The sequence below is a fragment of the Phyllobates terribilis genome, unplaced genomic scaffold (assembly GCF_046119375.1).
Source record: "Phyllobates terribilis strain yellow unplaced genomic scaffold, ASM4611937v1 Scaffold_130__1_contigs__length_5004896, whole genome shotgun sequence".
In the NCBI taxonomy this organism is placed as follows: domain Eukaryota; kingdom Metazoa; phylum Chordata; class Amphibia; order Anura; family Dendrobatidae; genus Phyllobates; species Phyllobates terribilis.
The window spans coordinates 781,586-925,764 of NW_027362890.1; the positions used below are offsets into that span (position 1 = coordinate 781,586).

The 144,179-nt window shown below is 50.6% G+C and overlaps 1 pseudogene; it reads right to left on the reverse strand.

The window, feature by feature from the left end:
• Positions 1-2,299: 2,299 nt before the first annotated feature.
• LOC141203888 (uncharacterized) lies at positions 2,300-61,805 on the reverse strand (annotated as a pseudogene).
• Positions 61,806-144,179: the final 82,374 nt, after the last annotated feature.

The following is a 144,179-nucleotide window of genomic DNA, read 5'->3' on the forward strand; positions in this document are numbered from 1 at the left end:
GGTGGTCTGAGTTTCTGCCACTTGCTGAATTTGCTCTGAACAATCATACATCTTCTTCTGCTGGTTGTTCGCCTTTTTTTTGTTGTTCTGGGAGACATCCGTCGTTTGGGTCGTTCTCCAAGTTGGGATCTGCCGTGCCTGAGGAGGAGAATTTTTCCGGTGATTTGGAGAGAGTTTGGACGGATGTGCGTGGTAATCTTCAGGAGGCCAACAGAAAATCTAAAGACTACTTTGATAGGAAACGACAGGAGGTTTTGTTCGCTGTTGGTGACATGGTTTGGTTGTCCTCTAGGAATCTGCGGTTGAGGATTCCTTCTAAGAAATTGGGTCCCAAGTTTGTAGGGCCCTTTAAGGTGCTTCAGGTTGTCAACCAATCTGCTGTTAGGTTGGAGGTTCCTACCTCCTGGAGAATTAATCCGGTATTTCATGTCTCTCTGTTAAAAAAAGCTGTTGTGTTGGATGGTGATGCCTCTGCCTCTGTTCCTCCGGTGGTGGAGGACGGGGAATATGAAATTTCTCGCATCCTTAACTCTAGACGGTATAGAGGTAGTTTGCAGTATCTTGTGGCCTGGAAAGGTTTCGGACCCGAGGATAACTCTTGGGTGAGGTCAGATGATGTTTCCGTGTCCAGACTTATCAGAGCGTTTCACAGGAGATTTCCTGATAAGCCTGGTCCTAGGGGATCCGGAGGATCCTCTTAGAAGGGGGGGTACTGTTAGAACCTTGCTCTTAGGTTTTTTCCTTTGCTGGTCACATGACCTTGTTGGCCTATTTAATCCTGCTCCGCCCTTCTGGCTTTGCTGGACTTCATTGTATAACTACTTTCTAGCTAGCCTGTGCTCTGTATCTAACTCTGTTAGTTTGCTTGGTCTACGGACCTCAGTGTTCTATATATTTTGTTTGTTTGTCTGTCTGCTACTATTTCTGTTAGGAGGTGTCCCATTTTCCTCCCAGTCCTTAGTACTTGTAGGGATTCCTTCCCCACATCTATAGGTCTCCGTACAGACTAGCTTAGGACTTTAGCAGATCTGATCGCAGCATCAGGTCCCCTGTTACATCGTAGGGATAAAGCTGAGTTCTATCGTAGGGACAGATCTCCTCTCTTTCCTTAGCTCTGGTAGCAGAACATAACACATGGCACCCCTCGTCCCTTTTCCTGGTAAGCATGGCTCCCCTCATCCCTCTTCCTGGCATGCATGGCACCCCTCGTCCCTCTTCCTGGTATGCATGGCAACCCTTATCTCCATCACGCTGCAAAAAGAAAACAAAAAACACTTCTACTCACCTTCCTCCCCTCTGCTCCATCGCTGAATCTTGTCTACCAGCAACTGATCTCACTACCATGCGCCCTCACAAGGTGAGATGAGCTGCGGGAATAGTCACTGCTCCCCACACCAGAACTGTGTGCATGGGGAGCTGTGACTTCATTCTCCTTAATAGCCGGCACACAGTGTAGCCGCAGCGCGGATACTGCTGCTGAGCGATCGCGTGTGCCCGCTACTAAAGACCATGAATATTCACCCCCATGGGCGTGGGGAGCAGTGAATAGTCATTTTCATTAGCACCGAGCACAGTGTAGGCTGCAGCAGGCGGCTCTTGCCTCCTGTGCCCCGCTCCTCAACCAGCCAGAGTATTATTTATAAGCCACATTCGGACTGTAAGATGCACCCCCTACTTTCCTCCAAAATTTTGAAGGAAAAAAGTGCATCTTATAGTCCGAAAAATACGGTATATACGATATAAAACATATTGTCTGAAGGGATACTTAAGTGCATTGATCAATTAAAGGGGGGATTTGGGTTGACACAATTCTATAGATATTTACAGTTTCGGCATTCATTTAATGCACAATCAAAATGGACTCCCTTTTGGGTAAAACATAATACTTTTGTTAAGTTGGTATTAGAGAAGGGAAATACTAAGATTACTATGTAACATAGGATACCGGACTGATGCTGAATGTCCAAGATGTAAAATGGATGATGCGGGCCTATTACATACGCTATGGGAATGCCGGGAGTCAGGTAAATGCTGGAAAGTTCTGTCTATTATAAAGAGGGTATATAAAATAGATATTCAACCAGACCCAAAAAATGCCTATTAGGTATATTAGAAGATTATATGGAATTTGACCCAATTTCAATAGGGATTTCACATATTTTATTTCAAACTAGGAAACATATTGCATCCAAATGGATTAACCCCTCACCCCCAGAAATTAGTGAACTCAAAAATAGGATAAATAATATCAGATTAGAAAAAGGGGTATATAAAAAACGAAACTCAATGAATAAATTTGAGAAAATACGAGACTTATGGTTGGATACACCGGGAATGCCATCAAGGGGGTTATTGATGGAGAGACAATTTGACTTATGGAGGAAGGGAGGCATTGACGAGGTCTAATGTTTCATTGTGTATTGGAATTCCTTAACATGTGGTCTGGGTAATATAGCACACCTATATGTGTAGAGGATTCTAATGTTTATTACAATATTATGCTTATATAAGAGATTTCAAGAATGTGGAATGTTAATTGTAAGATATAGTAACAGCAAGTTATCAGACGGTAATGGGCAAGCTGAAAGGATATATCGGAGAGATGCATGTATGTTAGTTTATTATTGTATGTACTGGTTTCTTGTTTTGTAAAAAAAAAAAACTAATGAGAAAACCTCAAAAATTTATTGGATTTTAAAAAAAAGAATAGGAAAAAGGCTTCTACCCTGTGTGGGTTCTCTAGTGCTTAATTAAAGCTGATTTCCGGTTAAAACATTTCCCACATTCTGAACATGAAAAATGCTTCTCCCCTGTGTGAATTCTCTGGTGTCTAACAAGATCTGATTTACGGTTAAAACATTTCCCACATTCTGAACATGAAAAAGGCTTCTCCCCTGTGTGAATTCTCTGGTGGTCAACCAAAGCTGTTTTATGGTTAAAACATTTCCCACATTCTAAACATGAAAATGGCTTCTCCCCTGTGTGAGTTCTCTGGTGTCTAACAAGATCTGATTTCTGGATAAAACATTTCTCACATTCAGAACAGGAAAAAGGCTTCTCCCCTGTGTGAGTTCTCTGGTGCTTAACCAAAGCTGATTTATGGTAAAAACATTTCCCACATTCTGAACATGAAAAAGGCTTCTTCTCCCCTGTGTGAGATCTCTGGTGCTTAACCAAAGTTGATTTATGGTTAAAAAATTTCCCACATTCTGAACATGAAAAAGGCTTCTCCCCTGTGTGAGTTCTCTGGTGATGAACCAAATCTGATTTCAGGATAAAACATTTCCCACATTCTGAACAGGAAAAAGGCTTCTCCCCTGTGTGAATTATCTGATGTCTAACAAGAACTGATTTCCGGTTAAAACATTTCCCACATTCTGAACATGAAAAAGGCTTCTCCCCGGTGTGGGTTCTCTGGTGAATAACAAAAACTGATTTACGGTTAAAACCTCTCCCACATTTGGAACAAGAAAATCTATTGTCCACTGTGTGTATTTTTTGACTTATAGACTTTTCGAGGGTAAAACTATTTCCATTTTCTGAAAGTGAAAATGTCTTCTTTGTTTTGGAAGCAGTTTGTTTTTCAATTCTTATTTTTTTATTTTGACTTTCCTTAGTAGTCGGTAATGAATCAGAAGACAGGACCTGTTTCATAGGATCAGATGACAGGTCTTTTCTATGAAGGGATGATGGTAGATCTGGAGTAATGGCATTCACTTCAATTGTATCCTGTGGAATCTCAATATCATCTGATTTAAAAATCTCCTGTCCCTCTGATCTCCTGGTACAGTCATCTGCCAAGAAAAAAAACAATTATTAATTTTGAATAAAACATCCTTGAAATTTATATTTTTGAACATTTCTACTTAAAATGTCTGTAGAAATGACAACTTATTGACAGAATGACAGTGAATGACAATTCACAGTCTAATAGAAAGATCCTAATTACTTACCGGTAACGGGATTTTACAGAGCCCATAACAGCACCACCTGAGAGAGGGTATCCGCCCACCAAGGACAGGAACCTACTGAATAAAAAGGCGGTACCTCTCTTCCACATCAGTTTTTGTTTCAGAGCATGAGAGGGCCTCCGAAAAATAGGTTAGTACATAACTGTCACCTAAACATTTCTAATAAAACACCCTAAGAAGTGCACACCATAAGTGATAAAGGGGAGGGAATTAATAGGGTGCTGTCATGGGCTCTGTAAAATCCCGTTACCGGTAAGTAACTAGGATCTTTTTGTTAGAACTCTCCTGTTAGGTTTTTTTGAGTTTGCTGGTCACATGACCATTTTTGCCTATTTAATCCGGCTCCGCCCTCCTTGCCTTGCTGGACTTCATTGTATTTACTACTCTTGAGCTAGCTTGGTGCTCTGTTGCCGTTCTCTGTTAGTTTTGCTAGGTCTTCTGACTTCTATGCTTTTTGTTGTGTGTTTGTCTTTGACTGCTACTATTTCTGCTAGGAGGTGTCCAACTTATCCCAGTCCCTAGTTCTTGTAGGGATTCCTCCCTCACATCTATAGGTCTTCGTACAGACTAGCCGAGGACTTTAGCGGGTCTGATCGCAGGATCAGGTTCCCCGTTACATCGTAGGGATCTAGTTTAGTTCTATTGTAGGGACAGATCTCCTGTCTTCCCTTAGTCTCTGTAGCAGATCATAACACTTTTCCCCTTCTCCCATGACAGCACCACCTGAGAGATTTAGAGAGATCAGACACCAGAGGGAGGGATCACCGCTTGCAAAATCTTCCTCCCAAAGGACAGATCAGTAGAAGAGGAAAGGTCAAGACGGTAATGCTTGTAAAATGTAGTGGGGGATGACCAAGTTGCCACCTTACATATGATCATATGATGTCGATGGGCACATCCGCCTTCTCAGCCCAGGAAGCAGCTACAGCTCTGGTGGAGTGGGCCTTCAGGTTCTCTGGAACTGGCAGATTGCTAGAAGAGTATGCTAAGCCATGGTGTCCCTGACCCACCTAGCTATGGTCCCCCTTGTAACCTTAAGCCCTTTCCTAGCCCCCTGAAAGGAGATGAATAAGGCGTCACTTTTCCTCCAGGCCTTCGTCACCTCCAAATACTGGACTAATACCCTCTTAACATCTAAGGTGTGAAGCTTATGTTCCTCAGAATCTCTAGGGTTAGGATAGAAGGAAGGGAGAGTAATTACTTGTGTTCTATGGAAATTGGAGGCTACCTTTGGAAGATAGGCCGGATCTGGTCTTAAGATTACTCTATCCATACACACTTGAGTGAACGGATTGTTAACTGACAGAACGTGCAGATCACTAATTCTATGAGCTGACGTTAGAGCTACCAGCATGGCTGTCTTTAAAGTTAGAATTTTTTCTGAAACTTCATCTAAGGGCTCAAAGGGAGGTTTTGTTAGCGCTTCTAGAACCAGATTAAGGTCCCAAGGAGGCATCCTTGGAGTAGGATTAGGTCTGGATCTACTGCAATCTTTAATGAATCTGATGATCCACCTATTCGCCGCCAAGTCGCAATTATATAGTGCCCCCAGAGCTGATACTTGTACCTTAAGGGTACTGGTGGCTAACCCCATGCTTAAACCCTTCTGAAGGAATTCCAGTATGGCCCCAATAGGAACCCTCCCTTTGGCGGACTGACCTGAGGTAGACAGAAATTTAGCCCAGGTTCTGCCATAGATCCTAGTCGTCACCTGCTTCCTACTCGCCAGTAGAGTAGTAACTAGATCTGGAGAAAACCCCTCTTGCGCTAGTAGCAACCTTTCAAAATCCAGGCCGTCAAATGCAGGCCCGATCTTTGGGGATGGAAGACTGGGCCCTGCCTGAGGAGATCTGGGGTGTCCGGAAGAACCCATGGATCCGCTTGGGACATTCTCTTCATCCAAGTGAACCATGGTCTCTTGGGCCAAAACGGCGTGATCAATATAACCCCTCGCCTGTTCTTCTCGGATCTTCCTTAGGATGGTAGGGATCAGCATTAGACGGGGAAAGGCATAGGCCAGGGAAAAATCCCAAGGAATTTGCAGTGCGTCCACCGCAAACGGCCTCTCTTTTGGATTCAGGGAGCAAAAGATTTTGGTTTTCCGATTGTGTTTGTTTGCAAACAGATTTATCTGAGGTTGTCCCCATCGGCCGACAATCTGCTGGAACACCGCTGGATTCATCTCCCATTCTCGTTTCAAGATGTGTTGACTTAGAAAATCGGCTTTTACGTTCTCCTCTCCTTTTATATGCAGCACCGAGAGCGTTAACAGATGACTCTCTGCAAAACGAAAGATCTGATCCGCTACTAACATCAGAGGAAGGGATCTGGTACCCCCCTGATGATTGATGTAGGCGACTGTCGTTCGGTTGTCCGACATGATCCGGATGTGATGACCCTGGAGAAAAGAACTGAACTCTACTAGTGCATTTCTGGCTGCCAACAGCTCCCTCATGTTGGAGGAGAGACCCGTCTCGCTGTCCGATCAGAGGCCTTGCACTGAATGATCTCTCAGGTGAGCACCCCAGCCTTCTGCACTTGCGTCTGTCGTAATTGTATCTGACACCTGGAAAGACCAAGGAACCCCCAGAGATAGATTTACCGGAATCCTCCACCAGTCCAGCGAGTTGATTACTACACTTGGAAGGTATATTCTCCCATCCAGGCAACCTCTTAGTCGCCTGTCTGCTGTCAGGATCTCCTGCTGAAGACGTCTGGAATGGAACTGGGCCCACTGAACTGCTGGGATACAAGCTGTCATTGTACCCAATAGAGACATTGAATTTCTCAAGGTCATGGTTGGATTGCTGATTACCCGTGATATTAGGGAACTGATCTTCAGTTTCTTGTCCTCTGGCAGAAGACAGGTCTGGTTTTCGGAGTCCAAAATGAGACCCAGGAATGATTTAACCTTTTTTGGTTCTAGTCTCGATTTTTCTAAATTTAACATCCAACCCAGGCCATTTAGACTGGCCATGACTTCCGCCAGAGTCAGTGCGCAGAGTTGCTTTGATCTGCCCACCACTAAAAAATCGTCCAGGTAAGGGATGACTAGGATATGTTTTTCCCTTAAATACGCTGTGACTTCCAGGATAATCTTTGTAAAAACCCTTGGAGCCATGGAGATGCCAAAGGGAAGAGCTGCAAACTGAAAATGCCTTATGTGCTTGCCGAACTGTACAGCTACCTTCAGAAACTGTTGGTGTGCAGGAAAGATTGGGACGTGGTAGTAAGCGTCCTTCAGATCGAGGACGTGCATATAACAGTCCGGAAACAACATTTTTATGGCCGATTTTATTGATTCTATCTTGAATGGCCTGTAGATCAAATGGTCGTTCAGCTTCTTCAAGTTGACAATGGTTCTGAAGGAACCATCCGGCTTCTTTATTAGGAAGAGAGTTGAGTAAAACCCTCTTCCTTGCTCGGGTACAGGTGTTTCTACTAGAACTCCCTTCACAACAAAAGTGAGTACTTCCTGCTGCAGGGCCATCTGCTCCCTTAGGCCTCTGGGGGCAGAAATCCTGACGGTGTTTCTGGGAATGTTTTTGAACTCCAACTTGAGCCCCCTCCTGATCATCCCTAAAATCCAAGTACTGGACGAGATTTTTTCCCAGGCAGGAAGGAAGTGGGACAACCTTCCTCCCACCTGGGGAGGTCTGTCACTTAGGGGCTTTCTTACTCTCGGAGGATGGACCCCCGAACATGAAGCCTCTGTTATTCGGCTTCCTGTCTCTCCAGCCACTTTGGTCTCTGGGAAACTTGCTCCGATTCTATTTCCTCTTCCGAAAGGAGCTCTTATATCGGGGAACAGACACAGAAACCCATGTTTCTTGTCTGCGGCTTTATCCAGGATATCATCTAAGGCCTTCCCAAAAAGAAAGTCCCCCTCGCAAGGGATTGAGCAGAGTTTAGATTTTGACTGCACATCCCCTGGCCAGCTCTTGAGCCATAATGCCCTATGGGCTGCATTAGAAAGATTTGCTGGCAGCCAGCCTAACTGAATCTGCCGATGCATCTGCAAGGAATGCAGCCGCCCCCTGCACGAGAGGAAGATCTGACAGAATTTTCTCTCTAGAGACATTCCCTTTGATCTGGTCTTCTAACTGTTGAAGCCAGATCATCATAGACCTGGCGGTGCAGGTGGCTGCCACTGCCAGTTTTAGAGCCCCTGCTGACTCCCAGGCCTGTTAAAGAAAAGATTCCGCCTTTTTATCAAGCGGATCTTTTAGGGTCCCCAAATCCTCAAAGGGCAGTGTGGATCTTTTTGAGGACTTCGCGATGGCCACATCAATTTTAGGGGTTTTGTCCAACTTAGCTGCATCCTCCTCTTCAAAAGGGTATCTCCTCTCTGTTTTTTTCCATTCTCTATCTATAAGAGACTTGATTCTCTCGTTTACTGGGAATGTGCATCTCTTCTTCTGATCTAAGCCCCCGAACATGACATCCTGAACTGTTCTGGGAGCTTTGGTATCAGCAATACCCATAGTCACTCTAATAGCCTTAACCAGTCTTTCAGTATTGTCCACCGAAAAACAAGGCCTACCCCTTCCATCATCATCCGAAGACTCTGATGACGATGATGAGGAGAGGTCAGAGGGGGAAGGATATTCTTTCGTGAAACGGGACTCTACTGATTCCTCTGAGTCCGAGGAAACCTGTTTCTGCTTCCTCTTCTTACGCGAGGTCAAGCCTTTTAAGGAATCCCTGACCTCTGTTTGGATCAAAGTTTTTAATTCCATAGAAAACCTAGGGGACTCCTCTGCTGTGGTTCTCTGGATACAATCCGAGCAAAGGTTTTTAGCGTAGGAGGTGAGAAAGTTAATTTTACATAATGCACACTCCTTATTTTTATTCTTGGAACTACACTTTTTTGGTCCCTAACAACCAGAAAGAACTGAAAGGAGAGAAAAGAGAAAAAAAAAACAGAGAAGAGCACATTACTAAGGTGAACTTTCACGAAGATCACTCACCACACTGCCGTTCAGACCAGGGTACCGGAGGCGGTGGTTGCCGTTCACATGAAGGCTCCCATCTGGCGGAGGTGGATTGACGAGATTTCTTCTGACCGGTTCTGCCGGCACTAGTACGACCCCCACTGCTGTGGCTCCGATGATGGGAAGACTCTCGATGCTCCGGTTGCTTGAGCTGTTTATGCTGCTTTGGCAGCTGTGGCTGCTGCTGTTCCTCCTGCGGCGGTGACAGCTGCTGCCCAGGTGACTGCGGCTCCTCACTCATCATGACGGGGATGCAGACACCGCCATCTCGACTGCTTCCCATCCTTAAAAAGCATAAGGGACTCCACTTCCTTTGGGCTCCTCCCCTTCCGGCAGCAGTGTGCTCTCTCTTTTCTGCTTAATGCAGGATTTTTTTATATATATATATATATATATATATATATATATATATATATATATATATATATATATTTTTATATATATTTTTATTTTACTAAATTAAATATACTCTTTTTTTTTTTTTTAATGCCAGCTGGCGCGCTACGCCGCAAGATCCCTCATGCGCATGCGCAGCCCAGCGGCTCCCGGCGCGCTTGCAAATGGGGACAACCCGGCGCGCTATGTCACAGGGCACGACGCAACCCTGCACATGCGCAGCCCGGAAGACCTGCCTGCCGGCGCGCTCAGCCAGGGCCACCATGTGAGCGCAGACCCAGCTGCAGGACCCAGCGCACATGGGAGAGGACCCCGGAAGGCACCCCCCCGCACGCAGACCCAGGTATCAGCAAGATGGGGCTGGGAACAGAGGACCATCTGCTGCATCTTCATGGCCTCCAGGCCGCATCGATCCCGGGATCCACGGTCCAGACCCCACGATCAGGTAGGCGAGGCACCACCTAGAGAGGCTCCCATCAAGGACAGGAACCAAAACTGATGCGGAAGAGAGGTACCGCCTTTTTATTCAGTAGGTTTCTGTCCTTGGTGGGTGGATACCCTCTCTCAGGTGGTGCTGTCATGGGAGAAGGGGAAAAACTTCATAGGATGAAGCATTGGATCGTGGTGTTCAACTGTTTGTTCATTCTGCCTCCAAAATATGAAATAAGAAGCCACCAAGCAATGTTATGTAGACAAAAATGATACCAATAATTAATTTTACTCATCCATAAACCAATCCAGCAATATCCGCTCTCCCAAAGTCAAATCTCCCCCTTGCTTCCGAGCCTTGCAGTGCGTCCAAACCACATTTATCATCCATGTATTTGGCATTACTATAGTGAGAAGAACCCTCTTCATTTACGGTGTGTGTCTCCTGGAGCACAATCTGGGCACTATGTGTTGGGTAATAAAATGGCCAATGGGCAATTTTTACTCTCCAACATCAACTGCGAGCTAATGTCCAGAAAGTGGCCGTGGAGTCAATATAGTCACTACTCCTATAAATTAATTCACTGAGGGTTATAATTTCCAAAATTCAGTCACTTTATGGGGATTTCTATTGCTCTGGTTTTCTGCCATTTTGTCATATTAATGTTTCTACAAATGTTGTGTCCCATCTCCTCTAGGATCTGCAAGATCTGCATTCAAACAGCTAAATGTCGCTCCTTCCCTTCTTACCCTGCCATGTGCCCAGACAGTAGTGTACAACCGTATATAGGGTATTGTCACATTCAAGAGTAGTTGGAAATAATTTGTAAGGTCCATTTGTTTCCTATTATCCTTTGTGAAGAATCTCACAGTTATCACCACATAAAGTGACACACGTCAGATTTGAAAAATGGTACCTGATTAGGAACACAAAACTGGCTGCAGGAAGGGGTTAAATCAGAGAATTTTGGGAACGAACTGCTGTAGTCAAAAACTGAATATAGATAATAACACATCTACTGTAATGATCAAACTGAACAGTCTTCATCAGAGAAAAATGAGTAACTAGTGGTGAAACCTCTCTGGGGTAATTAGAGTCTGGGGCTCGGGGGCTCTTCATCATCTAAACTATCGTAAGGGACAATATTTTCTGTCAGATAAATTTCAAGAAGAAATATTAGACATTGAAGTAGAACTTTTTATAATATTGCAGAGCTGAGATGTCTTAAATTTAGGCCTCGACAGTGGAAAAAGGTAATGGAGACCTTCTTTTAAAGACCACCATGGAGTCACAGAGACACATAAGTGAGTCAGGCCGATCCCACCACAATCAAACTATCATAGAGAATGAACCTGTAAAAAAGACAGAATAAAAGATATGTTACATCCCCAACAACAACGTATATATAAGGGAGAGCTCCAACACTAAACCGGAGATGCACTCATTTATGGTGGACCATTGGAGGTATGAGGAGTCCTGACCAGGAGAGTAGAGAAAGTATTAGTGCCCCCATTTCAGGAGAGATTGTGCAGGAATCTGAATTCTTTAGGATTGAAAACATAATGGAATTGATGACGTGGAGTGAATCCATGAAACCAGGGCTCGAGCCATGCCACCACATCTCCTGCAGGTGTGAATAGATGTATATTACAGCCATCAGCCACGCACAGCTTAGAGACATATCATGGCACAGGTGTAATGTTATTTATATAGATAATCGCAATCCTGTTTGAAGATAGTTTGAAAAGTCAGGATAAAAGGAAACTCCGTTGTTATTGTACAGAAATTCACACTTGGCCCTCACTGCACATTTAATGTTGTTGATCGTAAAAGCGAGGTTTGGTCATAAAGACTGGACCTGGTCTTGTAGGGACCATATGAGCACATTCAGCCGCACAGAAGGGAGAGAAGGTAGATTCATCCAATAAGATATCAGGGATCGAGGAAGCCAACAGCATCATTACTGTGGCACCGGCGTCCCTGCCCTCTGCTAGGCAGGGACGCTGTTCCCCTCACCCCTCTGCTCCGAGCCCGGCGTCCTCCTCCCGCTCTGCTGGCAGCGCGCGCTCCTTCCCGGCCACTGTGCTTAGGGCGCGCGCGCGCTCCCTCCCTCTTAAAGGGGCCGCGCGCGCCGTCCTAAGGAGTCCCCGGCCAATGGCCGGAGGACTTCACCATATATAAGGCACCTCCTCCAAAATGGAGGTGCCCGAGCAATGTTGTTGCACTGTTCACTACTCTGCTTCAGCCCTCAGGTCCCGTTGCCAGTTACCTGCCAGATTCCTGCCAGTTTGCTGTCTGATTCCTGCCTGATATTCTGCTTACCTGCCTGCTAGCCTGAAGTCCGACGGTCTGCCTACCGACTCCTGTCAGTCTGTCTAAGGACCTGCTTGCCCGCTCACCTGGGAGCACTCCTCTGCTACCTGCCTGCTAGCCTATCTGGAGGCTCCGCCGTCACGTGCTGTGACCACCTGCCATTCCAGAGACTCTTGCCCGCTCACCTGGGAGCGCACACCTGTTACCTGCCTGCTAGCCTACCTGGAGGCTCCGCTGTCACGTGCTGTGACCACCTGCCATTCCAGAGACTCCTGCCCGCTCACCTGGGAGCGCACACCTGTTACCTGCCTGCTAGCCTACCTGGAGGCTCCGCCGTCACGTGCTGTGACCACCTGCCATTCCAGAGACTCTCGCTTGCTCACCTGGGAGCACACATCAACCATCTGCCTGCTAGCCTACCTGGAGGCTCTGCCATCACAGGTCGTACCTACCCTTTACCCAGAGACTGCCCCGGTCACTTGCCGTGACCTCCTGCCCGTTCATCCAGAGACTGGCCCAGTCACTTGCCGTGACCTCCTGCCCGTTCATCCAGAGACTGCCCCGGTCACTTGCCGTGACCTCCAGCCCGCTCACTCAGAGACTGTCCCGGTCACCTGCTGTGACTGCCTGCCCGTCTTCCCTGGTCGCTACCCGCTCCCTTACAAGGACCGCCCCCTTGTATAGTAGCTCAGAGGTTCCGCCTCCCAGACCCGTTACAGTTTGCTCGGGCCATGGAACCCGGTGGCACCCAAGCTCCCTCACTCTCGGACCTGTGTCATGAACTGTCCCGTCAGAGGTCCCAACAGGAGTCCATCCTGGGTCACCTGCGGAATGTCAATACTCGCCTGGACACTCTGACAGCTCCACCAGCAACCACCGCCAGAGCCATGACTCGCAATCCGGCAGCTCCGCTGCCCACCAATACTATGGTATCCTACCCCGGACCCCGGATTTCCGCACCTCCTCGCTTCGGAGGCGACCCCGCTCAGGCTCGGAGCTTTATAAATCAGTGCACCCTGCACTTTGAACTCCTGTCCCACCAGTTTAACTCCGACCGGGCCAAAATTGCCTTCATCATGTCCCATCTCACCGGGGAGGCCCTGGCCTGGCTAAATCCTCTATGGGAGAGAGGAGACCCCCTGGTGTCCGACTTGCCTGCCTTTCTCACGGCTTTCCGGAAAGTCTTCGACGAACCTGGACGGAAGACCTCATCCGCGTCATCTCTGCTACGCCTCCGTCAGGGAAGTCTCACCGTGGGCCAATATGCCATACGGTTCCGTACCCTTGCCTCGGAGCTGGCCTGGGATAACGACGCTCTGGTATCTGTCTTCTGGGAAGGTCTGTCCGGCCGTATTAAAGATGAACTTGCCGGTCGAGACATTCCTACCACTCTCGATGACCTAATAACTCTTGCCACCCGGATTGACCTACGGTTCCAGGAGCGTGCCAAAGAAGTCACCCGTGAGAGGAGGTTTCCACGTCTAGCTCCTACTTTTCAGAAATCCGTCACTCCCTCCGTTTCTCCCCAGGTACACTCTCCTGAGCCTATGCAGGTCGACCAGACCAAGATGGTCAAAACCCGTCAGGACTTACGCCGTGCCGAGGGGAGCTGCTTCTACTGTGGCAGTAAGGAGCACCGGATCCGTACCTGCCCGGAGAGGTCGGGAAACGCCTGTGTCTAGGTTCGCTCAGAGAGGTCGACCTAGACAAGAATAAATCCTCTCCATCTCTGCTGCTGTCAGTCGCAATTATCTGCGGGGAGAATCGTTATTTCGAACTGGCTCAACTTGACTCTGGAGCGGCCGGGAATCTTATTTCACAGGCCCTGGTAGAAAAATACCGCATTCCCACCAAACCTCTGGCTATACCATTATCTGTCGCTGCTGTGGATGGGGGCCTCTTACCACGTCCCATCCAACTCATCACCGAATCCGTAACTCTGCAGGTGGGAATGCTGCATTCTGAGAGCATCTCTTTTCATGTTCTGCCTGGACTCTCTCACGCCCTCTTACTAGGTCTACCTTGGCTCCAGAGACATGCACCCGTGCTTGACTGGCAGACCGGAGAAGTCCTTCGCTGGGGACAGGACTGTCATAAGACTTGTTTGGTTCCTGTTCATCCCGCCCGTCCTTCTCCTACCCCAACTAATCTACCTGGACTTCCGATTCCCTATTGGTCATTTGCTGATGTCTTTAATAAAAAGGAGGCAGAGACATTACCCCCTCATAGACCATACGACTGTCCTATCGACCTGTTGCCCGGTACTACGCCTCCCCGTTGGCGTATTTACCCATTGTCCGCTGCTGAGACCCGGTCGATGTCCGAATATATTGAGGAGAATTTGGCCAGGGGATTCATCCGGAAATCCACCTCCCCGGCGGGAGCAGGCTTCTTTTTCGTAAAAAAGAAGGACGGCTCTCTCCGTCCCTGTATAGACTATAGAGGCCTTAACCAGATCACGGTGAAGAATAAGTACCCCCTTCCGCTCATTCCAGAATTATTTGATCGTCTGAGGGGGGCTAGAATCTTCACCAAACTGGACCTCCGTGGGGCGTACAACCTGGTCCGTATCCGTCAAGGGGATGAATGGAAGACTGCATTCAACACCCGGGACGGCCACTATGAATATCTGGTAATGCCCTTTGGTCTCTGTAACGCTCCTGCCGTCTTTCAAGAGTTGGTCAATGACATCTTCCGGGACCTTCTCTACTCCTGCTTAGTGGTGTACCTGGACAACATCTTGGTCTTCTCTCCGGATCTCCAGACTCACCGGAGAGACGTTCGTCAGGTCCTGCTCAGGCTCAGGCAGAATCACCTCTTCGCTAAATATGAGAAGTGCCTCTTTGAGCAGACCTCGCTTCCGTTTTTGGGCTACATTATTTCTCAGACCGGCCTTCGAATGGATCCAGAGAAACTGTCTGCCATCGAGAAATGGCCCCGACTGGAGGGGTTGAAGGCCATTCAGCGGTTCCTGGGCTTCGCCAACTACTACCGCCTCTTCATTCCGCACTTCTCTTCCCGGACTGCCCCAATTTCCGCGCTCACCCGTAAGGGCACTAATCCCAGAGAGTGGCCGCCCGAAGCAGAGGAGGCCTTTCTTTCCTTAAAACAGGCCTTCTCTTCCGCCCCGGTGCTGCATCGCCCAGATGGCAACAAGCAGTTCTTCCTGGAGGTTGACGCCTCCTCCTCTGGAGCCGGAGCGGTACTTACCCAAAAATCATCTTCCGGGAGAATGGTAACTTGTGGCTTCTTCTCCAAACTCTTCTCCTCTTCTGAGCGCAACTATTCCATAGGAGATCGAGAGTTATTGGCCATCAAGCTGGCATTGGAGGAGTGGCGTTACCTGCTCGAAGGGGCTCTTCACCCGGTAATAATTTACACTGACCACAAGAACTTGGCTTACCTCCAGCATGCCCAGAGACTTAACCCGCGCCAAGCTCGGTGGTCCTTGTTTTTTGCTCGCTTTGATTTTATTCTTCATTTTCGCCCGGCTGACAAAAACATCAAGGCGGACGCCTTGTCCCGATCCTTTCTGGTGTCTGATCTCGAGGAGGAACCGAAACACATCATCGATCCCGCCAGAGTAATGCAGGTGGCTCCCGTGAGTCTAAATCGTTTCCCTCCCGGTAAGACGTTCGTATCAGTACCTGATCGGGAGAAGATCCTACACTGGGGTCACTCGTCTAAACTAGCTGGCCACGCCGGTCAGAAAAAGACCCTCCAGCTTATTACCCGGCACTACTGGTGGCCTACCCTGCACAAGGACGTAATAGACTTTGTTTCTGCCTGTGTGTCCTGCGCCCGCAACAAGGTTCCGAGACATCTGCCAGCCGGTCGCCTCCTTCCGCTCCCAGTACCTGCTGCCCCCTGGCAGCATATAGCAATGGACTTTATAACTGATCTCCCCGTCTCTGCCGGTTGTACGGTCATTTGGGTGGTCGCTGACCGCTTTTCCAAGATGGCTCATTTCGTTCCCCTGCCAGGCCTCCCGTCTGCACCCGAGCTGGCTAAAGACTTTATCCGCCACATCTTCCGTCTTCATGGCCTGCCCCTCCACATCGTGTCGGATCGTGGGGTACAGTTCACGTCACGCTTCTGGAGAGCCACTTGTAAACTGCTAGACGTCACCCTGGACTTCTCCTCCGCTTACCACCCACAGTCTAATGGTCAAGTGGAGCGGATCAATCAGAACCTGACCAGTTACCTCCGGCACTTCGTTAATGCCCACCATTCAGACTGGGTGGATCTCCTGCCATGGGCCGAATTTTCTTACAACAATCACGAGAGCGAATCTTCCTCCAAATCCCCGTTTTTTGTTGTCTTCGGTCAGCATCCTCGGATCCCATTTCCCGTCTCCACCTCGGTGGACAATCCGGCTGCGGAATCTCTTGTTAACAAATTTTCCTCCATATGGGAGAGTACCCGATCCGCACTCCTTCTGTCATCCGAGCGTATGAAAAGACATGCTGACAAAAAACGTCTGGATCCTCCTCAATTCCGTCCAGGAGATAAGGTCTGGCTCTCGTCCAAGTATGTCCGGCTCAAGATTCCTTCCTATAAGTTAGGGCCTCGGTTCATCGGTCCTCTGGAGGTCATCAGTCAGATCAACCCGGTGGCCTATAAATTGAAACTCCCGGCCAACTTGCGGATCCCTAACTCCTTCCATGTATCTCTCCTCAAACCTGTGGTACTTAACTCTTTTTCCAAGTCTACAGGTACGCCTCCTGCTCCGGTTTCCGCTGAAAACGAATTTGAGGTAGAGAACACTCTGGCCACCAAAAGGGTAAGAGGGAAGACCTTTTTTCTAGTAGATTGGAAGAGGTTTGGTCCTGAAGAGAGAACGTGGGAGCCCCGGGAGAACATCCATGCCCCTCTCATCCTAGCTAAATTTCTCTCTGGCCTAAAAAAGGGGGGGCCTAAAGGGGGGGGGGTACTGTAGCGCCGGCGTCCCTGCCCTCTGCTAGGCAGGGACGCTGTTCCCCTCACCCCTCTGCTCCGAGCCCGGCGTCCTCCTCCCGCTCTGCTGGCAGCGCGCGCTCCTTCCCGGCCACTGTGCTTAGGGCGCGCGCGCGCTCCCTCCCTCTTAAAGGGGCCGCGCGCGCCGTCCTAAGGAGTCCCCGGCCAATGGCCGGAGGACTTCACCATATATAAGGCACCTCCTCCAAAATGGAGGTGCCGGAGCAATGTTGTTGCACTGTTCACTACTCTGCTTCAGCCCTCAGGTCCCGTTGCCAGTTACCTGCCAGATTCCTGCCAGTTTGCTGTCTGATTCCTGCCTGATATTCTGCTTACCTGCCTGCTAGCCTGAAGTCCGACGGTCTGCCTACCGACTCCTGTCAGTCTGTCTAAGGACCTGCTTGCCCGCTCACCTGGGAGCGCTCCTCTGCTACCTGCCTGCTAGCCTGAGGTCCGACGGTCTGCCCTCCAACTCCTGTCAGTCTGTCTATGGACCAGCTTGCCCGCTCACCTGGGAGCGCACATCTGATACCTGCCTGCTAGCCTATCTGGAGGCTCCGCCGTCACGTGCTGTGACCACCTGCCATTCCAGAGACTCTTGCCCGCTCACCTGGGAGCGCACACCTGTTACCTGCCTGCTAGCCTACCTGGAGGCTCCGCCGTCACGTGCTGTGACCACCTGCCATTCCAGAGACTCCTGCCCGCTCACCTGGGAGCGCACACCTGTTACCTGCCTGCTAGCCTACCTGGAGGCTCCGCCGTCACGTGCTGTGACCACCTGCCATTCCAGAGACTCTCGCTTGCTCACCTGGGAGCACACATCAACCATCTGCCTGCTAGCCTACCTGGAGGCTCTGCCATCACAGGTCGTACCTACCCTTTACCCAGAGACTGCCCCGGTCACTTGCCGTGACCTCCTGCCCGTTCATCCAGAGACTGCCCCGGTCACTTGCCGTGACCTCCAGCCCGTTCACTCAGAGACTGTCCCGGTCACCTGCTGTGACTGCCTGCCCGTCTTCCCTGGTCGCCACCCGCTCCCTTACAAGGACCGCCCCCTTGTATAGTAGCTCAGAGGTTCCGCCTCCCAGACCCGTTACAATTACCCTCCGCTTTCTCTTACAGTCCCATCAGAATATTTTTCTTCAAGTGATTTTCTCACTTGTCAGCACTTTCTACGTACGCTGTCATTTGGTTTGTAATTTACAGATCTGGGCAGGTAACGGTCAGCGTCTACTAATCCCAGGGAGCAGGTGGATCCTCCAGGTTGTAAGTTCTATAGAAAAAAGCTTTTACAATTACACAAAGTAATGTGAACATTTTTGGATGGAGGAAAATGTTGTGGTCTAGAGGGAAAATGGTGATCACACGATTGTGATACGGCCGGACTACACCACCGATAAAGCAGCCACAGCCGGTGACTGAGAAGAATCTGTGACTTCTCTGCATTTAGTGGTCACTACTCACCTGGGTAGTCATATGTAAGAATCTCCTCCTTATACCGCTCATCACCCCTCACATATGTCTCTGTAGAATTAATATGGGTCAGATCTTCACCCTGAAACAAATATTATAAAAGTCACAGACAGATGGAGAAGTCCCATCTATGATCAGCTCTAATCCTGCCATCTCCACTGGTCTCATTACACAAGTATAAAACATATAATACTGGTGGATAAAACAAGACTGAGCACAAGACCTTCACAGCCGCCTACACATCATAGGGGAGATCTCAGGACACCTTCTCTCCACCTACCTGATGATCCTGAGGAACATTGGGATCTTCTTGTTTACAGTCCTGTGGAAGAAGAGGACGGAGACATCTCTCTGGTGTTGTCCTCTTACTGGATAGATCTGGAAGAAACACATACAGGGACTGAATTCACTCTTTACATAGAGATAATTATAGGCCGTGTGTATTTAGTCCTGTCTATTACCTGGTGATGTGAGGGGCTGGGGAACCTCCATCATGATGTCCTTGTACAGATCTTTGTGTCCTTCTAAATACTCCCACTCCTCCATGGAGAAATAGACGGCGACATCCTGACACCTTATAGGAACCTGACACATACAATGATACCGTCATCCCCTCGATCCCTCCATAGCGTTACTGTATAATGTCCCAGCATTCCCAGCAGTGTCACCTCTCCAGTCAGCAGCTCAATCATCTTGTAGGTGAGTTCTAGGATCTTCTGGTCATTGATGTCCTCGTGTATCAGGGGGTGAGGTGGAGATCCTGTGATTGGGCTCAGGAGTCTTCCCCATCCCTCAGACACAGGGTCCTGACAGCGCTCACTAGAGGTCTTCCTCACTACTGTGTAATCCTGGTTATGGAGAGACACATTAATATATCTCAGTACAGACATTTCCAGAGTCCTCACCTCTCCAGTTCTGTCCATCTGTTATTCCCATAGATAAGAATGATGTAATGTGACGTCATCAGAATCTCTCACCTCTCCAGTAAGCCGGAAGAGGATCTCTAGGGTGAGGTGCATTATCCTCTCCGCCATCTTGTCTCTGTCCATGTCCATCCTTGATAGGTGATTCAGAAAAATTCTCTTAATATAGAAGATCTTCACTGAGAGGATCTGATATTGTAGAGACCTGAATGAGAAGAAGATGAGCCGGTGTAACATCATAAAGAATCCTGTGTAATAATACAATTACTGGAGATAATAAGGGAAATATATCAGGAGATAGAATGTGTAGATGTTGTGTTCTCTAGTTTTTATGGACTGGAACATAAGTTGAATTGCTGACTTAGACATCTCCTCCATACTTCCAATCACTGGCTAAGTTGGCCACTGCTTCAGTAAGAATCACCCAGAAACCCAAGCAGCAATGGTATTTTTATTATTTTACAACATTCTGCTTTTGTCCCTGACGTACTAATAAAACCTTTATATTTTAGGCCACAGACAACAAGCAGTTTCTTCCTCGGAGTCTGCAGCTGAATACGTTTCTTATAGACTCATCTTCCATAATGCTAATTCTCGTCATATACATTACACATGGCATGAGAAATAACAACTTCATGATGAGGACGACATCTTCATCTTCTAATACGGCTCTAGAAACAGATATGGCCAGAGTCCGTCACTGACTACATCATCACCGACCGTCTATGTGAATGTTTCCCGTCTTCCCCAGGTTGTAATCTTTTATCACGTTAGATCTCATTTATAACAGCGTGTTTGTGAGAACAAGACAGTTATTTGATGCTAATGTCTCCATGTACAGTGGTTTTATTCCTGGATATTAGGTTTCTTTTAGCATTTTCCTGTAGGCTTCCATATATTACATGAAAAACACCAAAAAAAGAAAACCAAGTGTTAAAACCTAAAATAAAATTGGGGATGGTGGCACTGTGGGAACACTATACTGTATGTGGGGGGGATGGTTGTAATGTGGGAATATTATACTGTATGTGGGGGGATGGTGGTACTGTGGGAACATTATACTGTATGTGGGGGGGATGGTTGTAATGTGGGAATATTATACTGTATGTGGGGGGATGGTGGTACTGTGGGAACATTATACTGTATGTGGGGGGGATGGTTGTAATGTGGGAATATTACACTGTATGTGGGGGGATGGTGGCACTGTGGGAACATTATACTGTATGTGGGGGGGATGGTGGTAATGTGGGAATATTATACTGTATGTGGGGGGATGGTGGTAATGTGGGAACATTATACTGTATGTGGGGAGATGGTGGGACTGTGACAACATTATACTGTATGTGGGGGGATGGTGGTAATGTGGGAACATTATACTGTATGTGGGAAGATTGTGGAACTGTGGGAACATTATACGGTGTGGGGGGATGGCGCAACTGTGGGAACATTATACTGTATATGGGAAGATGGTGGTACTGTGGGAACATTATACTGTATGTGGGGGGGATGGTGGTAATGTGGGAATATTATACTGTATGTGGGGGGATGGCGGCACTGTGGGAGCATTATACTGTATGTGGGGGGATGGTGGTAATGTGGGAACATTATACTGTATGTGGGGGGGATGGTGGTAATGTGGGAACATTATACTGTATGTGGGGGGATGGTGGTAATGTGGGAACATTATACTGTATGTGGGGAGATGGTGGGACTGTGACAACATTATACTGTATGTGGGGGGATGGTGGTAATGTGGGAACATAATACTGTATGTGGGGGGATGGCGCAACTGTGGGAACATTATACTGTATATGGGAAGATGGTGGTACTGTGAGAACATTATACGGTGTGGGGGGATTGCGGAACTGTGAGAACATTATACTGTATGTGGGGGGGATAGTGGAACTGTGAGAACATTATACTGTATGTGGGAAGATGGCGGTACTGTGAGAACATTATACTGTGTGTGGGAAGATGGCGGTACTGTGGGAATATTATACTGTATGTGGGAAGATTGCGGAACTGTGGGAACATTATACTGTATGTGGGGGGATGACGGTACTATGAGAACATTATACTGTATGTGGGGGGATGGCGGTACTATGAGAACATTATACTGTATGTGGGGGGATGGCGGTACTGTGAGAACATTATACTGTATGTGGGGGGATGGTGGTACTGTGGGAACATTATACTGTATGTGGGAAGATGGCGGTACTGTGAGAACATTATACTGTATGTGGGGGGATGGCGGTACTGTGAGAACATTATACTGTATGTGGGAAGATGGCGGTACTGTGAGAACATTATACTGTATGTGGGAAGATGGCGGTACTATGAGAACATTATACTGTATGTGGGGGGGATGGTGGCACTGTGAGAACATTATACTGTATGTGGGGGGGGTGGTGGTACTGTGAGAACATTATACTGTATGTGGGGGGATGGCGGTACTATGAGAACATTATACTGTATGTGGGGGGATGGCGGTACTGTGGGAACATTACACTGTATGTGGGGGGATGGCGGTACTGTGAGAACATTATACTGTATGTGGGGGGGATGGCGGTACTGTGAGAACATTATACTGTATGTGGGGGGATGGCGGTACTGTGGGAACATTACACTGTATGTGGGGGGATGGCGGTACTGTGGGAACATTATACTGTATGTGGGAAGATGGCGGTACTGTGAGAACATTATACTGTATGTGGGGGGATGGTGGTAATGTGGGAACTTTATACTGTATGTGGGAAGATGGCGGTAATGTGACAACATTATACTGTATGTGGGGGGATGGTGGTAATGTGGGAACATTATACTGTATGTGGGAAGATGGCGGTACTGTGACAACATTATACTGTATGTGGGGGGATGGGGGTACTGTGAGAACATTATACTGTATGTGGGAAGATGGCGGTACTGTGAGAACATTACACTGTATGTGGGGGGATGGCGGTACTGTGAGAACATTATACTGTATGTGGGGGGATGGCGGTACTGTGAGAACATTATACGGTGTGGGGAAATAGAGGTACTATGAGAGCATTATAGTGAGAGGCTTAATGACCGCAGTGGCTCCTGCGACCGACCCCTACTTCAGCTGGATGTGTGTTCTCGGACTGACATTCAGCTGAAGTGCCACAATACACCCTGCTGACCAATCAGAGGCCAGCAGCTGACATCGGCATGTACGCCATTAGGGGGCGCATGGAAGTAACATCATGCTCTCCTGTCACTTGTAGCTGAAGTCAGCGGCAGCTCCAGAAAAAAGACACCGAGCGGCGAAGGAGCAGAGGGAAGGTGAGTATAATGTTCTGTTTTCTTTAAATCAGCAAGTACACGGTGCCCTTGGCCATAATACTACATGTATGACTGTGGGCTGTGCATTATACTACATGTATGACTATGGGCTGTGCATTATACTACATGTATGACTATGGGCTGTGCATTATACTACATGTATGAGTATGGGCTGTGCATTATACTACATGTATGACTATGGGCTGTGCATTATACTACATGTATGACTATGGGCTGTGCATTATACTACATGTATGACTATGGGCTGTGCATTATACTACATGTATGAGTATGGGCTGTGCATTATACTACATGTATGGACTATGGGCTGTGCATTATACTACATGTAAGAGTGTGGGCTGTGCATTATACTACATGTATGACTATGGGCTGTGCATTATACTACATGTATGAGTATGGGCTGTGCATTATACTACATGTATGAGTATGGGCTGTGCATTATACTACATGTATGGACTATGGGCTGTGCATTATACTACATGTATGAGTATGGGCTGTGCATTATACTACATGTATGGACTATGGGCTGTGCATTATACTACATGTAAGAGTGTGGGCTGTGCATTATACTACATGTATGGACTATGGGCTGTGCATTATACTACATGTATGGACTATGGGCTGTGCATTATACTACATGTATGACTATGGGCTGTGCATTATACTACATGTATGACTATGGGCTGTGCATTATACTACATGTATGGACTATGGGCTGTGCATTATACTACATGGATGGACTATGGGCTGTGCATTATACTGCATGTATGACTATGGGCTGTGCATTATACTACATGGATGACTATGGGCTGTGCATTATACTACATGTATGACTGTGGGCTGTGCATTATACTACATGTATGGACTATGGGCTGTGCATTATACTACATGTATGACTGTGGGCTGTGCATTATACTACATGTAAGAGTATGGGCTGTGCATTATACTACATGTATGACTATGGGCTGTGCATTATACTGTATGGAGGATTATGGGCTGTGCATTATACTTCTGTTATGGGGCCCCATCACTTCTATGTTCGCCCCTGGTGAGTGTAATAGTTTATTTTTTTCTATACACTAAAGAACAGAGGCAGAACGGGGGACATATACTAGGTTGAGGCCCAGGATAAAGGACATACATATACAGGGGGTACGGGAAGTATTCAGACCCCTTTAAATTTTTCACTCTTTTTTTTTCAACATCATTTTTATTTTATTTTTCAAAACATAAATACATAACATACATCTAATCTGGTACATAGAGAGGTCAGAGTGCCCGTACGCAGACTGGGTCTATAACAACTCTATTCACATATTTAATTGGTATACCAGTATATTTTTCACTCTTTGTTTCATTGCAGCCATTTGGTAAATTCTAAAAAGTTCATTTTTTTCTCATTAAAGTACACTCTGCACCCCATCTTCACTGAAAAAAAACAGAAATGTAGAAATTTATGCACATTTTTTAAAAAGAAAAACTGAAATATCACATGGTCATAAGTATTCAGCCCCTTTGCTCAGTATTGAGGAGAAGACCCCTTTTGAGCTAGTACAGCCACAAGTCTTCTTGGGAATGATGCAACAAGTTCTTCACCCCTGGATTTGGGGTCCTCTGCCATTCTTCCTTGCAGATCCTCTCCAGTTCCGTCAGGTTGGACGGTGAACGTTGGTGGACAGCCATTTTCAGGTCTCTTCAGAGATGCTCAATTGGGTTTAGGTCAGGGCTCTGGCTGGGCCAGTCAAGAATGGTCACAGAGTTGTTCTGAAGCCATTGCTTTGTTATTTTAGCTGTGTGCTTAGGGTCATTGTCTTGTTGGAAGGTGAACCTTCGGCCAAGTCTGAGGTCCAGAGCACTCTGGAAGAGGTTTTCATCCAGGATATCTCTGTACTTGGCCGCACGTGTGTACGAGGTGTACGGAGCGGAGCCGCGTGTGTACGAGGTGTATGTAGCACCCTGAGGATTCGGCTGCTACAGGGGTATTGCACCTCAACCCAGAGGTGTGATATTCCACTCCCGGGTAAGGAAGGAGTGTGGAACTGAGCTCAGATAGACTGCATGCACTACATACATCCCATTCCAGAGGAGCAGGCCGACGGTACTCCCACTTAGAAATGTGCAGGTACAACCGAGCCTGTTCCTGGCTGGAGTGGGAGGGGGGTGGTACATCCCATGTAGTGTAGGGGCAGATAGGGGGAGCAGTCTGGGTAGTGATAGGAGCTCATTGGGTGCTGGTCACCTGAGCTCACACATAGAGGGATATATAAGGAGGGCACCAACTTAGATCAGGGTCAGACGCTGAGAACAAGTCAGTTGGAGAGGAGAGAGAAGGAAACAGCAGCCCTGGAGAGAGAGAGAGTGGAGCAGAGAAAGACCCAGAGGGGGAAGACTGAAGGGACCCAAGAACCCAAATTAGAGCACCGGGTGAGGAGTCAGCAAGAGGGTACCGGAACCCAAGCTGGTGGGGGCAAAGACATTCCCCAGCCAGAGACCGGAGATCGTGGGCAGCGTTTGCCACGGTCACCCACCACATTCACCCCGAAGGCAAACCACATGAAGGGTCAGGGAACCCAGGGCCAAGGGTGTCCCAAAAGAAGGCCCGAGGGAGCTGGACCTAGGTGAATCACTGGTGGGGACGGCTGAAGAAAGGACAGAGGGAGAGCTCAGGGCCACGCTCTGGACTTGTTTGGGGGTTGGCCGGATCCAGGACCTGGTGGACGCAGCACGGCTCGGGTGGTCACTAGCAGCTGGAGTGACCAGTACAACATCAGCAGTAAGTAAACACCCTTAACTGCACAACCCGAGTCTGTCTTCATTGCCGGCTGCATCGCACCACCACAACCCCCATCCTCTGCGCCTGTCCCCTCTGAGGCTATACCCCTCCCGTTGGGGGTTATCTCACCAAGCTGCGCACCCACCATCAGCCTCAGCGGACCCTGCAGCAGCGGCGGCCACAGTGACCGCATCACAACGGGTGGCGTAGTCGACACAAAAGAACTTTAGTAACATCTGTAAAGCTGCCACATAACACTGAGCTTGACGCCCTGGGCACGGGACCGGGTCACAGCCGCTCGGAGACTACAACCCCCCATCTGATCCGGTGCCGGGTATTCCCCTCAAAAAGGAATATGTCCCAGGGGGCGCGTCAACTTTGGCGTAGTCGGCAGGATTACGTGCCCGCAACACCCGGGTACTGCGTGCCTGAAGAAAAGTGCAAGTTTACCTCAGAAAGAAGACTCCTGCCGGTTCCGGAGGGTCCACGCCATCGGACTCCATCACCAGTCGTTTCCCGCCGATTGTCCGCCATTTCCAGCTTGTTCCCGCCATCTGCAGAGTTTCCCGCCACTGGGCGACGCTTCCCGCCAAAACCGCAGATTTCCCGCCTTGGAAGAGCAGCGGACGCCATTATGGGCGTGCCAAAGGAGGGCAAGAGGCCACCTCCCATCGTGGGCCAGGACAGAAAATGGCGCCAAAAGTGGAAACCGCCCCCACCAACAGAGACTGTGATGCTGGAGGTGTCTGTCAGCGTGAAAGAACTCCCCCTGGAGCTGACAGTCACCGAGTTGCCCCGGGACCGCCCTCGAGGTGGGAGGAGACGAAAGAGAAGAGAAAAGATGGGTGTCGCTTGGAGGAGTCTGGAGCGAGCGCACCCGGAGGCAAGAGGTCTAACAAGGAGTAGCGGAGGAGCTCACCCGGAGATGGAAAGAAAGCAGAACAGCACCGGCCCGCTGGCCAGGAGTCTGCTAGAGACCGAGGAAGGAGGGCAGAGCAGCACCGGCCCGCTGGCCAGGAGCCTGCCGGAAGCCGAGCAGAGCAGCACCGACCCGATGGTCAGGAGCCTGCTAGAGTCCACAACCCCGCTAGGTCTAGCGGAGATCCTAGCGCAGCTCCCCCGAGACCGGGAGTGTGCACAGACTGCCCTGGAGGGCCTCGCACGGAGGATGGCCCGGGTACAGCGCGAGATACTGGCGGAGTGGAGCCGGGAGATGGCCCAGCAAGCAGAGACCAGTCAACGGAGCACGCTACCCTGGAAGAGGAAGCAGACCGCCTCTGAGGATGGCGCGGGAGGACCCAAGGCCGGAGACGGCGCCGAGGAGGGAGCCGAACGCATGGAGGCAGGTAAAGGGGACGCCTATACCCCAAGCCGTGACACCGCTTACCTGCCCCAGCTCCCCGTCGCAGAGCCCGAAAGTCCCCCTGCTGTGCCCGTAGCCGCCAGGTCACCGCCATGGACTAGGCCCCGACCGGAAGCCGCCGCAGCGACCCCTGTGACGTCACGCGCCCCGACCCGGAGCGTGACAAAGCAGGAATTACCACCAGCCTGGTCGCAAGGCCTAGTACCCCCGGGCGCCGCATCACCGACAGCGCCCCCTACCTCCGCGGAGCCTCCGGCCTGGCCGCAAGGCCAGGTAGCCCAGGGCGCCGCCGTCCTAACGGTGCCCTTCACCTTCCAGGTGCCCCAGGCCTGGCCGCAAGGCCTGGGCAACCCGGGCGCCACCACCACCGCGCCCGCGCCCGCAATACCTAGGGTGCCACACCTGGGGGAGGACCTCTTCGGCCAGCTCACATGGCCGGACGGGCGGCCCTTCATCAGGCCCGAAGGGTACCCTGAGCTGGAGCGGCAGCAAAGACTAGGGCCCTTGTGTGAGCCCCTAATCCCGGCTCCGAAGCCCGTGGCTCGGGTCTCGCCTCCTCTAGCAGAAGCCCAATTCGTGTGGGACCCCACGGGAGAAGATTTGATGGGGTTCACCGGAGAAACTCGGGCAGCCGCAGCTGAACGAACAGAGTGTTGCCGTCAACAGCTGGCAGAGTTTAAGAGAGAACGGGAGGAGAGGCGGGTCAGAGAACAACAGGCCCAAATCCAGAGCGCGGAGCAGAAGAGCCGGACTAGGAGGAACCCCCGTGCAGCGCATTGTCCCCGCACCATCGGGACAGTGATAAAGTTCAACCCGCAGCATGGGTGGGGCTTTATTCGGGACCGTAACAACCGCGGTGACGTTTTTGTGACCCGCAGAGACGTCGAGTCCCACCTGCCGGAAGGTCACAAAGGCCGTGACCTCTACGTCGGAGACGAGGTCACTTTCACCCGGCACAAGTGTGCCAAAGGACCCTACGCCCTCCACGTACACCGCTTGACGGAGGAGGAGTTGCGGTACGGGGAGGAGGAGCCAGAGGACCCGGACGGGTCTGAAGAAACATCATATCAAGAAAGAGCAGGAGGAAGACGCCGTTGAGTGCGGCAGAGCAGGAGCTGTAAATAGTTACCCAATCGGGGTATATAGAAACTGAAACTGTTGCTGCTAAAATAGTCCCCGTTGGGACCAGGGAACTGTTTACCCGTTAACCCCTTCATCCTACAGGCTGAGGACTGTGAGCAGCCATTCCCTACCCTCTACCTGGCCGAGGACTGAGAGCGGCCAACTTTCAACTTTCCCTGTATATAGTTGCGCTTCCTAAAGCGCCCCCTACCGGTTTTATAGAAAACCAGTTTTTCTAAGAGACTGTCGCACTTTTCCCGGACACACGTTGCACAGTGTCCGGAGGAGGAACCAGAGACAAGAGAAGTCTACGAGAATGTTTATATAAAAAGTTTTATATATATATAATGTTTATATGTTTTATATGTTCATATAAAAATTTTGTATGTTTTGGTGTTTTATGTCTTACAGCCCGAGGACGTGCTGTGATTTACCAGGGGGGAATGTAGCACCCTGAGGATTCGGCTGCTACAGGGGTATTGCACCTCAACCCAGAGGTGTGATATTCCACTCCCGGGTAAGGAAGGAGTGTGGAACTGAGCTCAGATAGACTGCATGCACTACATACATCCCATTCCAGAGGAGCAGGCCGACGGTACTCCCACTTAGAAATGTGCAGGTACAACCGAGCCTGTTCCTGGCTGGAGTGGGAGGGGGGTGGTACATCCCATGTAGTGTAGGGGCAGATAGGGGGAGCAGTCTGGGTAGTGATAGGAGCTCATTGGGTGCTGGTCACCTGAGCTCACACATAGAGGGATATATAAGGAGGGCACCAACTTAGATCAGGGTCAGACGCTGAGAACAAGTCAGTTGGAGAGGAGAGAGAAGGAAACAGCAGCCCTGGAGAGAGAGAGAGTGGAGCAGAGAAAGACCCAGAGGGGGAAGACTGAAGGGACCCAAGAACCCAAATTAGAGCACCGGGTGAGGAGTCAGCAAGAGGGTACCGGAACCCAAGCTGGTGGGGGCAAAGACATTCCCCAGCCAGAGACCGGAGATCGTGGGCAGCGTTTGCCACGGTCACCCACCACATTCACCCCGAAGGCAAACCACATGAAGGGTCAGGGAACCCAGGGCCAAGGGTGTCCCAAAAGAAGGCCCGAGGGAGCTGGACCTAGGTGAATCACTGGTGGGGACGGCTGAAGAAAGGACAGAGGGAGAGCTCAGGGCCACGCTCTGGACTTGTTTGGGGGTTGGCCGGATCCAGGACCTGGTGGACGCAGCACGGCTCGGGTGGTCACTAGCAGCTGGAGTGACCAGTACAACATCAGCAGTAAGTAAACACCCTTAACTGCACAACCCGAGTCTGTCTTCATTGCCGGCTGCATCGCACCACCACAACCCCCATCCTCTGCGCCTGTCCCCTCTGAGGCTATACCCCTCCCGTTGGGGGTTATCTCACCAAGCTGCGCACCCACCATCAGCCTCAGCGGACCCTGCAGCAGCGGCGGCCACAGTGACCGCATCACAACGGGTGGCGTAGTCGACACAAAAGAACTTTAGTAACATCTGTAAAGCTGCCACATAACACTGAGCTTGACGCCCTGGGCACGGGACCGGGTCACAGCCGCTCGGAGACTACAACCCCCCATCTGATCCGGTGCCGGGTATTCCCCTCAAAAAGGAATATGTCCCAGGGGGCGCGTCATGTACGGACCGGAGCCCTGTGTGTACGAGGTGTACAAAGCGGAGCCGCGTGTGTACGACGTGAATCCTGTCTACCAGCAGCTGATCTCACTGCCATGCGCCCTCACAAGGTGAGATGAGCTGCGGGAAGAGTCACCACAGAGTTTGCCGGAACTGTGTGCATGGGGAGCAGTAACTTCATTCTCCTTAATAGCCGGCACACAGTGTAGCCGCGGCGCGGATACTGCTGCTGCTGAGCGATCGCGTGTGCCCGCTATTAAAGACCATGAATATTCACTCCCATGGGTGTGGGGAGCAGTGAATAGTCATTTTCTTTAGCAGCGAGCACAGTGTAGGCTGCAGCAGGCGGCTCCTGCCTCCTGTGCCCCGGTCCTCAACCAGCCAGAGTATTATTTATATATATATATTGGGTTTAGGTCAGGGCTCTGGCTGGGCCAGTCAAGAATGGTCACAGAGTTGTTCTGAAGCCATTGATTTGTTATTTTAGCTGTGTGCTTAGGGTCATTGTCTTGTTGGAAGGTGAACCTTCGGCCAAGTCTGAGGTCCAGAGCACTCTGGGAGAGGTTTTCATCCAGGATATCTCTGCACTTGGCCGCATTCATGTTTCCTTCAATTACAACCAGTCGTCCTGTCCCTGCAGCTGAAAAACACCCCCATAGCATGATGCTGCCACCACCATGTTTCACTGTTGGGATTGTATTGGGCAGGTGATGAGCAGTGCCTGGTTTTCTCCACACATACCGCTTAGAATTATCACCAAAAAGTTCTATCTTCATCTCATGAGACCAGAGAATCTTATTTCTCACAGTCTGGGAGTCCTTCATGTGTTTTTGAGCAAACTCTATGCAGTCTTTCATATGTCTTGCACTGAGGAGAGTCTTCCGTCGGGCCACTCTGCCATAAAAGCCCGACTGGTGGAGGGCTGCAGTGATAGTTGACTTTGTGGAACGTTCTCCCATCTCCCTACTGCATCTCTGGAGCTCAGCCACAGTGATCTTGAGGTTCTTCTTTACTTCTCTCACTAAGGCTCTTATCCCACGATTGCTCAGTTTGGCTGGACGGCCAGGTCTTGGAAGATTTCTTGTGGTCTCAAACTTCTTCCATTTAAGAATTATGGAGGCCACTGTGCTCTTAGGAACCTTAAGTAATGCAGAAATTCTTTTGTAACCTTGGTCAGATCTGTGCCTTGCCACAATTCTGTCTCTGAGCTCCTTGGGCAGTTCCTTTGAGCTCATGATTCTCATTTGGTCTGACATGCACTGTGAGCTGTGAGGTCTTATATAGACAGGTGTGCGCCTTTCCAAATCAAGTCCTATCAGTTTAATTAAACACAGCTGGACTCCAATGAAGGAGTAGAACCATCTCAAGGAGGATCACAAGGAAATGGACAGCATGTGACTTAAATATGAGTGTCTGAGCAAAGGGTCTGAATACTTATGACCATGCGATATTTCAGTTTTTCTTTTTAATAAATTTGCAAACATTTCTACATTTCTTTTTAGTCGAGATGGGGTGCAGAGTGTACTGTAATGAGAAAAAAAAGAACTTTTTAGAATTTACCAAATGGCTGCAATGAAACAAAGAGTGAAAAATGTAAAGGAGTCTGAATACTTTCCATACCCACTGTATATATCAGGATGGGGGGGTGGTCGAAATCTCGCAACGGGTCCCATCAGACCCTAGTTATGCCTCTGATTGTACTGTGTGGGGGGATGGCGGTACTATGGGAACATTACACTGTGTGGGGGCATCATACATACTGCATAACGGGGGCATTACACTGTGGGGGTCCTGTACTATGAGAACAATACGTTTCCTGTCTCCATAGTTGGGTCGTATGTATCTATTACAGGAAACAGAACAGAAACCTTATGATTCTTATAAAGGGGCAACACAAGACCCCAAAAGAGCCTCCGTGCTGAAGGGGTTATTGCCCCCTGCCCCAGTAATGGGGGTCTCCACATACCTCCACCTGCAGAGCCGCCACCACATATATGGCTGTTGTGTGCGCACAGGAGCTGTGATGAGGTCACAGGAGGGGAGGAGTCAGGGGTCACATGATCAGGGGCCTCAGTGGATGCAGGACTCTGCTGTGCTGGTTGTCATGGTGCTGGATGAGCTGAAGTTTATGTGTGGGGTCAGGAGGGGTTTACAGTATGGATGTAGCAGAGCCGCGTGTGTACAAGGTGTACGGAGCAGAGCCGCATGTGTACGAGGTGTACGGAGCGGAGACGCGTGTGTACGAGGTGTACGGAGCGGAGCCGCGCGTGTACGAGGTGTACGGAGCGGAGCCGCGCGTGTACGAGGCGTACGGAGCGGAGCCGCGCGTGTACGAGGCGTACGGAGCGGAGCCGCGCTTGTACGAGGCGTACGGAGCAGAACCGCGCGTGTACGAGGCGTACGGAGCAGAGCCGCGCGTGTACGAGGCGTACGGAGCAGAGCCGCGCGTGTACGAGGCGTACGGAGCAGAGCCGCGCGTGTACGAGGCGTACGGAGCAGAGCCGCGCGTGTACGAGGCGTACGGAGCGGAGCCGCGCGTGTACGAGGCGTACGGAGCGGAGCCGCGCGTGTACGAGGCGTACGGAGCGGAGCCGCGCGTGTACGAGGCGTACGGAACGGAGCCGCGCGTGTACGAGGCGTACGGAGCGGAGCCGCGCGTGTACGAGGCGTACGGAGCGGAGCCGCGCGTGTACGAGGCGTACGGAGCGGAGCCGCGCGTGTACGAGGCGTACGGAGCGGAGCCGCGCGTGTACGAGGTGTACGGAGCGGAGCCGCGCGTGTACGAGGTCTACGGAGCGGTGCCGCGCGTGTACGAGGTCTACGGAGCGGAGCCGCGAGTGTACGAGGTGTACGGAGCGGAGCCGCGCGTGTACGAGGTGTACGGAGCGGAGCCGCGAGTGTACGGAGCGGAGCCGCTCGTGTACGAGGTGTACGGAGCGGAGCCGTGTGTGTAAGAGGTGTACGGAGCGGAGCCGCGTGTGTACGAGGTGTACGGAGCGGAGCCGCGTGTGTACGAGGTGTACGGAGCGGAGCTGCGTGTGTACGAGGTGTACGGACCGGAGCCCTGTGTGTACGAGGTGTACAAAGCGGAGCCGCGTGTGTACGACGTGAATCCTGTCTACCAGCAGCTGATCTCACTGCCATGCGCCCTCACAAGGTGAGATGAGCTGCGGGAAGAGTCACCACAGAGTTTGCCGGAACTGTGTGCATGGGGAGCAGTAACTTCATTCTCCTTAATAGCCGGCACACAGTGTAGCCGCGGCGCGGATACTGCTGCTGCTGAGCGATCGCGTGTGCCCGCTATTAAAGACCATGAATATTCACTCCCATGGGTGTGGGGAGCAGTGAATAGTCATTTTCTTTAGCAGCGAGCACAGTGTAGGCTGCAGCAGGCGGCTCCTGCCTCCTGTGCCCCGGTCCTCAACCAGCCAGAGTATTATTTATATATATATATTGGGTTTAGGTCAGGGCTCTGGCTGGGCCAGTCAAGAATGGTCACAGAGTTGTTCTGAAGCCATTGATTTGTTATTTTAGCTGTGTGCTTAGGGTCATTGTCTTGTTGGAAGGTGAACCTTCGGCCAAGTCTGAGGTCCAGAGCACTCTGGGAGAGGTTTTCATCCAGGATATCTCTGCACTTGGCCGCATTCATGTTTCCTTCAATTACAACCAGTCGTCCTGTCCCTGCAGCTGAAAAACACCCCCATAGCATGATGCTGCCACCACCATGTTTCACTGTTGGGATTGTATTGGGCAGGTGATGAGCAGTGCCTGGTTTTCTCCACACATACCGCTTAGAATTATCACCAAAAAGTTCTATCTTCATCTCATGAGACCAGAGAATCTTATTTCTCACAGTCTGGGAGTCCTTCATGTGTTTTTGAGCAAACTCTATGCAGTCTTTCATATGTCTTGCACTGAGGAGAGTCTTCCGTCGGGCCACTCTGCCATAAAAGCCCGACTGGTGGAGGGCTGCAGTGATAGTTGACTTTGTGGAACGTTCTCCCATCTCCCTACTGCATCTCTGGAGCTCAGCCACAGTGATCTTGAGGTTCTTCTTTACTTCTCTCACTAAGGCTCTTATCCCACGATTGCTCAGTTTGGCTGGACGGCCAGGTCTTGGAAGATTTCTTGTGGTCTCAAACTTCTTCCATTTAAGAATTATGGAGGCCACTGTGCTCTTAGGAACCTTAAGTAATGCAGACATTCTTTTGTAACCTTGGTCAGATCTGTGCCTTGCCACAATTCTGTCTCTGAGCTCCTTGGGCAGTTCCTTTGAGCTCATGATTCTCATTTGGTCTGACATGCACTGTGAGCTGTGAGGTCTTATATAGACAGGTGTGCGCCTTTCCAAATCAAGTCCTATCAGTTTAATTAAACACAGCTGGACTCCAATGAAGGAGTAGAACCATCTCAAGGAGGATCACAAGGAAATGGACAGCATGTGACTTAAATATGAGTGTCTGAGCAAAGGGTCTGAATACTTATGACCATGCGATATTTCAGTTTTTCTTTTTAATAAATTTGCAAACATTTCTACATTTCTTTTTAGTCGAGATGGGGTGCACAGTGTACTGTAATGAGAAAAAAAAAGAACTTTTTAGAATTTACCAAATGGCTGCAATGAAACAAAGAGTGAAAAATGTAAAGGAGTCTGAATACTTTCCATACCCACTGTATATATCAGGATGGGGGGGGTGGTCGAAATCTCGCAACGGGTCCCATCAGACCCTAGTTATGCCTCTGATTGTACTGTGTGGGGGGATGGCGGTACTATGGGAACATTACACTGTGTGGGGGCATCATACATACTGCATAACGGGGGCATTACACTGTGGGGGTCCTGTACTATGAGAACAATACGTTTCCTGTCTCCATAGTTGGGTCGTATGTATCTATTACAGGAAACAGAACAGAAACCTTATGATTCTTATAAAGGGGCAACACAAGACCCCAAAAGAGCCTCCGTGCTGAAGGGGTTATTGCCCCCTGCCCCAGTAATGGGGGTCTCCACATACCTCCACCTGCAGAGCCGCCACCACATATATGGCTGTTGTGTGCGCACAGGAGCTGTGATGAGGTCACAGGAGGGGAGGAGTCAGGGGTCACATGATCAGGGGCCTCAGTGGATGCAGGACTCTGCTGTGCTGGTTGTCATGGTGCTGGATGAGCTGAAGTTTATGTGTGGGGTCAGGAGGGGTTTACAGTATGGATGTAGCAGAGCCGCGTGTGTACGAGGTGTACGGAGCAGAGCCGCGTGTGTACGAGGTGTACGGAGCGGAGACGCGTGTGTACGAGGTGTACGGAGCGGAGCCGCGCGTGTACGAGGTGTACGGAGCGGAGCCGCGCGTGTACGAGGCGTACGGAGCGGAGCCGCGCGTGTACGAGGCGTACGGAGCGGAGCCGCGCTTGTACGAGGCGTACGGAGCAGAGCCGCGCGTGTACGAGGCGTACGGAGCAGAGCCGCGCGTGTACGAGGCGTACGGAGCAGAGCCGCGCGTGTACGAGGCGTACGGAGCAGAGCCGCGCGTGTACGAGGCGTACGGAGCAGAGCCGCGCGTGTACGAGGCGTACGGAGCGGAGCCGCGCGTGTACGAGGCGTACGGAGCGGAGCCGCGCGTGTACGAGGCGTACGGAGCGGAGCCGCGCGTGTACGAGGCGTACGGAACGGAGCCGCGCGTGTACGAGGCGTACGGAGCGGAGCCGCGCGTGTACGAGGCGTACGGAGCGGAGCCGCGCGTGTACGAGGTGTACGGAGCGGAGCCGCGCGTGTACGAGGTGTACGGAGCGGAGCCGCGCGTGTACGAGGTGTACGGAGCGGAGCCGCGCGTGTACGAGGTCTACGGAGCGGTGCCGCGCGTGTACGAGGTCTACGGAGCGGAGCCGCGAGTGTACGAGGTGTACGGAGCGGAGCCGCGCGTGTACGAGGTGTACGGAGCGGAGCCGCGAGTGTACGGAGCGGAGCCGCTCGTGTACGAGGTGTACGGAGCGGAGCCGTGTGTGTAAGAGGTGTACGGAGCGGAGCCGCGTGTGTACGAGGTGTACGGAGCGGAGCCGCGTGTGTACGAGGTGTACGGAGCGGAGCCGCGTGTGTACGAGGTGTACGGAGCGGAGCTGCGTGTGTACGAGGTGTACGGACCGGAGCCCTGTGTGTACGAGGTGTACAAAGCGGAGCCGCGTGTGTACGACGTGAATCCTGTCTACCAGCAGCTGATCTCACTGCCATGCGCCCTCACAAGGTGAGATGAGCTGCGGGAAGAGTCACCACAGAGTTTGCCGGAACTGTGTGCATGGGGAGCAGTAACTTCATTCTCCTTAATAGCCGGCACACAGTGTAGCCGCGGCGCGGATACTGCTGCTGCTGAGCGATCGCGTGTGCCCGCTATTAAAGACCATGAATATTCACTCCCATGGGTGTGGGGAGCAGTGAATAGTCATTTTCTTTAGCAGCGAGCACAGTGTAGGCTGCAGCAGGCGGCTCCTGCCTCCTGTGCCCCGGTCCTCAACCAGCCAGAGTATTATTTATATATATATATTGGGTTTAGGTCAGGGCTCTGGCTGGGCCAGTCAAGAATGGTCACAGAGTTGTTCTGAAGCCATTGATTTGTTATTTTAGCTGTGTGCTTAGGGTCATTGTCTTGTTGGAAGGTGAACCTTCGGCCAAGTCTGAGGTCCAGAGCACTCTGGGAGAGGTTTTCATCCAGGATATCTCTGCACTTGGCCGCATTCATGTTTCCTTCAATTACAACCAGTCGTCCTGTCCCTGCAGCTGAAAAACACCCCCATAGCATGATGCTGCCACCACCATGTTTCACTGTTGGGATTGTATTGGGCAGGTGATGAGCAGTGCCTGGTTTTCTCCACACATACCGCTTAGAATTATCACCAAAAAGTTCTATCTTCATCTCATGAGACCAGAGAATCTTATTTCTCACAGTCTGGGAGTCCTTCATGTGTTTTTGAGCAAACTCTATGCAGTCTTTCATATGTCTTGCACTGAGGAGAGTCTTCCGTCGGGCCACTCTGCCATAAAAGCCCGACTGGTGGAGGGCTGCAGTGATAGTTGACTTTGTGGAACGTTCTCCCATCTCCCTACTGCATCTCTGGAGCTCAGCCACAGTGATCTTGAGGTTCTTCTTTACTTCTCTCACTAAGGCTCTTATCCCACGATTGCTCAGTTTGGCTGGACGGCCAGGTCTTGGAAGATTTCTTGTGGTCTCAAACTTCTTCCATTTAAGAATTATGGAGGCCACTGTGCTCTTAGGAACCTTAAGTAATGCAGACATTCTTTTGTAACCTTGGTCAGATCTGTGCCTTGCCACAATTCTGTCTCTGAGCTCCTTGGGCAGTTCCTTTGAGCTCATGATTCTCATTTGGTCTGACATGCACTGTGAGCTGTGAGGTCTTATATAGACAGGTGTGCGCCTTTCCAAATCAAGTCCTATCAGTTTAATTAAACACAGCTGGACTCCAATGAAGGAGTAGAACCATCTCAAGGAGGATCACAAGGAAATGGACAGCATGTGACTTAAATATGAGTGTCTGAGCAAAGGGTCTGAATACTTATGACCATGCGATATTTCAGTTTTTCTTTTTAATAAATTTGCAAACATTTCTACATTTCTTTTTAGTCGAGATGGGGTGCACAGTGTACTGTAATGAGAAAAAAAAAGAACTTTTTAGAATTTACCAAATGGCTGCAATGAAACAAAGAGTGAAAAATGTAAAGGAGTCTGAATACTTTCCATACCCACTGTATATATCAGGATGGGGGGGGTGGTCGAAATCTCGCAACGGGTCCCATCAGACCCTAGTTATGCCTCTGATTGTACTGTGTGGGGGGATGGCGGTACTATGGGAACATTACACTGTGTGGGGGCATCATACATACTGCATAACGGGGGCATTACACTGTGGGGGTCCTGTACTATGAGAACAATACGTTTCCTGTCTCCATAGTTGGGTCGTATGTATCTATTACAGGAAACAGAACAGAAACCTTATGATTCTTATAAAGGGGCAACACAAGACCCCAAAAGAGCCTCCGTGCTGAAGGGGTTATTGCCCCCTGCCCCAGTAATGGGGGTCTCCACATACCTCCACCTGCAGAGCCGCCACCACATATATGGCTGTTGTGTGCGCACAGGAGCTGTGATGAGGTCACAGGAGGGGAGGAGTCAGGGGTCACATGATCAGGGGCCTCAGTGGATGCAGGACTCTGCTGTGCTGGTTGTCATGGTGCTGGATGAGCTGAAGTTTATGTGTGGGGTCAGGAGGGGTTTACAGTATGGATGTAGCAGAGCCGCGTGTGTACAAGGTGTACGGAGCAGAGCCGCGTGTGTACGAGGTGTACGGAGCGGAGACGCGTGTGTACGAGGTGTACGGAGCGGAGCCGCGCGTGTACGAGGTGTACGGAGCGGAGCCGCGCGTGTACGAGGCGTACGGAGCGGAGCCGCGCTTGTACGAGGCGTACGGAGCAGAGCCGCGCGTGTACGAGGCGTACGGAGCAGAGCCGCGCGTGTACGAGGCGTACGGAGCAGAGCCGCGCGTGTACGAGGCGTACGGAGCAGAGCCGCGCGTGTACGAGGCGTACGGAGCAGAGCCGCGCGTGTACGAGGCGTACGGAGCGGAGCCGCGCGTGTACGAGGCGTACGGAGCGGAGCCGCGCGTGTACGAGGCGTACGGAGCGGAGCCGCGCGTGTACGAGGCGTACGGAACGGAGCCGCGCGTGTACGAGGCGTACGGAGCGGAGCCGCGCGTGTACGAGGTCTACGGAGCGGAGCCGCGCGTGTACGAGGTGTACGGAGCGGAGCCGCGCGTGTACGAGGTCTACGGAGCGGAGCCGCGCGTGTACGAGGTCTACGGAGCGGAGCCGCGCGTGTACGAGGTCTACGGAGCGGAGCCGCGAGTGTACGAGGTGTACGGAGCGGAGCCGCGCGTGTACGAGGTGTACGGAGCGGAGCCGCGCGTGTACGAGGCGTACGGAGCGGAGCCGCGCGTGTACGAGGCGTACGGAGCGGAGCCGCGCGTGTACGAGGCGTACGGAACGGAGCCGCGCGTGTACGAGGCGTACGGAGCGGAGCCGCGCGTGTACGAGGTCTACGGAGCGGAGCCGCGCGTGTACGAGGTGTACGGAGCGGAGCCGCGCGTGTACGAGGTCTACGGAGCGGAGCCGCGCGTGTACGAGGTCTACGGAGCGGAGCCGCGCGTGTACGAGGTCTACGGAGCGGAGCCGCGAGTGTACGAGGTGTACGGAGCGGAGCCGCGCGTGTACGAGGTGTACGGAGCGGAGCCGCGCGTGTACGAGGTCTACGGAGCGGAGCCGCGAGTGTACGAGGTGTACGGAGCGGAGCCGCGCGTGTACGAGGTGTACGGAGCGGAGCCACGCGTGTACGAGGTGTACGGAGCGGAGCCGCGAGTGTACGGAGCGGAGCCGCTCGTGTACGAGGTGTACGGAGCGGAGCCGTGTGTGTAAGAGGTGTACGGAGCGGAGCCGCGTGTGTACGAGGTGTACGGAGCGGAGCCGCGTGTGTACGAGGTGTACGGAGCGGAGCCGCGTGTGTACGAGGTGTACGGAGCAGAGCCGCGTGTGTACGAGGTGTACGGACCGGAGCCCTGTGTGTACGAGGTGTACAAAGCGGAGCCGCGTGTGTACGACGTGAATCCTGTCTACCAGCAGCTGATCTCACTGCCATGCGCCCTCACAAGGTGAGATGAGCTGCGGGAAGAGTCACCACAGAGTTTGCCGGAACTGTGTGCATGGGGAGCAGTAACTTCATTCTCCTTAATAGCCGGCACACAGTGTAGCCGCGGCGCGGATACTGCTGCTGCTGAGCGATCGCGTGTGCCCGCTATTAAAGACCATGAATATTCACTCCCATGGGTGTGGGGAGCAGTGAATAGTCATTTTCTTTAGCAGCGAGCACAGTGTAGGCTGCAGCAGGCGGCTCCTGCCTCCTGTGCCCCGGTCCTCAACCAGCCAGAGTATTATTTATATATATATATTGGGTTTAGGTCAGGGCTCTGGCTGGGCCAGTCAAGAATGGTCACAGAGTTGTTCTGAAGCCATTGATTTGTTATTTTAGCTGTGTGCTTAGGGTCATTGTCTTGTTGGAAGGTGAACCTTCGGCCAAGTCTGAGGTCCAGAGCACTCTGGGAGAGGTTTTCATCCAGGATATCTCTGCACTTGGCCGCATTCATGTTTCCTTCAATTACAACCAGTCGTCCTGTCCCTGCAGCTGAAAAACACCCCCATAGCATGATGCTGCCACCACCATGTTTCACTGTTGGGATTGTATTGGGCAGGTGATGAGCAGTGCCTGGTTTTCTCCACACATACCGCTTAGAATTATCACCAAAAAGTTCTATCTTCATCTCATGAGACCAGAGAATCTTATTTCTCACAGTCTGGGAGTCCTTCATGTGTTTTTGAGCAAACTCTATGCAGTCTTTCATATGTCTTGCACTGAGGAGAGTCTTCCGTCGGGCCACTCTGCCATAAAAGCCCGACTGGTGGAGGGCTGCAGTGATAGTTGACTTTGTGGAACGTTCTCCCATCTCCCTACTGCATCTCTGGAGCTCAGCCACAGTGATCTTGAGGTTCTTCTTTACTTCTCTCACTAAGGCTCTTATCCCACGATTGCTCAGTTTGGCTGGACGGCCAGGTCTTGGAAGATTTCTTGTGGTCTCAAACTTCTTCCATTTAAGAATTATGGAGGCCACTGTGCTCTTAGGAACCTTAAGTAATGCAGAAATTCTTTTGTAACCTTGGTCAGATCTGTGCCTTGCCACAATTCTGTCTCTGAGCTCCTTGGGCAGTTCCTTTGAGCTCATGATTCTCATTTGGTCTGACATGCACTGTGAGCTGTGAGGTCTTATATAGACAGGTGTGCGCCTTTCCAAATCAAGTCCTATCAGTTTAATTAAACACAGCTGGACTCCAATGAAGGAGTAGAACCATCTCAAGGAGGATCACAAGGAAATGGACAGCATGTGACTTAAATATGAGTGTCTGAGCAAAGGGTCTGAATACTTATGACCATGCGATATTTCAGTTTTTCTTTTTAATAAATTTGCAAACATTTCTACATTTCTTTTTAGTCGAGATGGGGTGCAGAGTGTACTGTAATGAGAAAAAAAAGAACTTTTTAGAATTTACCAAATGGCTGCAATGAAACAAAGAGTGAAAAATGTAAAGGAGTCTGAATACTTTCCATACCCACTGTATATATCAGGATGAGGGGTGGTCGAAATCTCGCAACGGGTCCCATCAGACCCTAGTTATGCCTCTGATTGTACTGTGTGGGGGGATGGCGGTACTATGGGAACATTACACTGTGTGGGGGCATCATACATACTGCATAACGGGGGCATTACACTGTGGGGATCCTGTACTATGAGAACAATACGTTTCCTGTCTCCATAGTTGGGTCGTATGTATCTATTACAGGAAACAGAACAGAAACCTTATGATTCTTATAAAGGGGCAACACAAGACCCCAAAAGAGCCTCCGTGCTAAAGGGGTTATTGCCCCCTGCCCCAGTAATGGGGGTCTCCACATACCTCCACCTGCAGAGTCGCCACCACATATATGGCTGTTGTGTGCGCACAGGAGCTGTGATGAGGTCACAGGAGGGGAGGAGTCAGGGGTCACATGATCAGGGGCCTCAGTGGATGCAGGACTCTGCTGTGCTGGTTGTCATGGTGCTGGATGAGCTGAAGTTTATGTGTGGGGTCAGGAGGGGTTTACAGTGTGGATGTAGCAGAGCCGCGTGTGTACAAGGTGTACGGAGCAGAGCCGCGCGTGTACGAGGCGTACGGAGCAGAGCCGCGCGTGTACGAGGCGTACGGAGCAGAGCCGCGCGTGTACGAGGCGTACGGAGCAGAGCCGCGCGTGTACGAGGCGTACGGAGCGGAGCCGCGCGTGTACGAGGCGTACGGAGCGGAGCCGCGCGTGTACGAGGCGTACGGAGCGGAGCCGCGCGTGTACGAGGCGTACGGAACGGAGCCGCGCGTGTACGAGGCGTACGGAGCGGAGCCGGGCGTGTACGAGGCGTACGGAGCGGAGCCGCGCGTGTACGAGGCGTACGGAGCGGAGCCGCGCGTGTACGAGGTCTACGGAGCGGAGCCGCGCGTGTACGAGGTCTACGGAGCGGAGCCGCGCGTGTACGAGGTGTACGGAGCGGAGCCGCGCGTGTACGAGGTGTACGGAGCGGAGCCGCGCGTGTACGAGGTGTACGGAGCGGAGCCACGCGTGTACGAGGTGTACGGAGCGGAGCCGCTCGTGTACGGAGCGGAGCCGCTCGTGTACGGAGCGGAGCCGTGTGTGTAAGAGGTGTACGGAGCGGAGCCGCATGTGTACGAGGTGTACAGAGCGGAGCTGCGTGTGTACGAGGTGTACGGAGCGGAGCTGCGTGTGTACGAGGTGTACAGACCGGAGCCCTGTGTGTACGAGGTGTACAAAGCGGAGCCACGTGTGTACGACGTGAATCCTGTCTACCAGCAGCTGATCTCACTGCCATGCGCCCTCACAAGGTGAGATGAGCTGCGGGAAGAGTCACCACAGAGTTTGCCGGAACTGTGTGCATGGGGAGCAGTAACTTCATTCTCCTTAATAGCCGGCACACAGTGTAGCCGCGGCGCGGATACTGCTGCTGGTGAGCGATCGCGTGTGCCCGCTATTAAAGACCATGAATATTCACTCCCATGGGTGTGGGGAGCAGTGAATAGTCATTTTCTTTAGCAGCGAGCACAGTGTAGGCTGCAGCAGGCGGCTCCTGCCTCCTGTGCCCCGGTCCTCAACCAGCCAGAGTATTATTATATATATATATATATATATATATATATATATATATATATATATATATATATATACATACATATACAGTACAGACCAAAAGTTTGGACACACCTTCTCATTTAAAGATTTTTATATATTTAGGAGGTGTGATGGTGTGGGGGCGCTTTGCTGGTGACATTGTTGGGGATTTATTCAAAATTGAAGGCATACTGAACCAGCATGGCTACCACAGCATCTTGCAGCGGCATGCTATTCCATCCGGTTTGCATTTAGTTGGACCATCATTTATTTTTCAACAGGACAATGACCCCAAACACACCTCCAGGCTGTGTAAGGTCTATTTGACCAAGGGGGAGAGTGATGGGGTGCTATGCCAGATGACCTGGCCTCCACAGTCACCAGACCTGAACCCAATCAAGATGGTTTGGGGTGAGCTGGACCGCAGAGTGAAGGCAAAAAGGCCAAAAAGTGCTAAGCATCTCTGGGAACTCCTTCAAGATTGTTGGAAGACCATTTCCGGTGACTACCTCTTGAAGCTCATCAAGAGTGTGCAAAGCAGTCATCAAAGCAAAAGGTGGCTACTTTGAAGAACCTAGAACATAAGACATATTTTGAGTTGTTTCACACTTTTTTGTTAAGTATATAATTCCACATGTGTTAATTCATAGTTTTGATGCCTTCAGTGTGAATGTACAATTTTCATAGTCATGAAAATACAGAAAAATCTTTAAATGAGAAGGTGTGTCCAAACTTTTGGTCTGTACTGATATATATATATATATATATGCCACATTCGGACTGTAAGATGCACCCCCTACTTTCCTCCAAAATTTTGGAGGAAAAAAGTGCATCTCATATTCAGAAAAATACGGTATAAAAGATTAGAAAAATGGGGTATATCAAAAATGAAACTCAATGGATACATTTGAGAAAATACGAGACTTATGGTTGGATACACCTGGAATGCCATCAAGGGGGTTATTGCTGGAGAGACAGTTTGACTTATGGAGGAAGGGAGGCATTGACGAGGTCTAATGTTTCATTGTGTATTGGAATTCCTTAACATGTGGTCTGGATAATATAGCACACCTATATGTGTATAGGATTATAATGTTTATTACAATATTATGCTAATAAGAGATTTCAAGAATGTGGAATGTTAATTGTAAGATATAGTAACTGCAAGTTATCAGACGGTAATGGGCAAGCTGAAAGGATATATCGGAGAGATGCATGTATGTTATTTTATTATTGTATGTACTGGTTTCTTGTTTTGGAAAAAAAAAACTAATGAAAAAAACTGAAAAATTTATTGGATTAAAAAAAAAAAAGAATAGGAAAAAGGCTTCTACCCTGTGTGGGTTCTCTGGTGCTTAATTAAAGCTGATTTCCGGATAAAACATTTCCCACATTCTGAACATGAAAAAGGCTTCTCCCCTGTGTGAGTTCTCTGGTGTCTAACAAGATCTGATTTCTGGATAAAACATTTCTCACATTTTGAACAGGAAAAAGGCTTCTCCCCTGTGTGAGTTCTCCCGTGAATAACAAAATATGATTTCTGTTTAAAACATTTCCCACATTCTGGACAGGAAAAAGGCTTCTCCCCTGTGTGAATTATCTGATGTCTAACAAGTTTGGATTTCCAGTTAAAACATTTCCCACATTCTGAACATGAAAAAGGCTTTTCCCCGGTGTGAATTATCTGATGTCTAACAAGTTCAGATTTCCGGTTAAAACATTTCCCACATTCTGAACATGAAAAAGGCTTCTCCCCTGTGTGGGTTCTCTGGTGAATAACCAAAACTGATTTACGGTTAAAACATCTCCCACATTTGGAACAAGAAAATCTATTGTCCACTGTGTGTATTTTTTGACTTATAGACTTTTCGAGGGTAAAACTATTTACATTTTCTGAAAGTGAAAATGGCTTCTTTGCTTTAGGAGCAGTTCGTTTTTCAATCCTTATTTTTTTATTTTGATTTTCCTTAGTAGTCGGTAATGAATCAGAAGACGGGACGTGTTTCATATGATCAGATGACAGATCTTTGATGTGAAGGGATGATGGGATATCTGGAGTAATGGCATTCACTTCAATTGTATCCTGTGGGATCTGAAGATCATCTGATATAAAAATCTCCTGTCCCTCTGATCTCCTGGTACAGTCATCTGCCAAGAAAAAAAACAATTATTAATTTTGAATAAAACAACCTGGAAATTTATATTTTTGAACATTTTTACTTAAAATGTCAGTAGAAATGACAACTTATTGACAGAATGACAATTCACAGTCTAATAGAAAACTTCATAGGATGAACCATTGGATTGTGGTGTTCAACTGTTTGTTCATTCTGCCTCCAAAATATGGAATAAGAAGCCACCAAGCAATGTTATGTAGATGAAAATGATACCAATAAAACTTCTACTCATCCATAAACCAATCCAGCAATATCCACTCTCCCACAGTCAGATCTCCCCCTCTCTTCTGAGCCTTGTAGTGCGCCCAAACCACATTTATCATCCATGTATTTGGCATTACTATAGTGAGAAGAACCCTCTTCATTTACGGTGTGTGTCTCCTGGAGCACAATCTGGACACTACGTGTTGGGGAATAAAATGGCCAATGTGCAATTTTTACTCTCCAACATCGACTGCGAGCTAATGTCCAGAAAGTGGCTGTGGAGTCAAAATAGTCACTACTCCTATAGATTAATTCACTGAGGGTTATAATTTCCAAAATGGAGTCACTTTATGGGGATTTCTATTGCTCTGGTTTTCTGCCATTTTGTCATATTAAGGTTTCTGCAAATGTTGTGTCCCATCTCCTCTGGGATCTGCAAGATCTGCATTCAAATAGCTAAATGGCGCTCCTTCCCTTCTTACCCTGCCATGTGCCCAGACAGTAGTCTACAACCGTATATAGGGGATTGTCACATTCAAGAGTAGTTGGAAATAATTTGTAAGGTCCATTTGTTTCCTATTATCCTTTGTGAAGAATTTCAAAGTTATCACCACATAAAGTGACACACGTCAGATTTGAAAAATGGAACCTGATTAGGAACAAAAAACTGTCTGCAGGAAGGGGTTAAATCAGAGTATTTTGGGAACGAACTGCTGTAGTCAAAAATAGTGAGTATAGACAGTAACACATCTACTGAAGTAATCAAACTGAACAGTCTTCTCAGTAAATAGTGAGTAACTAGTGGTGAAACCTCTCTGGGGTAATTAGAGTCTGAGGCTCGGTGGCTCCTCGTCATCTAAACTATCGTAAGGGACAATATTTTCTGTCAGATAAATTTCAAGAAGAAATATTAGACATTGAAGTAGAACTTTTTATAATAGTGCAGAGATGAGGGGTCTTAAATTTAGACCTCGGGTATTGGGAACAGGTAATGGAGACCTTCTTTTAAAGACCACCATGGAGTTACAGAGACACATAAGTGAGTCAGGCCGATCCCACCACAATCAAACTATCATAGAGAATGAACCTGTAAAAAAGACAGAATAAAAGATTTGTTACATCCCCAACAGGAACGTATATATAAGGGAGAGCTCCAACACTAAACCGGAGTCGCACTCATTTATGGTGGGCCATTGGAGGTATGATGAGTCCTGACCAGAAGAGTAGAGAAAGTATTAGTGCCCCCGTTTCAGGAGAGATTGTGCAGTAATCTGAATTCCTTAGGATTGAAAACATAATGGAATTTATGACGTGGATTGAATCCATGAAACCAGGGCTCGAGCCATGGCACCACATCTCCTGCAGGCGTGAATAGATGTATATTACAGCCATCAGCCACGCTCAGCTTAGAGACATATCATGGCACAGGAGTAATGTTATTTATGTAGTTTATCGCAATCCTGTTTGAAGATAGTTTGAAAAGTCGGGATAAAGGGAAACTCCGTTGTTATTGTACAGATATTCACACCTGGCCCTCACTGCACATTTAATGTTGTCGATCATAAAAGTGAAGTTTGGTCAGAAAGACTGGACCTGGTCTTGTAGGGACCATAGGAGAACATTCAGCCGCACAGAAGGGAGAGAAGGTAGATTCATCCAATAAGATATCAGGGATCTAGGAAGCCAACAGCATCATTACCCTCCGCTTTCTCTTACAGGCCCATAAGAATATTTTTCTTCAAGTGATTTTCTCACTTGTCAGCACTTTCTACGTACGCTGTCATTTGGCTTTGTAGTTTACAGATCTGGGCAGGTAACGGTCAGCGTCTTCTAATCCCAGGAGGTAGGTGGATCCTCCAGGTTGTAAGTTCTACAGAAAAGGGCTTTTACAATTACACAAAGTAATGTGAACATTTTGGGATGGAGGAAAATGTTGTGATCTAGAGGGAAAATGGTGATCACCCGATTGTGATACGGCCGGACTACACACGACTGATAAAGCTGCCACCGGCTGTGACTGAGAAGAATCTGTGACTTTTCTGCATTTAGTGGTTACTACTCACCTGGGTAGTCATATGTAGGAATCTCCTCCTTACACCGCTCATCACCCCTCACATATGTCTCTGTAGTATTAATATGGGTCAGATCTTCACCCTGAAACAAATATTGTAAAAGTCACAGACAGATGGAGAAGTCACATCTATGATCAGCTCTAAACTTGCCATCTCCACCGGTCTCATTACACAAGTAGAAAACATATAATACTGGTGGATAAAACAAGACTAAACACAAGACCTTCACAGCCATCTACACATCATAGGGGAGATCTCATGAAACCTTCTCTACATCTCCCTGATGATCCTGAGGAACATTGGGATCTTCTTGTTTACAGTCCTGTGGAAGAAGAGAACGGAGACATCTCTCTGGTGTTGTGCTCTTACTGGATAGATCTGGAGAAAACACATACAGGGACTGAATTCATTCTTTACATACAGATAATTATAGGCCGTGTGTATTTAGTCCTGTCTATTACCTGGTGATGTGAGGGGCTGGGGAACCTCTATCATGACGTCCTTGTACAGATCTTTGTGTCCTTCTAAATACTCCCACTCCTCCATGGAGAAATAGACGGCGACATCCTGACACCTTATAGGAACCTGACACATACAATGATACCGTCATCCCCTCGATCCCTCCATAGCGTTACTGTATAATGTCCCAGCATTCCCAGCAGAGTCACCTCTCCAGTCAGCAGCTCAATCATCTTGTAGGTGAGTTCTAGGATCTTCTGGTCATTGAGGTCTTCATGTATGAAGGGGTAAGATAGAGGCCCTGTGATTAGGCTCTTGGGTCTTCCCCATCCCTCAGACACAGGGTCCTGACAGCGCTCACTAGAGGTCTTCTTCACCACTGTGTAATCCTGGTTATGGAGAGACACATTAATAAATCTCACTACAGACATTTCCAGAGTCCTCACCTCTCCAGTTCTGTCCATCTGTTATTCCCATAGATAAAAATGATGTAATGTGACGTCATCAGAATCTCTCACCTCTCCAATAAGCCGGAAGAGGATCTCTAGGGTGAGGTGTAATATCCTCTCCGCCATCTTGTCTCTGTCCATGTCCATTCTTGATAGGTGATTCAGAAAAATTCTCTTAATATAGAAGATCTTCACTGAGAGGATCTGATATTGTAGAGACCTGAATGAGAAGAAGATGAGCCGATGTAACATCATAAAGAATCCTGGGTAATAATACAATTACTGGAGACAATAAGGGAAATATATCAGGAGATAGAATGTGTAGATGTTGTGTTCTCTAGTTTTTATGGACTGGAACATAAGTTGAATTGCTGACTTAGACATCTCCTCCATACTTCCAATCACTGGCTAAGTTGGCCACTGCTTCAGTAAGAATCACCCAGAAACCCAAGCAGCAATGGTATTTTTATTATTTTACAACATTCTGCTTTTGTCTGTGACGTACTAATAAAACCTATATACACTGCTCAAAAAATAAAGGGAGCACTCAAATACATCCTAGATCTGAATGAATGAAATATTCTCATTGAATACTTTGTTCTGTACAGTTGAATGTGCTGACAACAAAATCGCACAAAAATCATCAATGGAAATCAAATTTATTAACCAATGGAGGCCTGGATTTGGAGTCACCCCCAAAATTAAAGTGGAAAAACACACTACAGGCTGATCCAACTTTGATGTAATGTCCTTAAAACAAGTCAAAGTGAGGCTCAGTGTTGTGTGTGGCCTCCACGTGCATGTACGACCTCCCTACAACGCCTGGGCATGCTCCTGATGAGGTTGCAGATGGTCTCCTGTGGGATCTCCTCTCAGACCTGGACTAAAGCATCCACCAACTCCTGGACAGTCTGTGGTGCAACGTGACGTTGGTGGATGGAGCGAGACATAATGTCCCAGATGTGCTCAATCTGATTCAGGTCTGGGGAACGGGCGGGCCAGTCCATAGCTTCAATGCATTCATCTTGCAGGAACTGCTGACACACTCCAGCCACATGAGGTCTGGCATTGTCCTGCATTAGGAGGAACCCAGGGCCAACCGCACCAGCATATGGTCTCACAAGGGGTCTGAGGATCTCATCTCAGTACCTAATGGCAGTCAGGCTACCTCTGGAGAGCACATGGAGGGCTGTGCGGCCCTCCAAAGAAATGCCACCCCACACCATTACTGACCCACTGCCAAACCGGTCATGCTGAAGGATGTTGCAGGCAGCAGATCGCTCTCCACGGCGTCTCCAGACTCTGTCACGTCTGTCACATGTGCTCAGTGTGAACCTGCTTTCATCTGTGAAGAGCACAGGGCGCCAGTGGGGACTTTGCCAATCCTGGTGTTCTGTGGCAAATGCCAAGCGTCCTGCACAGTGTTGGGCTGTGAGCACAACCCCCATCTGTGGATGTCGGGCCCTCATACCACCCTCATGGAGTCGGTTTCTAACCATTTGTGCAGACACATGCACATTTGTGGCCTGCTGGAGGTCATTTTGCAGGGCTCTGGCAGTGCTCCTCCTGGCACAAAGGCGGAGGTAGCGGTCCTGCTGCTGGGTTGTTGCCCTCCTACGGCCCCCTCCACATCTCCTGGTGTACTGACCTGTCTCCTGGTAGCGCCTCCAGCCTCTGGACAGTACGCTGACAGACACAGCAAACCTTCTTCCCACAGCTTGCATTGATGTGCCATCCTGGATGAGCTGCACTACCTGAGCAACTTCTGTGGGTTGTAGAGTCCGTCTCATGCTACCACGAGTGTGAAAGCACAACCAACATTCAAAAGTGACCAAAACATCAGCCAGAAAGCATTGGTACTGAGATGTTGTCTGTGGTCCCCACCAACAGAACCACTCCTTTATTGACTGTGTCTTGATAATTGCCAATAATTTCCATCTATTGTCTATTCCATTTGCACAACAGCATGTGAAATTGATTGTCAATCAGTGTTGCTTCCTAAGTGGACAGCTTGATTTCACAGAAGTTTGATATACTTGGAGTTATATTCTATTGTATAAGTGTTCCCTTTATTTTTTTGAGCAGTGTATTTTAGGCCACAGACAACAAGCAGTTTCTTCCTCGGAGTCTGCAGCTGAATACGTTTCTTATAGACTCATCTTTCATAACGCTAATTCTCGTCATATACATTACACATGGCATGAGAAATAACAACTTCATGATGAGGACGACATCTTCATCTTCTAATACGGCTCTAGAAACAAATATGGCCAGAGTCCGTCACTGACTACATCATCACCGACCGTCTATGTGAATGTTTCCCGTCTTCCCCAGGTTGTAATCTTTTATCACGTTAGATCTCATTTATAAGAGCGGGTTTGTAAGAACACCAAGACAGTTGTTTGATGCTAATGTCTCCATGTACAGTGTTTTTTTCCTGGGTATTATGTTTCTTTTAGCATTTTCCTGTAGGCTTCCATATATTACATGAAAAACACCAAAAAAAGAAAACCAAGTGTTAAAACATAAAATAAAACTGGGGATGGTGGCACTGTGGGAACATTATACTGTATGTGGGGGGATGGCGGTAATGTGGGAACATTATACTGTATGTGGGAAGATGGCGGTACTGTGGGAACATTATACTGTATGTGGGGGGGGATTGTTGTAATGTGGGAACATTATACTGTATGCGGGGGGGATGGTAGCACTGTGGGAACATTATACTTTATGCGGGGGGGATGGTGGTAATGTGGGAATATTATATTGTATGTGGGGGGATGGCGGGACTGTGACAACATTATACTGTATGTGGGAAGATTGCAGAACTGTGGGAACATTATACTGTATATGGGGGGATGGTGGCACTGTGGGGACATTATACTGCATGTGGGGGGAATGGTTGTAATGTGGGAATATTATATTGTATGTGGGGGGATGGCGGTACTGTGGGAACATTATACTGTATGTGGAGGGATGGCGGTACTGTGGGAACATTATACTGTATGTGGGAAGATGGCGGTACTATGAGAACATTATACTGTATGTGGGGGATGGTGGTAATGTGGGAACATTATACTGTATGTGGGGGGGATGGCGGTACTGTGAGAACATTATACTGTATGTGGGGGGATGGCGGTACTGTGAGAACATTATACGGTGTGGGGAAATAGAGGTACTATGAGAGCATTATATTGAGAGGCTTAATGACCGCAGTGGCTCCTGCGACCGACCCCTACTTCAGCTGGATGTGTTCTCGGCCTGACATTCAGCTGAAGTGCCACAATACACCCTGCTGACCAATCAGAGGCCAGCAGCTGACATCGGCATGTACGCCATTAGGGGTCGCATGGAAGTAACATCATGCTCTCCTGTCACTTGCAGCTGAAGTCAGCGGCAGCTCCAGAAAAAAGACACCGCGCGGCGAGGGAGCAGAGAGAAGGCGAGTATAATGTTTTAGTTTTTTGAAAATAAAGCGAGTACACGGTGCCCTTGGCCATAATACTACATGTAAGAGTGTGGGCTGTGCATTATACTACATGTAAGAGTGTGGGCTGTGCATTATACTACATGTATGACTATGGGCTGTGCATTATACTACATGTAAGAGTGTGGGCTGTGCATTATACTACATGTATGGACTATGGGCTGTGCATTATACTACATGTAAGAGTGTGGGCTGTGCATTATACTACATGTAAGAGTATGGGCTGTGCATTATACTACATGGATGGACTATGGGATGTGCATTATACTACATGTAAGAGTGTGGGCTGTGCATTATACTACATGGATGGACTATAGGATGTGCATTATACTACATGTAAGAGTGTGGGCTGTGCAATATACTACATGTATGGACTGTGGGCTGTGCATTATACTACATGGATGACTATGGGCTGTGCATTATACTACATGTATGACTATGGGCTGTGCATTATACTACATGTATGACTATGGGCTGTGCATTATACTACATGTATGACTATGGGCTGTGCATTATACTACATGTATGGACTATGGGCTGTGCATTATACTACATGTAAGAGTGTGGGCTGTGCATTATACTACATGTATGAGTATGGGCTGTGCATTATACTACATGTAAGAGTATGGGCTGTGCATTATACTACATGTAAGAGTGTGGGCTGTGCATTATACTACATGTATGACTATGGGCTGTGCATTATACTACATGTATGAGTGTGGGCTGTGCATTATACTACATGTATGACTATGGGCTGTGCATTATACTACATGTATGAGTGTGGGCTGTGCATTATACTACATGGATGACTATGGGCTGTGCATTATACTACATGTATGAGTGTGGGCTGTGCATTATACTACATGGATGACTATGGGCTGTGCATTATACTACATGGATGACTATGGGCTGTGCCTTATACTACATGTATGAGTATGGGCTGTGCATTATACTACATGGATGACTGTGGGCTGTGCATTATACTACATGTATGAGTATGGGCTGTGCATTATACTACATGTATGACTGTGGGCTGTGCATTATACTACATGTATGAGTATGGGCTGTGCATTATACTACATGGATGAATGTGGGCTGTGCACTATACTACATGTATGAGTATGGGCTGTGCATTATACTACATGGATGACTATGGGCTGTGCATTATACTACATGTATGAGTATGGGCTGTGCATTATACTACATGTATGAGTATGGGCTGTGCATTATACTACATGTATGAGTATGGGCTGTGCATTATACTACATGGATGACTGTGGGCTGTGCATTATACTACATGGATGACTATGGGCTGTGCATTTATAGTACATGGATGAGTGTGGGCTGTGCATTATACTACATGTATGAGTATGGGCTGTGCATTATACTACATGGATGACTGTGGGCTGTGCATTATACTACATGGATGACTGTGGGCTGTGCATTATACTACATGTATGAGTATGGGCTGTGCATTATACTACATGTATGAGTATGGGCTGTGCATTATACTACATGTATGAGTATGGGCTGTGCATTATACTACATGTATGGACTATGGGCTGTGCATTATACTACATGTACGGACTGTGGGCTGTGCATTATACTACATGGATGACTATGAGCTGTGCATTATACTACATGTATGACTATGGGCTGTGCATTATACTACATGTATGAGTATGGGCTGTGCATTATACTACATGTATGGACTATGGGGTGTGCATTATACTACATGTATGAGTATGGGCTGTGCATTATACTACATGGATGACTGTGGGCTGTGCATTATACTACATGGATGACTGTGGGCTGTGCATTATACTACATGGATGACTGTGGGCTGTGCATTATACTACATGTATGGACTATGGGCTGTGCATTATACTACATGTATGAGTATGGGCTGTGCATTATACTACATGGATGACTGTGGGCTGTGCATTATACTACATGGATGACTGTGGGCTGTGCATTATAGTACATGGATGAGTATGGGCTGTGCATTATAGTACATGGATGACTGTGGGCTGTGCATTATACTACATGGATGACTGTGGGCTGTGCATTATACTACATGTATGAGTATGGGCTGTGCATTATACTACATGGATGACTGTGGGCTGTGCATTATACTACATGGATGACTATGGGCTGTGCATTATAGTACATGGATGAGTATGGGCTGTGCATTATACTACATGTATGAGTATGGGCTGTGCATTATACTACATGTATGGACTATGGGCTGTGCATTATACTACATGTATGAGTATGGGCTGTGCATTATACTACATGTATGAGTATGGGCTGTGCATTATACTACATGTATGGACTATGGGCTGTGCATTATACTACATGTACGGACTGTGGGCTGTGCATTATACTACATGGATGACTATGAGCTGTGCATTATACTACATGTATGACTATGGGCTGTGCATTATACTACATGTATGAGTATGGGCTGTGCATTATACTACATGTACGGACTATGGGCTGTGCATTATACTACATGTACGGACTGTGGGCTGTGCATTATACTACATGGATGACTATGGGCTGTGCATTATACTACATGTATGACTATGGGCTGTGCATTATACTACATGTATGACTATGGGCTGTGCATTATACTACATGGATGACTATGGGCTGTGCATTATACTACATGTATGACTGTGGGCTGTGCATTATACTACATGTATGAGTATGGGCTGTGCATTATACTACATGTATGACTGTGGGCTGTGCATTATACTACATGTATGAGTATGGGCTGTGCATTATACTACATGGATGACTATGGGCTGTGCATTATAGTACATGGATGAGTGTGGGCTGTGCATTATACTACATGGATGACTATGGGCTGTGCATTATAGTACATGGATGACTATGGGCTGTGCATTATACTACATGTATGAGTATGACTATGGGCTGTGCATTATACTACATGTACGAGTATGGGCTGTGCATTATACTACATGGATGACTATGGGCTGTGCATTATAGTACATGGATGAGTATGGGCTGTGCATTATAGTACATGGATGAGTATGGGCTGTGCATTATACTACATGTAAGAGTGTGGGCTGTGCATTATACTACATGGATGACTGTGGGCTGTGCATTATACTACATGGATGACTATGGGCTGTGCATTATACTACATGTATGACTATGGTCTGTGCATTATACTACATGTATGGACTATGGGCTGTGCATTATACTACATGTATGACTGTGGGCTGTGCATTATACTACATGGATGACTATGGGCTGTGCATTATACTACATGTATGAGTATGGGCTGTGCATTATACTACATGGATGACTATGGGCTGTGCATTATAGTACATGGATGAGTATGGGCTGTGCATTATACTACATGGATGACTATGGGCTGTGCATTATACTACATGGATGACTATGGGCTGTGCATTATACTACATGGATGACTGTGGGCTGTGCATTATACTACATGTATGAGTATGGGCTGTGCATTATACTACATGGATGACTATGGGCTGTGCATTATAGTACATGGATGAGTGTGGGCTGTGCATTATACTACATGTATGACTGTGGGCTGTGCATTATACTACATGTATGAGTATGGGCTGTGCATTATACTACATGGATGACTATGGGCTGTGCATTATAGTACATGGATGACTATGGGCTGTGCATTATACTACATGTATGAGTATGACTATGGGCTGTGCATTATACTACATGTACGAGTATGGGCTGTGCATTATACTACATGGATGACTATGGGCTGTGCATTATAGTACATGGATGAGTATGGGCTGTGCATTATAGTACATGGATGAGTATGGGCTGTGCATTATACTACATGTAAGAGTGTGGGCTGTGCATTATACTACATGGATGACTGTGGGCTGTGCATTATACTACATGTATGACTATGGGCTGTGCATTATACTACATGTATGACTATGGTCTGTGCATTATACTACATGTATGGACTATGGGCTGTGCATTATACTACATGTATGACTGTGGGCTGTGCATTATACTACATGGATGACTATGGGCTGTGCATTATACTACATGTATGAGTATGGGCTGTGCATTATACTACATATACAGACTATGGACTGTGCATTATACTACATGGATGACTATGGGCTGTGCATTATAGTACATGGATGAGTATGGGCTGTGCATTATACTACATGGATGACTATGGGCTGTGCATTATACTACATGGATGACTGTGGGCTGTGCATTATACTACATGTATGAGTATGGGCTGTGCATTATACTACATGAATGAGTATGGACTGTGCATTATACTACATGTATGACTATGGGCTGTGCATTATACTACATGTATGACTATGGGCTGTGCATTATACTACATGTAAGAGTGTGGGCTGTGCATTATACTACATGGATGACTGTGGGCTGTGCATTATACTACATGTATGAGTGTGGGCTGTGCATTATACTACATGTATGGACTATGGGCTGTGCATTATACTACATGTATGGACTATGGGCTGTGCATTATACTACATGTATGAGTATGGGCTGTGCATTATACTACATCATCACCAGTGGCGGGGGGGTCCTATTGACGTGGGGATCGTGCGGGCACCTAACTTGGGTGAGTTCTACATGTGATGCTACTCTGACCTGTGTGGGATGGGCTGGACCGCGAATGGGACTGTCTGCATATCTTACTATTACTCTTTACTTTCTGCATAAGCAGTCTAGCATTTTGCTGTGGTTTTTGTTACCATAATCCCTTTGGATGAATGTCCTCATGCCCACCCTGAATCTATATATGCAGCCACTTACACATATAGCCCGGATGCCACACTATCCGTGGGACCCCCCGGCATCCGGCACTCTGCACCTTACTTCCCTTGTGTTGTGATTTATATGAAATAATTTTGTATGTGCTATTTTGTAAATTTTACCTAATAAAATCATGTTCTTTATGCCGTAAAACTATTTTTTTCTCCTTTTTTTAGAACCATTTATTATATTAGTAGGCAACAACCGGACGATTTTTGCTCTCGTTTGACAGCTTGAGGAAGGTGAGCTACAATGCTCCCTTCTTGTGGCGTTGGTGCAGTGTGTCGGCCATTGTTGCTGTCGTTTTGTGCTTGTGGGGCGGCGTGGCCTGGGGTCATGGGGACTAGGTCTTGCAGCATGGGTGCTGTGAGGCACCAGGCTGCCCGCCCTGCTGGTGCATTGTCGCTGTGGTGGTGGTTGGCGCACGGCTCCGCTCCCGTTCAGGTAGGAAATGTAGGAACCCACTACGAGGTTTGCCGTGACGTGGCAGTGGGCTTCATACAGTCTGATCAGAATGTAAAACTAAGAACCTCATGTTCAGTTATATACATTTTTGCCGAGAGGCATTAGATCAAATGTATGATTTTTGGAGGTGCGGTCCATGCTCCTTTTTTTTGCATTGCATATTCTTTCCCCTTTCTTGGACCAGCACTCCTCCCATTTGGCACAGGTGATTTTAATTAGCAGGAGACTGCAAAGAGGGTCTAGCCTATTTTTGCTCTCATTTGAGAGCTTGAGGAAGGTGAGTCACAATGCTCCCTTCTTGTGGTGTTGGTGCAGTGTGTCGGCCATTGTTGCTGTGGTTTTGTGCTTGTGGGGCGGCGCGGCCTGGAGTCATGGGGACTCGGTCTTGCAGCATGGGTGCTGTGAGGCACTAGGCCGCCCGCCCTGCTGGTGCATTGGTCGCTGTGGCGGTGGTTGGCGCACGGCTCCACTCCCGTTCAGGTAGGAAATGTTAGGACCCGCTACGAGGTTTGCCGTGACGTGGCAGTGGGCTTCATACTGTTTGATCAGTATGTTAAACTAAGAACCTCATGTTCAGTTATATATATTTTTGCCGAGAGGCATTAGATCAAATGTATGATTTTTGGAGGTGCGGTCCATGCTCCTTTTTTGCACTACATGTACAGACTATGGGCTGTCCATTATAGTACATGTATGGACTATGGGCGGTGCAATATACTACATGGATGACTATGGGCTGTGCATTATACTACATGGATGACTATGGGCTGTGCATTATACTACATGGATGACTATGGGCTGTGTAATATACTACATGTATGGACTATGGGCTGTGCAATATACTACATGGATGACTATGGGCTGTGCATTATACTACATGGATGACTATGGACTGTGCAATAAACTACATGGATGACTATGGGCTGTGCATTATACTACATGTATGGACTATGGGCTGTGCATTATACTACATGTATGGACTATGGGCTGTGCAATATACTACATGTATGGACTATGGGCTATGCAATATACTACATGTATGGACTATGGGCTGTGCAATATACTACATGTATGGACTATGGGCTGTGCATTATACTACATGTATGGACTATGGGCTGTGCATTATACTACATGGACGACTATGGGCTGTGCATTATACTACATGGATGACTATGGGCTGTGCAATAAACTACATGTATGGACTATGGGCTGTGCAATATACATGTATGGACTATGGGCTGTGCAATATACTACATGTATGGACTATGGGCTGTGCAATATACTACATGTATGAACTATGGGCTGTGCATTATACTACATGTATGAGTATGGGCTGTGCATTATACTACATGTATGAGTATGGGCTGTGCAATATACTACATGTATGGACTATGGGCTGTGCATTATACTACATGGATGACTATGGGCTGTGCATTATACTACATGGATGACTATGGGCTGTGCAATAAACTACATGTATGGACTATGGGCTGTGCATTATACTACATGGATGAGTATGGTCTGTGCATTATACTACATGGATGACTATGGGCTGTGCAGTAAACTACATGGATGACTACGGGCTGTGCAATATACTAAATGGATGACTATGGGCTGTGTAATATACTACATGTATGGACTATGGGCTGTGCAATATACTACATGGATGACTATGGGCTGTGCATTATACTACATGTGTGGACTATGGGCTGTGCATTATACTACATGTATGAGTATGGGCTGTGCATTATACTACATGTATGGACTATGGGGTGTGCATTATACTACATGTATGAGTATGGGCTGTGCATTATACTAGATGTGTGGACTATGGGCTGTGCATTATACTAGATGTGTGGACTATGGGCGGTGCATTATATTACATGTGTGGACTATGGGCGGTGCATTATACTACATGTGTGGACTATGGGCGGTGCATTATACTACATGGATGATTATGGGCTGTGCATTATACTACATGTATGGACTGTGGGCTGTGCATTATACTACATGTACGGACTGTGGGCTGTGCATTATACTACATGTACGGACTGTGGGCTGTGCATTATACTACATGTACGGACTGTGGGCTGTGCATTATACTACATGTACAGACTGTGGGCTGTGCATTATACTACATGGATGACTATGGGCGGTGCATTATACTACATGTACGGACTATGGGCTGTGCATTATACTACATGTACGGACTATGGGCTGTGCATTATACCGTATGGAGGATTATGGGGAGTGCATTATACTTCTGTTATGGGGCCCCATCACTTCTATGTTCGCCCATGGTGAGTGTAATAGTTTATTTTTTTCTATACACTAAAGAACAGAGGCAGAACGGGGGACATATACTAGGTTGAGGCCCAGGATAAGGGACATACATATACAGTAGGTACAGAAAGTATTCAGACCCCTTTAAATTTTTCACACTTTGTTTCATTGCAGCCATTTGGTAAATTCTAAAAAGTTCATTTTTTTCTCATTAAAGTACACTCTGCACCCCATCTTGCATGAAAAAAACAGAAATGTAGAAATTTTTGCAATTTTATTAAAAAAGAAAAACTGAAATATCACATGGTCATAAGTATTCAGACCCTTTGCTCAGTATTGAGTAGAAGCCCCCTTTTGAGCTAGTACAGCCATGAGTCTTCTTGGGAATGATGCTACAAGTTTCTCACACCTGGATTTGGGGATCCTCTGCCATTATTCCTTGCAGATCCTCTCCAGTTCCGTCAGGTTGGATGGTGAACGTTGGTGGACAGCCATTGTCAGGATTCTCCAGAGATGCTCAATTGGGTTTAGGTCAGGGCTCTGGCTGGGCCAGCCAAGAATGGTCACAGAGTTGTTCTGAAGCCACTCCTTTGTTATTTTAGCTGTGTTCTTAGGGTCATTGTCTTGTTGGAAAGTGAACCTTCGGCCAAGTCTGAGGTCCAGAGCACTCTGGAAGAGGTTTTCATCCAGGGTCTCTCTGTACTTGGCCGCATTCATGTTTCTTTTGATTGCAACCAGTCATCCTGTCGCTGCAGCTGAAAAACACCCCCATAGCATGATGCTGCCACCACAGTGCTTCACTGTTGGGATTGTATTGGGCAGGTGATGAATTAGTGCCTGGTTTTCTCCACACATACCGCTTAGATTTATCACCAAAAAGTCTCATCAGACCAGAGAATCTTATTTCTCATAGTCTGGGAGTCATTCATGTGTTTTTGAGCAAACTCTATGCGGGCTTTCATATGTTTTGCACTGAGGAGAGGCTTTCGTTGGGCCACTCTGCCATAAAGGCCCGACTGGTGGAGGGCTGCAGTGATAGTTGACTTTGTGGAACGTTCTCCCATCTGCCTACTGCATCGCTGGAGCTCAGCCACAGTGATCTTGGGGTTCTTCTTTACCTCTCTCACCAAGGCTCTTCTCCCATGATTGCTCAGTTTGGCTGGACGGCCAGGTCTAGGAAGACTTCTGGTGGTCCCAAACTTCTTCCATTTAAGGATTATGGAGGCCACTGTGCCCTTAGGAACCTTGAGTAATGCAGAAATTCTTTTGTGACCTTGGCCAGATCTGTGCCTTGCCACAATTATGTCTCTGAGCTCCTTGGACAGTTCCTTTGAGCTCATGATTCTCATTTGGTCTGACATGCACTGTGAGCTGTGAGGTCTTATATAGACAGGTGTGTGTCTTTCCAAATCAAGTCCTATCAGTTTAATTAAACACAGCTGGACTCCAATGAAGGAGTAGAACCATCTCAAGGAGGATCACAAGGAAATGGACAGCATGTGACTTAAATGAGTGTTTGAGCAAAGGGTCTGAATACTTATGACCATGTGATATTTCAGGTTTTCTTTTTTAATAAATTTGCAAAAATTTGTACATCTGTTTTTTTCAGTCAAGATGGGGTGCAGAGTGTACTATAATGAGAAAAAAATGAACTTTTTAGAATTTACCAAATGGCTGCAATGAAACAAAGAGTGAAAAATTTAAAGGGGTCTGAATACTTTCCGTACCCACTGTATATAAGACAAAGCTACTCCCCTGATTTTTTGGTAATTGCAATTTTTCCGTTTTTATTCTAAGGGTCCCTCTCTTCTACACAAAGTCTCTAAAGCTGTTGTGCATTTGCCTAAACCAGTATTTAGGAATCCAGAGAGGTGACTTATGTACAACGTATAGAATGCATGGCATTGAGCACATGTTAATGAGGTTTACTCTGCCCAAGGCTGACACAGGTAGTGTTTCCCATATACACACTTTGTTCCTCAATTTAATAACCAGTGGACTTAAGTTCCCGTCACACATAACGAGATCGCTAGCGAGATCGTTATTACGTCACGGTTTTGGGATCGCTGGGGAGCTGTCAAACATGCATAACTTCCCAACGATTTCGGCCACCCCAGCGATCTAACTAACGATCTCGGCGGTCGTTGGGACGCTTTCACACAGCAGCTATTTCAACGATCCACACCTTGATAGGGACTGTACTGTGTCAGAAAGGCGTGCATAAAATTACTTTTTCGCGCCCCCTCATCTCCGATTGGTGGACGCTACTGCGTTCTGATTGGGCGGCCTTGGTTTAAAAGAAGGCCACGTTGTAGCAATTCCGTCCCTTTGTTCCTGTCAGCGTCCTGATTTTCGGATTGTAGTAGCGTTCTCTGGCTGTGACTCCAGATGTACAGCCAGTCACAGCCGGAGAACGCTACAACGAAACGCAAAATCAGGACTCAGTCGAATGAACGGATATCAACAGGCCGGAGAATCCTGCTAGGATCTGCAATCCAGCACGTATGAGGATGGGGGGAGGTCGAAATCTCGCAACGGGTCCCATCAGACCCTAGTTATGCCTCTGATTGTACTGTGTGGGGGGATGGCGGTACAATGGGGGCATTACACTATGTGGGACCAAGAAAGGGGCCCTGTACTATGAGAACAATACGTTTCCTCCCTTCCTGTCTCCATAGTTGGGTCGTATGTATCTACTACAGGAAACAGAACAGAAACCTTATGATTCTTATAAAGGGGCAACACAAGACCCCAATAGAGCCTCCGTGCTGAAGGGGTTAATGCCCCCTGCGCCCAGTAATGGGGGATCTACACATACCTCCATCTGCAGAGCCGCCACCACATATATGGCTGCTGTGTGCGCACAGGACCTGTGATGAGGTCACAGGAGGGGAGGAGTCAGGGGTCACATGATCAGGGGCCTCAGTGGATGCAGGACTCTGCTGTGCTGGTTGTCATGGTGCTGGATGAGCTGAAGTTTATGTGTGGGGTCAGGAGGGGTTTACAGTGTGGATGTAGCAGAGCCGTGTGTACGAGGTGTATGGAGCAGAGCCGCGTGTGTACGAGGTGTACGGAGCGGAGCCGCGCGTGTATGAGGCGTACGGAGCGGAGCCGCGAGTGAACGAGGCGTACGGAGCGGAGCCGCGAGTGAACGAGGCGTACGGAGCGGAGCCGCGCGTATACGAGGTGTACGAAGCAGAGCCGTGTGTGTACGAGGTGTACGGAGCGGAGCCGCGCGTGTACGAGGTGTACGGAGCGGAGCCGCGCGTGTACGAGGTGTACGGAGCGGAGCCGCGCTTGTACGAGGTGTACGGAGCGGAGCCGCGCGTATACGGGGTGTACGGAGCAGAGCCGCGCGTATACGGGGTGTACGGAGCAGAGCCGCGCGTGTACGAGGTGTACGGAGCGGAGCCGCGCGTGTACGAGGTGTACGGAGCGGAGCCGCGCGTGTACGAGGTGTACGGAGCGGAGCCGCGCGTGTACGAGGCGTACGGAGCGGAGCCGCGCGTGTACGAGGCGTACGGAGCGGAGCCGCGCGTGTACGAGGCGTACGGAGCGGAGCCGCGCGTGTACGAGGCGTACGGAGCGGAGCCGCGCGTGTACGAGGCGTACGGAGCGGAGCCGCGCGTGTACGAGGCGTACGGAGCGGAGCCGCGCGTGTACGGGGCGTACGGAGCGGAGCCGCGCGTGTACGGGGCGTACGGAGCGGAGCCGCGCGTGTACGGGGCGTACGGAGCGGAGCCGCGCGTGTACGGGGCGTACGGAGCGGAGCCGCGCGTGTACGGGGCGTACGGAGCAGAGCCGCGCGTGTACGAGGCGTACGGAGAGGAGCCGCGCGTGTACGAGGCGTACGGATCGGAGCCGCGCGTGTACGAGACGTACGGAGAGGAGCCGCGCGTGTACTTGGCGTACGGAATAGAACTGCGCGTGTACGAGGCGTACGGAGCGGAGCCGCGCGTGTACGAGGCGTACGGAGCGGAGCCGCACGTGTACGAGGCGTACGGAGAGGAGCCGCGCGTGTACGAGGCGTACGGAGAGGAGCCGCGCGTGTACGAGGCGTACGGAGAGGAGCCGCGCGTGTACGAGGCGTACGGAGAAGAGCCGCGCGTTTACGAGGCGTACGGAGCGGAGCCGCGCGTGTACGAGGCGTACGGAGCGGAGCCGCGTGTGCACGAGGCGTACGGAGAGGAGCCGCGCGTTTACGAGGCGTACGGAGCGGAGCCGCGCCTGTACGAGGCGTACGGAGCGGAGCCGAGTGTGTATGAGGTGTACGGAGCGGAGCCGAGTGTGTACGGAGCCGTATGTGTGCGAGGTGTACGGAGCAGAGCCGAGTGTGTACGAGGTGTACGGAGCGGAGCCGAGTGAGTACGAAGCGGAGCCGTGTGTATGAGGTGTATGGAGCGGAGCTGCGTCTGTACGGAGCCGTATGTGTGCGAGGTGTACGCAGCCGTATGTGTGTGAGGTGTACGGAGCAGAGCCGCGCATGTACGAGGCGTACGGAGCGGAGCCGCGCGTGTACGAGGCGTACGCAGTTGAGCCGCGCGTGTACGGGGCTTACGCAGTTGAGCCGCGCGTGTACGGGGCGTACGCAGTTGAGCCGCGCGTGTATGGGGCGTACGCAGCTGAGCCGCGCGTGTATGGGGCGTACGCAGCTGAGCCGCGCGTGTACGGGGCGTACGCAGTTGAGCCGCGCGTGTACGGGGCGTACGCAGCTGAGCCGCGCGTGTACGGGGCGTACGCAGCTGAGCCGCGCGTGTACGGGGCGTACGCAGCTGAGCCGCGCGTGTACGATGCGCACGGAGCGGAGCCGCGCGTGTACGATGCGCACGGAGCGGAGCCGCGCGTATTCGAGGCGCACGGAGCGGAGCCGCGCGTGTACGAGGAGCACGGAGCGGAGCCGCGCGTGTACGAGGCGTACGGTGCGGAGCCGCGCGTGTACGAGGCGTACGCAGTTGAGCCGCGCGTGTACGGGGCGTACGCAGTTGAGCCGCGCGTGTACGGGGCGTACGCAGTTGAGCCGCGCGTGTACGATGCGCACGGAGCGGAGCCGCGCGTGTACGATGCGCACGGAGCGGAGCCGCGCGTGTACGAGGCATACGGAGCGGAGCCGCGCGTGTACGAGGCGTACGCAGTTGAGCCGCGCGTGTACGGGGCGTACGCAGCTGAGCCGCGCGTGTACGGGGCGTACGCAGTTGAGCCGCGCGTGTACGGGGCGTACGCAGCTGAGCCGCGCGTGTACGATGCGCACGGAGCGGAGCCGCGCGTATTCGAGGCGTAAGGTGCGGAGCCGCGCGTGTACGATGCATACGGAGCGGAGCCGCGCGTGTGCGAGGCGTGCGGAGCCGAGTGTGTACGAGGCGTACGGAGCGGAGCCACGTGTGTACGGAGACGTATGTGTGCGAGGTGTACGGAGTCGAGCCGCGTGTGTACGAGGCATACGGAGCCGCGCATGTACAAGGCGTACGGAGCAAAGCCGTGTGTGTACGAGGCGTACGGAGCGGAGCCGTATGTGTGCGAGGTGTACGGAGTGGAGCCGCGTGTGTACGAGGTGTATGGAGCGGAGCCGATTGTGTACGAGGCGTACGGAGCAGAGCCGTGTGTGTACAAGGTGAGCGGAGCCGTGTGTGTACGAGGTGTACGGAGCCGAGCCGCGTGTGTACGAGGTGTACGGAGCCGAGCCGCGTGTGTACCCGGCCATCGAACGGACAAGGCAGGTAATAAATATTCGGATTGCAAAATTTAGAAGAGACAGAGGCGGTGTAGTGATACGACACCGACAACTGGAAGGAGATAAAGCAGGCCTCATACTGCCCGACGGTGTTCACTTAATGGATATTGGACTGGACACATTCCTGTCAGGACTCCAGAACAGAGTGGAACAAGCGTTAAGAGTGATGGATGGGGGTCAGAGTCCTGCATACGAGTATGCAGGATCCTCCGTGGCCTGGAAATAGAAAGGACATGTTGGAGAGTTACACTTGTCTGCCAACTTGCCGGTGTGGAGACACAGGGCATGCTGCAACAAGCTGAAATATTTTAGAAATAAAATGCCTTTCTAATGGAATGAGTATAAAGAGTTAATAAAGCTGTGACCGATCCTCACCCATCCAGTTGTAAGAGTTTCATTATTGTATTGTCAAGGAAAGGGGGGCGGTAGGGGGGGCTGAGCGTCTGGGTTTAGTTGGGGTCCCCACAGTCTGCCTAGGCTAGATGCAGTTAAAAATTCTTATTAGATACACAGGTGGTGTAGCTTGCTTCAGAGCTGGGCTACTACGCTGACTAGCAGACACTGAAGCTTTGGAGCAGACCTCTGAGTAAACAGCTCTTCAGACTCAACCATCTTTGTTACCCCAAGCCATACACTGTGTGCCGAATTATTATGCAAATGAGTATTTTGATCACATGATACTTTTTATACATGTTGTCCTACTCCAAGCTGCATAGGCTTGAGAGCCAACTACCAATTAAGTAAATCTGGTGATGTGCATCTCTGTAATGAGGAGGGGTGTTGACTAATGACATCAACGCCCTATATAAGGTGTGCCTAATTATTAAGCAACTTCCTTTCCTTTGGCAAAATGGGTCAGAAGAGAGATTTGATGGGCTCTGAAAAGTCCAAAATTGTGAGATGTCTTGCAGAGGGAAGCAGTAGTCTTGAAATTCTCAAACTTTTGAAGCGTGATCACCGAACAATCAAGCGTTTCATGGCAAATAGCCAACAGGGTCTCATGAATTGAGGAAAATCAAGCGTGAAGCTGCCAAGATGCCATTCGCCACCAGTTTTGCCATATTTCAGTGCTGCAACGTTACTGGAGTATCAAAAAGCACAAGGTGTGTGATACTCAGTGACATGGCCAAGGTAAGGAAGGCTGAAAAACGACCACCTTTGAACAAGAAACAAAGTATAAAACGTCAAGAATGGGCCAAGAAATATCTTAAGACTGATTTTTCAAAGGTTCTATGGACTGATGAAATGAGAGTGACTCTTGATGGGCCAGATGGATGGGCCAGAGGCTAGATCAGTAAAGGGCAGAGAGCTCCACTCCAACTCAGACGCCAGCAAGGTGGAGGTGGGGTACTGGTATGGGCTGGTATCATCAAAGATGAACTTGTGGGACCTTTTTGGGTTGAGGATGGAGTGAAGCTCAACTCCCAGACGTACTGACAGCTTCTGGAAGACAACTTCTTCAAGCAGTGGTCCAGGAAAAAGTCAGTATTGTTCAAGAAAAACATGATTTTCATGCAGGACAATGCTCCATCACATGCATCCAACTGCTCCACAGCGTGGCTGGCCAGTAAAGGTCTAAAAGAAGAAAAAATAATGACATTGCCCCCTTGTTCACCTGATCTGAACCCCATAGAGAACCTGTGGTCAATCATAAAATGTGAGATCTACAGGAAGGGAAAACAGTACACCTCTCGGAACAGTGTCTGGGAGGCTGTGGTGGCTGCTGCACGCAATGTTGATGGAAAACTGATCAAGCAACTGACAGAATCTATGGATGGAAGGCTGTTGAGTGTCATCATAAAGAAAGGTGGCTATATTGATCACTAATTATTTTGGTTTTTGTTTTTGCATGTCAGAAATGTTTAATTCTAAATTTGGTGCACTGATATTGGTTTACCTGGTGAAAATAAACAAGTAAGATGGGATTATATTTGGTTTTTATTAAGTTGCCTAATAATTTGGCACAGTAATAGTTACCTGCACAAACAGATATCCTCCTAAAATAGCCAAATCTAAAAAAAAAAACCACTCCAACTTCCAAAAATATTAAGCTTGGATATTTATGAGTCTTTTGGGTTGATTGAGAACATAGTTGTTGATCAATAATAAAAATAATCCTCTAAAATACAACTTGCCTAATAATTCGGCACACAGTGTAGTGTATGTAGTTTCTTACGGTTAAAAGGGGGGAGGAGTGACCCAACCCATCTGGAATTGACGATGCCAACGTCACGTAAAACACAGCAAGGGGACTCCAAACAGAGTCTCCATTTTTTCCAAAAATTGTGGCACAGACACCACTTAAGTGGCATTAATTGCCCCAGAGTTGCTTAAAACGGTTGGTGAGGTGATTTTACCAAATCCTCAGGCTTTTAGTCTCCCCAGGATGACACAGGGGTAGAAAAGTCCTTGCGGATCCATGATTTGTTCATCTTTATGAACGTGAGGCTGTCTACATTCTCAGTGGACAGCCATGTGCGCTTATCTGTCAGCACACCACCAGCAGCGCTGAATACACGTGCAGAGAGAACGCTGGCTGCAGGGCATGACAAGATCTCCAAGGTGTGAGTGGTGAGCTTCGGCTATTTTTCCTGATTGGAAGCCCAAAATGAGCAAGGGTCCAGTGACACAGTCATGGCTTCGATGTTCACTTGGAGATACTCCTGTACCATCCTCTCTAGGCGTTGACTATGTGTCAGACTTCTTGTCTCCTGTGGCCTTGCAAAGGATGGTCTAAAAAATTGGTGAAACAATTCCACAAAATTGCTGTTACCAGCAGATACAGTGTTACTGTTACGGTTTGAGTGATGAAGACTCGACAGTCCCACAGTTGGCAAGTTAGAACTGTGAGATTCACTACGTGCACCACTGGTGTTTTGTGGAAAAGCAGATGTAAGATTCTGCAACAGCCTCTGCCAATACTCCTGCATGCGTGCATCCCTTTCTATGGCAGGAATTATTTTGGCAAATTTACTTTTGTACCGGGGATCTAAGAGTGTGGCAACCCAGTAGTCGGGATTACTTTGAATTCTGACAATCCGAGGGTCATGTTGCAGGTAGTGCAGCAAGAAGGCACTCATGTGTCTTGCGCATCCAGGAGGACCAAGTCCTTGTTGTGTTGGTGGCGAGGTAAGAATCATGCTTCCTTCCTCTGCCCTCTCCCCCCAACTTCGCACAACAGAAATGTGATCAAGGTCTCCCTCATCTGATGAGTCTTCCATGCCCATCGCCAGTTCGTCCTACACTTCTTCCTCGGCTCCTGCACCTTCCTCAACAGTTTAGCTGCTACCATGCGCCCTGGTTAATACCTCTCCCCCACCCTCCCATGCCTGCCGCCTTGGTGCTGCCGACCGTCTGGACCTTGGAGATGTTATCCCTTCCGCATACGACTCCTCCTCTACTTCCTCCACCTCCTCTTGTCCCACCACCTGACTCCGAATTCTGTTTAACATGTGCTCCAGCATGTAAATCACGGGAATAGTCATGCTGATAATGGCATCGTCATCACTAAACATCTTCGTCGCCATTTCAAAACTGTGCAGAAGGGTGCATATGTCCCTGATCTGAGACCACTCCTGCAGCGTGATTTGCCCCACCTCTGGATCTCGTTGGCCCAGGCTATACGTCAGAACGTATTGCACCAGGGCTTGTCGGTGCTGCCACAGTCGCTGCAACATGTGCAGAGTTGAATTCCACCGTGTCGGCACATCGCATTTCAGCCGGTGAACTGGCAGGCCCAACGACTTCTGTAGAGATGTAAGTAGTTGAGCTGCAGGATGGGAACGGCGGAAGTGAGCACAAAGCGACCGTGCCCTCTGCAGAAGGCCATCTAGTCCGGGATAGTGGGCTGAAAATTGCTAGACAACCAGGTTCAACATGTGAGCCATACAAGGCACGTGTGTGACATTGCCCCGGCGAAGGGCCGCACCCAGGTTTGCAGCATTGTCGCACACGGCCTTCCCTGGTTGCAGGTCCAGTGGAGACAACCATTCATGAAACTGGGTCTCCAGAGCTGACCACAACTCCTCAGCTGTGTGACTCACATTTCCCAGACATTTCAAAGTAAACATCGCCTGATGCCCTTGAGCCCTGCTGCCAGCATAGTAAGGAGGTGTGCAGGATTCCTTCTGTGCAGTTAGAAAGCGGGTGGTATTACCAGACAGGCTTTGGGTGCAGGTGGAGGACCGAGAGGAGGTTGAGGAGGCAGAAGCAGTGGAGGAACTTCTAGATAAAGAGGATTGACGCACAACTCGTGGGGACGGCAAGACTTGGACAGCAGCCCCTTGTCCTGCTGTCACCATAGTTACCCAGTGCCCAGTCAGTGACATGTAACGCCCCTGTCCATGCCTACTCGTCCAAGTGTCTGTGCTGAAATGCACCTTGTCACACACAGAGTTTCTCAAAGAAGCGGTGATGTTGTGTGCGAGATGCTGGTGGAGCGCAGGCACACCTTTCTTTGAGAAGTAGTGCCGACTGGGCATCTGGTACTGGGACACTGCGACGGAGATAAGGTCTCGAAAATCTTCTGTGTCCACCAGGTGGAAAGGCAGCATTTCTGTAGCCAACAGCTTGCAGATGGTGAAATTCAACCTCTTAGCTTTGTCATGGCTAGGAGGAAATGGTCTTTTACTTGTCCACATCTGAGGGACCGAGGGCTGGCTGTTGTGCTTAGATGGGGTTGAGTAGGGTGTCCCCGGCAACCTGCCAGTCTGTGAGGAAGATGCAGGCGGACATGTTATGTTGCCTTGATCCAAAGGTGGTGCTCTCGATGTCGGAGAGCGCTCAACACCAGCAGGTGTTTCCACTTCCAAATGAACTGACGACCAGCCAATCACACTGACTGTTGCGGATAAAGAGGTGGCAGGTCTGCGTCCAAAAACATGTGTGACTGCTGTCCCCCCAGTCATAGAGGATGAAGAGGCCGCGGATGTACAAGATGGGGCAGATGGTGGTTGGCCCGGCCCGCTAGGCCGCATTGTAGCACAGTGAGCTTCCCACTGCAACTTATGCTTCTTATCCATGTGACGGTTCATGCATGAAGTACTCAAACTATGGATTTTTTGGCCTCTACTTAGGTTTTGGTGACAAATGTTACAGATAACATGAGTTGGGTCATCCTTATCGATCTCCAAAAATGCCCAGGCTATGCAAGGCTTAGAACCCATGCGACCTGAAGAGCCACCACGACTTGTGGTCAGAGGCAGAGTTGTGGTTGAGGATGCAGTTGTTGACGTGCTTCCAGTACTCCGTCTCTGTCCAGGAAGGTGCAACCTAACCTCGTCGTCAATAGAATCCTCCTCCACCTCCTCAGCTGACCTTATCGACTGGCTGACTGTGGGTTGACAGTAAGTGGGATCTCCAACCTCATCATCATCACCCTGTGTGTTCTCACACCCGTCGTCCTCAGAGCCATCCTCTTCCTGCCCTGACTGAAATATCAAGTTGTCGCTCCAATCAGGTATCTGAGTCTCATCATCGTTCTTCTCATTGCCTCCACCAACAGGAGTTACAGTTTTTTAAACGAGGGTCTACATTATGCTCAGAACATTCTTCATCTGGGCCTGGATCCGACTCAAACATTCTGGGCGTCAGTGCAGATAATTTCGTTTGGATTCACAGAAGCTCTGAAGCAGACCTCTGATTCCCAGGCTATAGTATGAGTAAACAGATCTGCAGACTCAACCATCTGTGTTACCCCATACTCAGACGGGCAGCTGGAGACTTGGGAGCTGTGAGGAAGCAAGTGCGATTGGGGTGACACCTCTGAGGAGTGGAGTATTTGTGATGTTGAAGTTGAGGTGGAGGAGAGCCCACTTGAAAGAGCACTTAATATCCGTTGAAGCACCTGCTGTTTTTGTGCCTCATCTGGAATTTGTAACGATGGGCGTGTCCGTAAGAAAGGGATCGTATCACATTGTCCACGAAAAGAAGTAGACATCTTGGTTTGGCTGGAAGATGGTCTTTCTTCTGCAGATGTTACTCCCCCCCCCTCGCCGCAGGGGGGCTCGACCCACCAGCGGACAGGCACCAGTATTGGAAGAGGGGGGCTGGCCGTCAGGGTCCACCACGGCTCTGGCACAAACCCGGTGACACGGAGGTCGCACGGGCAGGAAAGGACTGGCCGCGTCGGCTTCGCACTCCAGCGTAGTCCCTCTGCCCGCTCATGCCCGTAACCTCAAAGGGATGTGCAAGCAGCTTTTCTTCCCAGGGCTGTTCCCCGCCCAGCAGGAACATGGGGGAGGTCAGGTCAGCCTTCCACCGTACTCCCTTACCTCCCTCGCCCTCTTTCCTTCTTCCGTTCTCCATCTAACCCCTCGGCTCTGTGGTGTCCGCTCTCCCTGCAGCTCTCTCCTTCTCACATGTGAACTACCGCGTGTATTCACACTGTGGCGAATCTTTTGGGCCCAGGCATAAGAAGTTGTCGAGGTAATGGATAATATGTGCTCCTTTAGAAACGTCCATTACAACCCATTCGAGGAAGCAACTAAACGCCTCAAATAGTGAGCAGGATCTGGACCACCCCATGGGCAAACAGCAATCTATATAGTATGCTCCTTCCCAGAAGCAGCCCAATAGGTGCCCCTTCAATGTCTGTTTTGGCCATTAGTGTGCCCCTTCCCAACTTCTTGACCCGCCTGATTGCCTTGTCAAAGGAGGTACAGTATATACTACTGTACTTGGTTCCACGTCGATGTTGTCGTTTACTGACCTGCCCCTTGGATATGACAAATGGTGGATTAGTCCGAATGTATTGGGTTCCGGTTTTGGCACAACTCACAACGGGGATACCACTACGTCTTGTAAGGAAAGTGTTCTGAATGGAACCGCCATTCTACCTAAAGATATCTCTTTTTTTAATTTTCTTGTCACGACGTCTGGGTGTTGTTAGGCTTATTTTAGATTTTTACTCCTGCCTTTCTTGATTTTAGAAGGGCATGACATGCCTATATCTGTGTCTCCCCCTCCTTTTACTCCTCCACCTCTTTTCTTTTCGCATGACTATATGTACTTGTCACTTTTCCATGTGTTAGTTGTGTCTTCTGAGCAGTTTGTCAGCTTTTGGACACCTTTTGAAGGTGTTTGTATGTGTTTTTGTTTGCCTACCATTGGTTTTAACGGTGTTCGACGAACAGTTCGACGAACAGTTCAGCGAACATACCGGTGTTCGACGAACCGAACCCAAACACTACAGGGGTGGCTGAACTCTACTGATTATGAGAAACACAGCAATGTTCTGGGACCAGATCTAGATCAGCAGGATCTAGTACAGCACGTCAAAGAGTACGTCAACGACATCACGGAAGAGATGAAAGCCCTCACGCATTACATCGACCAGCCTACGGCGATTACCAACGATCCAACCCCGAACTTTGCTACTACAAGCGAGAAGACGTCCAGCACGGAGATTTCGGCCACAACCACAGTTCCGCCGAGCAGAAGGTACAGTCCCCATCCCGCCTCAAAGAGACACCTTCCTCTCCAGAGAGGTATCATACAGACTATCCGAAGCCAGAAACGTCCGACAGGTATGGTGATACACCACACACTAGACATCACTATAACACACCAGCTCGTATCAGTGATAACCAAGCCACCATGGACTTTGTAAAGCTCCTTGCTCGCCGGGAGCTGATTAAACAGGGACTTGTAAAGTTCACCGATCGAGCTGAGAACTATAGGTTATGGCGAGCCTCATTCCAGAATGCCATCAGAGGTTTGGAACTTTCTTACAGCGAGGAGTTAGACCTACTAGTAAAGTGGCTTGGAAGCGAGTCCGCTGAACATTCCAAAAGAATCAGAGACATTAATATAAAACATCCACACACAGGTCTACGTAAGGTGTGAGAAAGACTTGATGAGTGTTAATGGACAATAGAAGAAATAGAAAATGCTTTATATAAGAGAATTGATGATTTTCCCAAAATAGTGTCTAAGGGTTACCAAAAGCTCAGGGAACTAAGCGATTTTTTAGCAGAGCTACAGGTGGCTCAAGCAGAAGGAGATTTACCTGGATTGGCATTCCTGGACACCGCCAGGGCTGTCAATCCGATTGTTCAAAAACTTCCTGACAACCTACAAGATAAGTGAGTCACATATGGTTCGCGTTATAAACAGACTCATAATGTACCGTTCCCCCCTTTTACAGTGTTTGTCGATTTTGTCGCCCAACAAGCTAAAATCAGAAACGACCCTAGCTTCGACTTCACTTTGTCATGTCCCACTGCCCCCGGTGTCAAAGCTAGTAGAACACCAGTGGCAGTCCACAAAACTAACATTGCTTCCACAGGTCCTCCTCACAAGGCGAATAGGTCCCCTCCAGAAGAGAATAAACCTCAAGATGTCAGTAAGAAGTGTCCTCTACACAGGAAACCACATCGTCTCCCAAAATGCAGAGCCTTCAGGAAGAAGTCTTTAGAGGAGCGCAAAGGGTTCCTTAAGGAAAATAACATCTGCTTCAAATGTTGTGCCACAACCTCTCACCTTGCCAGGAACTGTGAAGCCAGCGTGAAATGTGCAGAATGCAGCAGCACGGATCACAATACACCCTTGCACCCTGGACAACCCCCTCGAGTGCTGTCGCAGCCAGAGGAGCATGATGGGAGACAGAACAACACTGACGAAGGCACCCCCGAGGTCACCTCTAAATGTGCAGAGATCTGCGGAGGGCTCGTGGGAGGAAGATCCTGTTCAAAAATCTGCCTTGTCCGAATCTACCCAGCAGGCCACAGGGACAAAGCGATCAAGATATACGCGATCCTGGATGACCAAAGTAACAGGTCTTTAGCCAAGTCCATCTTCTTTGACAATTTCAGCGTTGTAGGCCCCGGTTCTCCCTACACCCCTGAAAACATGTTTTTAGGTAACGTTGAGACGGCGGGGAGGAAAGCTACCGGATACAAAGTGGAGTGCATAGATGGCCAGACCTGCCTATCGCTACCGACCATCCTGGAGTGCAACCAAATTCCCGACAACAGGTCTGAGACACCTTCACCGAAGGTGGCGATACATCACCCCCACCTGAAATGTATAGCTCATCTGATACCTGAGTTGGACCCAGAAGCTCAAATAGCTTTACTATTGGGAAGAGATATACTAAGAGTCCACAAGTCTAGAGTCTATCAATGGCTTCCAGAACGCTCCGTACGCACAGAGGCTTGACCTTGGTTGGGTCATAATAGGAGACGTCTGTCTAGGAGGAGCACACAAGCTGACCTCAGTCAACAGTATGCTCACCAGCGCGCTAGAAAATGGACGTCCATCTCTCTTCCAGCCATGTCCAAATAGTCTGCTGGTAAAGGAGTTACCAAGCAGCACTCACCTGCCTTGCCCTTTCTCATCTCCTTCCAACGAAGACCACGCCTGAGAAGGTGAACAAGACCACATAGGATGTGCAGTTTTCCGCAGGACAAAGGAAGACAACAAGACAGCGGTGTCCATAGAAGACAGGATGTTATTGGATATAATGGATCGAGAGATAGTCAAAGACAAGTCAAACAGTTGGGTCGCATCTCTACTATTCTGACCCCGGAGAAGACGTCTACCCAACAACAGGGAACTGGCCTACAGTCGATTCATCTCCCTCGGACACAAGCTTCAGAAGTCGCCTGAGACAAAGGAACATTTCTTTACCTTCATGGGGAAGACATTCCAGAACAACCACGCGGAGATTGCACCTGCACTTCGGCATTCAGAGGAGTGTTGGTACTTACCCATCTTCGGAGTATACCATCCTAAGAAGCCAGGTCAGATAAGAGTGGTATTCGACTCAAGCACAAAATGCGAAGACTTCTCGTCGAAAGATGTCCTACTGTCAGGCTCAGACCTCAACAACAGGCTCCTAGAGGTGCTACTCTGTTTCTGCAGAGATACGATGGCATTTATGGCTGACATACAACAGATGTTCCACTGTTTCCTCGTCAAGGAGGACCACAGAAACTACTTGAGGTTCTTCTGGTACCATGATAACGACCCCGATAAGGACATCACAGAGTACCGGATGAGGGTCCACATCTGCGGAAACAGTCCCTCCCCAGCAGTCGATATCTACAGCCTTCGAAATTCTGCCAAAGAGGGCGAAGAAAGGTACGGATCAGATGTCAGATCCTTAGTAGAAAATGACGTCTACGTTGACGACTGTCTGAAGTCCACACCAACAAACGAGGTTGCAATCAGCCTCCTGAAGAGGGCTCAAGAAATGCTCGCTCTGTCTAACCTGAGATTACATAACATCGCTTCCAACAGCAGAGAATTGATGGAAGCCTTTCCTTCTCAAGACTATTCCAGTGATCTGAAGGACTTAGACCTAAGCATCAACTCCCTTCCCATGCAGCGGAGCCTAGGATTGCTTTGGGATTTGAAGACTGATGCCTTCGCCTTTCAGATCAACAAAGAAAAGAAACCCTTCACGCGCAGAGGAGTTCTTTCCTTTGTGAATAGCCTGTACGACCCCTTGGAGTTGGTAACTCCAGTAACTATCCAAGGCAAAATGATGCTGAGAGACTTCACCCAAGGGAAGTTTGATTGGGACGATCCACTCCCAGCAGAAAAGGCAGACTTGTGGACAGAGTGGAGGAAGTCTCTTGAAGCCTTGACCGACCTTCGTGTGAAACGGCCCTATGCTCTCGTGCCATCCTCAGAAGTCAAGACTCAAAGACTTTGTATCTTCTGTGACGCATCAGTCAAAGCGATCGCAGCAGTAGTGTATCTAAAGACCACAGACGTGAGCGAACAAAGTCATATCGGGTTCGTCATGAGTCGGACAAAGCTGGCGCCACTCCGTGAACACACGATACCCAGACTGGAATTCTGTGCTGTCATCCTTGCAGTTGAGTTGGCCAAACTTATCTCGTATGGGTTGAATCTGCAGATCAAAAATGCCAAATTCTACATGGATAGCAAGGTGGTACTGGGATACATCTGCAACGAGACGCGATGCTTCTACGTCTACGTTAGCAATCGGGTACTGAGGATAAGAAGATCCACTTGCCCTAATCAGTAGCACTACGTGTCTACTCACCACAATCCTGCAGACTATGCAACTAGATCCGTCGCACCCAGTCATCTTAAGGACACTACGTGGTTCACAGGCCTTTCCTCCTTGTACTATTCGACGCCCCATAGCAGCAAGCCTGATACATTCGAACTAGTGGATCCGGATGCCGACAAAGAGCTTCATCCTCAAGTGTCTGCCCTACATACAGTGATTTCAGGTCATCGCCTTGAATCAGAGACCTTGTAAAGGTTAACATCACTGCAAACATGCATTCACCGCCCCCAGCCTAGAAAAGGCCAAGATTACGATACTTCATGTAGTACAAAGGGAAGTCTATGACAAAGAAATAGACAACCTCAACAAGGGACAACCTGTTTTTAGAGACAGCGTGCTGAAGAAGCTCGACCCGATAGTCGACCAAAACGGACTGTTGAGAATAAGTGGCTGCCTTCAAGAAGCCAAGATAGAAGTTTCAGAGAAACACCCGGTAATAGTTCCGGGACGTCATCATGTCACAACCCTTCTCACACAACATCATCATGTCCTAGTGAGACACCAAGGATGTTTGTTTACCGAAGTGAACCTACCTACCGGACTATGGATAATTGAAGCGAAGAGAAGAGTAAGCAAACTCATCTTTAACTGTGTTACGTGCCGCAAACTTCATGGCATGGCATTGAAACTCCATGTTTCAAAAGCAGAAGATGGCCAATCTTCCACCCGACAGACTTAGTACTGAACCCCCGTTCACCAACGTCAGACTAGACGTTTTCGGCCCTTGGTCCGTGGCTACATGACGCACTAGGAAAGTCCATGCCGAAGCAAAGTGTTGGGCAGTTCTATTCACATGTCTGTCCATCAGAGCTGTCCATATTGAAGTAATCGAATCTATGGACACATCGAGCTTCATAAATGCACTTCGATGCTTCATTGCGATCAGAGGCCCTGCGAAGCATATTCGCTCTGACAGAGGCACGAACTTCGTTGGAGCAGCCAGAGAACTCCAAATCCCTTCCAATCTAGACGTTACTAATGTAGAAAGGTAATTAGGTGAGCAAGGATGCACTTGGACTTTCAACCTACCACATTCTTCGCACATGGGAGGTGCCTTGGAAAGGATGATAGGGATAGTCTAGTATTTTGCGTGCTATCTTCTTGCAAGTGAACACGAGACTCACACATGAAAGTTTGATTACATTCTTGGCTGAAGTCTCAGATATCATAAATGCCAGGCCACTGACAGCACTTTCCAGCGATTCCGGAGACCCGATAGTCCTTACTCCTGCAGTATTGCTCACACAGAAAACCTGTGTCCCAAGTGCTCCACTTGGAGAGTTCAACGACAAAGACCTCTACAGAAGACAATGGAGGCAAGTACACAGCATGTCTAATGCCTTTTGGGACAGATGGAGAAAACAGTATCTCTCCACTCTACAAACCAGGAAGAAGTGGCAGAAAGACCATCCTAACATCAAACCCGGCGATGTTGTATTCGTGAAAAACAGTCAATCGCATCGAAACGAGTGGCCACTCGGCCTAGTCACCAAATCCTTTGATGGGATGGGAAAGTATGCAAAGTGGAGGTAAGAGTGGGTAAGCTTGGAGAGAACTAACTATTCCTCAGGCCAGTTACCGAACTCGTGTTGCTGCTTTCCCCGAAAGAGTCAAATGGTGGTATCCATTGATGCCAAGCGGGGAGTGTTCTGTCTACTCATGAGCAGCTAAGGGAATGTTCATAGAGTTATTCTAGTTGCGACCTGTAGAGGTCACCAGTTGTCTGTTTATGTTGTTTAGAAGCTGTACATCATCTAGTAATACTCTTATAGTCACAAAAGTCTGTTCCCTTTAAGAATAATGTGTGCTGAGGGACCGCCCCCCTCCTTCCTCAGGGAGAAAGAGTTCCTGTAATCAGTTTTCCCAGGCTTTCAGGGAAGCAGATAAGACGTGTGACTGGCTCTACACTCTCTACAACTTTTCCCTTGTCAGATGATTCCCGTAAGAGCAAATACAGTTACATGTTTTGTGTGAAATACTGTAAAGTGAAGTGTATTGTGCTCTGAGATACACCATTTAGTTAATGCCTCTTGCACTGTACTCAGGTTGATGCATTCTGTATAGAATAGAGCCTGTGGCTGTGATCTTTACTAGAGATGAGCGTTGTTCTACTCAAACTGTTCGCCAATCTCAAATTCGAGCTGTTTTGGGCGGTGTTCGAGCCGGTCGGCGAACATGAACAATTTGAGAAAAATTCGGCTGTTCGAGGTTATGTTCGATAACTGTTCGTGCACCAAAATCATAACTGGATTTTTTCTCAGTAATGATGAAAATTAATGTTAATACGCAGTTTGAGTGTACAGCGGGGCGGGGGGAGGGGCAGGGGATGGATCTCTGCAGGAACAATGAAGATCTCCATTTTTTTTTCTCTTTCCCGCATTTGCAGTGGGGAGGTGCAATCTGTCAGCCTATCAGCAGCGCACACACGGAGCGAAGTGCTTTTTTTCACACAAGCAAGGGCATGTGTGATTGGCAGTGTATGTCACATGTCCTTGCCCTATAAGACCAAGCCATTTTCCCCGTCGCCACCATTTTCTCACTGCTGCAGCTGCGTGTTAGACGGCACCGCTGTTGCTGTGTGCGCTATACCTTGTTAATTTCAAGCCAATTTTCGCACAAATATACAGATAGCTTGGGAGTAGGGAATAGTTGTGATTGCAGTCCTTTTAAGGACTAGGTTACAGCATTTCCTACGACTTTTATCAGGCAGGTCTGTGCTCTTAAATAGATAGATTGTGGGAGTAAAGACTAATTGTAATTGGAGTCCTTTTCAGGACTAGGTTACATCAGTTCCTATCAGTTTTTGCCAGGCAGGTCTGTGCCAGTGCTGTGCAAGTTTTTTTCACAGCATTTGGCTGAATCTAGCAAAGCTAATCCTTTTTGGCCTATTGCAGAGTGTGTTAGTCAGTGGAGTAGCCTATCTGTGTTGCAAGATATACCACCTGTGTATAGAATACCAATTTATTTACTGCACCTAGTGAAGTAAAATCTTTTGGGCATAGCATCATTCTATTAGTCCATCTATACTGACCTCCATCAGGTTGCAAACTGAATATAATTTTTTTCTGCATCTAGCTCTGAAAAAATATTTGGGCTTCTAGCAGTGTGTGGGACTTGGTCTATTAGTCCATCTATACTGACCTCCATCAGGTTGCAAATTAAAAATAATTTTTTTCTTCATTTATCTCTGAAAAAATATTTGGGCTTCTAGCAGCGTGTGGGACTTGTTCTATTAGTCCATCTATACTGACCTCCAGCAGGTTGCAAATTAAAAATAATTTTTTTCTGCATCTAGCTCTGAAAAAATATTTGGGCTTCTAGCAGTGTGTGGGACTTGGTCTATTAGTCCATCTATACTGACCTCCATCAGGTTGCAAATTAAAAATAATTTTTTTCTGCATCTAGCTCTGAAAAAATATTTGGGCTTCTAGCAGTGTGTGGGACTTGGTCTATTAGTCCATCTATACTGACCTCCATCAGGTTGCAAATTGAATAAAAAAAAATTCTGCATCTAGCTCTGAAAAAATATTTGGGCTTCTAGCGGTGTGTGGGACTTGGTCTATTAGTCCATCTATACTGACCTCCATCAGGTTGCAAATTAAAAATAATTTTTTTCTGCATCTAGCTCTGAAAAAATATTTGGGCTTCTAGCAGTGTGTGGGACTTGTTCTATTAGTCCTTCTATACTGACGTCCAGCAGGTTGCAAATTGAATATAATTTTTTTCTGCATCTAGCTCTGAAAAAATATTTGGGCTTCTAGCGGTGTGTGGGACTTGGTCTATTAGTCCATCTATACTGACCTCCATCAGGTTGCAAATTAAAAATAATTTTTTTCTGCATCTAGCTCTGAAAAAATATTTGGGCTTCTAGCAGTGTGTGGGACTTGGTCTATTAGTCCATCTATACTGACCTCCATCAGGTTGCAAATTAAAAATAATTTTTTTCTGCATCTAGCTCTGAAAAAATATTTGGGCTTCTAGCAGTGTGTGGGACTTGGTCTATTAGTCCATCTATACTGACCTCCATCAGGTTGCAAATTGAATAAAAAAAATTTCTGCATCTAGCTCTGAAAAAATATTTGGGCTTCTAGCGGTGTGTGGGACTTGGTCTATTAGTCCATCTATACTGACCTCCATCAGGTTGCAAATTAAAAATAATTTTTTTCTGCATCTAACCCAGCCAATAGTTTTGGCCTAATACCACAGTTTGGCCACTCAGCTCTGCTCGGTTACCATCCATTGTTTTTTTGTGCAAACAACTCCAGAGTTGTGAATTAGTTAACCACCAAAATGAGTGGAAAAAGGCCTGCTGCTGGTGGAAAGGGGAATAGGCGTGTTGGGAAGGGGAAAAAAGGTTGTGTCCGTGGGGTAGGTGCAGAAGAAAGACCATCTTCCAGCCAAACTAAAATGTCTACTTCTTTTAGCGGACAATGTGATAAGATCCCTTTCTTACGGCCACGCCAATCGCTACAAATTCCAGATGAGGCACAAAAACAGCAGGTGCTTCAATGGATATCAAGTGCTCCTTTAAGTGGGCTCTCCTCCACATCAACTTCAACATCACAAATACTCCAGTCCTCAAAGGTGTCACCCAAATCGCACTTGCTTCCTCACAGCTCCCAAATCTCCAGCTGCCCGTCTGAGTATGAGGTAGAACAGATGGTTGAGTCTGCAGAGCTGTTTACTCATACTATAGCCTGGGAATCAGAGGTTGACTCCAGCGCTTCTGTGAATCCAGACGAGGAAATGATCTGCACTGATGCCCAGAATCTTTATGAGTCGGATCCAGGACCAGACGCAGAAGGTTCTGACCATAATGTAGACCCTCATTCCCAAACTGTAACTCCTGTTGGTGGAGACAATGAGGAAGACGATGATAAGACTCAAATACCTGATTGGAGCGACAACTTTAGTTTTTTGTCAGGGCAGGAACAGGTTGGCTCTGAGGACGACGGGTGTGATAACGCACAGGGTGATGATGATGAGGTCGGAGATCCCACTTACTGTCAACCCACAGTCAGCCAAGAGATGAGGTCAGCAGAGGAGGTGGAGGAAGATGCTAGTGACGACGAGGTCAGGTTGCGCCTTCCTGGACAGAGACGTAGTACTGGAAGCACGTCAACAACTGCATCCTCAAACACAACTCTGCCTCTCACCACAAGTCGTGGTGGCTCTTCAGGTCGCATGGGTGCTAAGCCTTGCATAGCCTGGGCATTTTTTCAGATCGATAAAGATGACCCAACTCGTGTTATCTGTAACATTTGTCAGCAAAAGCTAAGTAGAGGCCAAAAAATACATAGTTTGAGTACTTCATGCATGAACCGGCACATGGACATGAAGCATAAGTTGCAGTGGGAAGCTCAGTGTGCTACAATGCGGTCTAGCCGGCCGGGCCAACCACCGTCTGCCATATCTTGTGCATCCGCGGCCTCTTCATCCTCTGTGACTGGGGGGACAGCAGTCACACCTGTTTTGGGGCGCAGACCTGCCACCTCTTTACCCGCAACAGCCAGCGTGATTGGCAGGTCATCATTTTCTTTGGAGGTGGTAACACCAGCTGGTCTTGAGCGCTGTCCGACATCGATAGCACCACCTTTGGATCAAGGCAACCTAACATGTCCGCCTGCATCTTCCTCACAGACCGGCAGTTTGCCGGGGACACCCTTATCAACCCCGTCTAAGCACAATAGCCAGCCCTCGGTCCCTCAGATGTGGACAAGTAAAAGACCATTTCCTCCTAGCCATGAGAAAGCTAAGAGGTTGAATTTCACCATCTGCAAGCTCTTGGCTACAGAAATGCTGCCTTTCCGCCTGGTGGACACAGAGGATTTTCGAGACCTTATGTCCGTCGCAGTGCCCCAGTACCAGATGCCCAGTCGGCACTACTTCTCAAAGAAAGGTGTGCCTGCGCTCCACCAGCATGTCGCACACAACATCACCGCTTCTTTGAGAAACTCTGTGTGTGACAGGGTGCATTTCACCACAGACACTTGGACGAGTAGGCATGGACAGGGGCGTTACATGTCGCTGACTGGGCACTGGGTAACTATGGTGACAGCAGGACAAGGGGCTGCTGTCCAAGTCTTGCCGTCCCCACGAGTTGTGCGTCAATCCTCTTTATGTCATTTTTCCTCCACTGCTTCTGCCTCCTCAACCTCCTCTCGGTCTTCCACCTGCACCCAAAGCCTGTCTGGTCATGCCACAAGCTTTCTAACTGCGCAGAAGGGATCCTGCACACCTCCTTACTATGCTGGCAGTAGGGCTCAACGTCATCAGGCGGTTTTTACATTGAAATGTCTGGGAAATGTGAGTCACACAGCTGAGGAGTTGTGGTCAGCTCTGGAGAACCAATTTCATGAATGGTTGTCTCCACTGGACCTGAAACCAGGGAAGGCCGTGTGCGACAATGCTGCAAACCTGGGTGCGGCCCTTCGCCGGGGCAATGTCACACACGTGCCTTGTATGGCTCACGTGTTGAACCTGGTTGTCCAGCAATTTTTAGCCCACTATCCCAGACTAGATGGCCTTCTGCAGAGGGCACGGTCGCTGTGTGCTCACTTCCGCCGTTCGCATCCCGCAGCTCAGCGACTTACATCTCTACAGAAGTCGTTGGGCCTGCCACTTCACCGGCTAAAATGCGATGTGCCTACCCGGTGGAATTCAACTCTGCACATGTTGCAGCGACTGTGGCAGCACCGACAAGCCCTGGTGCAATACGTTCTGACGTATAGCCTGGGCCAACGAGATTCAGAGGTGGGGCAAATCACGCTGGAGGAGTGGTCTCAGATCAGGGACCTATGCACCCTTCTGCACAGTTTTGAAATGGCGACGAAGATGTTTAGTGCTGACGATGCCATTATCAGCATGACTATTCCGGTGATTTACATGCTGGAGCACATGTTAAACAGAATTCGGAGTCAGGTGGTGGCACAAGAGGAGGTGGAGGAAGTAGAGGAGGAGGAGTTGTATGCGGAAGGGCTAACATCTGCAAGGTCCAGACGGTCGGCAGCACCAAGGCGGCAGGCATGTGAGGGTGGGGGAGATGATTTTACCAGGGCGCATGGTAGCAGCCAAACTAGTGAGGAAGGTGCAGGAGCCCAGGAAGAAGTGGAGGACGAACTGATGGAAGACTCATCAGATGAGGGAGACCTTGATCACATTTCTGTTGTGCGAGGTTGGGGGGAGAGGACAGAGGAAGGAAGCATGATTGTTACCTCGCCACCAACACAACAGGGACTTGGTGCTCCTGGATGCGCAACACACATGAGTGCCTTCTTGCTGCACTACCTGCAACATGACCCTCGAATTGTGAGAATTAGAAATAATCCTGACTACTGGGTTGCCACACTGTTAGATCCCCGGTACAAAAGTAAATTTGCAGAAATTATTCCTGCCATAGAAAGGGATGCACGCATGCAGGAGTATCAGCAGAGACTGTTGCAGAATCTTACATGTGCTTTTCCACAAAATACCAGTGGTGCACGTAGTGAATCTCACAGTTCCAACTTGCCAACCGTGGGACCGTCAAGTGTTCAGCACTCAAACCGTAACAGAACCACAGTATCTGCTGGTAACATCAATTTTGCGGAATCATTTCACCACTTTTTTAGCCCATCCTTTGCAAGGCCACAGGAGACAAGAAGTCTGACACATAGTCAACGCCTAGAGACGATGGTACAGGAGTATCTCCAAGTAAACATTGAAGCCACGACTGTGTCACTGGACCCTTGCTCTTTTTGGGCTTCCAATCTGGATAAATGGCCGGAGCTAGCCACTTACGCCTTGGAGATCTTGTCATGCCCCGCAGCCAGCGTTCTGTCTGAACGTGTGTTCAGCGCTGCTGGTGGTGTGCTGACAGATAAGCGCACGCGGCTCTCCACTGATAATGTAGACAGACTCACGTTCATAAAGATGAACAAATCATGGATCCGAAACGACTTTTCTACCCCTGTGTCATCCTGGGGAGAGTAAAAGCTTGATGATTGGTTAAAATCACCCTACCAACCGTTTTAAGCTTTCAAATTACTAATCATGTTTATCTGTATCTTGACTGGAAAATAATTTGGGCTTTGTAGCAGTGTGCAGCACTGATCCTATTAGGCCATCTATAATAAGCTTCACCATATTTAAAATTAAAAATAATTTTTAGCTGCATCTAGCCCGGAAAATAATTTTGGGGCTCCGAGATGCGCAAGACACATAAGTGCCTTCTTGCTGCACTACCTGCAGCATGACCCTCATATTGTCAGAATTCGAAGTAATCATGACTACTGGGTTGCCACACTCTTAGATCCCCCAAACTTTTCGATCAACCTTTTCATTTTAATAAAGACCAAAAAAATGGTCATTTTTGAAATTATAAGCATTAGCAGGTTGTTAGAAACTGAAATCAAACAGTTTTCAACTCAAAACTTTATTCTAGGTGATGTTACATTTTCACATAGGACCCCTTGTTCGAAAGGAGCTTCTGAACTCTCTCGTCCATTGAATTTGTCAGGTTTTGGATGGTTTCTGCTTCAATTGTTTTGCATGAGGACAGAATACCCTGCCAGAGCTGTTGCTTAGATGTGAACTGCCTCCCGCCATCATAGACACTCCTTTTAATGATGCTCCAAAGGTTCTGAATGGGGTAGAGGTCAGGGGAGCATGGGGGTCACACCATAAGTTTGTCCCCTTTTATGCCCATATCAGCCAGAGATGCAGATGTTTTATGTGCAGCATGAGATGGTGCATTATCATGCAGAAAAATGATCTTGCTGTGAAATACACGGTTCTTCTTCTTGAACCATGGCAGGAAGTGCTGTTTGAGAAAATCCACATACATTATGGAGTTCATCTTTAGCGCCTTCAGGGATCCTAAAGGGGCCGACAATCTCTCTCCCCATGATTCCAGCCCAAAACATTACTCCACCTCCTCCTTGTTGGCGCTGTAGCCGTGTTTGCGTGGGGTGTCCATCAACCAGCCATCCTCCACTCCATTCATCTGGACCATCGAGCGCTGCACGGCACTCATCCGTGAAGAAAACAGTTTTGAAATCAGTCTTCATGTAATGTTTGGCCCACTGGAGCCGTTTCTGCTTGTGTGAAGTGGATAGAGGAGGTCGACAGGATGGCGTATGCACAGCTGCAAACCTCTGAAGGACCCTGCATCTTGTTGTTCGGGGGACGTTGGAGGCACAAGCAGCTTCAAAAACTTGTCTGCTGCTATGACAAGGCTTTTTTGCCGCTGCTCTTTCAACCTGACGTAATTGCCTGTAGGAAAGAGTCCTCAATTTGCCCTTATCAGCACGCACACGTGTGTACTGTGAATCAGCTACATACTTCTTGATTGCCAAGACACTTCATCCTGATCATCGCACAATGTTGATTGTAGTCATGCCTTGACCTAAACACTCCACAATTTGTTGCTTCTCAGCAGCCGACACATCCTTTTTCTTTCCCATTTTGGCAGAAAATGTAGGCTGCTTAATAATGTGAGAGAGCCTTCTTAAGTAGTCTTGCCTTTCATTGGACACACCTGCCAAACTAATTAGCACAGGTGTCTGCAATTGCTTACAGTGATATAAAGAGCCCTGACACACATCACCATCAATGAGTTTAACTGACAAACAAACAAATTCTTCCCTTATCACTCCTAAACACTTTTTGTATAATAATTTGGAACGCAGTGTACATGTGCTTTTCCACAAAACACCAGTGGTTCACGTAGTGAATCTTACAGTTCTAACTTGCCAACCGTGGTCTGTATGGAATTGTTCAATAAAGGGCCCAAAATTAAGATAACATAGATGGGAGAGGTCTCTATGAATAGGAATTCCTAAGTATTTGATACCCTGTGAGGGCCAGGCAAAGGGAAAGTTGGACTGGATGGAATCCTATATGGATTTAGGGAGGGAGACATCGAGGGCCTCAGACTTCGCTGCATTGATTTTAAAATTTTACCATGTAACAAAGTGATCTATTTCAGCCATAACAGCAGGGATGGATATATGTGATTGAGTGATATATACTAGGACATCATCAGCAAATAGAGAGCACTTGTACTCGGTGCCTCCCACCTCAATCCACCTAATATTGGGGTTATGGCGAATTGATGAGAGCAGGTGCTCCGTCACTAGGATGTATAAGAGAGGGGACAGAGGACATCCCTGCCTTGTCCCATTGGTGATTGTGAAAGGTGATGAAAATGTTCTGACGCACCCCCTGGGCCTTGGGACACCCGGAGCCGGACCCTTTTTGGTGGATGCTGGTGGTTGTAGTCTTCGTGGCGGCGATCCGGTTCCGTGGCTCAGGGCGGTCAAACCAGTGGCGGAACTATTTATGTGGTTTTGATGTTTAAATGTCCGACTACGCCACCCGTTGATTGCGGTCAGAGTGAACCGCCGCTACAGGGCAGACCGCTAAGGCTGGTGTTGTGGGTGCAGCAGAGCGTAGCATAACTCCCCACGGGAGGAGTATAGCCTCAGGGCAGTGTATGCGGAGGATGGGGGTGATGGTGCAGGGCAGCAGCAGTAACGACACGGAGTCAGTGATGCAGTTCAGGGCCTTTACTCACAGTTCTTATTATCCAGACCACGTCTGCAGGTAACGGCTGCCCACGTCGTACTGTGCTCACCAGGTGAGGGGCTCAGACAACTCCCAGATAACTTTGGAGCGCTTCACAGGACCCCCTTTGTGTGTCCTTTGTCTGGCCTTTCTTACCAACACTTCTGTCCGGCTGCCTCGGGCCTCCTCTTGGTAAACTTGGCGCCAGTTTCCCTGACCCTATGTGGTGCCTTCCTAGCGGGTGGAGCAAGGGGCTGCGCCACATAAAATGTCAGAGCCTCCGGTTTCTAGCTGAGGGTCGTTTCCTGCCTCCACTAGTTCGGGGACCGGTCTCCCCCTTTGGCCTGACCCCTCCACGCAGGTGGATTCGGGCGTGCGGTGGCGACTCGCCCGTCCGCACCCCTGGGATCCCTTCATTCCTCGTTCCTGGAGCCTTCTCCGCTCCTCTTCCTTCCTTCTCCCTCTTGCAGGCCTGGGCCTCTGTTACTAGGCCCGCCTCCGGAGCAGAGCTCATGCAGAGCCCCTGCTCCCTGCCACTTCTGCTCAGACTTCTCTGCACTGAACTAAGATGGTGCCCACCTTTTATACTCCCTTCTCAATGCACCCAGGAACTGCTTCCTCCCTGCTCCTGCACTGCAGGGTTCCCCTTCCTCAGTGTTCCCTCCCCCCACTCCAGCCAGGGACAGGGACTGTCGTGCCCATCTCAGGGGCATATTGGTCGCCCTGCCCCACGGCAATGTGGTGTAATGCATGCAGGTGTCGGGTCCTGATCCACACTCCATCCTTATCTGAGAGTGAGATATCACACCTCTGGGTGAGGTGCAATACGTCTGTAGCAACCGAGCCCTCGGTGCTACAGTTCCATTTATCTTCAGCCTAGGTGATGTATTGTGATACAGGGCCGTGATTTTGGCTATAAAAGGGTCCCCTAGACCCCTACCCCAAGCTTTTTAAGAGAATCATATATGGCGTGCCAGGAGACTCTATGGAATGCTTTCTCAGCATCCAACGAGAGTATCTACTTACAAATTTTTAACTGCATCTAGCCCAGGAAATACTTTGTGCCTAGTAGCAGTGTCTGCTAGTCAGCGGATTATCCCGGCTGTTAAGCAAGCTACACCACCTGTAGTTTGGACACTTAATTTTTTCAAAGGAAATGCTTCGGGACCACGGGATACTCAGTGAAGAGCATCAGGAGGCACCCCAAGGCATAGGGGCTGGGACTGGCACTAGGATGCCTTGCGGTGGACAGCCGAGCTCGATCCTTATAAAAGCTTTTAAACTGCAGCAGCTTTAGTGGACTCTACTGGAGCTGGAATTACGCGGCTGCTGGCATGAGACTTGCCCTCCAATAGATCCTTGTAAATGGATTTAAAGTGTATTCATTCAAATTAGAGGAACAATTTAAATTAAAAAGCTTAGAGCTGCCTCCACCACAGGGGGGCTCTCTCGACCCACCAGCGGACAGGCACCAGTATTGGGAGAGGGGGGCTGGCCGTCAGGGTTCACCGCGGCTCTGGCACAAACCCGGCGACACGGAGGTGGCACGGGCAGGAGCGGACTGGCCGTCTCGGCTTCTCACTTTTTGGATTTTAGAAGGGCATGACATGCCTATATCTGTGTCTCCCCCTCCTTTTACTCCTCCACCTCTTTTCTTTTCGCATGACTATATGTACTTGTCACTTTTCCATGTGTTAGTTGTGTCTTCTGAGCAGTTTGTCAACTTTTGGACACCTTTGAAGGTGTTTTCTATGTGTTTCTATGTGTTTTTGTTTGCCTGCCATTGGTTTTAACGGTGTTCGAAGGTGTTCGACGAACCGAACCGAACTCGAACACTACGGGGGTGGCTCAACACTATTCAGCAGGTCCTGAGCTGCTTTCTGTTTTGCGCAGCCGGCGTTGGATCTGTAATCATCGCACTCTCTGCATCTCCCAATTCCTGAAACACCAATCGATCCTGCTGCTTAGTCCGGGATTTAGCTGCTGAGATTTCTTTTATAAATATTCCTTTAAGGTCGGCCTTCATGGCTTCCCATACACATAACAAATAAGTTGTATTTTTACTAATCACAAGATATTCCTTTATATCCCCTTCAATTTTCCCCTTAAGATCTATAACTTGCAACCAAAAGGGGTTAATTTCCCTGTGGGTCTGTTCTGCATTGGGGGATTAAGCTTAGGGAGACACAGAGGAGAATGATGGGATAGCGTTCTGGGCAGGAGCTGGAGTCAGATATAAGACCCTGCATCAGATCATTTCCAAGAGCCAAATCCATTCTCCACAATGAGGAGAATGTGGACGGAGAGCAGGAGTATTGGTATACATTAGGATGACGGACTCTCCAAAGAGCAATTATGACTGTCTCCTTAAGTCACCAAAAGGGGTACAATTGCCTATTACCCTCTCAGCTTCATGTCTCCCTCTATCCCAGTGAGAGTCCGGTATATTATTAAAGTCCTCTATTATAATATAGGGGGATTTGTGAGAAGCCGGAAATAATGGTGAGAATTGTATGTAGGATTCTCCTGGAATATGGGGGTGACATGTAGATAGATTATTAATAGAGATTTAGTAATAACTTACAGAACAAATACACGTACTGACCCTCCGCATCTATTATCACTTTAAGATGCTCACATTGGGAGTGTCTTAAAGGGAAGGAGCCACGATTTTTTAATTTTGTATTAAAAATTATTGATTATATAATCAATTATTTTTAATACAAAATTAAATGTACCAATTTATTCGTTTTTTTATTTATACATTTTTATTTCAGCCACTGGGGGCTGCCATTTTAATTTGGTGGGGGTGTAAGTGTCTGAGCAGGACACTTACACGCAGGGAGATGGGGTCCATACACGCCATGAGGAGGATGATGGAGGCCATACAAGCCGGGAGGAGGGTGATGGGAGCCATGCACGCCGAGAGGAGGATGATGGGGGCCATGCATGCCGGGAGGATGATGATGGAGGCCATGCACACCGGGAGGAGGATGGGGGCCATACACACAGGTAGGAGAAGGATGGGGGCCATACACACAGGTAGGAGGAGAATGGGGGCCATATACGCCGGGAGCAGAAGGATGGGGACCATACACACAGGAGGAGAATGGGGGGCCATACACACATGGAGGAGGAGGATGGGAGCCATACACACATGGAGGATGATGGTGACCATACACGCAGGGAGGTGGATGATGGGGGCCATACACACCAGGATGCACTTTATGAGACACATTCTACTGTGGGGCACTATATGACACCATTACACTGTGGAGCAATATGTGAGGCACATTATAGTATGGTGCACTATATGGGGCCATTATACTGTAGTGCACTACCAGGGGTGGATTAAGAGTAGCAAGGGCCCCGGGCAGTTTAGAAGGCGCGGGCCCCCCCCCCCACACACCTGATTTATCACGTGACATGTCACATGATCCCCTGTGATAGATCATGTGATAGTTCACGTGAAATTAATTTGGCACAATATTAATTGTGCTGCCCCATCTGAGAGCAGGACAGTATAGGGGCAGATACCCTGATTCCAGCGATGTGTCACTTTTTCAGCTGCTTGTTGTCATTTTGAGAAAATCACCGTTTTATCTGCTGCAGATCTAGCAGCTCTCTGAATGCAGAGCTCTGTATAGCCCCGCCCACGCCACTGATTGGCAGCTTTCTGCCCATGCTCAGTGTACACAGAAATCTACTGATCAGTGATGGGGGTGGGGTCCTGCAGAACTTACTAGTCATCCAGTGATAATTACCTTCTGACAAATCAATGATTTTATCAAAACAACACTAAGCAGCCCAGTAAGTGACACATTACTGGAATCAGTGCCTCTAACCCTACATTATGCTGCTCTCAGATTAGGTGGCAAAAACCTGATGACAGATTCCCTTTAAAGGAGCTGTAAAGACAAAAAAGTTTGTATTAAAAAAAATACAAGCCATTTGTGAAATTAACTTTTTTCATTGTTAATTCACATTAGACTGTATCTTCAACACTTTTGTCAGCAGGTCTTATTACAGACTCTGAATAGGGCAGCTCTCTCCCTCTCTCTCAGCAGAAAGTCACAGCATGGTTAAAAAAACGGGATCTTTTATGATTTTCTCATAATAAATAAAAAAGGACATGCAAGTCCTCCAAACTATTATCCGTTTCTCTATAGGGGAGGTCCTAAATCTTTCTTGTTCTTTAGTTGATCACATGTCAAAAAGGCAAAGCATTTACTATGAACTCGCCTAAAAAAATATACACTTGGAGAATAATATCATCATCTGCATGTAAATATTCCTTGACTCTAAGGGCTCGCTCACACTGTCGTATAACACGGCCGAATGCTATGTGATGTTTTATCGGATAGGACTCGGCCCTATGTTATACTATGGGACAGTGCGATTATTGGCATGAGAAAATAATCTCATTCGATATTCGGACCATGTGCATCCATACAAGTCTACAGGTGCACGTAAAACATTGGACTGCACTCGGATATCATCCAAGTGCAGTCCGATGAACACTCACAGAGACTATGGAGAAGATGGAGAAATTAAGTTCTCCATCTTCTCCATATCTGTGCTGCGAGAGAATCGGATCACACTCAGTTGAAGCTCTGACAGAGTTTGAGCCGAGTGTCATTAGCATAATTGGCCCTATTCTCTTGCATGAGAGAATATATGGCTTAGTGAGTGGACCCTAAAACTGAATAGTAGTGACGGACAGGCACCTCACAAGCGGGATCCATGTAGCTCTCAGATGTCGTGTAGGTAGGGCTTCATTCCATGGGGTAGGGCTTAATTTCAAGGTATATAAAAAAAAATGGACTTCAAATAAAAATTAAATGAACACAAAAAGCACTAATTGAATTATTTTTTTCGTATTTATGTTTGCAGCCCCTTTAAAAACCCTTTGAGGACCAAGGCACATATATGTCCCATAGTTTTAAACTGGAAAAAAATTTGATTGAATGAAATTTAAGGTCCTCCAAGGTTTAAGTAGGTCATAAATAGTGTTGAGCCACCCCCGTAGTGTTCGAGTTCGGTTCGGTTCGTCGAACACCCGTGTGTTCGCCGAACTGTTCGTCGAACTGTTCGTCGAACACCTTCGAACACCGTTAAAACCAATGGCAGGCAAACAAAAACACATAGAAACACATAGAAAACACCTTCAAAGGTGTCCAAAAGCTGACAAACTGCTCAGAAGACACAACTAACACATGGAAAAGTGACAAGTACATATAGTCATGCGAAAAGAAAAGAGGTGGAGGAGTAAAATGAGGGGGAGACACAGATATAGGCATGTCATGCCCTTCTAAAATCCAAAAAGTGAGAAGCTGACACGACCAGTCCGTTCCTGCCCGTGCCACCTCCGTGTCGCCGGGTTTGTGCCAGAGCCGCGGTGAACCCTGACGGCCAGCCCCCCTCTCCCAATACTGGTGCCTGTCCGCTGGTGGGTCGAGCGAGCCCCCCTGTGGTGGAGGCAGCTCTAAGCTTTTTAATTTAAATTGTCCCTCTAATTTGAATGAATACACTTTAAATCCATTTACAAGGATCTATTGGAGGGCAAGTCTCATGCCAGCAGCCGCGTAATTCCAGCTCCAGTAGCGTCCACTAAAGCTGCTGCAGTTAAAAAGCTTTTATAAGGATCGAGCTCGGCTGTCCACCGCAAGGCGTCCTACCTTCAGTCCCAGCCCCTATGCCTTGGGGTGCCTCCTGATGCTCTTCACTGAGTATCCCGTGGTCCCGAAGCATTTCCTTTGAAAAAATTAAGTGTCCAAACTACAGGTGGTGTAGCTTGCTTAACAGCCGGGATAATCCGCTGACTAGCAGACACTGCTACTAGGCACAAAGTATTTCCTGGGCTAGATGCAGTTAAAAATTTGTAATTAGATATTCTTGTTGGATGCTGAGAAAGCATTCCATAGAGTCTCCTGGCACGCCATATATGATTCTCTTAAAAAGCTTGGGGTAGGGGTCTAGGGGACCCTTTTATAGCCAAAATCACGGCCCTGTATCGCAATACGTCACTTAGGCTGAAGATAAATGGAACTGTATTACCCTGAGGGCTCGGTTGCTACAGAGGTATTGCACCTCACCCAGAGGTGTGATATCTCACTCTCAAGTAAGGATGGAGTGTGGATCAGGACCCGACACCTGCATGCATTACACCACATTGCCGTGGGGCAGGGCGACCAATATGCCCCTGAGATGGGCACGACAGTCCCTGTCCCTGGCTGGAGTGGGGGGAGGGAACACTGAGGAAGGGGAACCCTGTAGTGCAGGAGCAGGGAGGAAGCAGTTCCTGGGTGCATTGAGAAGGGAGTATAAAAGGTGGGCACCATCTTAGTTCAGTGCAGAGAAGTCTGAGCAGAAGTGGCAGGGAGCAGGGGCTCTGCATGAGCTCTGCTCCGGAGACGGGCCTAGTAACAGAGGCCCAGGCCTGGAAGAGGGAGAAGGAAGGAAGAGGAGCGGAGAAGGCTCCAGGAACGAGGAATGAAGGGATCCCAGAGGTGCGGACGGGCGAGTCGCCACCGCACGCCCGAATCCACCTGCGTGGAGGGGTCAGGCCAAAGGGGGAGACCGGTCCCCGAAACTAGTGGAGGCAGGAAACGACCCTCAGCTAGAAACCGGAGGCTGTGACATTTTATGTGGCGCAGCCCCTCGCTACACCCACTAGGAAGGCACCACATAGGGTCAGGGAAACTGGCGCCAAGTTTACCAAGAGGAGGCACGAGGCAGCCGGACAGAAGGGTTGGTAAGAAAGGCCAGACAAAGGACACACAAAGGGGGTCCTGTGAAGCGCTCCAAAGTTATCTGGGAGTTGTCTGAGCCCCTCACCTGGTGAGCACAGTTCGACGTGGGCAGCCGTTACCTGCAGACGTGGTATGGATAATAAGAACTGTGAGTAAAGGCCCTGGACTGCATCACTGACTCCGTGTCGTTACTGCTGCTGCCCTGCACCATCACCCCCATCCTCCGCATACACTGCCCTGAGGCTATACTCCTCCCGTGGGGAGTTATGCTACGCTCTGCTGCACCCACAACACCAGCCTCAGCGGTCTGCCCTGCAGCGGCGGTTCACTCTGACCGCAATCCACGGGTGGCGTAGTCGGACATTTAAACATCAAAACCACATAAATAGTTCCGCCACTGGTTTGACCGCCCTGAGCCACGGAACCGGGTCGCCGCCACGGAGACTACAACCACCAGCATCCACCAAAAAGGGTCCGGCTCCGGGTGTCCCAAGGCCCAGGGGGCGCGTCAGAACATTTTCATCACCTTTCACAATCACCAATGGGACAAGGCAGGGATGTCCTCTGTCCCCTCTCTTATACATCCTAGTGACGGAGCACCTGCTCTCATCAATTCGCCATAACCCCAATATTAGGTGGATTGAGGTGGGAGGCACCGAGTACAAGTGCTCTCTATTTGCTGATGATGTCCTAGTATAAATCACTCAATCACATATATCCATCCATGCTGTTATGGCTGAAATAGATCACTTTGTTACATGGTCAAATTTTAAAATCAATGCAGCGAAGTCTGAGGCCCTCGATGTCTCCCTCCCCAAATCCATACAGGATTCCATCCAATCCAACTTTCCCTTTGCCTGGCCCTCACAGGGTATCAAATACTTAGGAATTCCTATTCATAGAGACCTCTCCCATCTATGTTGTCTTAATTTTGGGCCCTTTATTGAACAACTCCATACAGACCACGGTTGGCAAGTTAAAACTGTAAGATTCACTACGTGAACCACTGGTGTTTTGTGGAAAAGCACATGTACACTGTGTTCCAAATTATTATGCAAAAAGTGTTTAGGAGTGATAAGGGAAGAATTTGTTTGTTTGACAGTTAAACTCATTGATGGTGATGTGTGTCAGGGCTCTTTATACAGTCATATGAAAAAGTTTGGGCACCCCTATTAATCTTAAGCTTAATGTTTTATAAAAATTGGTGTTTTTGCAACAGCTATTTCAGTTTGATATATGTAATAACTGTTGGACACAGTAATGTTTCTGCCTTGAAATGAGGTTTATTGTGCTAACAGAAAATGTGCAATCTGCATTCAAACAAAATTTCACAGGTGCATAAGTATGGGCACCCTTATCATTTTCTTGTTTTAAATACTCCTACCTAGTTTTTACTGACTTACTAAAGCACTTTTTTTGGTTTTGTAACCTCATTGAGCTTTGAACTTCATAGCCAGGTGTATGCAATCATGAGAAAAGCTACTTAAAGTGGCCACTTGCAAGTTGTTCTCCTGTTTGAATCTCCTCTGAAGAGTGGCATGATGGGCTCCTCAAAACAACTTTCAAATGATCTGAAAACAAAGATTATTCAACATAGTTGTTCAGGGGAAGGATACAAAAAGCTGTCTCAGAGATTTAACCTGTCAGTTTCCACTGTGAGGAACATAGTAAGGAAATGGAACAACACAGGGACAGTTCTTGTTAAGGCCAGAAGTGGCAGGCCAAGAAAAACATCAGAAAGGCAGAGAAGAAGAATGGTGAGATCAGTCAAGGACAATCCTCAGACCACCTTCAGAGAGCTGCAGCATCAACTTGCTGCAGATGGTGTCACTGCATCGGTCAACTATACAACGCACTTTGCACAAGGAGAAGCTGTATGGGAGAGTGATGCGAAAGAAGCCGTTTCTGCAAGCACGCCACAAACAGAGTCGGCTGAGGTATGCAAAAGCACATTTGGAGAAGCCAATTTATTTTTGGAAGAAGGTCCTGTGTACTGATGAAACCAAGATTGAGTTGTTTGGTCATACAAAAAGGCGTTATGCATGGCGGCAAAAAAACACAGCATTCCAAGAAAAACACTTGCTACCCACAGTAAAATTTGGTGGAGGTTCCATCATGCTTTGGGGCTGTGTGGCCAATGCCGGCACTGGGAATCTTGTTAAAGTTGAGGGACGCATGGATTCCACTCAGTATCAGCAGATTCTTGACAATAATGTTCAAGAATCAGTGATAAAGTTGAAGTTACACAGGGGATGGATCTTTCAGCAAGACAATGATCCAAAACACCGCTCCAAATCTACTCAGGCATTCATGCAGAGGAACAATTACAATGTTCTGGAATGGCCATCCCAGTCCCCAGACCTGAATATCATTGAACATCTGTGGGATCATTTGAAGAGGGCTGTCCATGCTCGGCGACCATCAAACTTTACTGAACTGGAATTATTTTGTAAAGAGGAATGGTCAAAAATACCTTCATCCTTCATCCAGGAACTCATTAAAAGCTACAGGAAGCGACTAGAGGCTGTTATTTTTGCAAAAGGAGGATCTACTAAATATTAATGTCACTTTTCTGGTGCGGTGCCCATACTTATGCACCTGTCAAATTTTGTTTGAATGCAGATTGCACATTTTCTGTTAGTACAATAAACCTCATTTCAAGGCAGAAACATTACTGTGTCCAACAGTTATTACATATATCAAACTGAAATAGCTGTTGCAAAAACACCAATTTTTATAAAACATTAAGCTTAAGATTAATAGGGGTGCTCAAACTTTTTCATATGACTGTATCACTGTAAGCAATTGCAGACACCTGTGCTAATTAGTTTGGCAGGTGTGTCCAATGAAAGGCAAGACTACTTAAGAAGGCTGTCTCACATTATTAAGCAGCCTACATTTTCTGCCAAAATGGGAAAAAAAAAGGATGTGTCGGCTGCTGAGAAGCAACAAATTGTGGAGTGTTTAGGTCAAGGCATGACTACAATCAACATTGTGCGATGATCAGGATGAAGTGTCTTGGCAATCAAGAAGTATGTAGCTGATTCACAGTACACACGTGTGCGTGCTGATAAGGGCAAATTGAGGACTCTCTCCTACAAGCAATTACGTCAGGTTAAAAGAGCAGCGGCAAAAAAGCCTTGTCATAGCAGCAGACAAGTTTTTGAAGCTGCTGGTGCCTCCAACGTCCCCCGAACAACAAGATGCAGGGTCCTTCAGAGGTTTGCAGCTGTGCATACGCCATCCTGTCGACCTCCTCTATCCACTTCACACAAGCAGAAACGGCTCCAGTGGGCCAAACATTACATGAAGACTGATTTCAAAACTGTTTTGTTCACGGATGAGTGCCGTGCAGCGCTCGATGGTCCAGATGGATGGAGTGGAGGATGGCTGGTTGATGGACACCCCACACAAACACGGCTACAGCGCCAACAAGGAGGAGGTGGAGTAATGTTTTGGGCTGGAATCATGGGGAGAGAGATTGTCGGCCCCTTTAGGATCCCTGAAGGCGCTAAAGATGAACTCCATAATGTATGTGGATTTTCTCAAACAGCACTTCCTGCCATGGTTCAAGAAGAAGAACCGTGTATTTCACAGCAAGATCATTTTTTTGCATGATAATGCACCATCTCATGCTGCACATAAAACATCTGCATCTCTGGCTGATATGGGCATAAAAGGGGACAAACTTATGGTGTGACCCCCATGCTCCCCTGACCTCTACCCCATTCAGAACCTCTGGAGCATCATCAAAAGGAGTGTCTATGATGGCAGGAGGCAGTTCACATCTAAGCAACAGCTCTGGGAGGGTATTCTGTCCTCATGCAAAACAATTGAAGCAGAAACCATCCAAAACCTGACAAATTCAATGGACGAGAGAGTTCAGAAGCTCCTTTCGAACAAGAGGTCCTATGTGAAAATGTAACATCACCTAGAATAAAGTTTTGAGTTGAAAACTGTTTGATTTCAGTTTCTAATAACCTGCTAATGCTTATAATTTCAAAAATGACCATTTTTTTGGTCTTTATTAAAATGAAAAGGTTGATCGAAAAATTTGGCGGATCTAATAGTGTGGCAACCCAGTAGTCATGATTACTTCGAATTCTGACAATATGAGGGTCATGTTGCAGGTAGTGCAGCAAGAAGGCACTTATGTGTCTTGCGCATCTCGGAGCCCCAAAATTATTTTCCGGGCTAGATGCAGCTAAAAATTATTATTAATTTTAAATCTGGTGGAGCTTAGTATAGATGGCCTAATAGGATCAGTGCTGCACACTGCTACAAAGCCCAAATTATTTTCCAGCCAAGATACAGATAAACATGATTAGTAATTTTAAATCTGGTGGAGCTTATTATAGATGGCCTAATAGAATCAGTGCTGCACACTGCTACAAAGCCCAAATTATTTTCCAGCCAAGATACAGATAAACATGATTAGTAATTTGAAAGCTTAAAACGGTTGGTAGGGTGATTTTAACCAATCATCCATCTTTTACTCTCCCCAGGATGACACAGGGGTAGAAAAGTCGTTTCGGATCCATGATTTCTTCATCTTTATGAACGTGAGTCTGTCTACATTATCAGTGGAGAGCCGCGTGCGCTTATCTGTCAGCACACCACCAGCAGCGCTGAACACACGTTCAGACAGAACGCTGGCTGCGGGGCATGACAAGATCTCCAAGGCGTAAGTGGCTAGCTCCGGCCATTTATCCAGATTGGAAGCCCAAAAAGAGCAAGGGTCCAGTGACACAGTCATGGCTTCAATGTTTACTTGGAGATACTCCTGTACCATCGTCTCTAGGCGTTGACTATGTGTCAGACTTCTTGTCTCCTGTGGCCTTGCAAAGGATGGGCTAAAAAAGTGGTGAAATGATTGCGCAAAATTGATGTTACCAGCAGATACTGTGGTTCTGTTATGGTTTGAGTGCTGAACACTTGACGGTCCCACGGTTGGCAAGTTGGAACTGTGAGATTCACTACGTGCACCACTGGTATTTTGTGGAAAAGCACATGTAAGATTCTGCAACAGTCTCTGCTGATACTCCTGCATGCGTGCATCCCTTTCTATGGCAGGAATAATTTCTGCAAATTTACTTTTGTACCGGGGATCTAACAGTGTGGCAACCCAGTAGTCAGGATTATTTCTAATTCTCCCAATTCGAGGGTCATGTTGCAGGTAGTGCAGCAAGAAGGCACTCATGTGTGTTGCGCATCCAGGAGCACCAAGTCCCTGTTGTGTTGGTGGTGAGGTAACAATCATGCTTCCTTCCTCTGTCCTCTCCCCCCAACCTCGCACAACAGAAATGTGATCAAGGTCTCCCTCATCTGATGAGTCTTCCATCAGTTCGTCCTCCACTTCTTCCTGGGCTCCTGCACCTTCCTCACTAGTTTGGCTGCTACCATGCGCCCTGGTAAAACCATCTCCCCCACCCTCACATGCCTGCCGCCTTGGTGCTGCCGACCGTCTGGACCTTGCAGATATTAGCCCTTCCGCATACAACTCCTCCTCCTCTACTTCCTCCACCTCCTCTTGTGCCACCACCTGACTCCAAATTCTGTTTAACATGTGCTCCAGCATGTAAATCACCGGAATAGTCATGCTGATAATGGCATCATCAGCACTAAACATCTTCGTCGCCATTTCAAAACTGTGCAGAAGGGTGCTTAGGTCCCTGATCTGAGACCACTCCTCCAGCGTGATTTGCCCCACATCTGGATCTCGTTGGCCCAGGCTATACGTCAGAACGTATTGCACCAGGGCTTGTCGGTGCTGCCACAGTCGCTGCAACATGTGCAGAGTTGAATTCCACCGGGTAGGCACATCGCATTTTAGCCGGTGAAGTGGCAGGCCCAACGACTTCTGTAGAGATGTAAGTCGCTGAGCTGCGGGATGCGAACGGCGGAAGTGAGCACACAGCGACCGTGCCCTCTGCAGAAGGCCATCTAGTCTGGGATAGTGGGCTAAAAATTGCTGGACAACCAGGTTCAACACGTGAGCCATACAAGGCACGTGTGTGACATTGCCCCGGCGAAGGGCCGCACCCAGGTTTGCAGCATTGTCGCACACGGCCTTCCCTGGTTTCAGGTCCAGTGGAGACAACCATTCATGAAATTGGTTCTCCAGAGCTGACCACAACTCCTCAGCTGTGTGACTCACATTTCCCAGACATTTCAAAGTAAAAACCGCCTGATGACGTTGAGCCCTACTGCCAGCATAGTAAGGAGGTGTGCAGGATCCCTTCTGCGCAGTTAGAAAGCTTGTGGCATGACCAGACAGGCTTTGGGTGCAGGTGGAAGACCGAGAGGAGGTTGAGGAGGCAGAAGCAGTGGAGGAACTTTGACATAAAGAGGATTGACGCACAACTCGTGGGGACGGCAAGACTTGGACAGCAGCCCCTTGTCCTGCTGTCACCATAGTTACCCAGTGCCCAGTCAGCGACATGTAACGCCCCTGTCCATGCCTACTCGTCCAAGTGTCTGTGGTGAAATGCACCCTGTCACACACAGAGTTTCTCAAAGAAGCGGTGATGTTGTGTGCGACATGCTGGTGGAGCGCAGGCACACCTTTCTTTGAGAAGTAGTGCCGACTGGGCATCTGGTACTGGGGCACTGCGACGGACATAAGGTCTCGAAAATCCTCTGTGTCCACCAGGCGGAAAGGCAGCATTTCTGTAGCCAAGAGCTTGCAGATGGTGAAATTCAACCTCTTAGCTTTCTCATGGCTAGGAGGAAATGGTCTTTTACTTGTCCACATCTGAGGGACCGAGGGCTGGCTATTGTGCTTAGACGGGGTTGATAAGGGTGTCCCCGGCAAACTGCCGGTCTGTGAGGAGGATGCAGGCGGACATGTTAGGTTGCCTTGATCCAAAGGTGGTGCTATCGATGTCGGACAGCGCTCAACACCAGCTGGTGTTACCACCTCCAAAGAAAATGATGACCTGCCAATCACGCTGGCTGTTGCGGGTAAAGAGGTGGCAGGTCTGCGCCCCAAAACAGGTGTGACTGCTGTCCCCCCAGTCACAGAGGATGAAGAGGCCGCGGATGCACAAGATATGGCAGACGGTGGTTGGCCCGGCCGGCTAGGCCGCATTGTAGCACACTGAGCTTCCCACTGCAACTTATGCTTCTTATCCATGTGACGGTTCATGCATGAAGTACTCAAACTATGTATTTTTTGGCCTCTACTTAGCTTTTGCTGACAAATGTTACAGATAACACGAGTTGGGTCATCTTTATCGATCTGAAAAAATGCCCAGGCTATGCAAGGCTTAGCACCCATGCGACCTGAAGAGCCACCACGACTTGTGGTGAGAGGCAGAGTTGTGTTTGAGGATGCAGTTGTTGACGTGCTTCCAGTACTACGTCTCTGTCCAGGAAGGCGCAACCTGACCTCGTCGTCACTAGCATCTTCCTCCACCTCCTCTGCTGACCTCATCTCTTGGCTGACTGTGGGTTGACAGTAAGTGGGATCTCCGACCTCATCATCATCACCCTGTGCGTTATCACACCCGTCGTCCTCAGAGCCAACCTGTTCCTGCCCTGACAAAAAACTAAAGTTGTCGCTCCAATCAGGTATGTGAGTCTCATCATCGTCTTCCTCATTGTCTCCACCAACAGGAGTTACAGTTTGGGAATGAGGGTCTACATTATGGTCAGAACCTTCTGCGTCTGGTCCTGGATCCGACTCATAAAGATTCTGGGCATCAGTGCAGATCATTTCCTCGTCTGGATTCACAGAAGCGCTGGAGTCGACCTCTGATTCCCAGGCTATAGTATGAGTAAACAGCTCTGCAGACTCAACCATCTGTTCTACCTCATACTCAGACGGGCAGCTGGAGATTTGGGAGCTGTGAGGAAGCAAGTGCGATTGGGGTGACACCTTTGAGGACTGGAGTATTTGTGATGTTGAAGTTGATGTGGAGGAGAGCCCACTTAAAGGAGCACTTGATATCCGTTGAAGCACCTGCTGTTTTTGTGCCTCATCTGGAATTTGTAGCGATTGGCGTGGCCGTAAGAAAGGGATCTTATCACATTGTCCGCTAAAAGAAGTAGACATTTTAGTTTGGCTGGAAGATGGTCTTTCTTCTGCAGATGTTACTGTTGCTTTAACACCTACCCCACGGACACAACCTTTTTTCCCCTTCCCAACACGCCTATTCCCCTTTCCACCAGCAGCAGGCCTTTTTCCACTCATTTTGGTGGTTAACTAATTCACAACTCTGGAGTTGTTTGCACAAAAAAACAATGGATGGTAACCGAGCAGAGCTGAGTGGCCAAACTGTGGTATTAGGCCAAAACTATTGGCTGGGTTAGATGCAGAAAAAAATTATATTCAATTTGCAACCTGATGGAGGTCAGTATAGATGGACTAATACAACAAGACCCACACACAGCTAGAAGCCCAATATTTTTTCAGAGGTAGATGCAGAAAAAAATATATTCAGTTTGCAACCTGATGGAGGTCAGTATTGATGGACTAATACAACAAGTCCCACACACAGCTAGAAGCCCAAATATTTTTTCAGAGGTAGATGCAGAAAAAAATATATTCAGTTTGCAACCTGATGGAGGTCAGTATAGATGGACTAATACAACAAGTCCCACACACAGCTAGAAGCCCAATATTTTTTCAGAGGTAGATGCAGAAAAAAATATATTCAGTTTGCAACCTGATGGAGGTCTGTATAGATGGACTAATACAACAAGTCCCACACACAGATAGAAGCCCAATATTTTTTCAGAGGTAGATGCAGAAAAAAATATATTCAGTTTGCAACCTGATGGAGGTCAGTATAGATGGACTAATACAACAAGTCCCACACACAGCTAGAAGCCCAATATTTTTTCAGAGGTAGATGCAGAAAAAAATATATTCAGTTTGCAACCTGATGGAGGTCTGTATAGATGGATTAATAGAACAAGTCCCACACACAGCTAGAAGCCCAATATTTTTTCAGAGGTAGATGCAGAAAAAAATATATTCAGTTTGCAACCTGATGGAGGTCTGTATAGATGGATTAATAGAACAAGTCCCACACACAGCTAGAAGCCCAATATTTTTTCAGAGGTAGATGCAGAAAAAAATATATTCAGTTTGCAACCTGATGGAGGTCTGTATAGATGGATTAATAGAACAAGTCCCACACACAGCTAGAAGCCCAATATTTTTTCAGAGGTAGATGCAGAAAAAAAAATATTCAGTTTGCAACCTGATGGAGGTCAGTATAGATGGACTAATACAACAAGTCCCACACACAGCTAGAAGCCCAATATTCTTTCAGAGGTAGATGCAGAAAAAAATATATTCAGTTTGCAACCTGATGGAGGTCTGTATAGATGGATTAATAGAACAAGTCCCACACACAGCTAGAAGCCCAATATTTTTTCAGAGGTAGATGCAGAAAAAAATATATTCAGTTTGCAACCTGATGGAGGTCAGTATAGATGGATTAATAGAACAAGTCCCACACACAGCTAGAAGCCCAATATTTTTTCAGAGGTAGATGCAGAAAAAAAAATATTCAGTTTGCAACCTGATGGAGGTCAGTATAGATGGACTAATACAACAAGTCCCACACACAGCTAGAAGCCCAATATTCTTTCAGAGGTAGATGCAGAAAAAAATATATTCAGTTTGCAACCTGATGGAGGTCTGTATAGATGGACTAATAGAACAAGTCCCACACACAGCTAGAAGCCCAATATTTTTTCAGAGGTAGATGCAGAAAAAAATATATTCAGTTTGCAACCTGATGGAAGTCTGTATAGATGGATTAATAGAACAAGTCCCACACACAGCTAGAAGCCCAATATTTTTTCAGAGCTAGATGCAGAAAAAAATTATATTCAGTTTGCAACCTGATGGAGGTCAGTATAGATGGACTAATAGAATGATGCTATGCCCAAAAGATTTTACTTCACTAGGTGCAGTAAAAAAATTGTTATTCTATACACAGGTGGTATATCTTGCAACACAGATAGGCTACTCCACTGACTAGCACACTCTGCAATAGGCCAAAAAGGATTAGCTTTGCTAGATTCAGCCAAATGCTGTGAAAAAAACTTGCACAGCACTGGCACAGACCTGCCTGGCAAAAACTGATAGGAACTGATGTAACCTAGTCCTGAAAAGGACTCCAATTACAATTAGTCTTTACTCCCACAATCTATCTATTTAAGAGCACAGACCTCCCTGATAAAAGTCGTAGGAAATGCTGTAACCTAGTCCTTAAAAGGACTGCAATCACAGCTATTCCCTACTCCCAAGCTATCTGTAGATTTGTGCGAAAATTGGCTTGAAATTAACAAGGTATAGCGCACACAGCAACAGCGGTGCCGTCTAACACGCAGCTGCAGCAGTGAGAAAATGGTGGCGACGGGGAAAATGGCTTGGTCTTATAGGGCAAGGACATGTGACATACACTGCCAATGACACATGCCCTTGCTTGTGTGAAAAAAAGCACTTCGCTTCGTGTGTGCGCTGCTGATAGGCTGACAGATTGCACCTCCCCACTGTAAATGCGGGAAAGAGAAAAAAAAATGGAGATCTTCATTGTTCCTGCAGAGATCCATCCCCTGCCCCTCCCCCCACCCCGCTGTACACTCAAACTGCGTATTAAGATTAATTTTCATCATTACTGAGAAAAAATCCAGTTATGATTTTGGTGCACGAACAGTTATCGAACATAACCTCGAACAGCCGAATTTTTCTCAAATTGTTCGTGTTCGCCGAACGGCTCGAACACCGCCCAAAACAGCTCGAATTTGAGATTGGCGAACAGTTCGAGTAGAACAACGCTCATCTCTACACACTAGGAATATTCTTATAGTGCCACTAGATGGCGCTCTAATCCTGCATGCAGTAGTGATGCTCCTGTCGGTGCTGCTTTCTATGAATATACATGGATGTTTGGTGCCCAGGAGAGAGCAGAGCTGAAAGGGGAATCTGTTATTAAAGCAAATAAAATGTCAATATTGTGTTATGGAAAGTTCTGCAAATTAAAATACAATTTTGTGTTTTTATTGCCATTCAATACAAATCTGTTGTGGCCGTATGATGGTTCTCAGCTTGTTACAGTGCGATTAGCAGAGCTCTCTGATGTGGTGTTTAGGCTCTGGGAAGTTATAACATATATGTTGATAGATCCAAAATAGTTTTACATCCAAAATTCAGTGCTGACTAATGTCACAGCATTTCTGACTTAAATGAATGTAACTAGATGAAATACTATTTTTGCTTCATGCAGCCACCACCAGGGGGAGCTGTTGACATGTGATTATGTACAGCTAGTATTGGACCCACCCGCAGCAGTAGAAGTCTGTCTCCAGTGAGCGCCCTCTAGTGCCAGCTGTATATAGCTGTAGTGAACTCATGCAGTGCTGGGTCTCAGAGCCGTTGCTGCCTTCTTTTATGGCTGATTTGTACCTGATATTCAATGTAGAATTTGATGAATCTGCACTAATTGTGAATATATATTACTCTCATTGCTTCTAAGATATGCTGGGCAAGTAGGTTATCTAATCTCTGGGATGAAGGACGCACAGGAAGCACAAATAGGAGACACTCTGCATTTACTGAAGCAGCCAGTGGCTCTGCCCGGCTTTAAGCCTGCGAAACCCATGGTGTTTGCAGGTGAGTTGAACCCTAATACAAATTAAATGGTCCCTGTACTTGATCTCATTCGATAGATAATGTGCAAAATCCCTTTATAAAGTTCAATTAAGTTGGAGTTACTTTTCAGGGGTTAGATAACCTAAAAGTGTCGGCCGGTAGGGTCTCCCTTCTGTCTAAGTGTAATTTGTCTCTAGCAGCAGAAACCCCCCTATATGGATTACCGGAAGTGGGGCTTGGCCTTTGTCTCTCTGCTCCTGCCTGTCAAACTGTATATGCAGGCTTAACAGAGATGCAGCCTTTCAGTTAATTGTAGGCATCTCATTAAGCAATGGCGGAAGCAATACGTGCAGAGTAATGAGAGAAGGGATGTCCCAGGACCTATAGTGCTGACAGAATGCTGATAAAGAGCAATCGTCCACTCCAAAAGAGTGGATGGCAAGTTACAGAGCATGTGTATTGGTACTGTTCCAGGACATACTGTTTTATCTACAGTCCATTTAGAATCAAAACTCTGTTCTACATAATATTGTACATGGAACAGAGTATTATGCCAATGTAACGGCAACACGCATCGAAGTCAAAATCTCAGCAGAATTACACCTATAGCCCCCTCAGACTATGCAAAACACCAATTGAGCTTTAACAACTTCAGCTCAAGTGCTCAAAAACTGTGTAACGGGGTCGGAAAGCTATTGTACAGTATACAGTATATATTTTATTAGCGTAATATTAAAACCTGTATTACAAGAGCACTTAGTTCAAGATTCAGCCTCCAGATGGCGTGACATCAGAGATTAGACACATCTGCAAGAGCGTCCTCAACAATGAATATATAGTCAATCACAGGGACTAGACGTGTAATGTATCAGTACAACAGTATAACGAGTGTTGTGTAGAGATGAGCGAACCCGAACTGTAAAGTTTGGGGTTCATACCGGACACCTAGTGTCCAATGCTGAACTCCGAACACTGACAAGTCCGTTTTAAGAGTGAGAGACCTCCTAGCCCTTACTACAACCATTTTACAGCATCAAAGTTTGTGTCTCCATTGTCTTCTATGGGGTTCGGGTTCAAGTTCTGGTACCCGAACCAAACTTTGGACTAAAGTTTGGTCGAAACCGAACATCCACGGGGTTCGCTCATCCCTAGTGTAGTGTAAATTCTACGTATTTTGCGCCTGAGTACCAGTAATGAGGAGATCCTTACCCATTATGTGCCTGCCACTCTCCTAAACACGCGTTTCACTTTTTTAGCTTCTTCAGAGGGACACAGAGTATACCAAACACTGCCCCCCAGGCACCAGATGTAACCCACTGTATCAATTCCTTTAAGGCTAAAGTTACAGCTATAGAATAGATTGACCTTGACAATTCAAGTGCTTTCTTGTGGGAAGTATGTGCACCCCCCGATCATTTCAGTGGAGAGCGACCATTCCCAGCCACCTCTATTGAGAATCCATGACAGACACAGGCGCTGTACCCTCGCCTGTCACACTTTAGTAATCCTACTAATTCCTTGTAACAGCCAGGAACGCCTCCATGATTGGATTAGGAACGGTGATCACAGAGTAGATAAATGCCAGAGAACCTTTATTCTGCAGCCACATTTTTCGTCCCATTAGACTCGGCCTATTTTACAGAAGCCGAGATAATTGAGGAGAGATGTAAGGAAGGAACCTCACGATCCTCCAGGACTAGTCAGCTCAGAGCCGTGACGTGTGGACAAGGTTTTTCTACATTGTGGGGAATTTAGGGAGCGCTGCAGCAAGGGGGTTGGTAATGACACGCCACCGTGATACATAATGCATGGACTGTCTCCTCTCATTTGTTCTTTGAAGCTTGTTTTTCTCGTGAGTGATGCTCGGCGCATGAGAAAAGCCCAAACAATTAACATCAAAAGGGTTTTCTGCGATTTGTAAAATCCTGCGCCCCGCTGATCCCCCGCTGCGGCTCCCCATAGGTGGATTATAATGAGGGCCTTGGGTCTCCAGAGGGCCTGGGGCTCCGGGGTGTCTATGGCCGGATTGCCCTCATTATTTGCGCAGCCCCGCGGCACATACCGGCAGACAGTGGCGGGGGGGGGGGGCCCGGACCACTCCCCCAGCAGTGGTGCACAGCCGCTACTTCTTCATCGGCCGGGCCAGCACTGCAGCAGTTAACTTCCCTCTGCTGGCCCTGTGCGTGGCCGTGTCTCCTAGCTGTGACATCACGCAGTGCGCGCCCGGCCTGCACTGCTACTTACCACCGGAGAGGAGCAGGAGCCAGGAGGACTGGAGCCGAGTCGGGGGATGGTGAGTGTGTGTGTGTGTGTGTCTGTCTGTGTGTGTCTGTGTGTATGTGTATGTATGTATGTATGTATGTGTGTGCAGGCAGATATCATTGTGTGATGTCTGTTTATATGTATTTTTGTGTTTCCAATGTGTTTATGCGTGTATGTATATGTCTGTATATGTTTGTGTGTGTGCGTGACTGCGTGCGTGACTGCGTGCGGCCTCCTGCTGAGTATAGATGGCGCCGTGCGGCCTCCTGCTGTGTATAGATGGCACCGTGCGGCCTCCCGCTGTGTATAGATGGCTCCGTGCGGCCTCCCGCTGTGTATAGATGGCTCCGTGCAGCCTCCCGCTGTGTATAGATGGCTCCGTGCGGCCTCCCGCTGTGTATAGATGGCACCGTGCGGCCTCCCGCTGTGTATAGATGGCACCGTGCGGCTCCCTGCTGTGTATAGGTGGCACCGTGCGGCCTCCTGCTGTGTATAGGTGGCACCGTGCGGCTCCCTGCCGAGTATAGATGGCTACGTGCGGCCTCCTGCCGTGTATAGATGGCTACGTGCGGCCTTCCGCTGTGTATAGATGGTGCCGTGTGGCCTCCCGCCATTTATAGATGGCGCCATGTGGCCTCCTGCCGTGTATAGATGGCTACGTGCGGCCTTCCGCTGTGTATAGATGGCGCCATGTGGCCTCCCGCCGTTTATAGATGGTGCCGTGTGGCCTCCTGCCGTGTATAGATGGCGCCGTGCGGCCTCCTGCCGTGTATAGATGCTACGTGCGGCCTCCTGCCGTGTATAGATGGCTATGTGCGGCCTCCTGCCGTGTATAGATGGCTACGTGCGGCCTCCTGCCGTGTATAGATGGCTACGTGCGGCCTCCTGCCGTGTATAGATGGCTACGTGCGGCCTCCTGCCGTGTATAGATGGCTACGTGCGGCCTCCTGCCGTGTATAGATGACTACGTGTGGCCTCCTGCTGTGTATAGATGGCTACATGCGGCCTCCTGCTGTGTATAGGTGGCTACGTGCGGCCTCCTGCTGTGTATAGATGGCTACGTGCGGCCTCCCGCTGTGTTTAGACGGCGCCGTGCGGCCTCCTGCTGTGTATAGATGGTTACGTGTGCTCAATATTGAGTCATACAATTACCTGCCAGGGACATGCGGATGTGAAGCGTTCTTCACATGCATTTCCGCATGCGGATTGACAAGCGCTTTCCAAGCGATTTTAGCATCACTTGGAAAGTGCTTGACAACTTGGTCACACTATATAAATCCATGCAACCGGCATGGATTTATATAGTGTGACCGTAAAAGAATGGTAAAAAATAAATATATACTTACCTTCTGATGGCTTGCCAACGTCAGCGGTCGCGTGACCCGTCACATGACTAAATGACGTCACGGCAAGTCCTTTTCAGACCTGCCGGCAAGCCAGGACGCATCAGATAAAGACACCGGGGGCTATCAGAAGGTAAGTATAATATTTATTTTTTATTTTATTTCACAGGTGCTATGGTACCCGGGTCCGGAGGAGAGTCTCCTCTTCTCCAAACCCGGGTACCATCTGCACATTGAAACGCATGGATTCTGCATGTACAGATGCAGTGATGCAGATTCCATGTGTTCCAATGTGAGTCAATGGCGGCGAAAGCGCAGCGCTTCCGCAAAATAATTGTTATTGCTGCGGATTTTTCCGCAATGATAATCCGCAGCGGAAATTTCCGCCTCATGTGCACAGCACATGCGGATTATCATTGGGGAACATGGCAGGCCTTCTACCAAGCGTTTTTTAAGCGTTTCTGCAGCGGAATTGGCGCTGCGTAAATGCTTAATAAACGCGTAGTGGGCACACAGCATAAAAAAATTATTATAATTAATATTGTGCCAAATTAATTTCACGTGAACTATCACATGATCTATCACAGGGGATCATGTGACATGTCATACATACAGGTATATGTGCATGTGTGTGTGTGGGGGTGGGGGCCGTGCCTTCTAAACTGCCCGGGGCCCTTGCTACTCTTAATCCACCCCTGCGGCCCACCCACACCCACCACCATGCGGCCATACAATAATATAGTATTCGGACTATAAGACGCACCCCCCACTTTCCTCCAAAATTTTGGAGGAAAAAAGTGCATCTTATAGTCCGAAAAATACGGTTTTTATTAAGAATAGGAGATTTATTTTTTTTTTAAATGTAGGTACGATTCAATTATTCCCAAGATCTCACCCCATGGATGGATCCTTTGTATTTGCAATTGTTGGAGGAAGGGCATTGCTAACAATAGGAATTCCAGAGAATGGAGGACTTAACTACAACTCCCAGTATGTCCTTAGCAATGGTAAGGAGATACTGGGAGTTGTTACCAGTCATCATCAGACTGTGGACCATGTAGGAACCAATGTACTGATTAGATGCAAGCAGTGGAACTATTAAACGTTTAAAAAGTAACTTACATTTTGGGATATATATTACATGATTTAGGTCCTATAATTTTGAGCAGATTAGTGCGAATCTGAGACCCTGATCACTCAGAAGATCTCTTAGAAGTGAAGAGGTGAGGAGACATGACTGTGACTTTCTGCTGCATTTGCTCCGCTCAGTGTACTCTCCTATCTACTGAGCTGCGCTCTTCTAGGAGGTCTTTTAAGCAAAGGAGCAAAGGATTGGGGTCCCCACAAATCTGCTCAGAATTAATGACCCTAAACCACATTAAAAACATCCCAAAAGTTGATTTACTCTTTAAGGTTAATTTACACACACACACACACACTGTATACGCCGTACGCACCACACACACTGTATACGGCGTACGCACCACACATACACTGTATACGCCGTACGCACCACACACACACACACACACACACTTTATACTCCATACGCAACACACACACACTGAATACGGCGTACGCACCACATACACTGTATACGCCGTACACACACACACACACTCTGTATACGCCGTACACACCACACACACACACTGTATACGGCGTACGCACCACACACACACTGTATACACCGTACATACCACATGCACTGTATATGCCGTACGCACCACACACACACACACATTGTATACGCCGTACATACCACATACACTGTATACGCCGTACACACCACACACACTGTATACGCCGTACACACCACACACACACACACTGTATACGCCGTACACACCACATACACTGTATACGCCGTACACCACACACACACACTCTGTATAAGCCGTACGCACCACATACACACACACTGTATACACCGTACACACCACACACACTGTATACGCTGTACATACCACATACACTATATACGCCGTACGCACCACCACACACACTGTATACGCCTTACACACCACACACACACTGTATACGCCTTACACACCACACACGCACTGTATACGCCGTACACACCACACACATACACTGTATACGCCGTACACACCACACACACTGTATACGCCGTACACACCACATACACTGTATACGCCGTACACCACACACACACACACACACACTCTGTATAAGCCGTACACACCACACACACACTGTATACGCTGTATGCACCACACACACACTGTATACGCTGTACATACCACATACACTGTATACACCATATGCACCACCACACACACTGTATACGCCGTACACACCACACACACACTGTATACGCCGTACGCACCACACACACTCTGTATACGCCATACATACCACACACACTGTATACGCCGTACACACCACACACACACTGTATACGCCGTACGCACCACCACACACACGCAGTCTGTATACATCGTATGCACCACACACACGCACTCTGTATACACCGTACGCACCACACACACTGTATACGCCGTACGCACCACACATCCACTGTATACGCCATACTCACCACACACACACTCTGTATACGCCGTACACACCACACACACACTGTATACGCTGTACATACCACACACACACTGTATATGCCGTACACACCACACACACACACACACACTGTATACGCCGTACGCACCACCACACACACACGCACTCTGTATACACCGTACGCACCACACACACGCACTCTGTATACACCGTACACACCACACACACACTGTATATGCCGTACACACCACACACACTGTATACGCCGTACACACCACACACACAGTGTATACGCCGTACGCACCACCACACACACGCACTCTGTATACACCGTACACACCACACACACTGTATATGCCGTACACAGTGGCGTACTGCCAATGGCGGCAGACCAGGCGACTGCTATGGGGCCCGTGAGCCGAGGGGGCCCATAGCAGTCCAGGGGTGGATATACCGCCACCGGTGCAGCTGCGCCGGGTCCCCACCATGCAGCTGCACCAAGGGGCCCACAAGGTGCAGCTGCTCCCTGCACGCTGCGGTCAGGGAGTGATTCCTACAGCTCCGCTGCTGTCAGGAGGAGAATAGCAGCGGAGCTGCAGGGTTCATCCTCTACTTCCTCCCTGACCCAGGCGCGCGCAGCTTGATGACGTCATCATGCAGCGCGCGCCTGGGTCAGGAAGAAAGCTGCCGGCAACCAGGAGGATGCTGCTGCAGGGGAGCGAGCTGAAGTAAGTTTTTTTTTTTTTTACTGAAATGCTGGGGAGGGGATGGGGCTGGGAAGAGCAATAATGGGGCGGATAGAGCTGGGGAGAGCAATGATGGGGATGGTGGGGAAGGGGAGAGCAATGATGGGGGTGCTGGGAGAGAGCAATGATGGGGGTGCTGGGAGAGAGCAATGATGGGGGTGCTGGGAGAGAGCAATGATGGGGGTGCTGGGACAGAGCAATGGTGGGGGGCTGGGAGAGAGCAATGATGGAGGTGCTGGGACAGAGTAATGATGGGGGTGCTGAGAGGAAATGATGGGGGTGCTGGGAGAAGCAATGATGGAGGTGTTGGGACAGAGCAATGATGGGGGGCTGGGAGAGAGCAATGATGGAGGTGCTGGGACAGCGCAATGATGGGGGTGCTGGACAGAGCAATGATGGGGGTTGGGAGAGAGCAATGATGGGGGTGCTAAGAGAGAGAGCAAAGATGGGGGTGCTGGGAGAGAGCAATGATGGGGTTGCTGGGAGAGAGCAATGGTGGGGGTGCTGGGAGAGAGCAAAGATGGGGGTGCTGGGAGAGAGCAATGATGGGGTTGCTGGGAGAGAGCAATGGTGGGGGTGCTGGGACAGAGCAATGGTGGGGGTGCTGGGACAGAGCAATGGTGGGGGTGCTGGGACAGAGCAATGATGGAGGTGCTGGGACAGAGCAATGGTGGGGGGCTGGGAGAGAGCAATGATGTGGGGCTGGGAGAGAGCAATGATGGAGGTGCTGGGACAGAGAAATGATGGGGGTGCTGGGAGAGAGCAATGATGGGGGTGCTGGGACAGAGCAATGGTGGGGGGCTGGGAGAGAGCAATGATGTGGGGCTGGGAGAGAGCAATGATGGAGGTGCTGGGACAGAGAAATGATGGGGGTGCTGGGAGAGAGCAATGATGGGAGTGCTGGGAGAAGCAATGATGGAGGTGCTGGGACAGAGCAATGATGGGGGGCTGGGAGAGAGCAATGATGGAGGTGCTGAGACAGCGCAATGATGGGGGTGCTGGACAGAGCAAGGATGGGGGTTGGGAGAGAGCAATGATGGGGGTGGTGGGACAGAGCAATGATGCAGGTGCTAAGAGAGAGAGCAATGATGGGGGTGCTGGGAGAGAGCAAAGATGGGGGTGCTGGGAGAGAGCAACGATGAGGGTGCTGGGACAGAGCAATGACGTGGGTGCTGGGACAGAGCAATGACGTGGGTGCTGGGACACAGCAATGATGGGGGTGCTGGGAGAGAGCAATGATGGGGGTGCTGGGAGAGAGCAATGGTGGGGGTGCTGGGACAGAGCAATGGTGGGGGGCTGGGAGAGAGCAATGATGTGGGGCTGGGAGAGAGCAATGATGGAGGTGCTGGGACAGAGAAATGATGGGGGTGCTGGGAGAGAGCAATGATGGGAGTGCTGGGAGAAGCAATGATGGAGGTGCTGGGACAGAGCAATGATGGGGGGCTCGGAGAGAGCAATGATGAAGGTGCTGAGACAGCGCAATGATGGGGGTGCTGGACAGAGCAATGATGGGGGTTGTGGGACAGAGCAATGATGCAGGTGCTAAGAGAGAGAGCAATGATGGGGGTGTTGGGAGAGAGCAAAGATGGGGGTGCTGGGAGAGAGCAACGATGAGGGTGCTGGGACAGAGCAATGATGTGGGTGCTGGGACAGAGCAATGATGGGGGTGCTGGGAGAGAGCAACGATGAGGGTGCTGGGACAGAGCAATGACGTGGGTGCTGGGACAGAGCAATGATGGGGGTGCTGGGAGAGAGTAATGATGGGGGTGCTGGGAGAGAGTAATGATGGGGGTGCTGGGAGAGAGCAATGACGGGGGTGCTGGGAGAGAGCAATGATGGGGGTGCTGGGAGAGAGCAATTATGGGGGTTTCACTTTGCTTGTACTGTGAAGCCTTGTATGTTTTCCGTGTGCACATAGCCTTACAGTTAATTGGGGAGAGTCACAGAGACTGAATAATTTATATTATTGGCCGGTGCAGATTATAGTTAATGGGGGGCACAGTGCTGCTTATCACTTTATATTTTGATTACTAGGTGGTTAATAGTATATTAATGGGGGGGTACATATCTGTATTCGAGGACGCAGAGCGGGGGAGACACATGTATACATACAATATGTGACCTTGTTATTTTCTAGGCTGGAGATCATCGTGACAAGACGAGTCGTGGCTGGGAGATGTCGACATGAAGGTCTGACCAGATGGAGAAGAAGCAGCAGAAACCGACTCTGATCAGATGAGACGTCTGCGGTAAGTGCCTGGATGTAAATATTATTCTGTATCTGCACTGTGTGACTTGGAGTGATAATGTTATCTGTAAAATCCCTTAGGCTGTACTCTCACATTTTTGTGAAATGTCCGTGTGCTGCCAGATCTTTTTATCGGATGGTTCACGGACTCGTAGAGTTTTATAGATCCATTCACACATCCATGAAAATCACGGATCTGAGAATGAGATCTAAGAGGGTCAGAGAATGTCCTGTTCTGATCCGATATTGAGGATTAGAATAGGACATGCTCAATGCAGGGCAGCACACGGACACTGCACACAGATGCAGGAATGTAGCCTTATTATGTATAGCACAGTCCCTTAGTATATAGTGTACTCACTTATTATGTATAGCGCCATCCTTAGTTATATAGTTTCCTCTTTTATTATGTATAACACCCTCCCTTATTATGTACCATCCTCTCTAGCGGCTCACAGTTGGGGGATCATACTGTGTTGGGGTCAGCATACTTTACCCTGGGAGTTGAGGTGGGGTACAGTAGGGTCATTATACTGTGCATGTGGAGGAATTCACCATGGGGGTATTATACTGTGTTTGGGGGGCCCTTTTATTGGCATCACACTTTATGGGGCAATGAAAGAGATCTAGGACATCAGCAGGAGGAAAATTACTATGTAAAGGATGGAAAGTTGTGAGATCTGATCTTTGGTGACCCCAACAATTATTTAATTTTTTTTTTTTGGGGGGGGGGGGCAATTAGAGCTTCTGCTATGGGGCCCCATGATTCCTATGTATGCCGCTGGCCGTACATACCACATACACTGTATACGCCATATACACCACCACAGACACACACTGTATACGCCGTACGCACCACACACACACATACACTGTATATGCCGTACGCACCACCACACACACGCACTCTGTATACACCCTGCGCACCACACACACACACTGTACATGCCATAAGCACCACACACACTATATACGCCATACGCACCACACACACACACAGTGTATACGCCGTGCGCACGACACACACACACACAGTGTATACGCCGTACGCACCACCACACACACGCACTCTGTATACACCCTGCGCACCACACACACACACACACACACTGTATACGCTGCACACACACACAGTATACGCCGTACGCACAACACACACACTGTATACGCTGTACACACCACACACACTGTATATGCCGTACGCACCACCACACACACACACACACACTCTGTATATGCCGTACGCACCACACACACGGTATACGCCGTACGCAGCCTCTTGCGTGGTACCACCAGCAGAACACTGTCGCAAACACGCCGCCGCCGGGATCAGCCGAATGATTCACTGACTGCCGCCATCTTTGTACAGGAGGAGCAAATGCGCAGTTTTAATGTGACCGCCGCTATCTGCCTGCACAAAGATGGCGGCGATCTGATTTACTGCGTGGGGAGACAGCTCAAATGAGAGAACACATGAGGGAAGAAGACAGCACAGGGGTGGAGAGAGAGAGCAGACAAGGGGGATAGCACATGGGGTAGACAGGTCAAAGAAGAGATCACATAAGAGGAGAAGACAGCAGATGGGGGAGAGAGAAAGCACACAGGGGAAAGAGACAGAGCACAGGGGGGAGACAGCTCAAACGGGACAGCACATGAAGGGAGAACACAGCACAGGAAGGAGAGAGACAGCAGACAAGGGGGAGAGCACATGGGGTACACGGGTCAAAGAAGAGATCACATAAGAGGAGAAGACAGCAGATGGGGGAGAGAGAAAGTGCACAGAGGGAGAGAGACAGAGCACAGGGGGGAGACAGCTCAAACAGGACAGCACATGAGGGGAGAACACAGCACAGGAAGGAGAGAGAGACAGCAGACAAGGGGGAGAGCACATGGAGAAGACAGGTCAAAGAAGAGATCACATGAGAGGAGAAGACAGCAGATGGGGGAGAGAGAAAGCAGACAAGGGGGATAGCACATGGGGTACACGGGTCAAAGAAGAGAGCACAAAAGAGGAGAAGACAGCAGATGGGGGAGAGAGAAAGCGCACAGGGGGAGAGAGACAGAGCACAGGGGGGAGACAGCTCAAACGGGACAGCACATGAGGGGAGAACACAGCACAGGAAGGAGGAAAAGAGAGAGTGGATAGGTGGGTGAGCACATGGGGGGGAGAGATTCTCAACTGTGCAAAGCCTGCCCCCATCGTGACATTACTGCCCTCCCGATGAGACAGCATCGGGCCTCCATCTAGTATATACAGTACAGACCAAAAGTTTGGACATACCTTCTCATTTAAAGATTTTTCTGTATTTTCATGACTATGAAAATTGTACATTCACACTGAAGGCATCAAAACTATGAATTAACACATGTGGAATTATATACTTAACAAAAAAGCGTGAAACAACTGAAAATATGTCTTATATTCTAGGTTCTTCAAAGTAGCCATCTTTTGCTTTGATGACTGCTTTGCACACTCCTGGCATTCTCTTAATGAGCTTCAAGAAGTAGTCACCGGAAATGGTCTTCCAACAATCTTGAAGGAGTTCCCAGAGATGCTTAGCACTTGTTGGCCCTTTTGCCTTCACTCTGCTGTCCAGCTCACCCCAAACCATCTCGATTGGGTTCAGGTCTGGTGACTGTGGAGGCCAGGTCATCTGGCGTAGCACCCCATCACTCTCCTTCTTGGTGACATAGCCCTTACACAGCCTGGAGGTGTGTTTGGGGTCATTGTCCTGTTGAAAAATAAATGATGGTCCAACTAAACGCAAACCGGATGGAATAGCATGCCGCTGCAAGATGCTGTGGTAGCCATGCTGGTTCAGTATGCCTTCAATTATGAATAAATCCCCAACAGTGTCACCAGCAAAGCACCCCCACACCATCACACCTCCTCCTCCATGCTTCACGCTGGGAACCAGGCATGTAGAGTCCATCCGTTCACCTTTTCTGCGTCGCACAAAGACACGGTGGTTGGAACCAAAGATCTCAAATATGGACTCATCAGACCAAAGCACAGATTTCCACTGGTCTAATGTCCATTCCTTGTGTTCTTTAGCCCAAACAAGTCTCTTCTGCTTGTTGCCTGTTCTTAGCAGTGGTTTTCTAGCAGCTATTTTACCATGAAGGCCTGCTGCACAAAGTCTCCTCTTAACAGTTGTTGAAGAGATGTGTCTGCTGCTAGAACTCTGTGTGGCATTGACCTGGTCTCTAATCTGAGCTGCTGTTAACCTGCGATTTCTGAGGCTGGTGACTCAGATAAACTTATCCTCAGAAGCAGAGGTGACTCTTGGTCTTCCTTTCCTGGGGCGGTCCTCATGTGAGCCAGTTTCTTTGTAGCGCTTGATGGTTTTTGCAACTGTACTTGGGGACACTTTCAAAGTTTTCCCAATTTTTCAGACTGACTGACCTTCATTTCTTAATGTAATGATGGCCACTCGTTTTTCTTTACTTAGCTGCTTTTTTCTTGCCATAATACAAATTCTAACAGTCTATTCAGTAGGACTATCAGCTGTGTATCCACCTGACTTCTGCACAACACAACTGATGTTCCCAACTCCATTTATAAGGCAAGAAATCCCACTTATTAAACCTGACAGGGCACACCTGTGTAGTGAAAACCATTTCTGGTGACTACCTCTTGAAGCTCATCAAGAGAATGCCAAGAGTGTGCAAAGCAGTCATCAAAGCAAAAGGTGGCTACTTTGAAGAACCTAGAATATAAGACATATTTTCAGTTGTTTCACACTTTTTAGTTAAGTATATAATTCCACATGTGTTAATTCATAGTTTTGATGCCTTCAGTGTGAATGTACAATTTTCATAGTCATGAAAATACAGAAAAATCTTTAAATGAGGTGTGTCCAAACTTTTGGTCTGTACTGTATATATATTACATATTCTACAAGCAGGGCTTGTGGATTGTCCATTATTATAATATACAACATATAAAGTGCAGTGCAGGAGGGGAAGGAGAAGGACATGACTAATCCCCCCAAATATTAATGATAGTGTGTAAAATAATCACAGGCTGCAATTACCCACAATGTTTTTTAGTTTTGTTTTTTTAAACAATTAAAATCAACTTTTTCTTGTGGTTGTAAATGTGAAATAACAGTGAGAGCCATGATGACATCACAATGCACATGACATCATAGACATGACAGCTGGAGTAGAATGTATGAAGCTCTGCACCAGAGCCATCTTGTGTCACTAGGATCTGACAGCTGGAAGGGGACGAGTCCAGGTAGGGAGCACATTACTTTTAAGCTTTGGTATACTTATAGCGTATCCCCCGGATTTATCATGGATCTCCAGAAACACTCTGTAATAAGACATTTTCAGGACCACCCCTTACCTAAATGAGGAGTCACTGATGATCTGTTGATATGAACAAGTATGGCAGCTAAACCCCCAGCAATGAGCTGCTATATTGCTGGGGAAGCAGCGTGTTACATGCCCCCTATAGCAGGAGGATGACAATGTGATGATACATATTTGTTGGGGGTCTTCCAGCTCTTTGCACTGGCTCCCCACTATGGCAGACTACAATGGCGCTCGCCCCCTATGTCACCCCTATGCTCTAGTAAGGCATGTAGATAGGGGGGCTCAAGTTGGGACATCTTTATGGGGCTCCATTTTTGGATCGTTTTGCCATTGACGTGGTAGAATTACAGCACTTTGTAACAGAAATTTAGTAGCGTATGCCATCATTCTCTGTTGTCAGCTCTTTTGTTCCTGTTGAATTCGGGGGGACATTGGAGTTGTAGGTTACTGGGGTCAGGACTGGCAGTATGGGGTCCTGGGTGTTATTTTACTACATAGAGCAGTAGGTAATATAGATAAAATAAAAGGCTCCTTTTAAATGTGCGTCATAGAATTATAAAATGAGGTCGGGGTTTTGTCTTTTTATTGAATTAATTTTTTGTTGATGTTGTAAACTGGATCCATAAAAAGCAGTGAGAGTTTTAATGACATCACAGGGCGCGTGACATCATCGACATCCCATGACATCACAGATGAAATAGAATGTGCACATTTCTAAACCTGAATCATTTTATGTCTTTAACCCCGGACAGCTTGAAGGAGACTGGTCCAGGTAAGCGTCTCTTCACACAATCTTGGGGTCCTGTTTACACATCATGTAGCTGGGGGTGTTTGTGGTGAAGTTCAGCACTGCACCATTTTGCCCCCCAAAAAATCAGAGCCCACACATCTGTGTCATGTGCTTATTGCTGTGATTGTCAAGGTGATGCCTTTAGGGATCGCTGACACTGCTGAGTAGCCGGCATATAACTCGGATGAGTATAGCACTCACTCCAATGTTATACTATGGGGCAGTGCCAACTAGTGTTTATTTTCTCATGCCAAGTCGGCATGAGAAAAAAATTGCTGCATGCTGCAATTGGCAGAGTATATCAGACGACGCGCCCATACAAGTCTATGGATACGTGAAAAACATCGGACTGCACTCAGATGTCATCTGAGTGCAGTCCAATATACGCCGGCTGACTCACACAATTGAGAAGATGGAGAAATTAAATGCTCCATCTTCTCCACACCTGTGATCCGAATCTCGCATGCGAGAGAATTGGATCACAAACACAATATTGTTGATATTTTCCATTGAAGTAAGGCCCCCCTAAGGCGAAGGTCTGGACAATAAGAAACCCTTCCAGTGTCAATGACCACCTAATGGTTCAAAAATATCTACCCCACTTTTTGCTATAAAGTGTAGATTGAGCATCCCAGAATGCCAAAGGGGATCCAGAAACCAGAATATTTAATACCTTATTTCAATCAAACTTCACCAATCTTTTTTTTTTTTGGTTTGTCCCATAGGGCGGAACGTTAAGTCGTCTGAAGAAACGCAGTGAGAAGGCATTCGTCTTGACTAGCGGAGAGGTTACTCCTTTTCTACAGGAGTCTGACAGGTAAGTGGACATTTTATCTCATCCATCAATTCCTCCCCTTGTAGATTTATTGCAGAATTGCCGTTTTAATCACCCAAAAAGCACATTGACCGGATATTTAACCAACTCACCACTTAGTTCAATCTAGCAATTTTAGGACTTCAATCCTGAAATACTTATTGGGTATAATGGCTCCACCGACTTAATTTCTAATATGTCCATTTTCCAACTTCAACCAAGAGGATATGCTGGTCTTGGAATATTTTCACTAGAACCGGTATAACTCCGTCCATCATGCTCCTCCAGTTAGGAGGATAGACTGGGACATTGATGGTTTATCAGCCCCACACTGGCGAATCCAGATCCAACTTCCATTAGGAGGGCAGACTGGTATACGGTGGGGAAAAGAAGTATTTAATACACTGCCGATTTTGCAAGTTTTCCCACCTACAATGAATGGAGAGGTCTGTAATTTTTATCGTAGGTCACTTCACCTGTGAGAGACCAAGTTTAAAAATAAAATCCAGAAAAATCACATTGTATGATTAACATTACATAATTCATTTGCATTTTATTGCATGAAATAAGTATTTGATACAATAGAAAAATAGAACTTAATATTATGTACAGAAACCTTTGTTTGCAATTACAGAGGTCAGATATTTCCTGTAGTTCTTGACCAAGTTTGCACATAATAAAGCAGGGATTTTGGCCCTCTCCTCCATACGGATCTTCTCCAGATCTTTCAAGTTTCGGGGCTGTTGCTGGGCAATATTGAGTTTCAGCTCCCTCCAAAGCTTTTCTACTGGGATCAGGTCTGGAGACTGGCTAGACCACTACAGGACCTTGAAATGCTTCTTATCGAGCCACGCCTTAGGTTGCCCTGGCTGTGTGTTTCGGATCATTGTCATGCTGGAAGACCCAACCACAACCCATCTTCAACGTGCTTACTGAGGGAAGGAAGATACATGACCCCATCCATCCTCTCTTCAATACATTGCAGTCGTCCTGTCCCCTTTGCAAAAAAAGCACCTCTGAAGTATGAGGTTTCCCCCGCCATGCTTCATGGTTGGGAGAGTGTTCTTGGGGTTGTACTCATCCTTCTTCTTCCTCCAAACAAGGTGAGTGGAGTGGACACCAAAAAGTTCTATTTTGATCTCATCTGACCACATGACCTTCTCCCATGCCTCCTCTGGATCATCCAGATGGTTATTGGCAACTTCAAACAGGCCTGGATATGTGCTGGGGTGAGCACTGGACCTTGTGTGCCCTGCAGGATTTTAATCCATGATAGCGTAGTGTGTAACTAATGGTAATGTTTGAGACTGTGGTGCCAGCTCTATTTAGGTCATTGACCAGGTCCTCCCATGTAGTTCTGGGCTGATTCCTGACGTTTCTCAGAATCATCCTTACCCCACGAGGCGAGATCTTGCATGGAGCCCCAGACCGAGGAAGACTTAGTCATCTTGTGTTTCTTCCATTTTCTAATAATTGCGCCAACAGTTGTTGCCGTCTCGTGAAGCTGCTTGCTTATTGTCCTGTAGCCCATCCCAGCCTTGTGTCTTTTATACAGGTAATAAGTTCAAACAAGTGCAATTAATACAGGTAATGAGTGCAGAGTAGGAGGGCTTCTTAAAGAAAAACTAACAAGTATGTGAGAGCCAGAATTCTTGCTGGTTGGTAGGTGATCAAATACTTATTTCATGCAATAAAATGCAATTTAATTATTTAAAAATCATATAATGTGATTTTCTGATTTTTAGATTTTGTCTCTCACAGATGAAGTGACCTACGATAAAAATGACAAACCTCTACACTCTTTGTAGGTAGGAAAACTTGCAAAATCGTCAGTGTATCAAATACTTATTTTCTCCACTGTACTGCTGTCCAACATGACACCATCAAGCTCATCTTACCACTCCATACCAGGAGGGTAGATTGGGGCATTAACAGTTTAATCACTTTGTGTCCACAAGGCCATCTCTTCCAACTAGGAGCCTTAACTGGACTTACAGTGGTTTTATTCAGCTTATTGCAGCCATGTCCAGCTTGCACCTCCAACAAGGAGAGTAAACTGAAATGTAGATGTTTATCAACTTAAATGCTGAGCAGTCCATCCTATGACACCGGACCAGGAGGAGCAGCTGGACTTACACTGGTTTTGCTCAGCTCAGCCATACCCAACTTACAAATCCAACTTAAAGGATAACCTGGAAACTAAATGGTTAACCAACTTAAACGCCAACCAGTCCAATTTATGACTCCAGACCCCGAATATTAATTGAACTTACAATGATTTCATGTGTCTTATGACCAGTGGCGTAACTAGAGTCTGAATATATATATCCCGAATATGTCCCCCATTCTGCCGCTGTTCTTTATTGTATAAAAAAAAAACTAAGCCATTATACTCACCAGGGGTGTACATTTAAGTCATGGGGCTCCAGAGCATAAGTATAACGTACTCCCCATAGTCCTTCATATAGTATAATGCATCCCATAGTCCTCCATATAGTATAATGCACCACCATAGTCATAAATAGTAGTAAAATGCACCCTATAGTCATATATAGCACTATATTGCACTTCAGTCATATATAGCAGTATAATGTACCCCCATAGTCATATATAGCAGTATAATGTACATCATAGTCATATATAGCAGTATAATGCACCCTTATAGCCATATATAGTAGTATAGTATACCCCATATTCATATATAGTAGTATAATGTACCCCATAGTCATATAGCAGTATAATGCACCCCGTAGTCATATATAGTAGTATAAAGCACCTCATAGTCATATATAGTGTTACGGGTCCGGGGGGTGGAACCTCTGTGCTATGGTGCAAGGAGGGACTCAGAGGGGCGTAACTAAGTATCAACCCGGACTGACCCTGGTCGTACGGCGGCTAACGACTCCGTGACCAGGGAGGGACCGAGCCGAGGGACCAGGTGCTACTCTGGGGATGACCTTGTAAGGGAGCAGGTGACCTTCACGGTACAGATGGCAGGGACTGACCGGAATAGCAGGTAGGCACAGCAGGCAGGCTGGCGAGCAGGAGTCTCTAGGTGGGCTGGCAGGTGGTCACGGCAAGTGACGGCAGGAGTCTCTAGGTGGTCACGGCAAGTGACGGCAGGAGTCTCTAGGTGGGCTGGCAAGTGGTCACGGCAAGTGACGGCAGGAGCCCCCAGGAAGGCACGGCAGGTAACAGGCAGGTCACAGGCAAGTGCTCCCAGGTGAGCGGGCTGACAGGCACGGCAGGTACCAGGCAGGCAACAGGCAAGTGCTCCCAGGTGAGCGGGCTGGCAGGCACGGCAGGTAACAGGCTGGTGGGCAAGACTGGTAGTCAGGCTAGCAGCGGGACCTGAGGGCTGAAGCAGAAGTCAGAAACACTGTGCAACAACTTTTGCTCGGGCACCTCCATTTTGGAGGAGGTGCCTTATATATGGGAGGACCCTCGGCTATTGGCCGAGGACTCCTTAGGACGGCGCACGCGGCCCCTTTAAGAGGGAGGGAGCGAGCGCGCCCTAAGCACAGTGCCCGGGGAGCTGCGCGCGCCGGCTGCAGGAAGAGGAGCGCTGGTGAACGCAGAGCGGGGAGCGAGGAGGTGAATGGGACGGCGTCTCTGCCTAGCAGGGGGCAGAGACGCCGATGCTACATATAGTAGTATGGCAACTTATTTAAAATAAATATTTAAATACTCTACCCACCTTCCCTTCACTCCCGCTCCGCAAGTCCTGTTGTGAAGCAGGCAGCTGACTTCGGCCTGTGACGGGAGTGCATGACGTTACTGCCATGCGCCCCGTCATGTGCTGGCCTATGATTGGCCGACAGAATGCATTGTCGCTAAAGGACCCAATAGGTATGTCCACAGCAATACACTTCAACTGGATGTGCGTAGGAGGACACACATCTAATTAAAGGTTCTGCTGGTGTCGGCGGGCCCCTGATCCTCCGGGCCTTTGTGACTTGCTGCGACCGCAGTCGTTACTCCCCTACTAATCACAACCATGACCAACTTCAACTAGAAGGATAACTGGGACATAAATATTTTGCTAAGTAAAATGTCGACCAGTCCATTCTGAGACTCCCGACATCAGACTTAAAATAGCTTCATTCTGTTTAAAGCAACCATTTACACCTCCTACCAACAAGAGGCCAAACTGGGACATGGATAGCACATTGAACAGGTCTGCCTTTAACATCTAAGTATGAGGGATGGACTGGAAATTTGTTGGCCTCACCAGCTACCCTCAGGACTGTATTTTATTAAGGCACCTCCTTGTTGTTTGATAGGATCAGCCGTTATCACCCGGAAGTCATTCTTACCAGTATCAGCAGAATTGCTAGTTAATGAACCATTGAGACAGTAAAGAAAACAAGCCTACAAACCACAATCGGCTGACATACTACTGAAAGTAGCCCGGGGCGGGCGGGCGGGCCCCACAGTCCGGACCCGGGGCGGGCGGGCCCCACAGTCCGGACCCGGGGCGGGCGGGCCCCACAGTCCGGACCCGGGGCGGGCGGGCCCCACAGTCCGGACCCGAGGCTAGATCCGGGACAGGCGGCCTAACAATCCAGACACAGGGCGGACGGGCCCCACAGTCCAGGCTCGGGGAGGACGGGCCCCACATTCCAGGCTCGGGTTGGACGGGCCGCACAGTCCAGGCTCGGGGCGGACGGGCCCCACAGTCCAGGCTCGGGGCGGACGGGCCCCTCGGTCCAGTCTCGGGGAGGACGGGTCCCTCGGTCCAGGCTCGGGGAGGACGGGTCCCATGGTCCAGGCTCGGGGAGATCGGGCCGCACGGTCCAGGCTCGGGCGAACAGGCCCCAAAGTCCAGGATCGGGGCGGGTGGGGGGCCCCACAGTCCGGAGTCGGGGCGGGTGGGGGGCCCCACAGTCCGGAGTCGGGGCGGGTGGGGGGCCCCACAGTCCGGACCTGGAGCTAGACCCGGGGCAGGCGGCCGCAAAGGCCGGACACGGGGCCGATAGGCCCCACACTCAGGACACGGGGCTGGCTGGCCCCACAGTCAGGACACGGGGCGGGCGGGGGGCCCCACAGTCAGGACACGGGGCGGGCGGGGGGCCCCACAGTCAGGACACGGGGCAGGCAGGGGGCCCCACAGTCCGGATGCGGGGCTAGTCCCGGGGCAGGCAGCCCCACAGTCCAGGCTCGGGGCTAGACCCGGGGCCAGCCGGCCCCACAGTCCAGACCCGGGGCGGGCGGGGGGCCCCACAGTCCAGGCTCGGGCGGACGGGCCCCACAGTCCAGGCTCGGGGTGGATAGGCCCCACAGTTCACGCTCGGGCCCCACAGTCCACGCTCGGGGCGGACGGGCCCCACAGTCCAGGCTCAGGGCGGACGGGCCCCACCGTCCAGGCCCGGGGCAGACAGGCTCCCCTTTCCTACTCGGGGCGGGCATGTCCCACAGTCCAGGCTCGGGGCGGGCGTGCCCCACAGTCCAGACACAGGGCTAGTCCTGGGGCAGGTGGCCCCACAGTCCAGACCTGGGGCTAGACCCGGAGCAGGCGGCCCCAAGTGCGGACACGGGGCGGATGGGCCCCACAGTCTGGACTCGGGGCGGGCGAGCCCTACAGTCAGAACACGGGGCGGGCGGGCCCCACAGTCAGGACACGGGGCGGGCGGGCCCCACAGTCAGGACACGGGGCGGGCGGGCCCCACAGTCAGGACACGGGGCGGGCGGGCTCCACAGTCAGGACATGGGGCGGGCGGGCCCCATTGTCAGGACACGGGGAGGGCGGGCTCCACAGTCAGGACATGGGGCGGGCGGGCCCCACAGTCCGAACACAGGGCTAATCCCGGGGCAGGCGGCCCCACAGTCCAGACCTGGGGCTAGACCCGGGGCAGACGGCCCACAGTCCGGACACGGGGTGGACGGGCCCCACAGTCCGGACACGGAGCAGGCATGCCCCACAGTCCAGACCTGGGGCTAGACCCGGAGCACGCGGCCCACAGTCCGGACACGGGGTGGACGGTCCCCACAGTCCGGACACGGGGGGAGCCACAGTCCGGACATATGGCGGACGGGCCGCACAGTCCAGGCTCGGGGCGGACGGGCCCCACAGTCCGGACACGGGGCTAGTCCCGGGGCAGGCGGCCCCACAGTCCAGACCTGAGGATAGACCAGGGGCAGGCGGCCCCACAGTCCAGACACCGGGTGGACGGGCCCCACAGTCCTGACATGGGGCGGACATGCCCCACAGTCCAGACTCGGGGCAGGCGGCCCCACATTCCAGACTCGGGGCGAGCGGGGGGCCCCACAGTCCATACCCGGGGCGGGCGGATGGGCCCCACAGTCCAGGCTCGGGGCGGACGGGCCCCACAGTCCGGACACGGGGCTAGTCCCGGGGCAGGCGGCCCCACAGTCCAGACCTGAGGCTAGACCAGGGGCAGGCGGCCCCACAGTCCAGACACGGGGTGGACGGGCCCAACAGTCCTGACATGGGGCGGACATGCCCCACAGTCCAGACCCGGGGCAGGCTTCCCCACAGTCCAGACTCGGGGCGAGCGGGGGGCCCCACAGTCCGTACCCGGGGCGGGCGGGGGGCCCCACAGTCCGTACCCGGGGCTGGCGGGGGGCCCCACAGTCCAGACCTGGGGCTAGACTCGGGGCGGGCGGCCCCACCGTCCGGACCTGGGGCGGGCGGGGGGCCCCACAGTCCAGACCTGGGGCTAGACCCGATGCAGGCGGCCCCACAGTCCGGATACGGGGCGGACGGGCCCATAGTCCGGACACTGGGCGGCCGCAGTCCGGACATAGGGCGGCCGGGCCCCACAGTCCAAGCTCGGGGCTAGACCCGGGACGGACGGGCCCCACAGTCCAAGCTTGGGGCGGGCGTGCCCCACAGACCGGAAACGGGGCTAGACCCAGGGCAGGCGGCCCCAAAGTCCAGACACGGGGCGGATGAGCCCCACAGTCTGGACACGGGGCGGATGAGCCCCACAGTCTGGACACGGGGCGGGCGAGCCCCACAGTCAGGACACGGGGCGGGCGAGCCCCACAGTCAGGACACGGGGCGGGCGAGCCCCACAGTCAGGACACGGGGCGGGCGAGCCCCACAGTCAGGACACGGGGCGGGCGGGCCCCACAGTCAGGACACGGGGCGGGCGGGCCCCACAGTCAGGACACCACAGTCAGGACATGGGCGGGCGGGCCCCACAGTCAGAACATGGGGCGGGCGGGCCCCACAGTCAGGACACGGGGCGGGCGGGCCCCACAGTCAGGACACGGGGCGGGCGGGCCCCACAGTCAGGACACGGGGCGGGCCCCACAGTCAGGACACGGGGCGGGCGGGCCCCACAGTCAGGACATGGGCGGGCGGGCCCCACAGTCAGAACATGGGGCGGGCGAGCCCCACAGTCAGGACACGGGGCAGGCGAGCCCCACAGTCAGGACACGGGGCGGGCGAGCCCCACAGTCAGGACACGGGGCGGGCGAGCCCCACAGTCAGGACACGGGGCGGGCGGGCCCCACAGTCAGGACACGGGGCGGGCGGGCCCCACAGTCAGGACATGGGCGGGCGGGCCCCACAGTCAGAACATGGGGCGGGCGGGCCCCACAGTCAGGACATGGGGCGGGCGGGCTCCACAGTCAGGACATGGGGCGGGCGGGCTCCACAGTCAGGACATGGGGCGGGCGGGCTCCACAGTCCGTACACGGGGCTAGTCCCGGGGCAGGCGGCCCCACAGTCCGGACACGGGGCGGACGGGCCCCACAGTTCTGACACGGGGCGGGCATGCCCCACAGTCCTGACCTGGGGCTAGAGCCGGGGCAGGCGGCCCCACAGTCCGGACACGGGGTGGACGGGCCCCACAGTCCGGACACGGGGCGGCCATAGTACGGACATAGGGCGGGCCCACAGTCAGGACACGGGGCGGGCGGGCTCCACAGTCAGGACACGGGACGGGCGGGCCCCACAGTCCGGACACTGAGCTAATCCCGGGGCAGGCGGCTTCACAGTCCAGACCTGAGGCTATACCTGGGGCAGGCGGCCCACAGTCCGGACACGGGGTGGACGGGCCCCACAGTCCGGACACGGGGCGGGCATGCCCCACAATCCAGACCTGGGGTTAGACCCGGAGCAGGCGGCCCACAGTCTGGACACGGGGTGGACGGTCCCCACAGTCCGGACACGGGGGGGGGGGCCACAGTGGGGACATAAGGCGGCCGGGCCCCACAGTCCAGGCTCGGGGCTAGACCCGGGGGCAGTCGGCCCCACAGTCCAGACCCGGGGAGGGGGACCCCACTGTCCGGACCCGGGGCAAGCGGGGGATCCCACAGTCCAGACCCGGGGCGGGCGAGGGGCCCCACAGTCTGGAATCAGGGCGGGCGGGGGGCCCCACAGTCCGGACCTGGGGCTAGACCCGGGGCAGGCGGCCCCACAGTCCGGACACATGGCGGCCGCAGTCCGGATATAGGGCGAGCCCCACAGTCTGGACTCGGGGTGGCCACAGTCCAGACGTAGGGTGGGCGGGCCCCGGGTGGGCGGGCCCCACAGTCCAGGCTCAGGGCTAGACCCGGGGCGGGGGGAACACACAGTCCAGGCTCGGGGCTAGACCCGGGGAAGCCGGCCCCACATTTCAGACCCGGGGCGCGGGGCACCACAGTCCAGGCTCGGGGTGGACGGGCCCCACAGTCCAGGCTCGGGGCGGATGGGCCCCACAGTCCGGACATGGGGCTAGTCCCGGGGCAGGCGGCCCTACAGTCCAGACCTGAGGCTCGACTCGGGGCAGGCGGCCCCACAGTCCAGACACGGGGTGGACGAGCCCCACAGTCCTGACATGGAGCGGACATGCCCCACAGTCCAGACACGGGGCAGGCGGCCCCACAGTCCGGACACGGGGTGGGCGAGCCCTACAGTCTGGACACAGGGCGTCCGCAGTCCGGACATAGGGTGGGCGGGCCGCACAGTCCAGGCTCGGGGCCAGACCCTGGGCCAGACCCGGGGCAACCGGCCCCACAGTCCAGACTCGGGGCGGGCGGGGGGCCCCACAGTCCGTACCCGGGGCTAGCGGGGGGCCCCACAGTCCAGACCTGGGGCTAGACTCGGGGCGGGGGGCCCCACAGTCCAGACCTGGGGCTAGACCCGATGCAGGCGGCCCCACAGTCCGGACACGGGGTGGACGGGCCCACAGTCCGGACACGGGGCCGCCGCAGTCCGGATATAGGGCGGCCGGGCCCCACAGTCCAGGCTCGGGGCTAGACCCGGCACGGACGGGCCCCACAGTCCAAGCTCGGGGCGGGCGTGCCCCACAGTCCGGACACGGGGCTAGTCCCGGGGCAGATGGCCCCACAGTCAAGACCTGGGGCAGGCGGCCCCAAAGTCCGGACACGGGGCGGATGAGCCCCACAGTCAGGACACAGGGCTGGCGGGCCCCAAAGTCAGGACACAGGACTGGCGGGCCCCAAAGTCAGGACACAGGGCGGGCGGGCCCCAAAGTCAGGACACAGGGCGGGCGGGCCCCACAGTCAGGACACGGGGCGGGCGAGCCCCACAGTCAGGACACGGGGCGGGCGAGCCCCACAGTCAGGACACGGGGCGGGCGGGCCCCACAGTCAGGACACGGGGCGGGCGGGCCCCACAGTCAGGACACGGGGCGGGCGGGCCCCAAAGTCAGGACACAGGGCGGGCGGGCCCCAAAGTCAGGACACAGGGCGGGCGGGCCCCAAAGTCAGGACACAGGGTGGGCGGGCCCCAAAGTCAGGACACAGGGCGGGCGGGCCCCACAGTCAGGACACAGGGCGGGCCCCACAGTCAGGACACAGGGCGGGCCCCACAGTCAGGACACAGGGCGGGCCCCACAGTCAGGACACAGGGCGGGCCCCACAGTCAGGACATGGGGCGGGCGGGCTCCACAGTCAGGATACGGGGCGGGCGGGCCCCACAGTCCGGACACGGGGCTAATCCCGGGGCAGGTGGCCCCACAGTCCAGACCTGGGGCTAGACCAGGGGCAGGCGGCCCACAGTCCAGACACGGGGTGGACGGGCCCCACTGTCTGGACGCGGAGCGGGCATGCCCCATAGTCCAGACCTGGGGCTAGACCCGGGGCAGGCGGCCCCACAGTTCAGACCTGAGGCTAGACCCGGGACAGGCGGCCCACAGTCCGGACACGGGGTGGATGGGCCCCACAGTCCGGACACGGGGCGGGCATGCCCCACAGTCCAGACCTGGGGCTAGACCCGGAGCAGGCGGCCCACAGTCCAGACCTGGGGCTAGACCCGGAGCAGGCGGCCCACAGTCCGGACACGGGGTGGACGGTCCCCACAGTCCGGACACGGGGGGGGCCACAGTCCGGACATAAGGCGGGCGGGCCCCACAGTCCAGGCTCGGGGCTAGACCCGGGGGCAGTCGGCCCCACAGTCCAGTCCCGGGGCGGGTGGCCCCACAGTCCGGACCCGGGGCAAGCAGAGGATCCCACAGTCTGGACCAGGGGCGGGCGAGGGGCCCCACAGTCTGGAATCGGGGCGGGCGTCGGGCCCCACAGTCCGGGCCTGGGGCTAGACCCGGAGCAGGCGGCCCCACAGTCCGGACACGGGGCGGCCGCAGTCCGGATATAGGGCGAGGCCCACAGTCTGGACTGGGAGCAGTCCAGACATAGGGTGGGCTAGACCCGGGGCAGCCGGCCCCACATTTCAGACCAGGGGCGGGGGGCCCCACAGTCCAGGCTCGGGGCGGACGGGCCCCACAGTCCGGACACGGGGCTTGTCCCGGGGCAGGCGGCCCCACAGTCCAGACCCAGGGAAGGCGGCCCCACAGTCCGGACACAGGGTGGACGAGCCCTACAGTCCGGGCACGGGGCAGCCGCAGTCCGGACATAGGGTGTGTGGGCCGCACAGTTCAGGCTCGGGGCCAGACCCGGGGCAACCGGCCCCACAGTCCAGACTCGGGGCGGGCGGGGGGCCCCACAGTCCGTACACGGGGCTAGACTCGGGGCGGGCGGCCCCACCGTCCAGACCTGGGGCTAGATCCGAAGTCAGTACACGGGGCGGACGGGCCCACACTCCAGACACTAGGCGGCCGCAGTCCGGATATAGGGCAGACGGGCCGCACAGTCCAGCCTCGGGACTAGACCCGGGGCGGACGGGCCCCACAGCCCAGGCTCGGGGCGGACGGGCCCCACAGCCCAGGCTCGGGGCGGATGGGCCCCACAGCCCTGGCTCGGGGCGGACGGGCCCCACAGTCCAGGCTCGGGCCCCACAGTCCATGCTCGGGGTGGACTGGCCCCACAGTCCATGCTCGGGGCGGACGGGCCCCACAGTCCAGCCTCGGAGCAGATGGGCCTCCCTTTCCCGCTCGGGGCAGGCGTGCCCCACAGTCCAGGCTCGGGGCTAGTCCCGGGGCAGGTGGCCCCACAGTCGAGACCTGGGGCTAGACCCGGGGCAGGCGGCCCCAAGTCAGGACACGGGGCGGATGGGCCCCACAGTCTGGACTCGGGGCGGGCGAGCCCTACAGTCAGGACACGTGGCAGGTGGGCCCTACAGGCCGGACACGGAGCTAATCCCGGGACAGGCGGCTTCACAGTCCAGACCTGGGGCTAGACCCGGGGCAGGCGGCCCACAGTCCGGACAAGGGGTGGACGGGCCCCACAGTCCGGATACGGGGCGGGCATGCCCCACAGTCCAGACCTAGGGCTAGACCCGGAGCTGGCGGCCCACAGTCCGGACACGGGGTGGACGGTCCCCACAGTCCAGACACGGGAGGGGCACAGTCCGGACATAAGGCGGGCGGGCCCCACAGTCCAGGCTCGGGGCTAGACCCGGGGGCAGTTGGCCCCACAGTCCAGACCCGGGGCAAGCGGGGGATCCCACAGTCTGGATCCGGGGCAGGCGAGGGGCCCCACAGTCTGGAATCAGGGCGGGCGGGGAGCCCCACAGTCCGGACCTGGGGCTAGACCCGGGGCAGGCGGCCCCACAGTCCGGACACGGGGCGGCCGCAGTCCGGATATAGGGCGGGCCCCACAGTCCAGGCTCGGGGCTAGACCCGGGACGGATGGGCCCCACAGTCCAGGCTCAGGGCGGACAGGCCCCACAGTCCATCCTCGCTGCGGACGGGCCCCGCAGTCCAGGCTCAGGTCGGACGGGCCCCACAGTCCAGGCTCGGGGCGGACGGGCCCCACAGTCCAGGCTCGGGGCGGACGGGCCCCACAGTCCAGGCTCGGGGCGGACGGGCCCCACAGTCCAGGCTCGGGGCGGACGGGCCCCACAGTCCAGACTCGGGGCGGACGGGCCCCACAGTTCAGGCTCGGGGCGGACGGGCCCCACAGTCCAGGCTCGGGGCGGACGGGCCCCACAGTCCAGGCTCGGGGCGGACGGGCCCCACAGTCCAGGCTCGGGGCGGACGGGCCCCACAGTCCAGGCTCGGGGCGGACGGGCCCCACAGTCCAGGCTCGGGGCGGACGGGCCCCACAGTCCAGGCTCGGGGCGGACGGGCCCCACAGTCCAGGCTCGGGGCGGACGGGCCCCACAGTCCAGACTCGGGGCGGACGGGCCCCACAGTTCAGGCTCGGGGCGGACGGGCCCCACAGTCCAGGCTCGGGGCGGACGGGCCCCACAGTCCAGGCTCGGGGCGGACGGGCCCCACAGTCCAGGCTCGGGGCGGACGGGCCCCACAGTCCAGGCTCGGGGCGGACGCGCCCCACAGTCCAGGCTCGGGGCGGACGGGCCCCACAGTCCAGGCTCGGGGCGGACGGGCCCCACAGTCCGGACATGGGGCGAACGAGCCCTACAGTCCGGACACGGGGCGGCCACAGTCCGGACATAGGGTGGGCGGGCCGCACATTCCAGGTTTGGGGCTAGACCCGGGGCAACCGGCCCCACAGTCCTGACATGGGGCGGACATGCCCCACAGTCCGGACACGGGGTGGACGAGCCCTACAGTCCGGACACGGGGCGGCCACAGTCCGGACATAGGGTGGGCGGGCCGCACATTCCAGGTTCGGGGCTAGACCCGGGGCAACCGGCCCCACAGTCCGGACACGGGGCGGCCACAGTCCGGATATAGGGTGGGCCCCACAGTCCAGGCTCGGGGCTAGACCCGGGACAGGCGGGCCCCACAATCCAGGCTCGGAGCGGACGGGCACCACAGTCCAGGCTCGGAGCGGACGGGCCCCACAGTCCGGACACGGGGCTAGTACCAGGGCTGGCGGCCCCACAGTCCAGACCTGAGGCTAGACCATGGGCAGGTGGCCCCACAGTCCAGACACGGGGAGGATGGGCCCCACAGTCCTGACACGGGCTTGACATGCCCCACAGTCCAGACCTGGAGCTAGACCCGGGGCAGGCAGCCCCAAAGTCCGGACACGGGGTGGACGAGCCCCACAGTCCGGACACGGGGCGGCCACAGTCCGGACATAGGGTGGGCCCCACAGTCCAGGCTCGGGGCTAGACCCGGGGCAGCCGGCCCCACAGTTCAGACCCGGGGCGGGTGGGGGGCCCCACAGTCCGTGCCCGGGGCTGACGCGGGGGCCCACAGTCCAGACCTGGGGCTAGACTCGGGGCGGGCGGGGGGCCCCACCATCCGGACCTGGGGTGGGGGGCCCCACAGTCCAGTTCAGGGGCTAGACCCAATGCAGGCGGCCCCACAGTCCGGACACGGGGTGGACGGGCCCCACAGTCCAGGCTCGGGGCGGACGGGCCCCACAGTCCAGGCTCGGGGCGGATGGGCCCCACAGTCCAGGCTCGGGGCGGATGGGCCCCACAGTCCAGGCTCGGGGCGGACGGGCCCCACAGTCCAGGCTCGGGGCGGACGGGCCCCCCTTTCCCGCTCGGGGCGGGCGTGCCAGATGCAGTGCGGCCACAGTCCGTACATAGGGCGGGCCCCACAGTCCAGGCTCGGGGCGGACGGGCCCCACAGTCCAGGCTCGGGGCGGACGGGCCCCACAGTCCAGGCTCGGGGCGGACGGGCCCCACAGTCCAGGCTCGGGGCGGACGGGCCCCACAGTCCAGGCTCGGGGCGGACGGGCCCCACAGTCCAGGCTCGGGGCGGACGGGCCCCACAGTCCAGGCTCGGGGCGGACGGGCCCCACAGTCCAGGCTCGGGGCGGACGGGCCCCCCTCTCCCGCTCAGGGCGGGCGTGCCACACAGTCCAGGCTCGGGGTGGACTGGCCCCACAGTCCAGGCTCGGGGTGGACTGGCCCCACAGTCCATGTTTGGGGTGGACTGGCCCCACAGTCCATGCTCGGGGTGGACTGGCCCCACAGTCCAGGCTCGGGGCGGACGGGCCCCACAGTCCAGGCTCGGAGCGGATGGGCCTCCCTTTCCCGCTCGGGGCGGGCGTGCCCCACAGTCCAGGCTCGGGGCTAGTCCCGGGGCAGGTGGCACCACAGTCGAGACCTGGGGCTAGACCCGGGGCAGGCGGCCCCAAGTCAGGACACGGGGCGGGCGAGCCGTACAGTCAGGACACGTGGCGGGCGGGCCCCACAGGCCGGACACGGGGCTAATCCCGGGACAGGCGGCTTCACAGTCCAGACCTGGGGCTAGACCCGGGACAGGCGGCCCACAGTCCGGACAAGGGGTGGACGGGCCCCACAGTCCGGATACGGGGCGGGCATGCCCCACAGTCCAGACCTAGGGCTAGACCCGGAGCTGGCGGCCCACAGTCCGGACACGGGGTGGACGGTCCCCACAGTCCAGACACGGGAGGGGCACAGTCCGGACATAGGGTGGGCCCCACAGTCCAGGCTCGGGGCTAGACCCGGGGGCAGTCGGCCCCACAGTCCAGACCCGGGGCAAGCGGGGGATCCCACAGTCTGGACTCGGGGCAGGCGAGGGGCCCCACAGTCTGGAATCAGGGCGGGCGGGTGGCCCCACAGTCCGGACCTGGGGCTAGACCCGGGGCAGGCGGCCCCACAGTCCGGACACGGGGCGGCCGCAGTCCGGATATAGGGCGGGCCCCACAGTCCAGGCTCGGGGCTAGACCCGGGACGGATGGGCCCCACAGTCCAGGCTCAGGGCGGACAGGCCCCACAGTCCATCCTCGTTGCGGACGGGCCCCGCAGTCCAGGCTCGGGGCGGACGGGCCCCGCAGTCCAGGCTCGGGGCGGACGGGCCCCACAGTCCAGGCTCGGGGCGGACGGGCCCCACAGTCCAGGCTCGGGGCGGACGGGCCCCACAGTCCAGGCTCGGGGCGGACGGGCCCCACAGTCCGGACACGGGGTGGACGAGCCCTACAGTCCGGACACGGGGCGGCCACAGTCCGGACATAGGGTGGGCGGGCCGCACATTCCAGGTTCGGGGCTAGACCCGGGGCAACCAGCCCCACAGTCCGGACATGGGGCGGCCACAGTCCGGATATAGGGCGGGCCCCACAGTCCAGGCTCGGGGCTAGACCCGGGACAGGCGGGCCCCACAATCCAGGCTCGGAGCGGACGGGCCCCGCAGTCTAGGCTCGGAGCGGACGGGCACCACAGTCCAGGCTCGGAGCGGACGGGCCCCACAGTCCGGACACCGGCTAGTACCAGGGCTGGCGGCCCCACAGTCCAGACCTGAGGCTAGACCATGGGCAGTTGGCCCCACAGTCCAGACACGGGGAGGATAGGACCCACAGTCCTGACACGGGCTTGACATGCCCCACAGTCCAGACCTGGAGCTAGACCCGGGGCAGGCAGCCCCAAAGTCCGGACACGGGGTGGACGAGCCCCACAGTCCGGACATGGGGCGGCCACAGTCCGGACATAGGGTGGGCCCCACAGTCCAGGCTCGGGGCTAGACCCGGGGCAGCCGGCCCCACAGTTCAGACCCGGGGCGGGTGGGGGGCCCCACAGTCCGTGCCCGGGGCTGACGTGGGGGCCCACAGTCCAGACCTGGGGCTAGACTCGGGGCGGGCGGGGGGCCCCACCATCCGGACCTGGGGTGGGGGGCCCCACAGTCCAGTCCAGGGGCTAGACCCAATGCAGGCGGCCCCACAGTCCGGACACGGGGTGGACGGGCCCCACAGTCCAGATGCAGTGCGGCCACAGTCCGTACATAGGGCGGGCCCCACAGTCCAGGCTCGGGGCGGACGGGCCCCACAGTCCAGGCTCGGGGCGGACGGGCCCCACAGTCCAGGCTCGGGGCGGACGGGCCCCACAGTCCAGGCTCGGGGCGGACGGGCCCCACAGTCCAGGCTCGGGGCGGATGGGCCCCACAGTCCAGGCTCGGGGCGGACGGGCCCCACAGTCCAGGCTCGGGGCGGACGGGCCCCCCTTTCCCGCTCGGGGCGGGCGTGCCACACAGTCCAGGCTCGGGGCGTGCGGTGCCCACAGTCAGGACACGGGACGGGCGGGCATCCCCCCACAGTCCGGACACGGAGCTAATCCCGGGGCAGGCGGCCCCACAGTCTAGACCTGGGGCTAGACCCGGGGCAGGCGGCCCACAGTCCGGGCAGGCGGCCCACTGTCCGGACACGGGGTGGACGGGCCCCACAGTCCGGACACGGGGCGGGCATGCCCCACAGTCCAGACTTGGGGTTAGACCCGGAGCAGGCGGCCCACATTCCGGACACGGGGTGGACGGTCCCACAGTCCGGACACGGGGGGGGACCACAGTCCGAACATAAGGCGGGCGGGCCCCACAGTCCAGGCTCGGGGCTAGACCCGGGGGCAGTCGGCCCCACAGTCAGGACACAGGGCGGGCTGGCCCCACAGTCAGGACACGGTGCTAGTCCTGGGGCAGGCGGCCCAACATTCCAGACCTGCGGCTAGACCCGGGGCTGGCGGCCGCAACGTCCGGACACGGGTCGGACGGGCCCCACAGTCCTGACACGGGGCGGGCATGCCCCACAGTCCAGAGTTGGGGCTAGACCCGGGGCAGGCAGCCCCACAGTCCGGACACGGGGTGGACGGGCCCCACAGTACGGACACGAGGCGGCCACAGTCCGGACATAGGGCGGGCGGTCCCCACAGGCCAGGCTCGGGGCTAAACCCGGGGGCAACCGGCCCCACAGTCCAGGCTCGGGGCGGACGGGCCCCACAGTCAGGACACAGTGTGGGCGGTCCCATAGTTAGGACACGGGGCGGGACCCACAGTCCGGGGACAGGGCTTGTCCCGGGGCAGGCGGCCCCACAGTCCGGACACGGGGCAGACGGGCCCCACAGTCCTGACACGGGGTGGGCATGCCCCACAGTCCAGACCTGGGGCTAGACCCGGGGCAGGCGGCCCCACAGTCCAGACACGGGGCGGCCACAGTACGGACATAGGGCGGGCGGGCCCCACAGTCTAGGCTCGGGGCTAGACCCGGGGGCAGCCGGCCCCACAGTCCAGACCCTGGGCGGACGGGGGGCCCCACAGTCCAGGCTCGGGGCGGACAGGCCCCACAGTCCACGCTCGGGCCCCACAGTCCAATCTCGGGGTGGACGGGCACCACAGTCCAGGCTCGGGGCGGATGGTCCCCACAGTCCAGGCTCGGGGTGGACGGGCCCCCCTTTCCCGCTCGGGTCGGGCGTGCCCCACAGTCCAGGCTCGGGGCGCGCGTGCCCCACAGTTCGGACACGGGGCTAGTCCCGGGACTGGTGGCTCCACAGTCCAGAACTGGGACTAGACCCGGGGCAGGCGGCCCCAAAGTTCAGACTCGGGGCGGATGGGCCCCACAGTCTGGAGTTTGGGCGGGCGAGCCCCAAAGTCAGGACACGGGGCGGGCGGGCTCCACAGTCAGGACACTGGGCGTGCAGGCCCAACAGTCTGGATACGGGGTGGGCGGGCTTTACAGTCAGGACACGGGGCGGGCGGGCCCATAGTTAGGACAAGGGGCGGACGGGCCCCACAGTCCTGACACGGGGTGGGCATGCCCCACAGTCCAGACCTGGGGCTAGACCCGGGGCAGGCGACCTCACAGTCCGGACATGGGGCGGCCACAGTACGGACAGAGGGCGGACGGGCCCCACAGTCCAGGCTCGGGGCGGACAGGCCCCACCGGCCAGGCTCGGGGCGGACGGGCCCCACAGTCCACGTTCTGGCCCCACAGTCCACGCTCGGGGGCGGATGGGCCCCACAGTTCACGCTCAAGGCGGTCGGGCCCCACAGTCCACGCTCGGGCCCCACAGTCCAGGCTCGGGGCAGACGGGCCCCAAACTCCAGGCTCGGGGCAGACGGGCCCCAAACTCCAGGCTCGGGGCGGACGGGCCCCACAGTCCAGGCTCGGGGCGGACGGGCCCCACAGTCCAGGCTCGGAGCGGACGGGCCCCACAGTCCAGGCTCAGGGCGGACGGGCCCCACAGTCAAGGCTCGGGGCGGACGGGCCCCACAGTCCAGTGTCGGGGCGGACGGGCCCCACAGTCCAGGCTCGGGGCGGACGGGCCCCACAGTCCAGGCTCGGGGCGGACGGGCCCCACAGTCCAGGCTCGGGGCGGACGGACCCCACAGTCCAGGCTCGGGGCGGACGGGCCCCACAGTCCAGACACGGGGATAGTCCCGGGGCAGGCGGCCCCACAGTCCAGACCTGGGGTTAGACCCAGGGCAGACGGCCCCAAAGTCCAGACACAGGGCGGACGGGCCCCACAGTCCAGACCCAGGGCGGGCGGCCCAACAGTCCAGACCCAGGGCGGGCGGCCCAACAGTCCAGACCCAGGGCGGGCGGCCCAACAGTCCAGACCCAGGGCGGGCGGCCCAACAGTCCAGACCCAGGGCGGGCGGCCCAACAGTCCAGACCCAGGGCGGGCGGCCCAACAGTCCAGACCCGAGGCGGGCGGCCCAACAGTCCAGACCCGAGGCGAGCAGCCCACCAGTCCAGAACCAAGGTGGGCGGCCCAACAGTCCAGATCTGAGTCGGGCGGCCCAACAGTCCAGACATGGGGCCAGACCCGAGGAGGGTGGCCAATTGGTGCAACATGTGCAGTTCCACAGGGACCCAAGATGTAAAGGGGCCACCACCACCTCCTAATCAGGTGAATTGTGCATTATGATGAGCTATGCCAATATACTGATAGAGGGGAACTGTCCAGACCCGAGGCGGGCGGCCCAACTGTCCAGACCCGAAGTGGGAGGTCCAACAGTCCAGACTCAAGGCGGGAAGTCCCACAGTCCAGACACAAAGCCAGGCCCGAGGTGGGCGGCCCAACAGTCCAGACACGGGGCCATGCCCGAGGCGGCCCGCCCAACAGTTCAGACACGGGGCTAGATATACTGTTCTGATAGAGGGGCCCTCTTCTGGCTGTGTCCGCCCCTGACGTACAGATATACAGCAATATGCAGCAGGAGAGACAAGATCCAGGGAGATATCCGATCGCCAGAACTGGGGTCAGGAAGGAATTTTTTTCCCCCCTAGGGGGTTTTCTTCGCCTTCCTCTGGATCTTTGGTTCCAGTGGCTCTCATCAGGTCTGCACTATCCGCAGCAAGTTCTGTAGTCTCTATCGGGCCTGACCTGAGAGTCATTGTGAACTTTAATTTATTAAAGGGCCAGTAATATTTTTATTACAATGTGGCTTATTGCTATTCCAATAAAAAAATTAATAATAATATATTGTGTTGTGTGTTTTATTTGTGTGGACTTCACCCTACAGAAACAATGATGAGAGTGAACGCTGACGCTCAATATTCCAGAACTAGAACCAGACTTGGCTCATCCGGCATATAATAAAGTGTCTGTCTCATCTGCTGTATACATGATGGCAGCTGCTGCAGGACCAGGGAGTATAGAGGGTGCTACATACAGGAGCATCTCACAAAATTAGAATATCATCAAAAAGTTAATTTCAGTTCTTCAATATAAAAAGTCAAAGTCATATATTATATAGAGTCATTACAAACAGAGTGATCTATTTCAAGTGTTTATTTCTGTTAATGTTGATGGTTATGGCTTACAGCCAATGAAAACACAACAGTCATTATCTCAGTAAACTTAAATAATTAACAAAAAACACCTGCAAAGGCTTCCTAAGCATTTAAAAAGTCCCTTAGTCTGTTTCAGTAGGCTCCGCAATCATGGGGAAGACTGTTGACTTGAAAGATGTCCAGAAGGCAGTCATTGACACACTCCACAAGGTCCCAGAGTTCCAATTTTAATTTGTTTCATTTCATTTGTTTAGCTGCTGGAGGTCTAGTGTGAAGTTTCCACCATCAGTGATGGTTTGGGGAGCCATGTCATCTTCTGGTGTAGGTCCACTGTGTTTTATCAAGACCAAAGTCAGCGCAGCCGCCTACCAGGAAATTTTAGAGCACTTCATGCTTCCCTCTGCAGACAAACTTTTGGAGATGGAAATTTCATTCTCCAGCAGGACTTGGCCCCTGTCCACACGGCCAAAAGTACCAATACCTGGTTTACACACAACAGTATCACTGTGCTTGATTGGCCAGCAAACTCGCCTGACCTTAACCCCATAGAGAATCTATTATAGAGAATCTTTGGGGTATTGTCAAGAGGAAGATGAGAGACACCAGACACAACAATGCAGACGAGCTGAAGGCTTCTATCAAAGCCACCTGGGCTTCCATAACACCTCAGCAGGGCCACAGGCTGATCACCTCCATGCCACACCGCATTGATGCAGTAATTGATGCAAAAGGAGCCCCGACCAGGTATTGAGTGCATTTACTGAACAGACATTTCAATAGGCCAATATTTCGGATTTTAAAATAATTTTTCAAGCTGTTATAAAGTATTCTAATTTACTGAGATAATAACTTTTGTGTTTCCATTGGCTGTAAGCCATAATCATCAACATTAACAGAAATAAACACGTGAAATAGATCCCTCTGTGTGTAATGACTCTATATAATATAGGAGTTTCACTTTTTGTATTGAGGAACTGAAATAAAGTAACTTTTTGATGATATTCTAGTTTTGTGAGATGCACCTGTAATAGAGCAGGTCACATATATCTCCAGCCCAAGTTACATCACCAGTGTTTTGGGGGTCGGTCTCTGTGATGGGGGCACTTATATTGTATTGGTCCTATAAAACACACTACCTGAAAGACTGATGACCAGATCACAGCAAAGCAGAATGCAGGAAACCCAGGAAAATGGCTAAATAGGTGCCACAGGGTGCAATAAGTAGCCATGGGCCCCAAGACAAAACTAGGGCCTCACTCAGAAAAGAACACAATAGCCCATTTACCAAGGCTGGCTATAGGTAGGAAAGCAGATACTTGGAGGGATTTGTGCCAAATTTTCCACCTATTTATTAGAACGAAGAAAATAGTGTTACAGGGTCAGGATAGGGTTAAAAATCTTGTGAGTTTATTTGTAGTAAAAAATATATAAAAACATCACCATAGGTCGCGATCCTAACCAGAATAATGTTTAACCGCAAATGCGTTTCCGACTTGCATCTATAGTTATTGCAATAGGATAGGACAGATACACAATTCCAGTTAAAGGGAATCTGTCAGAAGGTTTTGCTACGTAATCCGAGATCAGCATGATGTAGGGGCAGAGAGCCTGATTCCAGCGATGTATCACTTACTAGACTGCTTGGTGCAGTTTTGATAGAATCCCTGTTTTCTCTGTTGTAAATGAAGCAGTGCTCAGAATATTAAGCCCTGTGTAACCCCGCCCACGCTGGCAGATTCCTGTGTACAAACTGCAAATCAGTGGTGAGGGCGGGGTTACACAGATGAGCCTGACTGGCCTGTACCTGAGACCTAGTCAGGCAGTGATCATCTCCTGTTGATAAAACATGGATTGTATTGAAACTACAACACACAGCCTAATAAGTGACACATCCCTGGAATCAGGATATCTTGCTCTACATCATGCTGCTCTCAGATTAAGTAGCAAAAATCTGCTGACAGATTCCCTTTAATAAAGTACATGTCCTGTTTTGTATCTCCCAGAGCAATGTCATCAGTGTCGCTCACCACCAATGCAGATGTGAGTGGCGCCGGACAACCTCTTTATGTCAAATAATTCCCTGCAGAGCTGGCATCCATCTGAGGAGATGTAACATATCTGCCTGACAGGTGGGTGGAGATGAATTGGTTGATATATCCCACTCTTAGTCCACTTGGCTAAAAAGATGATTTACATCCAGGGAAGAGGGACAGAGGGGCAGGAACACAAGAAAAGCAACGCCATATTCAGAACAGGGGCATTTACACCAGGTAAAAAATTACATCGTTATGGAAAGGGACAGGTTCTCTTTAAAGGGATTTCAGAAGACTGAGAACACCTACAACACCTGAAATGGGTGACCCCCATCTCTGGTTTACTCTATTATGACCGGCTATTAATGGAAAAAGTATGGAAATGGGAGCAGTCGTGTGCAGTCACATACAAAGGTTGAAAAAAAGATGATGGGGCTGGTATCTACTATAGACAAGTTGTGGGGCCGCACATCAACTAGTCCATAAACCTCCTGCAATCAGCAGCAAACCAAAGACAAGTGCGAAGCATCATGCTCCGTGTGCATTACCTAATTCCCTATTAGTTATTAATTTGTGGGGATCATTTGGGACATTAATTTGACTGCTGGTTCTATTAGCTCAATAGGTCCACAGGAATCCTTGATTAGTTTAGGAAAGGGCATCCACTATGGTTACTGGACACATGAAGTCCCCCACAACCACCATACCCATACACAATAGATACAAGGTAGAAAGTCTTGCCCTGTTGAACGCTACACCTGACTTGAGGCCACCACATCTTGGTTGTCCAATGTTCTTGCTTCTCTAGGGCTCTTCTCAGATATTCATTATACCAGCTCCCCAGAATACCAAAGCTAGGGTGGGTGACCGCAAGCCCTGGTGGTGGTCATAACTGCGGCCACCCAGGGGCAATACTCCATAACAGCAATCCCCTGAGGTGGTGTAGGATGTAAGGACCTATTCACACTACATTCAGCGCTGCATTCAGGTCTTTACACAAGGCTTACAACTGAATCCCTGAAATACAGGATTGTGCTGTCTGAAATGAGACATCTGAAAGCAGAGCAAATGGAGCCTGAAGATTCATACTTTAGGCTCGGTTTGCCTTTGTTCAAATCAATGGAAAAAATCCCCATCTCTACATGTCTGACAGCCATTCTATTCCAGCGTCAGTTGAATTCCAACCACAGTCCACCTCATTCTACTTAATGTGCTTCTGATTAGGTGATCACCTGAACCAAATCTTATGTAACCAGGGAAAGTATAAAAAACACTGCTGTGGTCTTCACAATCCTCTTGCAATAGGACAAGCTGGATGGCAAAACAAGTGCTAGGAATAGCCCAAAAGTAATTTGAATGAAAAACTATCTTTTAACCATGTCAAAGGAGTTGAAAAGAAAAGTCTTGAGTGAGGAAAAGAAGGGCTCAATTATGGCTTCACTAGCAGAGGGATACAGTGAGCGTCATGTTGCCTCCATCCTTAAAATTTCAAAGACGGCAGTCCATTACAACAAGGTCAAGCAGCAGACATTGGGGACAACAAAGCTACAGACCGGCAGAGGGCGAAAGCGACTCTCCACTGACCGGGATGACCGTCATCTTATTCTAATGTCACTCAGCAACCGCAGGATGACATCAAGTGACCTACAAAAGGAATGGCAAATGGCAGCTGAGGTGAAGTGCACGGCAAGAACAGTTCATAACAGGCTCCTAGAGACCTCAAGTCATGTAAAGCTAGAAAAAAGCCTTTCATCAATGAGAAGCAAAGGAGAGCCAGGCTGAAGTTTGCCAAAGACCATAAGGATTGGACCATAGAGGACTGGAGTAAGGTAATCTTCTCTGATGAGTCTAATTTTCAGCTTTGCCCAACACCTGGTCTTCTAATGGTTAGACGGAGACCTGGAGAGGCATACAAGCCACAGTGTCTTGCACCACTGTGAAATTTGGTGGAGGATCGGTGATGATCTGGGGATGCTTCAGCAAGGCTGGAATTGGGCAGGTTAATCTTTGCGAAGGACGTATGAATCAAGCCGCATACAAGGTTATCCTTGAAAAACCACTTGCTTCCTTCTGCTCAGACAATGTTCCCCAACTCTGAGGACTAATTTTTTCCAGCAGGACAATGCCCCATGCCACACAGCTAGGTCAATCAATGTGTGGATGAAGGAGCACCACATCAAGACCCTGTCATGGTCAGCCCAATCTCCAGACCTGAACCCTATTGAAAACCTCTGGAATATAATCAAGAGGAAGATGGATAGTCACAAGCCATCAAAGAAGAACTGCTTACATTTTTGTGCCAGGAGTGGCATAAGGTCACCCAAAAGCAGCGTGAAAGACTGGTGGAAAGCAGCCAAGACGCATGAAAGCTGGGATTAAAAATCATGGTTATTCCACCAAATATTGATTTCTGAACTCTTCCTGAGTTAAAACATGAGTATTGTTGTTTCTAAATGAATAAGAACTTATTTTCTTTGCTGTATTTGAGGTCTGACAGCACTGGTTCTCTGGTTCTCTGTTTCTTTTTTATTATTTTGACGATTTCTCATTTGCTGCAAATAAATACAACATTTTTAGCTTTGAATTTCGGAGACATGTTGTCAGTAGTTTATAGAATAAAGCAACAATGTACATTTTACTCAAAAATAGACCTATAAAGAGAAAAATCAGAGAAAATGAAAATGAGCTGTGTATATATAGATGTATATAGATATATAC